Raw genomic sequence first — 144,179 nt, 5'->3', positions numbered from 1 at the left:
AAATATATATTTTTTTGGTTTGGACTGGAGTGTACTTTGGTGGTTATAGCACCCTTTAACGGTCAAGCCAGCCGGCCCTTTACTTATGACACATGCGCACGCTTGGCACTACTTTGTTGATGCACGTGCGGCTACTGCGCACACAATTCACAAACACAGAAAATATATTTTTTTTTGGTTTGGACTGGAGTGTACTTTGGGGGTTACAGCACCCTTTAACAGTCAAGCCAGCTGGCCCTTTACTTATGACACAGGCGCACGCTTGGCACTACTTTGTTGATGCACGTGCGGCTACTGCGCACACAATTCACAAACACAGAAAATATATATTTTTTTGGTTTGGACTGGAGTGTACTTTGGGGGTTACAGCACCCTTTAACGGTCAAGCCAGCCGCCCCTTTACTTATGACACAGGCGCACTCTTGGCACTACTTTGTTGATGCACGTGCTGCTACTGCGCACACAATTCACAAACACAGAAAATATATATTTTTTTGGTTTGGACTGGAGTGTACTTTGGGGGTTACAGCACCCTTTAACGGTCAAGCCAGCCGGCCCTTTACTTATGACACAGGCGCACGCTTGGCACTACTTTGTTGATGCACGTGCGGCTTCTGCGCACACAATTCACTAACACAGAAAAAAAAAATTTGGGGGGTTTGGACTGGAGTGTACTTTGGGGGTTACAGCACCCTTTAACGGTCAAGCCAGCTGGCCCTTTACTTATGACATAGGCGCACGCTTGGCACTACTTTGTTGATGCACGTGCGGCTACTGTGCACACAATTCACAAACACAGAAAAAAAAATTTTTTGGTTTGGACTGGAGTGTACTTTGGGGGTTACAGCACCCTTTAATGGTCAAGCCAGCTGGCCCTTTACTTATGACACAGGCGCACGCTTGGCACTACTTTGTTGATGCACGTGCGGCTACTGCGCACACAATTCACAAACACAGAAAATATATATTTTTTTGGTTTGGACTGGAGTGTACTTTGGGGGTTACAGCACCCTTTAACGGTCAAGCCAGCTGGCCCTTTACTTATGACACAGGCACACGCTTGGCACTACTTTGTTGATGCACGTGCAGCTACTGCGCACACAATTCACAAACACAGAAAAAAAAATTTTTTTGGTTTGGACTGGAGTGTACTTTGGGGGTACAGCACCCTTTAATGGTCAAGCCAGCCTGCCCTTTACTTATGACACAGGCGCACACTTGGCACTACTTTGTTGATGCACGTGCGGCTACTGCGCACAAAATTCACAAACACAGAAAATATATATATTTTTTTGTTTGTACTGGAGTGTACTTTGGGGGTTACAGCACCCTTTAATGGTCAAGCCTGCCAGCCTTTTACTTATGACACAGGCGCACGCTTGGCACTACTTTGTTGATGCACGTGCGGCTACTGCGCACACAATTCACAAACACAGAAAATATATATATTTTTTTGGTTTGGACTGGAGTGTACTTTGGGGGTTACATCTCCCTTTAACGGTCAAGCCAGCTGGCCCTTTACTTATGACACAGGCGCACGCTTGGCACTACTTTGTTGATGCACGTGCGGCTACTGCGCACACAATTCACAAACACAGAAAATATATATTTTTTTGATTTGTACTGGAGTGTACTTTGGGGGTTACAGCACCCTTTAATGGTCAAGCCAGCCGGCCCATTACTTATGACACAGGCGCACGCTTGGCACTACTTTGTTGATGCACGTGCGGCTAATGCGTAAACAATTCACAAACACAGAAAATATATATTTTTTTGGTTTGGACTGGAGTGTACTTTGGGGGTTACAGCACCCTTCAACGGTCAAGCCAGCCGGCCCTTTACTTATGACACAGGCGTACGCTTGGCACTACTTTGTTGATGCACGTGCGGCTACTGCACACACAATTCACAAACACAGAAAATATATATTTTTTTGGTTTGGACTGGAGTGTACTTTGGGGGTTACAGCACCCTTTAACGTTCAAGCCAGCCGGCCCTTTACTTATGACACAGGCGCACGCTTGGCACTACTTTGTTGATGCACGTGCGGCTACTGCGCACACAATTCACAAAGACAGAAAATATATATTTTTTGGGTTTGGACTGGAGTGTACTTTGGGGGTTACAGCACCCTTTAACGGTCAAGCCAGCTGTCCCTTTACTTATGACACAGGCGCACGCTTGGCACTACTTTGTTGATGCACGTGCGGCTACTTCACACACAATTCACAAACACAGAAAATATATATTTTTTTGGTTTGGACTAGAGTGTACTTTGGGGGTTACAGCACCCTTTAACGGTCAAGCCAGCCGGCCCTTTACTTATGACACAGGCGCACGCTTGGCACTACTTTGTTGATGCACGTGCGGCTACTGCGCACACAATTCACAAAGAAAGAAAATATATATTTTTTGGGTTTGGACTGGAGTGTACTTTGGGGGTTACAGCACCCTTTAACGGTCAAGCCAGCTGGCCCTTTACTTATGACACAGGCGAACGCTTGGCACTACTTTGTTGATGCACGTGCGGCTACTGCGCACACAATTCACAAACACAGAAAATAATTATTTTTTTGGTTTGGACTGGAGTGTACTTTCGGGGGTTACAGCACCCTTAACGGTCAAGCCAGCCGGCCCTTTACTTATGACACAGGCGCACGCTTGGCACTACTTTGTTGATGCACGTGCGGCTACTGCGCACACAATTCACAAACACAGAAAATAATTTTTTTTTGGTTTGGACTGGAGTGTACTTTTGGGGGTTACAGCACCCTTAACGGTCAAGCCAGCCGGCCCTTTACTTATGACACAGGCGCACGCTTGGCACTACTTTGTTGATGCACGTGCGGCTACTGCGCACACAATTCACAAACACAGAAAATAATTTTTTTTTTGGTTTGGACTGGAGACTGGAGTGTACTTTGGGGGTTACAGCACCCTTTAACGGTCAAGCCTGCCAGCCCTTTACTTAAGACACAGGCGCACGCTTGGCACTACTTTGTTAATGCACGTGCGGCTACTGCGCACACAATTCACAAACACAGAAAATATATATTTTTTTGGTTTGGACTGGAGTGTACTTTGGGGGTTACAGCACCCTTTAACGGTCAAGCCAGCCGCCCCTTTACTTATGACACAGGCGCACTCTTGGCACTACTTTGTTGATGCACGTGCTGCTACTGCGCACACAATTCACAAACACAGAAAATATATATTTTTTTGGTTTGGACTGGAGTGTACTTTGGGGGTTACAGCACCCTTTAACGGTCAAGCCAGCCGGCCCTTTACTTATGACACAGGCGCACGCTTGGCACTACTTTGTTGATGCACGTGCGGCTTCTGCGCACACAATTCACAAACACAGAAAAAAAAAATTTGGGGGGTTTGGACTGGAGTGTACTTTGGGGGTTACAGCACCCTTTAACGGTCAAGCCAGCTGGCCCTTTACTTATGACATAGGCGCACGCTTGGCACTACTTTGTTGATGCACGTGCGGCTACTGTGCACACAATTCACAAACACAGAAAAAAATTTTTTTTGGTTTGGACTGGAGTGTACTTTGGGGGTTACAGCACCCTTTAATGGTCAAGCCAGCTGGCCCTTTACTTATGACACAGGCGCACGCTTGGCACTACTTTGTTGATGCACGTGCGGCTACTGCGCACACAATTCACAAACACAGAAAATATATTTTTTTTTGGTTTGGACTGGAGTGTACTTTGGGGGTTACAGCACCCTTTAACGGTCAAGCCAGCCGGCCCTTTACTTATGACACAGGCGCACTCTTGGCACTACTTTGTTGATGCACGTGCTGCTACTGCGCACACAATTCACAAACACAGAAAATATATATTTTTTGGGTTTGTACTGGAGTGTACTTTGGGGGTTACAGCTCCCATTAACAGTCAAGCCAGCTGGCCCTTTACTTATGACACAGGCGCACGCTTGGCACTACTTTGTTGATGCACGTGCGGCTACTGCGCACACAATTCACAAACACAGAAAATATATATTTTTTTGGTTTGGACTGGAGTGTACTTTGGGGGTTACAGCACCCTTTAACGGTCAAGCCAGCCGGCCCTTTATTTATGACACAGGCGCACGCTTGGCACTACTTTGTTAATGCACGTGCGGCTACTGCGCACACAATTCACAAACACAGAAAATATATAATTTTTTGGTTTGGACTGGAGTGTACTTTGGGGGTTACAGCACCCTTCAACGGTCAAGCCTGCCAGCCCTTTACTTAAGACACAGGCGCACGCTTGGCACTACTTTGTTAATGCACGTGCAGCTACTGCGCACACAATTCACAAACACAGAAAATATATATTTTTTTGGTTTGGACTGGAGTGTACTTTGGGGGTACAGCACCCTTTAATGGTCAAGCCAGCCCGCCCTTTACTTATGACACAGGCGCACACTTGGCACTACTTTGTTGATGCACGTGCGGCTACTGCGCACACAATTCACAAACACAGAAAATATATATTTTTTTGGTTTGCACTGGAGTGTACTTTGGGGGTTACAGCACCCTTTAACGGTCAAGCCTGCCAGCCCTTTACTTAAGACACAGGCGCACGCTTGGCACTACTTTGTTAATGCACGTGCGGCTACTGCGCACACAATTCACAAACACAGAAAATATATATTTTTTTGGTTTGGACTGGAGTGTACTTTGGGGGTTACAGCACCCTTTAACGGTCAAGCCAGCCGCCCCTTTACTTATGACACAGGCGCACTCTTGGCACTACTTTGTTGATGCACGTGCTGCTACTGCGCACACAATTCACAAACACAGAAAATATATATTTTTTTGGTTTGGACTGGAGTGTACTTTGGGGGTTACAGCACCCTTTAACGGTCAAGCCAGCCGGCCCTTTACTTATGACACAGGCGCACGCTTGGCACTACTTTGTTGATGCACGTGCGGCTTCTGCGCACACAATTCACAAACACAGAAAAAAAAAATTTGGGGGGTTTGGACTGGAGTGTACTTTGGGGGTTACAGCACCCTTTAACGGTCAAGCCAGCTGGCCCTTTACTTATGACATAGGCGCACGCTTGGCACTACTTTGTTGATGCACGTGCGGCTACTGTGCACACAATTCACAAACACAGAAAAAAAATTTTTTTGGTTTGGACTGGAGTGTACTTTGGGGGTTACAGCACCCTTTAATGGTCAAGCCAGCTGGCCCTTTACTTATGACACAGGCGCACGCTTGGCACTACTTTGTTGATGCACGTGCGGCTACTGCGCACACAATTCACAAACACAGAAAATATATTTTTTTTTGGTTTGGACTGGAGTGTACTTTGGGGGTTACAGCACCCTTTAACGGTCAAGCCAGCCGGCCCTTTACTTATGACACAGGCGCACTCTTGGCACTACTTTGTTGATGCACGTGCTGCTACTGCGCACACAATTCACAAACACAGAAAATATATATTTTTTGGGTTTGTACTGGAGTGTACTTTGGGGGTTACAGCTCCCATTAACAGTCAAGCCAGCTGGCCCTTTACTTATGACACAGGCGCACGCTTGGCACTACTTTGTTGATGCACGTGCGGCTACTGCGCACACAATTCACAAACACAGAAAATATATATTTTTTTGGTTTGGACTGGAGTGTACTTTGGGGGTTACAGCACCCTTTAACGGTCAAGCCAGCCGGCCCTTTATTTATGACACAGGCGCACGCTTGGCACTACTTTGTTAATGCACGTGCGGCTACTGCGCACACAATTCACAAACACAGAAAATATATAATTTTTTGGTTTGGACTGGAGTGTACTTTGGGGGTTACAGCACCCTTTAACGGTCAAGCCTGCCAGCCCTTTACTTAAGACACAGGCGCACGCTTGGCACTACTTTGTTAATGCACGTGCAGCTACTGCGCACACAATTCACAAACACAGAAAATATATATTTTTTTGGTTTGGACTGGAGTGTACTTTCGGGGTTACAGCACCCTTTAAGGGTCAAGCCAGCCGGCCCTTTACTTATGACACAGGCGCACGCTTGGCACTACTTTGTTGATGCACGTGCGGCTACTGCGCACACAATTCACAAACACAGAAAATATATATTTTTTTGGTTTGGACTGGAGTGTACATTGGGGGTTACAGCACCCTTTAACGGTCAAGCCAGCCGGCCCTTTACTTATGACACAGGCGCACGCTTGGCACTACTTTGTTGATGCACGTGCGGCTACTGCGCACACAATTCACAAACACAGAAAATATATATTTTTTGGTTTGTACTGGAGTGTACTTTGGGGGTTACAGCACCCTTTAACGGTCAAGCCAGCTGGCCCTTTACTTATGACACAGGCGCACGCTTGGCACTACTTTGTTGATGCACGTTCGGCTACTGCGCACACAATTCACAAACACAGAAAATATATATTTTTTTGGTTTGCACTGGAGTGTACTTTGGGGGTTACAGCACCCTTTAACGGTCAAGCCTGCCAGCCCTTTACTTAAGACACAGGTGCACGCTTGGCACAACTTTGTTATTGCACGTGCGGCTACTGCGCACACAATTCACAAACACAGAAAATATATTTTTTTTTGGTTTGGACTGGAATGTACTTTGGGGGTTACAGCACCCTTCAACGGTCAAGCCAGCCGGCCCTTTTCTTATGACACAGGCGCACGCTTGGCACTACTTTGTTGATGCACGTGCGGCTACTGCGCACAAAATTCACAAACACAGAAAATATATATATTTTTTGTTTGTACTGGAGTGTACTTTGGGGGTTACAGCACCCTTTAATGGTCAAGCCAGCTGGCCCTTTACTTATGACACAGGCACACGCTTGGCACTACTTTGTTGATGCACGTGCGGCTACTGCGCACACAATTCACAAACACAGAAAATATATATATTTTTTTGGTTTGGACTGGAGTGTACTTTGGGGGTTACAGCACCCTTTAACGGTCAAGCCAGCTGGCCCTTTACTTATGACACAGGCGCACGCTTGGCACTACTTTGTTGATGCACGTGCGGCTACTGCGCACACAATTCACAAACACAGAAAATATATATTTTTTTGATTTGTACTGGAGTGTACTTTGGGGGTTACAGCACCCTTTAATGGTCAAGCCAGCCGGCCCATTACTTATGACACAGGCGCACGCTTGGCACTACTTTGTTGATGCACGTGCGGCTAATGCGCACACAATTCACAAACACAGAAAATATATATTTTTTTGGTTTGGACTGGAGTGTACTTTGGGGGTTACAGCACCCTTTAACGGTCAAGCCAGCCGGCCCTTTACTTATGACACAGGCGTACGCTTGGCACTACTTTGTTGATGCACGTGCGGCTACTGCGCACACAATTCACAAACACAGAAAATATATTTTTTTTTGGTTTGGACTGGAGTGTACTTTGGGGGTTACAGCACCCTTTAACGTTCAAGCCAGCCGGCCCTTTACTTATGACACAGGCGCACGCTTGGCACTACTTTGTTGATGCACGTGCGGCTACTGCGCACACAATTCACAAAGACAGAAAATATATATTTTTTGGGTTTGGACTGGAGTGTACGTTGGGGATTACAGCACCCTTTAACGGTCAAGCCAGCTGGCCCTTTACTTATGACACAGGCGCACGCTTGGCACTACTTTGTTGATGCACGTGCGGCTACTGCGCACACAATTCACAAACACAGAATATATATATATTATTGGTTTGGACTGGAGTGTACTTTGGGGGTTACAGCACCCTTTAATGGTCAAGCAAGCCGGCCCTTTACTTATGACACAGGCGCACGCTTGGCACTACTTTGTTGATGCACGTGCGGCTACTGCGCACACAATTCACAAACACAGAAAATATATAATTTTTTGGTTTGGACTGGGGTGTACTTTGGGGGTTATAGCACCCTTTAATGGTCAAGCCAGCCGGCCCTTTACTTATGACACAGGCGCACGCTTGGCACTTCTTTGTTGATGCACGTGCGGCTACTGCGCATACAATTCACAAACACAGAAAATATATATTTTTTTGGTTTGTACTGGAGTGTACTTTGGGGGTTACAGCTCCCATTAACAGTCAAGCCAGCTGGCCCTTTACTTATGACACAGGCGCACGCTTGGCACTACTTTGTTGATGCACGTGCGGCTACTGCGCACACAATTCACAAACACAGAAAATATATATTTTTTTGGTTTGGACTGGAGTGTACTTTGGGGGTTACAGCACCCTTTAACAGTCAAGCCAGCTGGCCCTTTACTTATGACACAGGCGCACGCTTGGCACTACTTTGTTGATGCACGTGCGGCTACTGCGCACACAATTCACAAACACAGAAAATATATATTTTTTTGGTTTGGACTGGAGTGTACTTTGGGGGTTACAGCACCCTTTAATGGTCAAGCCAGCCGCCCCTTTACTTATGACACAGGCGCACTCTTGGCACTACTTTGTTGATGCACGTGCTGCTACTGCGCACACAATTCACAAACACAGATAAAAAAAAAAATTTTGGTTTGGCCTTGAGTGTACTTTGGGGGTTACAGCACCCTTTAACGGTCAAGCCAGCCGGCCCTTTACTTATGACACAGGCGCACTCTTGGCACTACTTTGTTGATGCACGTGCGGCTACTGCGCACACAATTCACAAACACAGAAAATATATATTTTTTTGGTTTGTACTGGAGTGTACTTTGGGGGTTACAGCACCCTTTAATGGTCAAGCCAGCTGGCCCTTTACTTATGACACAGGCGCACGCTTGGCACTACTTTGTTGATGCACGTGCGGCTACTGCGCACACAATTCACAAACACAGAAAATATATATTTTTTTGGTTTGGACTGGAGTGTACTTTGGGGGTTACAGCACCCTTTAACGGTCAAGCCAGCCGGCCCTTTACTTATGACACAGGCGCACGCTTGGCACTACTTTGTTGATGCACGTGCGTCTACTGCGCACACAATTCACAAACACAGAAAATATATATATTTTTTTGGTTTGTACTGGAGTGTAATTTGGGGGTTACAGCACCCTTTAACGGTCAAGCCAGCTGGCCCTTTACTTATGACACAGGCGCACGCTTGGCACTACTTTGTTGATGCACGTGCGGCTACTGCGCACACAATTCACAAACACAGAAAATATATATTTTTTTGGTTTGGACTGAAGTGTACTTTGGGGGTTACAGCACCCTTTAATGGTCAAGCAAGCCGGCCCTTTACTTATGACACAGGTGTACGCTTGGCACTACTTTGTTGATGCACGTGCGGCTACTGCGCACACAATTCACAAACACAAAAAATATATATTTTTTTTAGTTTGGACTGGAGTGTACTTTCGGGGTTACAGCACCCTTTAACGGTCAAGCCAGCCGGCCCTTTACTTATGACACAGGCGCACGCTTGGCACTACTTTGTTGATGCACGTGCGGCTACTGCGCACAAAATTCACAAACACAGAAAATATATTTTTTTTTTGTTTGTACTGGAGTGTACTTTGGGGGATACAGCACCCTTTAACGGTCAAGCCAGCTGGCCCTTTACTTATGACACAGGCGCACGCTTGGCACTACTTTGTTGATGCACGTGCGGCTACTGCGCACACAATTCACAAACACAGAAAATATATATATTTTTTTGGTTTGGACTGGAGTGTACTTTGGGGGTTACAGCACCCTTTAATGGTCAAGCCAGCTGGCCCTTTACTTATGACACAGGCGCACACTTGGCACTACTTTGTTGATGCACGTGCGGCTACTGCGCACACAATTCACAAACACAGAAAATATATATTTTTTTTATTTGTACTGGAGTGTACTTTGGGGGTTACAGCAACCTTTAATGGTCAAGCCAGCCGGCCCATTACTTATGACACAGGCGCACGCTTGGCACTACTTTGTTGATGCACGTGCGGCTACTGCGCACACAATTCACAAACACAGAAAATATATATTTTTTTGGTTTGGACTGGAGTGTACTTTGGGGGTTACAGCACCCTTTAACGGTCAAGCCAGCCGGCCCTTTACTTATGACACAGGCGTACGCTTGGCACTACTTTGTTGATGCACGTGCGGCTACTGCGCACACAATTCACAAACACAGAAAATATATATTTTTTTGGTTTGGACTGGAGTGTACTTTGGGGGTTACAGCACCCTTTAACGTTCAAGCCAGCCGGCCCTTTACTTATGACACAGGCGCACGCTTGGCACTACTTTGTTGATGCACGTGCGGCTACTGCGCACACAATTCACAAAGACAGAAAATATATATTTTTTGGGTTTGGACTGGAGTGTACTTTGGGGGTTACAGCACCCTTTAACGGTCAAACCAGCTGGCCCTTTACTTATGACACAGGCGCACGCTTGGCACTACTTTGTTGATGCACGTGCGGCTACTGCACACACAATTCACAAACACAGAAAATATATATTTTTTTGGTTTGGACTGGAGTGTACTTTGGGGGTTACAGCACCCTTTAACGGTCAAGCCAGCCGGCCCTTTACTTATGACACAGGCGCACGCTTGGCACTACTTTGTTGATGCACGTGCGGCTACTGCGCACACAATTCACAAACACAGAAAATATATATTTTTTTTTGGTTTGGACTGGAGTGTACTTTGGGGGTTACAGCACCCTTTAATTGTCAAGCCAGCTGGCCCTTTACTTATGACACAGGCGCACGCTTGGCACTACTTTGTTGATGCACGTGCGGCTACTGCGCACACAATTCACAAACACAGAAAATATATATTTTTTTGTTTGGACTGGAGTGTACTTTGGGGGTTACAGCACCCTTTAACGGTCAAGCCAGCCAGCCCTTTACTTATGACACAGGCGCACTCTTGGCACTACTTTGTTGATGCACGTGCTGCTACTGCGCACACAATTCACAAACACAGAAATTATATATTTTTTTGGTTTGGACTGGAGTGTACTTTGGGGGTTACAGCACCCTTTAACGGTCAAGCCAGCCGGCCCTTTACTTATGACACAGGTGCACGCTTGGCACTACTTTGTTGATGCACGTGCGGCTTCTGCGCACACAATTCACAAACACAGAAAAAAAAAAATTTTGGGTTTGGACTGGAGTGTACTTTGGGGGTTACAGCACCCTTTAACGGTCAAGCCAGCTGGCCCTTTACTTATGACACAGGCGCACGCTTGTCACTACTTTGTTGATGCACGTGCAGCTACTGCGCACACAATTCACAAACACAGAAAAAAAATTTTTTTTGGTTTGGACTGGAGTGTACTTTGGGGGTACAGCACCCTTTAATGGTCTAGCCAGCCCGCCCTTTACTTATGACACAGGCGCACACTTGGCACTACTTTGTTGATGCACGTGCGGCTACTGCGCACACAATTCACAAACACAGAAAATATATATTTTTTTGGTTTGCACTGGAGTGTACTTTGGGGGTTACAGCACCCTTTAACGGTCAAGCCAGCCGGCCCTTTACTTATGACACAGGCGCACGCTTGGCACTACTTTGTTGATGCACGTGCGGCTACTGCACACACAATTCACAAACACAGAAAATATATATTTTTTTGGTTTGGACAGGAGTGTACTTTGGGGGTTACAGCACCCTTTAACGGTCAAGCCAGCCGCCCCTTTACTTATGACACAGGCGCACTCTTGGCACTACTTTGTTGATGCACGTGCTGCTACTGCGCACACAATTCACAAACACAGAAAATATATATTTTTTTGGTTTGGACTGGAGTGTACTTTGGGGGTTACAGCACCCTTTAACGGTCAAGCCAGCCGGCCCTTTACTTATGACACAGGCGCACGCTTGGCACTACTTTGTTGATGCACGTGCGGCTTCTGCGCACACAATTCACAAACACAGAAAAAAAAAATTTGGGGGGTTTGGACTGGAGTGTACTTTGGGGGTTACAGCACCCTTTAACGGTCAAGCCAGCTGGCCCTTTACTTATGACATAGGCGCACGCTTGGCACTACTTTGTTGATGCACGTGCGGCTACTGTGCACACAATTCACAAACACAGAAAAAAAATTTTTTTGGTTTGGACTGGAGTGTACTTTGGGGGTTACAGCACCCTTTAATGGTCAAGCCAGCTGGCCCTTTACTTATGACACAGGCGCACGCTTGGCACTACTTTGTTGATGCACGTGCGGCTACTGCGCACACAATTCACAAACACAGAAAATATATTTTTTTTTGGTTTGGACTGGAGTGTACTTTGGGGGTTACAGCACCCTTTAACGGTCAAGCCAGCCGGCCCTTTACTTATGACACAGGCGCACTCTTGGCACTACTTTGTTGATGCACGTGCTGCTACTGCGCACACATTTCACAAACACAGAAAATATATATTTTTTGGGTTTGTACTGGAGTGTACTTTGGGGGTTACAGCTCCCATTAACAGTCAAGCCAGCTGGCCCTTTACTTATGACACAGGCGCACGCTTGGCACTACTTTGTTGATGCACGTGCGGCTACTGCGCACACAATTCACAAACACAGAAAATATATATTTTTTTGGTTTGGACTGGAGTGTACTTTGGGGGTTACAGCACCCTTTAACGGTCAAGCCAGCCGGCCCTTTATTTATGACACAGGCGCACGCTTGGCACTACTTTGTTAATGCACGTGCGGCTACTGCGCACACAATTCACAAACACAGAAAATATATAATTTTTTGGTTTGGACTGGAGTGTACTTTGGGGGTTACAGCACCCTTTAACGGTCAAGCCTGCCAGCCCTTTACTTAAGACACAGGCGCACGCTTGGCACTACTTTGTTAATGCACGTGCAGCTACTGCGCACACAATTCACAAACACAGAAAATATATATTTTTTTGGTTTGGACTGGAGTGTACTTTCGGGGTTACAGCACCCTTTAAGGGTCAAGCCAGCCGGCCCTTTACTTATGACACAGGCGCACGCTTGGCACTACTTTGTTGATGCACGTGCGGCTACTGCGCACACAATTCACAAACACAGAAAATATATATTTTTTTGGTTTGGACTGGAGTGTACATTGGGGGTTACAGCACCCTTTAACGGTCAAGCCAGCCGGCCCTTTACTTATGACACAGGCGCACGCTTGGCACTACTTTGTTGATGCACGTGCGGCTACTGCGCACACAATTCACAAACACAGAAAATATATATTTTTTGGTTTGTACTGGAGTGTACTTTGGGGGTTACAGCACCCTTTAACGGTCAAGCCAGCTGGCCCTTTACTTATGACACAGGCGCACGCTTGGCACTACTTTGTTGATGCACGTTCGGCTACTGCGCACACAATTCACAAACACAGAAAATATATATTTTTTTGGTTTGCACTGGAGTGTACTTTGGGGGTTACAGCACCCTTTAACGGTCAAGCCAGCCGGCCCTTTTCTTATGACACAGGCGCACGCTTGGCACTACTTTGTTGATGCACGTGCGGCTACTGCGCACAAAATTCACAAACACAGAAAATATATATATTTTTTGTTTGTACTGGAGTCTACTTTGGGGGTTACAGCACCCTTTAATGGTCAAGCCAGCTCGCCCTTTACTTATGACACAGGCACACGCTTGGCACTACTTTGTTGATGCACGTGCGGCTACTGCGCACACAATTCACAAACACAGAAAATATATATATTTTTTTGGTTTGGACTGGAGTGTACTTTGGGGGTTACAGCACCCTTTAACGGTCAAGCCAGCTGGCCCTTTACTTATGACACAGGCGCACGCTTGGCACTACTTTGTTGATGCACGTGCGGCTACTGCGCACACAATTCACAAACACAGAAAATATATATTTTTTTGATTTGTACTGGAGTGTACTTTGGGGGTTACAGCACCCTTTAATGGTCAAGCCAGCCGGCCCATTACTTATGACACAGGCGCACGCTTGGCACTACTTTGTTGATGCACGTGCGGCTAATGCGCACACAATTCACAAACACAGAAAATATATATTTTTTTGGTTTGGACTGGAGTGTACTTTGGGGGTTACAGCACCCTTTAACGGTCAAGCCAGCCGGCCCTTTACTTATGACACAGGCGTACGCTTGGCACTACTTTGTTGATGCACGTGCGGCTACTGCGCACACAATTCACAAACACAGAAAATATATATTTTTTTGGTTTGGACTGGAGTGTACTTTGGGGGTTACAGCACCCTTTAACGTTCAAGCCAGCCGGCCCTTTACTTATGACACAGGCGCACGCTTGGCACTACTTTGTTGATGCACGTGCGGCTACTGCGCACACAATTCACAAAGACAGAAAATATATATTTTTTGGGTTTGGACTGGAGTGTACGTTGGGGGTTACAGCACCCTTTAACGGTCAAGCCAGCTGGCCCTTTACTTATGACACAGGCGCACGCTTGGCACTACTTTGTTGATGCACGTGCGGCTACTGCGCACACAATTCACAAACACAGAATATATATATATATTATTGGTTTGGACTGGAGTGTACTTTGGGGGTTACAGCACCCTTTAATGGTCAAGCAAGCCGGCCCTTTACTTATGACACAGGCGCACGCTTGGCACTACTTTGTTGATGCACGTGCGGCTACTGCGCACACAATTCACAAACACAGAAAATATATAATTTTTTGGTTTGGACTGGGGTGTACTTTGGGGGTTATAGCACCCTTTAACGGTCAAGCCAGCCGGCCCTTTACTTATGACACAGGCGCACGCTCGGCACTTCTTTGTTGATGCACGTGCGGCTACTGCGCATACAATTCACAAACACAGAAAATATATATTTTTTTGGTTTGTACTGGAGTGTACTTTGGGGGTTACAGCTCCCATTAACAGTCAAGCCAGCTGGCCCTTTACTTATGACACAGGCGCACGCTTGGCACTACTTTGTTGATGCACGTGCGGCTACTGCGCACACAATTCACAAACACAGAAAATATATATTTTTTTGGTTTGGACTGGAGTGTACTTTGGGGGTTACAGCACCCTTTAACAGTCAAGCCAGCTGGCCCTTTACTTATGACACAGGCGCACGCTTGGCACTACTTTGTTGATGCACGTGCGGCTACTGCGCACACAATTCACAAACACAGAAAATATATATTTTTTTGGTTTGGACTGGAGTGTACTTTGGGGGTTACAGCACCCTTTAATGGTCAAGCCAGCCGCCCCTTTACTTATGACACAGGCGCACTCTTGGCACTACTTTGTTGATGCACGTGCTGCTACTGCGCACACAATTCACAAACACAGATAAAAAAAAAATTTTGGTTTGGCCTTGAGTGTACTTTGGGGGTTACAGCACCCTTTAACGGTCAAGCCAGCCGGCCCTTTACTTATGACACAGGCGCACGCTTGGCACTACTTTGTTGATGCACGTGCGGCTACTGCGCACACAATTCACAAACACAGAAAATATATATTTTTTTGGTTTGTACTGGAGTGTACTTTGGGGGTTACAGCACCCTTTAATGGTCAAGCCAGCTGGCCCTTTACTTATGACACAGGCGCACGCTTGGCACTACTTTGTTGATGCACGTGCGGCTACTGCGCACACAATTCACAAACACAGAAAATATATATTTTTTTGGTTTGGACTGGAGTGTACTTTGGGGGTTACAGCACCCTTTAACGGTCAAGCCAGCCGGCCCTTTACTTATGACACAGGCGCACGCTTGGCACTACTTTGTTGATGCACGTGCGTCTACTGCGCACACAATTCACAAACACAGAAAATATATATATTTTTTTGGTTTGTACTGGAGTGTAATTTGGGGGTTACAGCACCCTTTAACGGTCAAGCCAGCTGGCCCTTTACTTATGACACAGGCGCACGCTTGGCACTACTTTGTTGATGCACGTGCGGCTACTGCGCACACAATTCACAAACACAGAAAATATATATTTTTTTGGTTTGGACTGAAGTGTACTTTGGGGGTTACAGCACCCTTTAATGGTCAAGCAAGCCGGCCCTTTACTTATGACACAGGTGTACGCTTGGCACTACTTTGTTGATGCACGTGCGGCTACTGCGCACACAATTCACAAACACAAAAAATATATATTTTTTTTAGTTTGGACTGGAGTGTACTTTCGGGGTTACAGCACCCTTTAACGGTCAAGCCAGCCGGCCCTTTACTTATGACACAGGCGCACGCTTGGCACTACTTTGTTGATGCACGTGCGGCTACTGCGCACAAAATTCACAAACACAGAAAATATATATTTTTTTTGTTTGTACTGGAGTGTACTTTGGGGGATACAGCACCCTTTAACGGTCAAGCCAGCTGGCCCTTTACTTATGACACAGGCGCACGCTTGGCACTACTTTGTTGATGCACGTGCGGCTACTGCACACACAATTCACAAACACAGAAAATATATATTTTTTTGGTTTGGACTGGAGTGTACTTTGGGGGTTACAGCACCCTTTAACGGTCAAGCCAGCCGGCCCTTTACTTATGACACAGGCGCACGCTTGGCACTACTTTGTTGATGCACGTGCGGCTACTGCGCACACAATTCACAAACACAGAAAATATATATATTTTTTTGGTTTGGACTGGAGTGTACTTTGGGGGTTACAGCACCCTTTAATTGTCAAGCCAGCTGGCCCTTTACTTATGACACAGGCGCACGCTTGGCACTACTTTGTTGATGCACGTGCGGCTACTGCGCACACAATTCACAAACACAGAAAATATATATTTTTTTGTTTGGACTGGAGTGTACTTTGGGGGTTACAGCACCCTTTAACGGTCAAGCCAGCCGGCCCTTTACTTATGACACAGGCGCACGCTTGGCACTACTTTGTTGATGCACGTGCGGCTACTGCGCACACAATTCACAAACACAGAATATATATATATTATTGGTTTGGACTGGAGTGTACTTTGGGGGTTACAGCACCCTTTAATGGTCAAGCAAGCCGGCCCTTTACTTATGACACAGGCGCACGCTTGGCACTACTTTGTTGATGCACGTGCGGCTACTGCGCACACAATTCACAAACACAGAAAATATATAATTTTTTGGTTTGGACTGGAGTGTACTTTGGTGGTTATAGCACCCTTTAACGGTCAAGCCAGCCGGCCCTTTACTTATGACACAGGCGCACGCTTGGCACTACTTTGTTGATGCACGTGCGGCTACTGCGCACACAATTCACAAACACAGAAAATATATATTTTTTTGGTTTGTACTGGAGTGTACTTTGGGGGTTACAGCTCCCATTAACAGTCAAGCCAGCTGGCCCTTTACTTATGACACAGGCGCACGCTTGGCACTACTTTGTTGATGCACGTGCGGCTACTGCGCACACAATTCACAAACACAGAAAATATATATTTTTTTGGTTTGGACTGGAGTGTACTTTGGGGGTTACAGCACCCTTTAACAGTCAAGCCAGCTGGCCCTTTACTTATGACACAGGCGCACGCTTGGCACTACTTTGTTGATGCACGTGCGGCTACTGCGCACACAATTCACAAACACAGAAAATATATATTTTTTTGGTTTGGACTGGAGTGTACTTTGGGGGTTACAGCACCCTTTAACGGTCAAGCCAGCCGCCCCTTTACTTATGACACAGGCGCACTCTTGGCACTACTTTGTTGATGCACGTGCTGCTACTGCGCACACAATTCACAAACACAGAAAATATATATTTTTTTGGTTTGGACTGGAGTGTACTTTGGGGGTTACAGCACCCTTTAACGGTCAAGCCAGCCGGCCCTTTACTTATGACACAGGCGCACGCTTGGCACTACTTTGTTGATGCACGTGCGGCTTCTGCGCACACAATTCACAAACACAGAAAAAAAAATTTGGGGGGGTTTGGACTGGAGTGTACTTTGGGGGTTACAGCACCCTTTAACGGTCAAGCCAGCTGGCCCTTTACTTATGACATAGGTGCACGCTTGGCACTACTTTGTTGATGCACATGCGGCTACTGTGCACACAATTCACAAACACAGAAAAAAAAATTTTTTGGTTTGGACTGGAGTGTACTTTGGGGGTTACAGCACCCTTTAATGGTCAAGCCAGCTGGCCCTTTACTTATGACACAGGCGCACGCTTGGCACTACTTTGTTGATGCACGTGCGGCTACTGCGCACACAATTCACAAACACAGAAAATATATATTTTTTTGGTTTGGACTGGAGTGTACTTTGGGGGTTACAGCACCCTTTAACGGTCAAGCCAGCCGGCCCTTTACTTATGACACAGGCGCACTCTTGGCACTACTTTGTTGATGCACGTGCTGCTACTGCGCACACAATTCACAAACACAGAAATTATATATTTTTTTGGTTTGGACTGGAGTGTACTTTGGGGGTTACAGCACCCTTTAACGGTCAAGCCAGCCGGCCCTTTACTTATGACACAGGTGCACGCTTGGCACTACTTTGTTGATGCACGTGCGGCTACTGCGCACACAATTCACAAACACAGAAAATATATATTTTTTTGGTTTGTACTGGAGTGTACTTTGGGGGTTACAGCACCCTTTAATGGTCAAGCCAGCTGGCCCTTTACTTATGACACAGGCGCACGCTTGGCACTACTTTGTTGATGCACGTGCGGCTACTGCGCACACAATTCACAAACACAGAAAATATATATTTTTTTGGTTTGGACTGGAGTGTACTTTGGGGGTTACAGCACCCTTTAACGGTCAAGCCAGCCGGCCCTTTACTTATGACACAGGCGCACGCTTGGCACTACTTTGTTGATGCACGTGCGGCTACTGCGCACACAATTCACAAACACAGAAAATATATATTTTTTTGGTTTGGACTGGAGTGTACTTTGGGGGTTACAGCACCCTTTAATGGTCAAGCAAGCCGGCCCTTTACTTATGACACAGGTCTACGCTTGGCACTACTTTGTTGATGCACGTGCGGCTACTGCGCACACAATTCACAAACACAGAAAATATATATTTTTTTTAGTTTGGACTGGAGTGTACTTTCGGGGTTACAGCACCCTATAACGGTCAAGCAAGCTGGCCCTTTACTTATGACACAGGCGCACGCTTGGCACTACTTTGTTGATGCACGTGCGGCTACTGCGCACAAAATTCACAAACACAGAAAATATATTTTTTTTTTGTTTGTACTGGAGTGTACTTTGGGGGATACAGCACCCTTTAACGGTCAAGCCAGCTGGCCCTTTACTTATGACACAGGCGCACGCTTGGCACTACTTTGTTGATGCACGTGCGGATACTGCGCACACAATTCACAAACACAGAAAATATATATTTTTTTTTGGTTTGGACTGGAGTGTACTTTGGGGGTTACAGCACCCTTTAACGGTCAAGCCAGCTGGCCCTTTACTTATGACACAGGCGCACGCTTGGCACTACTTTGTTGATGCACGTGCGGCTACTGCGCACACAATTCACAAACACAGAAAATATATATTTTTTTGGTTTGGACTGGAGTGTACTTTGGGGGTTACAGCACCCTTTAACGGTCAAGCCAGCCGGCCCTTTACTTATGACACAGGCGTACGCTTGGCACTACTTTGTTGATGCACGTGCGGCTACTGCGCACACAATTCACAAACACAGAAAATATATATTTTTTTGGTTTGGACTGGAGTGTACTTTGGGGGTTACAGCACCCTTTAACGTTCAAGCCAGACGGCCCTTTACTTATGACACAGGCGCACGCTTGGCACTACTTTGTTGATGCACGTGCGGCTACTGCGCACACAATTCACAAAGACAGAAAATATATATTTTTTTGGTTTGGACTGGAGTGTACTTTGGGGGTTACAGCACCCTTTAACGGTCAAGCCAGCTGGCCCTTTACTTATGACACAGGCGCACGCTTGGCACTACTTTGTTGATGCACGTGCGGCTACTGCACACACAATTCACAAACACAGAAAATATATATTTTTTTGGTTTGGACTGGAGTGTACTTTGGGGGTTACAGCACCCTTTAACGGTCAAGCCAGCCGGCCCTTTACTTATGACACAGGCGCACGCTTGGCACTACTTTGTTGATGCACGTGCGGCTACTGCGCACACAATTCACAAACACAGAAAATATATATATTTTTTTGGTTTGGACTGGAGTGTACTTTGGGGGTTACAGCACCCTTTAATTGTCAAGCCAGCTGGCCCTTTACTTATGACACAGGCGCACGCTTGGCACTACTTTGTTGATGCACGTGCGGCTACTGCGCACACAATTCACAAACACAGAAAATATATATTTTTTTGTTTGGACTGGAGTGTACTTTGGGGGTTACAGCACCCTTTAACGGTCAAGCCAGCCGGCCCTTTACTTATGACACAGGCGCACGCTTGGCACTACTTTGTTGATGCACGTGCGGCTACTGCGCACACAATTCACAAACACAGAATATATATATATTATTGGTTTGGACTGGAGTGTACTTTGGGGGTTACAGCACCCTTTAATGGTCAAGCAAGCCGGCCCTTTACTTATGACACAGGCGCACGCTTGGCACTACTTTGTTGATGCACGTGCGGCTACTGCTCACACATTTCACAAACACAGAAAATATATAATTTTTTGGTTTGGACTGGAGTATACTTTGGGGGTTATAGCACCCTTTAACGGTCAAGCCAGCCGGCCCTTTACTTATGACACAGGCGCACGCTTGGCACTACTTTGTTGATGCACGTGCAGCTACTGCGCACACAATTCACAAACACAGAATATATATATATATTATTGGTTTGGACTGGAGTGTACTTTGGGGGTTACAGCACCCTTTAATGGTCAAGCCAGCCGGCCCATTACTTATGACACAGGCGCACGCTTGGCACTACTTTGTTGATGCACGTGCGGCTAATGCGCACACAATTCACAAACACAGAAAATATATATTTTTTTGGTTTGGACTGGAGTGTACTTTGGGGGTTACAGCACCCTTCAACGGTCAAGCCAGCCGGCCCTTTACTTATGACACAGGCGTACGCTTGGCACTACTTTGTTGATGCACGTGCGGCTACTGCGCACACAATTCACAAACACAGAAAATATATATTTTTTTGGTTTGGACTGGAGTGTACTTTGGGGGTTACAGCACCCTTTAACGTTCAAGCCAGCCGGCCCTTTACTTATGACACAGGCGCACGCTTGGCACTACTTTGTTGATGCACGTGCGGCTACTGCGCACACAATTCACAAAGACAGATAATATATATTTTTTGGGTTTGGACTGGAGTGTACTTTGGGGGTTACAGCACCCTTTAACGGTCAAGCCAGCTGGCCCTTTACTTATGACACAGGCGCACGCTTGGCACTACTTTGTTGATGCACGTGCGGCTACTGCACACACAATTCACAAACACAGAAAATATATATTTTTTTGGTTTGGACTGGAGTGTACTTTGGGGGTTACAGCACCCTTTAACGGTCAAGCCAGCCGGCCCTTTACTTATGACACAGGCACACGCTTGGCACTACTTTGTTGATGCACGTGCGGCTACTGCGCACACAATTCACAAACACAGAAAATATATATATTTTTTTGGTTTGGACTGGAGTGTACTTTGGGGGTTACAGCACCCTTTAATTGTCAAGCCAGCTGGCCCTTTACTTATGACACAGGCGCACGCTTGGCACTACTTTGTTGATGCACGTGCGGCTACTGCGCACACAATTCACAAACACAGAAAATATATATTTTTTTGTTTGGACTGGAGTGTACTTTGGGGGTTACAGCACCCTTTAACGGTCAAGCCAGCCGGCCCTTTACTTATGACACAGGCGCACGCTTGGCACTACTTTGTTGATGCACGTGCGGCTACTGCGCACACAATTCACAAACACAGAATATATATCTATTATTGGTTTGGACTGGAGTGTACTTTGGGGGTTACAGCACCCTTTAATGGTCAAGCAAGCCGGCCCTTTACTTATGACACAGGCGCACGCTTGGCACTACTTTGTTGATGCACGTGCGGCTACTGCGCACACAATTCACAAACACAGAAAATATATAATTTTTTGGTTTGGACTGGAGTGTACTTTGGGGGTTATAGCACCCTTTAACGGTCAAGCCAGCCGGCCCTTTACTTATGACACAGGCGCACGCTTGGCACTACTTTGTTGATGCACGTGCGGCTACTGCGCATACAATTCACAAACACAGAAAATATATATTTTTTTGGTTTGTACTGGAGTGTACTTTGGGGGTTACAGCTCCCATTAACAGTCAAGCCAGCTGGCCCTTTACTTATGACACAGGCGCACGCTTGGCACTACTTTGTTGATGCACGTGCGGCTACTGCGCACACAATTCACAAACACAGAAAATATATATTTTTTTGGTTTGGACTGGAGTGTACTTTGGGGGTTACAGCACCCTTTAACAGTCAAGCCAGCTGGCCCTTTACTTATGACACAGGCGCACGCTTGGCACTACTTTGTTGATGCACGTGCGGCTACTGCGCACACAATTCACAAACACAGAAAATATATATTTTTTTGGTTTGGACTGGAGTGTACTTTGGGGGTTACAGCACCCTTTAACGGTCAAGCCAGCCGCCCCTTTACTTATGACACAGGCGCACTCTTGGCACTACTTTGTTGATGCACGTGCTGCTACTGCGCACACAATTCACAAACACAGATAAAAAAAAAATTTTGGTTTGGCCTTGAGTGTACTTTGGGGGTTACAGCACCCTTTAACGGTCAAGCCAGCCGGCCCTTTACTTATGACACAGGCGCACGCTTGGCACTACTTTGTTGATGCACGTGCGGCTACTGCGCACACAATTCACAAACACAGAAAATATATATTTTTTTGGTTTGTACTGGAGTGTACTTTGGGGGTTACAGCACCCTTTAATGGTCAAGCCAGCTGGCCCTTTACTTATGACACAGGCGCACGCTTGGCACTACTTTGTTGATGCACGTGCGGCTACTGCGCACACAATTCACAAACACAGAAAATATATATTTTTTTGGTTTGGACTGGAGTGTACTTTGGGGGTTACAGCACCCTTTAACGGTCAAGCCAGCCGGCCCTTTACTTATGACACAGGCGCACGCTTGGCACTACTTTGTTGATGCACGTGCGGCTACTGCGCACACAATTCACAAACACAGAAAATATATATTTTTTTGGTTTGGACTGGAGTGTACTTTGGGGGTTACAGCACCCTTTAATGGTCAAGCAAGCCGGCCCTTTACTTATGACACAGGTCTACGCTTGGCACTACTTTGTTGATGCACGTGCGGCTACTGCGCACACAATTCACAAACACAGAAAATATATATTTTTTTTAGTTTGGACTGGAGTGTACTTTCGGGGTTACAGCACCCTTTAACGGTCAAGCAAGCTGGCCCTTTACTTATGACACAGGCGCACGCTTGGCACTACTTTGTTGATGCACGTGCGGCTACTGCGCACAAAATTCACAAACACAGAAAATATATTTTTTTTTTGTTTGTACTGGAGTGTACTTTGGGGGATACAGCACCCTTTAACGGTCAAGCCAGCTGGCCCTTTACTTATGACACAGGCGCACGCTTGGCACTACTTTGTTGATGCACGTGCGGATACTGCGCACACAATTCACAAACACAGAAAATATATATATTTTTTTGGTTTTGACTGGAGTGTACTTTGGGGGTTACAGCACCCTTTAACGGTCAAGCCAGCTGGCCCTTTACTTATGACACAGGCGCACGCTTGGCACTACTTTGTTGATGCACGTGCGGCTACTGCGCACACAATTCACAAACACAGAAAATATATATTTTTTTGGTTTGGACTGGAGTGTACTTTGGGGGTTACAGCACCCTTTAACGGTCAAGCCAGCCGGCCCTTTACTTATGACACAGGCGTACGCTTGGCACTACTTTGTTGATGCACGTGCGGCTACTGCGCACACAATTCACAAACACAGAAAATATATATTTTTTTGGTTTGGACTGGAGTGTACTTTGGGGGTTACAGCACCCTTTAACGTTCAAGCCAGACGGCCCTTTACTTATGACACAGGCGCACGCTTGGCACTACTTTGTTGATGCACGTGCGGCTACTGCGCACACAATTCACAAAGACAGAAAATATATATTTTTTTGGTTTGGACTGGAGTGTACTTTGGGGGTTACAGCACCCTTTAACGGTCAAGCCAGCTGGCCCTTTACTTATGACACAGGCGCACGCTTGGCACTACTTTGTTGATGCACGTGCGGCTACTGCACACACAATTCACAAACACAGAAAATATATATTTTTTTGGTTTGGACTGGAGTGTACTTTGGGGGTTACAGCACCCTTTAACGGTCAAGCCAGCCGGCCCTTTACTTATGACACAGGCGCACGCTTGGCACTACTTTGTTGATGCACGTGCGGCTACTGCGCACACAATTCACAAACACAGAAAATATATATATTTTTTTGGTTTGGACTGGAGTGTACTTTGGGGGTTACAGCACCCTTTAATTGTCAAGCCAGCTGGCCCTTTACATATGACACAGGCGCACGCTTGGCACTACTTTGTTGATGCACGTGCGGCTACTGCGCACACAATTCACAAACACAGAAAATATATATTTTTTTGTTTGGACTGGAGTGTACTTTGGGGGTTACAGCACCCTTTAACGGTCAAGCCAGCCGGCCCTTTACTTATGACACAGGCGCACGCTTGGCACTACTTTGTTGATGCACGTGCGGCTACTGCGCACACAATTCACAAACACAGAATATATATATATTATTGGTTTGGACTGGAGTGTACTTTGGGGGTTACAGCACCCTTTAATGGTCAAGCAAGCCGGCCCTTTACTTATGACACAGGCGCACGCTTGGCACTACTTTGTTGATGCACGTGCGGCTACTGCGCACACATTTCACAAACACAGAAAATATATAATTTTTTGGTTTGGACTGGAGTATACTTTGGGGGTTATAGCACCCTTTAACGGTCAAGCCAGCCGGCCCTTTACTTATGACACAGGCGCACGCTTGGCACTACTTTGTTGATGCACGTGCAGCTACTGCGCACACAATTCACAAACACAGAATATATATATATATTATTGGTTTGGACTGGAGTGTACTTTGGGGGTTACAGCACCCTTTAATGGTCAAGCCAGCCGGCCCATTACTTATGACACAGGCGCACGCTTGGCACTACTTTGTTGATGCACGTGCGGCTAATGCGCACACAATTCACAAACACAGAAAAGATATATTTTTTTGGTTTGGACTGGAGTGTACTTTGGGGGTTACAGCACCCTTCAACGGTCAAGCCAGCCGGCCCTTTACTTATGACACAGGCGTACGCTTGGCACTACTTTGTTGATGCACGTGCGGCTACTGCGCACACAATTCACAAACACAGAAAATATATATTTTTTTGGTTTGGACTGGAGTGTACTTTGGGGGTTACAGCACCCTTTAACGTTCAAGCCAGCCGGCCCTTTACTTATGACACAGGCGCACGCTTGGCACTACTTTGTTGATGCACGTGCGGCTACTGCGCACACAATTCACAAAGACAGATAATATATATTTTTTGGGTTTGGACTGGAGTGTACTTTGGGGGTTACAGCACCCTTTAACGGTCAAGCCAGCTGGCCCTTTACTTATGACACAGGCGCACGCTTGGCACTACTTTGTTGATGCACGTGCGGCTACTGCACACACAATTCACAAACACAGAAAATATATATTTTTTTGGTTTGGACTGGAGTGTACTTTGGGGGTTACAGCACCCTTTAACGGTCAAGCCAGCCGGCCCTTTACTTATGACACAGGCGCACGCTTGGCACTACTTTGTTGATGCACGTGCGGCTACTGCGCACACAATTCACAAACACAGAAAATATATATTTTTTTGTTTGGACTGGAGTGTACTTTGGGGGTTACAGCACCCTTTAACGGTCAAGCCAGCCGGCCCTTTACTTATGACACAGGCGCACGCTTGGCACTACTTTGTTGATGCACGTGCGGCTACTGCGCACACAATTCACAAACACAGAATATATATTATTGGTTTGGACTGGAGTGTACTTTGGGGGTTACAGCACCCTTTAATGGTCAAGCAAGCCGGCACTTTACTTATGACACAGGCGCACGCTTGGCACTACTTTGTTGATGCACGTGCGGCTACTGCGCACACAATTCACAAACACAGAAAATATATAATTTTTTGGTTTGGACTGGAGTGTACTTTGGGGGTTATAGCACCCTTTAACGGTCAAGCCAGCCGGCCCTTTACTTATGACACAGGCGCACGCTTGGCACTACTTTGTTGATGCACGTGCGGCTACTGCGCACACAATTCACAAACACAGAAAATATATAATTTTTTGGTTTGGACTGGAGTGTACTTTGGGGGTTATAGCACCCTTTAACGGTCAAGCCAGCCGGCCCTTTACTTATGACACAGGCGCACGCTTGGCACTACTTTGTTGATGCACGTGCGGCTACTGCGCATACAATTCACAAACACAGAAAATATATATTTTTTTGGTTTGTACTGGAGTGTACTTTGGGGGTTACAGCTCCCATTAACAGTCAAGCCAGCTGGCCCTTTACTTATGACACAGGCGCACGCTTGGCACTACTTTGTTGATGCACGTGCGGCTACTGCGCACACAATTCACAAACACAGAAAATATATATTTTTTTGGTTTGGACTGGAGTGTACTTTGGGGGTTACAGCACCCTTTAACAGTCAAGCCAGCTGGCCCTTTACTTATGACACAGGCGCACGCTTGGCACTACTTTGTTGATGCACGTGCGGCTACTGCGCACACAATTCACAAACACAGAAAATATATATTTTTTTGGTTTGGACTGGAGTGTACTTTGGGGGTTACAGCACCCTTTAACGGTCAAGCCAGCCGCCCCTTTACTTATGACACAGGCGCACTCTTGGCACTACTTTGTTGATGCACGTGCTGCTACTGCGCACACAATTCACAAACACAGATAAAAAAAAAATTTTGGTTTGGCCTTGAGTGTACTTTGGGGGTTACAGCACCGTTTAACGGTCAAGCCAGCCGGCCCTTTACTTATGACACAGGCGCACGCTTGGCACTACTTTGTTGATGCACGTGCGGCTACTGCGCACACAATTCACAAACACAGAAAATATATATTTTTTTGGTTTGGACTGGAGTGTACTTTGGGGGTTACAGCACCCTTTAACGGTCAAGCCAGCCGGCCCTTTACTTATGACACAGGCGCACGCTTGGCACTACTTTGTTGATGCACGTGCGGCTACTGCGCACACAATTCACAAACACAGAAAATATATATTTTTTTGATTTGGACTGGAGTGTACTTTGGGGGTTACAGCACCCTTTAATGGTCAAGCAAGCCGGCCCTTTACTTATGACACAGGTCTACGCTTGGCACTACTTTGTTGATGCACGTGCGGCTACTGCGCACACAATTCACAAACACAGAAAATATATATTTTTTTTAGTTTGGACTGGAGTGTACTTTCGGGGTTACAGCACCCTTTAATGGTCAAGCAAGCCGGCCCTTTACTTATGACACAGGCGCACGCTTGGCACTACTTTGTTGATGCACGTGCGGCTACTGCGCACACAATTCACAAACACAGAATATATATATATTATTGGTTTGGACTGGAGTGTACTTTGGGGGTTACAGCACCCTTTAATGGTCAAGCAAGCCGGCCCTTTACTTATGACACAGGCGCACGCTTGGCACTACTTTGTTGATGCACGTGCGGCTACTGCGCACACAATTCACAAACACAGAAAATATATAATTTTTTGGTTTGGACTGGAGTGTACTTTGGGGGTTATAGCACCCTTTAACGGTCAAGCCAGCCGGCCCTTTACTTATGACACAGGCGCACGCTTGGCACTACTTTGTTGATGCACGTGCGGCTACTGCGCATACAATTCACAAACACAGAAAATATATATTTTTTTGGTTTGTACTGGAGTGTACTTTGGGGGTTACAGCTCCCATTAACAGTCAAGCCAGCTGGCCCTTTACTTATGACACAGGCGCACGCTTGGCACTACTTTGTTGATGCACGTGCGGCTACTGCGCACACAATTCACAAACACAGAAAATATATATTTTTTTGGTTTGGACTGGAGTGTACTTTGGGGGTTACAGCACCCTTTAACAGTCAAGCCAGCTGGCCCTTTACTTATGACACAGGCGCACGCTTGGCACTACTTTGTTGATGCACGTGCGGCTACTGCGCACACAATTCACAAACACAGAAAATATATATTTTTTTGGTTTGGACTGGAGTGTACTTTGGGGGTTACAGCACCCTTTAACGGTCAAGCCAGCCACCCCTTTACTTATGACACAGGCGCACTCTTGGCACTACTTTGTTGATGCACGTGCTGCTACTGCGCACACAATTCACAAACACAGATAAAAAAAAAATTTTGGTTTGGCCTTGAGTGTACTTTGGGGGTTACAGCACCCTTTAACGGTCAAGCCAGCCGGCCCTTTACTTATGACACAGGCGCACGCTTGGCACTACTTTGTTGATGCACGTGCTGCTACTGCGCACACAATTCACATACACAGAAAATATATATTTTTTTGGTTTGTACTGGAGTGTACTTTGGGGGTTACAGCACCCTTTAACGGTCAAGCCAGCTGGCCCTTTACTTATGACACAGGCGCACGCTTGGCACTACTTTGTTGATGCACGTGCGGCTACTGCACACACAATTCACAAACACAGAAAATATATATTTTTTTGGTTTGGACTGGAGTGTACTTTGGGGGTTACAGCACCCTTTAACGGTCAAGCCAGCCGGCCCTATACTTATGACACAGGCGCACGCTTGGCACTACTTTGTTGATGCACGTGCGGCTACTGCGCACACAATTCACAAACACAGAAAATATATATATTTTTTTGGTTTGGACTGGAGTGTACTTTGGGGGTTACAGCACCCTTTAATTGTCAAGCCAGCTGGCCCTTTACTTATGACACAGGCGCACGCTTGGCACTACTTTGTTGATGCACGTGCGGCTACTGCGCACACAATTCACAAACACAGAAAATATATATTTTTTTGTTTGGACTGGAGTGTACTTTGGGGGTTACAGCACCCTTTAACGGTCAAGCCAGCCGGCCCTTTACTTATGACACAGGCGCACGCTTGGCACTACTTTGTTGATGCACGTGCGGCTACTGCGCACACAATTCACAAACACAGAATATATATATATTATTGGTTTGGACTGGAGTGTACTTTGGGGGTTACAGCACCCTTTAATGGTCAAGCAAGCCGGCCCTTTACTTATGACACAGGCGCACGCTTGGCACTACTTTGTTGATGCACGTGCGGCTACTGCGCACACAATTCACAAACACAGAAAATATATAATTTTTTGGTTTGGACTGGAGTGTACTTTGGGGGTTATAGCACCCTTTAACGGTCAAGCCAGCCGGCCCTTTACTTATGACACAGGCGCACGCTTGGCACTACTTTGTTGATGCACGTGCGGCTACTGCGCACACAATTCACAAACACAGAAAATATATATTTTTTTGGTTTGTACTGGAGTGTACTTTGGGGGTTACAGCTCCCATTAACAGTCAAGCCAGCTGGCCCTTTACTTATGACACAGGCGCACGCTTGGCACTACTTTGTTGATGCACGTGCGGCTACTGCGCACACAATTCACAAACACAGAAAATATATATTTTTTTGGTTTGGACTGGAGTGTACTTTGGGGGTTACAGCACCCTTTAACAGTCAAGCCAGCTGGCCCTTTACTTATGACACAGGCGCACGCTTGGCACTACTTTGTTGATGCACGTGCGGCTACTGCGCACACAATTCACAAACACAGAAAATATATATTTTTTTGGTTTGGACTGGAGTGTACTTTGGGGGTTACAGCACCCTTTAACGGTCAAGCCAGCCGCCCCTTTACTTATGACACAGGCGCACTCTTGGCACTACTTTGTTGATGCACGTGCTGCTACTGCGCACACAATTCACAAACACAGAAAATATATATTTTTTTGGTTTGGACTGGAGTGTAATTTGGGGGTTACAGCACCCTTTAACGGTCAAGCCAGCCGGCCCTTTACTTATGACACAGGCGCACGCTTGGCACTACTTTGTTGATGCACGTGCAGCTTCTGCGCACACAATTCACAAACACAGAAAAAAAAAATTTGGGGGGTTTGGACTGGAGTGTACTTTGGGGGTTACAGCACCCTTTAACGGTCAAGCCAGCTGGCCCTTTACTTATGACATAGGCACACGCTTGGCACTACTTTGTTGATGCACGTGCGGCTACTGTGCACACAATTCACAAACACAGAAAAAAAATTTTTTTGGTTTGGACTGGAGTGTACTTTGGGGGTACAGCACCCTTTAATGGTCAAGCCAGCCCGCCCTTTACTTATGACACAGGCGCACACTTGGCACTACTTTGTTGATGCACGTGCTGCTACTGCGCACACAATTCACAAACACAGAAATTATATATTTTTTTGGTTTGGACTGGAGTGTACTTTGGGGGTTACAGCACCCTTTAACGGTCAAGCCAGCTGGCCCTTTACTTATGACACAGGCGCACGCTTGGCACTACTTTGTTGATGCACGTGCAGCTACTGCGCACACAATTCACAAACACAGAAAAAAAAATTTTTTTGGTTTGGACTGGAGTGTACTTTGGGGGTACAGCACCCTTTAATGGTCAAGCCAGCCCGCCCTTTACTTATGACACAGGCGCACACTTGGCACTACTTTGTTGATGCACGTGCGGCTACTGCGCACACAATTCACAAACACAGAAAATATATAATTTTTTGGTTTGGACTGGAGTGTACTTTGGGGGTTATAGCACCCTTTAACGGTCAAGCCAGCTGGCCCTTTACTTATGACACAGGCGCACGCTTGGCACTACTTTGTTGATGCACGTGCTGCTACTGCGCACACAATTCACAAACACAGATAAAAAAAAAATTTTGGTTTGGCCTTGAGTGTACTTTGGGGGTTACAGCACCGTTTAACGGTCAAGCCAGCCGGCCCTTTACTTATGACACAGGCGCACGCTTGGCACTACTTTGTTGATGCACGTGCGGCTACTGCGCACACAATTCACAAACACAGAAAATATATATTTTTTTGGTTTGGACTGGAGTGTACTTTGGGGGTTACAGCACCCTTTAACGGTCAAGCCAGCCGGCCCTTTACTTATGACACAGGCGCACGCTTGGCACTACTTTGTTGATGCACGTGCGGCTACTGCGCACACAATTCACAAACACAGAAAATATATATTTTTTTGATTTGGACTGGAGTGTACTTTGGGGGTTACAGCACCCTTTAATGGTCAAGCAAGCCGGCCCTTTACTTATGACACAGGTCTACGCTTGGCACTACTTTGTTGATGCACGTGCGGCTACTGCGCACACAATTCACAAACACAGAAAATATATATTTTTTTTAGTTTGGACTGGAGTGTACTTTCGGGGTTACAGCACCCTTTAATGGTCAAGCAAGCCGGCCCTTTACTTATGACACAGGCGCACGCTTGGCACTACTTTGTTGATGCACGTGCGGCTACTGCGCACACAATTCACAAACACAGAATATATATATATTATTGGTTTGGACTGGAGTGTACTTTGGGGGTTACAGCACCCTTTAATGGTCAAGCAAGCCGGCCCTTTACTTATGACACAGGCGCACGCTTGGCACTACTTTGTTGATGCACGTGCGGCTACTGCGCACACAATTCACAAACACAGAAAATATATAATTTTTTGGTTTGGACTGGAGTGTACTTTGGGGGTTATAGCACCCTTTAACGGTCAAGCCAGCCGGCCCTTTACTTATGACACAGGCGCACGCTTGGCACTACTTTGTTGATGCACGTGCGGCTACTGCGCATACAATTCACAAACACAGAAAATATATATTTTTTTGGTTTGTACTGGAGTGTACTTTGGGGGTTACAGCTCCCATTAACAGTCAAGCCAGCTGGCCCTTTACTTATGACACAGGCGCACGCTTGGCACTACTTTGTTGATGCACGTGCGGCTACTGCGCACACAATTCACAAACACAGAAAATATATATTTTTTTGGTTTGGACTGGAGTGTACTTTGGGGGTTACAGCACCCTTTAACAGTCAAGCCAGCTGGCCCTTTACTTATGACACAGGCGCACGCTTGGCACTACTTTGTTGATGCACGTGCGGCTACTGCGCACACAATTCACAAACACAGAAAATATATATTTTTTTGGTTTGGACTGGAGTGTACTTTGGGGGTTACAGCACCCTTTAACGGTCAAGCCAGCCACCCCTTTACTTATGACACAGGCGCACTCTTGGCACTACTTTGTTGATGCACGTGCTGCTACTGCGCACACAATTCACAAACACAGATAAAAAAAAAATTTTGGTTTGGCCTTGAGTGTACTTTGGGGGTTACAGCACCCTTTAACGGTCAAGCCAGCCGGCCCTTTACTTATGACACAGGCGCACGCTTGGCACTACTTTGTTGATGCACGTGCTGCTACTGCGCACACAATTCACATACACAGAAAATATATATTTTTTTGGTTTGTACTGGAGTGTACTTTGGGGGTTACAGCACCCTTTAACGGTCAAGCCAGCTGGCCCTTTACTTATGACACAGGCGCACGCTTGGCACTACTTTGTTGATGCACGTGCGGCTACTGCACACACAATTCACAAACACAGAAAATATATATTTTTTTGGTTTGGACTGGAGTGTACTTTGGGGGTTACAGCACCCTTTAACGGTCAAGCCAGCCGGCCCTATACTTATGACACAGGCGCACGCTTGGCACTACTTTGTTGATGCACGTGCGGCTACTGCGCACACAATTCACAAACACAGAAAATATATATATTTTTTTGGTTTGGACTGGAGTGTACTTTGGGGGTTACAGCACCCTTTAATTGTCAAGCCAGCTGGCCCTTTACTTATGACACAGGCGCACGCTTGGCACTACTTTGTTGATGCACGTGCGGCTACTGCGCACACAATTCACAAACACAGAAAATATATATTTTTTTGTTTGGACTGGAGTGTACTTTGGGGGTTACAGCACCCTTTAACGGTCAAGCCAGCCGGCCCTTTACTTATGACACAGGCGCACGCTTGGCACTACTTTGTTGATGCACGTGCGGCTACTGCGCACACAATTCACAAACACAGAATATATATATATTATTGGTTTGGACTGGAGTGTACTTTGGGGGTTACAGCACCCTTTAATGGTCAAGCAAGCCGGCCCTTTACTTATGACACAGGCGCACGCTTGGCACTACTTTGTTGATGCACGTGCGGCTACTGCGCACACAATTCACAAACACAGAAAATATATAATTTTTTGGTTTGGACTGGAGTGTACTTTGGGGGTTATAGCACCCTTTAACGGTCAAGCCAGCCGGCCCTTTACTTATGACACAGGCGCACGCTTGGCACTACTTTGTTGATGCACGTGCGGCTACTGCGCACACAATTCACAAACACAGAAAATATATATTTTTTTGGTTTGTACTGGAGTGTACTTTGGGGGTTACAGCTCCCATTAACAGTCAAGCCAGCTGGCCCTTTACTTATGACACAGGCGCACGCTTGGCACTACTTTGTTGATGCACGTGCGGCTACTGCGCACACAATTCACAAACACAGAAAATATATATTTTTTTGGTTTGGACTGGAGTGTACTTTGGGGGTTACAGCACCCTTTAACAGTCAAGCCAGCTGGCCCTTTACTTATGACACAGGCGCACGCTTGGCACTACTTTGTTGATGCACGTGCGGCTACTGCGCACACAATTCACAAACACAGAAAATATATATTTTTTTGGTTTGGACTGGAGTGTACTTTGGGGGTTACAGCACCCTTTAACGGTCAAGCCAGCCGCCCCTTTACTTATGACACAGGCGCACTCTTGGCACTACTTTGTTGATGCACGTGCTGCTACTGCGCACACAATTCACAAACACAGAAAATATATATTTTTTTGGTTTGGACTGGAGTGTAATTTGGGGGTTACAGCACCCTTTAACGGTCAAGCCAGCCGGCCCTTTACTTATGACACAGGCGCACGCTTGGCACTACTTTGTTGATGCACGTGCAGCTTCTGCGCACACAATTCACAAACACAGAAAAAAAAAATTTGGGGGGTTTGGACTGGAGTGTACTTTGGGGGTTACAGCACCCTTTAACGGTCAAGCCAGCTGGCCCTTTACTTATGACATAGGCACACGCTTGGCACTACTTTGTTGATGCACGTGCGGCTACTGTGCACACAATTCACAAACACAGAAAAAAAATTTTTTTGGTTTGGACTGGAGTGTACTTTGGGGGTACAGCACCCTTTAATGGTCAAGCCAGCCCGCCCTTTACTTATGACACAGGCGCACACTTGGCACTACTTTGTTGATGCACGTGCTGCTACTGCGCACACAATTCACAAACACAGAAATTATATATTTTTTTGGTTTGGACTGGAGTGTACTTTGGGGGTTACAGCACCCTTTAACGGTCAAGCCAGCTGGCCCTTTACTTATGACACAGGCGCACGCTTGGCACTACTTTGTTGATGCACGTGCAGCTACTGCGCACACAATTCACAAACACAGAAAAAAAAATTTTTTTGGTTTGGACTGGAGTGTACTTTGGGGGTACAGCACCCTTTAATGGTCAAGCCAGCCCGCCCTTTACTTATGACACAGGCGCACACTTGGCACTACTTTGTTGATGCACGTGCGGCTACTGCGCACACAATTCACAAACACAGAAAATATATAATTTTTTGGTTTGGACTGGAGTGTACTTTGGGGGTTATAGCACCCTTTAACGGTCAAGCCAGCCGGCCCTTTACTTATGACACAGGCGCACGCTTGGCACTACTTTGTTGATGCACGTGCGGCTACTGCGCATACAATTCACAAACACAGAAAATATATATTTTTTTGGTTTGTACTGGAGTGTACTTTGGGGGTTACAGCTCCCATTAACAGTCAAGCCAGCTGGCCCTTTACTTATGACACAGGCGCACGCTTGGCACTACTTTGTTGATGCACGTGCGGCTACTGCGCACACAATTCACAAACACAGAAAATATATATTTTTTTGGTTTGGACTGGAGTGTACTTTGGGGGTTACAGCACCCTTTAACAGTCAAGCCAGCTGGCCCTTTACTTATGACACAGGCGCACGCTTGGCACTACTTTGTTGATGCACGTGCGGCTACTGCGCACACAATTCACAAACACAGAAAATATATATTTTTTTGGTTTGGACTGGAGTGTACTTTGGGGGTTACAGCACCCTTTAACGGTCAAGCCAGCCGCCCCTTTACTTATGACACAGGCGCACTCTTGGCACTACTTTGTTGATGCACGTGCTGCTACTGCGCACACAATTCACAAACACAGATAAAAAAAAAATTTTGGTTTGGCCTTGAGTGTACTTTGGGGGTTACAGCACCCTTTAACGGTCAAGCCAGCCGGCCCTTTACTTATGACACAGGCGCACGCTTGGCACTACTTTGTTGATGCACGTGCGGCTACTGCGCACACAATTCACAAACACAGAAAATATATATTTTTTTGGTTTGGACTGGAGTGTACTTTGGGGGTTACAGCACCCTTTAACGGTCAAGCCAGCCGGCCCTTTACTTATGACACAGGCGCACGCTTGGCACTACTTTGTTGATGCACGTGCGGCTACTGCGCACACAATTCACAAACACAGAAAATATATATTTTTTTGATTTGGACTGGAGTGTACTTTGGGGGTTACAGCACCCTTTAATGGTCAAGCAAGCCGGCCCTTTACTTATGACACAGGTCTACGCTTGGCACTACTTTGTTGATGCACGTGCGGCTACTGCGCACACAATTCACAAACACAGAAAATATATATTTTTTTTAGTTTGGACTGGAGTGTACTTTCGGGGTTACAGCACCCTTTAATGGTCAAGCAAGCCGGCCCTTTACTTATGACACAGGCGCACGCTTGGCACTACTTTGTTGATGCACGTGCGGCTACTGCGCACACAATTCACAAACACAGAATATATATATATTATTGGTTTGGACTGGAGTGTACTTTGGGGGTTACAGCACCCTTTAATGGTCAAGCAAGCCGGCCCTTTACTTATGACACAGGCGCACGCTTGGCACTACTTTGTTGATGCACGTGCGGCTACTGCGCACACAATTCACAAACACAGAAAATATATAATTTTTTGGTTTGGACTGGAGTGTACTTTGGGGGTTATAGCACCCTTTAACGGTCAAGCCAGCCGGCCCTTTACTTATGACACAGGCGCACGCTTGGCACTACTTTGTTGATGCACGTGCGGCTACTGCGCATACAATTCACAAACACAGAAAATATATATTTTTTTGGTTTGTACTGGAGTGTACTTTGGGGGTTACAGCTCCCATTAACAGTCAAGCCAGCTGGCCCTTTACTTATGACACAGGCGCACGCTTGGCACTACTTTGTTGATGCACGTGCGGCTACTGCGCACACAATTCACAAACACAGAAAATATATATTTTTTTGGTTTGGACTGGAGTGTACTTTGGGGGTTACAGCACCCTTTAACAGTCAAGCCAGCTGGCCCTTTACTTATGACACAGGCGCACGCTTGGCACTACTTTGTTGATGCACGTGCGGCTACTGCGCACACAATTCACAAACACAGAAAATATATATTTTTTTGGTTTGGACTGGAGTGTACTTTGGGGGTTACAGCACCCTTTAACGGTCAAGCCAGCCGCCCCTTTACTTATGACACAGGCGCACTCTTGGCACTACTTTGTTGATGCACGTGCTGCTACTGCGCACACAATTCACAAACACAGATAAAAAAAAAATTTTGGTTTGGCCTTGAGTGTACTTTGGGGGTTACAGCACCCTTTAACGGTCAAGCCAGCCGGCCCTTTACTTATGACACAGGCGCACGCTTGGCACTACTTTGTTGATGCACGTGCTGCTACTGCGCACACAATTCACATACACAGAAAATATATATTTTTTTGGTTTGTACTGGAGTGTACTTTGGGGGTTACAGCACCCTTTAACGGTCAAGCCAGCTGGCCCTTTACTTATGACACAGGCGCACGCTTGGCACTACTTTGTTGATGCACGTGCGGCTACTGCACACACAATTCACAAACACAGAAAATATATATTTTTTTGGTTTGGACTGGAGTGTACTTTGGGGGTTACAGCACCCTTTAACGGTCAAGCCAGCCGGCCCTATACTTATGACACAGGCGCACGCTTGGCACTACTTTGTTGATGCACGTGCGGCTACTGCGCACACAATTCACAAACACAGAAAATATATATATTTTTTTGGTTTGGACTGGAGTGTACTTTGGGGGTTACAGCACCCTTTAATTGTCAAGCCAGCTGGCCCTTTACTTATGACACAGGCGCACGCTTGGCACTACTTTGTTGATGCACGTGCGGCTACTGCGCACACAATTCACAAACACAGAAAATATATATTTTTTTGTTTGGACTGGAGTGTACTTTGGGGGTTACAGCACCCGTTAACGGTCAAGCCAGCCGGCCCTTTACTTATGACACAGGCGCACGCTTGGCACTACTTTGTTGATGCACGTGCGGCTACTGCGCACACAATTCACAAACACAGAATATATATATATTATTGGTTTGGACTGGAGTGTACTTTGGGGGTTACAGCACCCTTTAATGGTCAAGCAAGCCGGCCCTTTACTTATGACACAGGCGCACGCTTGGCACTACTTTGTTGATGCACGTGCGGCTACTGCGCACACAATTCACAAACACAGAAAATATATAATTTTTTGGTTTGGACTGGAGTGTACTTTGGGGGTTATAGCACCCTTTAACGGTCAAGCCAGCCGGCCATTTACTTATGACACAGGCGCACGCTTGGCACTACTTTGTTGATGCACGTGCGGCTACTGCGCACACAATTCACAAACACAGAAAATATATATTTTTTTGGTTTGTACTGGAGTGTACTTTGGGGGTTACAGCTCCCATTAACAGTCAAGCCAGCTGGCCCTTTACTTATGACACAGGCGCACGCTTGGCACTACTTTGTTGATGCACGTGCGGCTACTGCGCACACAATTCACAAACACAGAAAATATATATTTTTTTGGTTTGGACTGGAGTGTACTTTGGGGGTTACAGCACCCTTTAACAGTCAAGCCAGCTGGCCCTTTACTTATGACACAGGCGCACGCTTGGCACTACTTTGTTGATGCACGTGCGGCTACTGCGCACACAATTCACAAACACAGAAAATATATATTTTTTTGGTTTGGACTGGAGTGTACTTTGGGGGTTACAGCACCCTTTAACGGTCAAGCCAGCCGCCCCTTTACTTATGACACAGGCGCACTCTTGGCACTACTTTGTTGATGCACGTGCTGCTACTGCGCACACAATTCACAAACACAGAAAATATATATTTTTTTGGTTTGGACTGGAGTGTAATTTGGGGGTTACAGCACCCTTTAACGGTCAAGCCAGCCGGCCCTTTACTTATGACACAGGCGCACGCTTGGCACTACTTTGTTGATGCACGTGCAGCTTCTGCGCACACAATTCACAAACACAGAAAAAAAAAATTTGGGGGGTTTGGACTGGAGTGTACTTTGGGGGTTACAGCACCCTTTAACGGTCAAGCCAGCTGGCCCTTTACTTATGACATAGGCACACGCTTGGCACTACTTTGTTGATGCACGTGCGGCTACTGTGCACACAATTCACAAACACAGAAAAAAATTTTTTTTGGTTTGGACTGGAGTGTACTTTGGGGGTACAGCACCCTTTAATGGTCAAGCCAGCCCGCCCTTTACTTATGACACAGGCGCACACTTGGCACTACTTTGTTGATGCACGTGCTGCTACTGCGCACACAATTCACAAACACAGAAATTATATATTTTTTTGGTTTGGACTGGAGTGTACTTTGGGGGTTACAGCACCCTTTAACGGTCAAGCCAGCCGGCCCTTTACTTATGACACAGGTGCACGCTTGGCACTACTTTGTTGATGCACGTGCGGCTTCTGCGCACACAATTCACAAACACAGAAAAAAAAAATTTTGGGTTTGGACTGGAGTGTACTTTGGGGGTACAGCACCCTTTAATGGTCAAGCCAGCCCGCCCTTTACTTATGACACAGGCGCACACTTGGCACTACTTTGTTGATGCACGTGCGGCTACTGCGCACACAATTCACAAACACAGAAAATATATATTTTTTTGGTTTGCACTGGAGTGTACTTTGGGGGTTACAGCACCCTTTAATGGTCAAGCCTGCCAGCCCTTTACTTAAGACACAGGCGCACGCTTGGCACTACTTTGTTAATGCACGTGCGGCTACTGCGCACACAATTCACAAACACAGAAAATATATATTTTTTTGGTTTGGACTGGAGTGTACTTTGGGGGTTACAGCACCCTTTAACGGTCAAGCCAGCCGGCCCTTTACTTATGACACAGGCGCACGCTTGGCACTACTTTGTTGATGCACATGCGGCTACTGCGCACACAATTCACAAACACAGAAAATATATATTTTTTTGGTTTGTACTGGAGTGTACTTTGGGGGTTACAGCACCCTTTAACGGTCAAGCCAGCTGGCCCTTTACTTATGACACAGGCGCACGCTTGGCACTACTTTGTTGATGCACGTGCGGCTTCTGCGCACACAATTCACAAACACAGAAAAAAAAAAATTTTGGTTTGGACTGGAGTGTACTTTGGGGGTTACAGCACCCTTTAATGGTCAAGCCAGCCCGCCCTTTACTTATGACACAGGCGCACACTTGGCACTACTTTGTTGATGCACGTGCGGCTACTGCGCACACAATTCACAAACACAGAAAATATATTTTTTTTTGGTTTGCACTGGAGTGTACTTTGGGGGTTACAGCACCCTTTAATGGTCAAGCCAGCCAGCCCTTTACTTAAGACACAGGCGCACGCTTGGCACTACTTTGTTAATGCACGTGCGGCTACTGCGCACACAATTCACAAACACAGAAAATATATATTTTTTTGGTTTGGACTGGAGTGTACTTTGGGGGTTACAGCACCCTTTAACGGTCAAGCCAGCCGGCCCTTTACTTATGACACAGGCGCACGCTTGGCACTACTTTGTTGATGCACGTGCGGCTACTGCGCACACAATTCACAAACAAAGAAAATATATATTTTTTTGGTTTATACTGGAGTGTACTTTGGGGGTTACAGCACCCTTTAACGGTCAAGCCAGCTGGCCCTTTACTTATGACACAGGCGCACGCTTGGCACTACTTTGTTGATGCACGTGCGGCTTCTGCGCACACAATTCACAAACACAGAAAAAAAAAATTTTTTGGTTTGGACTGGAGTGTACTTTGGGGGTTACAGCACCCTTTAATGGTCAAGCCAGCCGCCCCTTTACTTATGACACAGGCGCACACTTGGCACTACTTTGTTGATGCACGTGCGGCTACTGCGCACACAATTCACAAACACAGAAAATATATATTTTTTTGGTTTGCACTGGAGTGTACTTTGGGGGTTACAGCACCCTTTAACGGTCAAGCCAGCCGGCCCTTTACTTATGACACAGGCGCACGCTTGGCACTACTTTGTTGATGCACGTGCGGCTACTGCGCACACAATTCACAAACACAGAAAATATATATTTTTTTGGTTTGTACTGGAGTGTACTTTGGGGGTTACAGCACCCTTTAACGGTCAAGCCAGCTGGCCCTTTACTTATGACACAGGCGCACGCTTGGCACTACTTTGTTGATGCACGTGCGGCTACTGCGCACACAATTCACAAACACAGAAAATATATATTTTTTTGGTTTGGACTGGAGTGTACTTTGGGGGTTACAGCACCCTTTAACAGTCAAGCCAGCTGGCCCTTTACTTATGACACAGGCGCACGCTTGGCACTACTTTGTTGATGCACGTGCGGCTACTGCGCACACAATTCACAAACACAGAAAATATATATTTTTTTGGTTTGGACTGGAGTGTACTTTGGGGGTTACAGCACCCTTTAACGGTCAAGCCAGCCGCCCCTTTACTTATGACACAGGCGCACTCTTGGCAATACTTTGTTGATGCACGTGCTGCTACTGCGCACACAATTCACAAACACAGATAAAAAAAAAAATTTTGGTTTTGCCTTGAGTGTACTTTGGGGGTTACAGCACCCTTTAATGGTCAAGCCAGCCGGCCCTTTACTTATGACACAGGCGCACGCTTGGCACTATTTTGTTGATGCACGTGCGGCTACTGCGCACACAATTCACAAACACAGAAAATATATATTTTTTTGGTTTGTACTGGAGTGTACTTTGGGGGTTACAGCACCCTTTAATGGTCAAGCCAGCTGGCCCTTTACTTATGACACAGGCGCACGCTTGGCACTACTTTGTTGATGCACGTGCGGCTACTGCGCACACAATTCACAAACACAGAAAATATATATTTTTTTGGTTTGGACTGGAGTGTACTTTGGGGGTTACAGCACCCTTTAACGGTCAAGCCAGCTGGCCCTTTACTTATGACACAGGCGCACGCTTGGCACTACTTTGTTGATGCACGTGCGGCTACTGCGCACACAATTCACAAACACAGAAAATATATATTTTTTTGGTTTGGACTGGAGTGTACTTTGGGGGTTACAGCACCCTTTAATGGTCAAGCAAGCCGGCCCTTTACTTATGACACAGGTGTACGCTTGGCACTACTTTGTTGATGCACGTGCGGCTACTGCGCACACAATTTCAGAAACACAGAAAATATATATTTTTTTTAGTTTGGACTGGAGTGTACTTTCGGGGTTACAGCACCCTTTAACGGTCAAGCAAGCCGGCCCTTTACTTATGACACAGGCGCACGCTTGGCACTACTTTGTTAATGCACGTGCGGCTACTGCGCACAAAATTCACAAACACAGAAAATATATATTTTTTTTGTTTGTACTGGAGTGTACTTTGGGGGATACAGCACCCTTTAACGGTCAAGCCAGCTGGCCCTTTACTTATGACACAGGCGCATGCTTGGCACTACTTTGTTGATGCACGTGCGGCTACTGCGCACACAATTCACAAACACAGAAAATATATATATTTTTTTGGTTTGGACTGGAGTGTACTTTGGGGGTTACAGCACCCTTTAACGGTCAAGCCAGCTGGCCCTTTACTTATGACACAGGCGCACGCTTGGCACTACTTTGTTGATGCACGTGCGGCTACTGCGCACACAATTCACAAACACAGAAAATATATATTTTTTTGGTTTGGACTGGAGTGTACTTTGGGGGTTACAGCACCCTTTAACGGTCAAGCCAGCCGGCCCTTTACTTATGACACAGGCGTACACTTGGCACTACTTTGTTGATGCACGTGCGGCTACTGCGCACACAATTCACAAACACAGAAAATATATATTTTTTTGGTTTGGACTGGAGTGTACTTTGGGGGTTACAGCACCCTTTAACGTTCAAGCCAGCCGGCCCTTTACTTATGACACAGGCGCACGCTTGGCACTACTTTGTTGATGCACGTGCGGCTACTGCGCACACAATTCACAAAGACAGAAAATATATATTTTTTTGGTTTGGACTGGAGTGTACTTTGGGGGTTACAGCACCCTTTAACGGTCAAGCCAGCTGGCCCTTTACTTATGACACAGGCGCCCGCTTGGCACTACTTTGTTGATGCATGTGCGGCTACTGCACACACAATTCACAAACACAGAAAATATATATTTTTTTGGTTTGGACTGGATTGTACTTTGGGGGTTACAGCACCCTTTAACGGTCAAGCCAGCCGGCCCTTTACTTATGACACAGGCGCACGCTTGGCACTACTTTGTTGATGCACGTGCGGCTACTGCGCACACAATTCACAAACACAGAAAATATATATATTTTTTTGGTTTGGACTGGAGTGTACTTTGGGGGTTACAGCACCCTTTAATTGTCAAGCCAGCTGGCCCTTTACTTATGACACAGGCACACGCTTGGCACTACTTTGTTGATGCACGTGCGGCTACTGCGCACACAAATCACAAACACAGAAAATATATATTTTTTTGTTTGGACTGGAGTGTACTTTGGGGGTTACAGCACCCTTTAACGGTCAAGCCAGCCGGCCCTTTACTTATGACACAGGCGCACGCTTGGCACTACTTTGTTGATGCACGTGCGGCTACTGCGCACACAATTCACAAACACAGAATATATATATATTATTGGTTTGGACTGGAGTGTACTTTGGGGGTTACAGCACCCTTTAATGGTCAAGCAAGCCGGCCCTTTACTTATGACACAGGCGCACGCTTGGCACTACTTTGTTGATGCACGTGCGGCTACTGCGCACACAATTCACAAACACAGAAAATATATAATTTTTTGGTTTGGACTGGAGTGTACTTTGGGGGTTATAGCACCCTTTAACGGTCAAGCCAGCCGGCCCTTTACTTATGACACAGGCGCACGCTTGGCACTACTTTGTTGATGCACGTGCGGCTACTGCGCACACAATTCACAAACACAGAAAATATATATTTTTTTGGTTTGTACTGGAGTGTACTTTGGGGGTTACAGCTCCCATTAACAGTCAAGCCAGCTGGCCCTTTACTTATGACACAGGCGCACGCTTGGCACTACTTTGTTGATGCACGTGCGGCTACTGCACACACAATTCACAAACACAGAAAATATATATTTTTTTGGTTTGGACTGGAGTGTACTTTGGGGGTTACAGCACCCTTTAACAGTCAAGCCAGCTGGCCCTTTACTTATGACACAGGCGCACGCTTGGCACTACTTTGTTGATGCACGTGCGGCTACTGCGCACACAATTCAATAACACAGAAAATATATATTTTTTTGGTTTGGACTGGAGTGTACTTTGGGGGTTACAGTACCCTTTAACGGTCAAGCCAGCCGCCCCTTTACTTATGACACAGGCGCACTCTTGGCACTACTTTGTTGATGCACGTGTTGCTACTGCGCACACAATTCACAAACACAGAAAATATATATTTTTTTGGTTTGGACTGGAGTGTAATTTGTGGATTACAGCACCCTTTAACGGTCAAGCCAGCCGGCCCTTTACTTATGACACAGGCGCACGCTTGGCACTACTTTGTTGATGCACGTGCGGCTTCTGCGCACACAATTCACAAACACAGAAAAACATTTTTTGGGGGGTTTGGACTGGAGTGTACTTTGGGGGTTACAGCACCCTTTAACGGTCAAGCCAGCTGGCCCTTTACTTATGACATAGGCGCACGCTTGGCACTACTTTGTTGATGCACGTGCGGCTACTGTGCACACAATTCACAAACACAGAAAAAAAAATTTGGGGGTTTGGACTGGAGTGTACTTTGGGGGTTACAGCACCCTTTAATGGTCAAGCCAGCTGGCCCTTTACTTATGACACAGGCGCACGCTTGGCACTACTTTGTTGATGCACGTGCGGCTACTGCGCACACAATTCACAAACACAGAAAATATATTTTTTTTTGGTTTGGACTGGAGTGTACTTTGGGGGTTACAGCACCCTTTAACGGTCAAGCCAGCCGGCCCTTTACTTATGACACAGGCGCACTCTTGGCACTACTTTGTTGATGCACGTGCTGCTACAGCGCACACAATTCACAAACACAGAAATTATATATTTTTTTGGTTTGGACTGGAGTGTACTTTGGGGGTTACAGCACCCTTTAACGGTCAAGCCAGCCGGCCCTTTACTTATGACACAGGTGCACGCTTGGCACTACTTTGTTGATGCACGTGCGGCTTCTGCACACACAATTCACAAACACAGAAAAAAAAAAAATTTGGGTTTGGACTGGAGTGTACTTTGGGGGTTACAGCACCCTTTAACGGTCAAGCCAGCTGGCCCTTTACTTATGACACAGGCGCACGCTTGGCACTACTTTGTTGATGCACGTGCGGCTACTGCGCACACAATTCACAAACACAGAAAATATATATTTTTTTGGTTTGCACTGGAGTGTACTTTGGGGGTTACAGCACCCTTTAACGGTCAAGCCTGCCAGCCCTTTACTTAAGACACAGGCGCACGCTTGGCACTACTTTGTTAATGCACGTGCGGCTACTGCGCACACAATTCACAAACACAGAAAATATATATTTTTTTGGTTTGGACTGGAGTGTACTTTGGGGGTTACAGCACCCTTTAACGGTCAAGCCAGCCGGCCCTTTACTTATGACACAGGCGCACGCTTGGCACTACTTTGTTGATGCACGTGCGGCTACTGCGCACACAATTCACAAACAAAGAAAATATATATTTTTTTGGTTTGTACTGGAGTGTACTTTGGGGGTTACAGCACCCTTTAACGGTCAAGCCAGCTGGCCCTTTACTTATGACACAGGCGCACGCTTGGCACTACTTTGTTGATGCACGTGCGGCTTCTGCGCACACAATTCACAAACACAGAAAAAAAAAATTTTTTTTTTTGGACTGGAGTGTACTTTGGGGGTTACAGCACCCTTTAATGGTCAAGCCAGCCGCCCCTTTACTTATGACACAGGCGCACACTTGGCACTACTTTGTTGATGCACGTGCGGCTACTGCGCACACAATTCACAAACACAGAAAATATATATTTTTTTGGTTTGCACTGGAGTGTACTTTGGGGGTTACAGCACCCTTTAACGGTCAAGCCAGCCGGCCATTTACTTATGACACAGGCGCACGCTTGGCACTACTTTGTTGATGCACGTGCGGCTACTGCGCACACAATTCACAAACACAGAAAATATATATTTTTTTGGTTTGTACTGGAGTGTACTTTGGGGGTTACAGCACCCTTTAACGGTCAAGCCAGCTGGCCCTTTACTTATGACACAGGCGCACGCTTGGCACTACTTTGTTGATGCACGTTCGGCTACTGCGCACACAATTTACAAACACAGAAAATATATATTTTTTTGGTTTGCACTGGAGTGTACTTTGGGGGTTACAGCACCCTTTAACGTTCAAACCTGCCAGCCCTTTACTTAAGACACAGGTGCACGCTTGGCACTACTTTGTTAATGCACGTGTGGCTACTGCGCACACAATTCACAAACACAGAAAATATATATTTTTTTGGTTTGTACTGGAGTGTACTTTGGGGGTTACAGCACCCTTTAACGGTCAAGCCAGCCGGCCCTTTACTTATGACACAGGCGCACGCTTGGCACTACTTTGTTGATGCACGTGCGGCTACTGCGCACACAATTCACAAACACAGAAAATATATTTTTTTTTGGTTTGGACTGGAGTGTACTTTGGGGGTTACAGCACCCTTTAACGGTCAAGCCAGCTGGCCCTTTACTTATGACACAGGCGCACGCTTGGCACTACTTTGTTGATGCACGTGCGGCTACTGCGCACACAATTCACAAACACAGAAAATATATTTTTTTTTTGTTTGGACTGGAGTGTACTTTGGGGGTTACAGCACCCTTTAATGGTCAAGCAAGCCGGCCCTTTACTTATGACACAGGTGTACGCTTGGCACTACTTTGTTGATGCACGTGCGGCTACTGCGCACACAATTCACAAACACAGAAAATATATTTTTTTTTGTTTGGACTGGAGTGTACTTTGGGGGTTACAGCTCCCATTAACAGTCAAGCCAGCTGGCCCTTTACTTATGACACAGGCGCACGCTTGGCACTACTTTGTTGATGCACGTGCGGCTACTGCGCACACAATTCACAAACACAGAAAATATATATTTTTTTGGTTTGGACTGGAGTGTACTTTGGGGCTTACAGCACCCTTTAACGGTCAAGCCAGCCGGCCCTTTACTTATGACACAGGCGCACGCTTGGCACTACTTTGTTAATGCACGTGCGGCTACTGCGCACACAATTCACAAACACAGAAAATATATATTTTTTTGGTTTGCACTGGAGTGTACTTTGGGGGTTACAGCACCCTTTAACGTTCAAACCTGCCAGCCCTTTACTTAAGACACAGGTGCACGCTTGGCACTACTTTGTTAATGCACGTGTGGCTACTGCGCACACAATTCACAAACACAGAAAATATATATTTTTTTGGTTTGTACTGGAGTGTACTTTGGGGGTTACAGCACCCTTTAACGGTCAAGCCAGCCGGCCCTTTACTTATGACACAGGCGCACGCTTGGCACTACTTTGTTGATGCACGTGCGGCTACTGCGCACACAATTCACAAACACAGAAAATATATTTTTTTTTGGTTTGGACTGGAGTGTACTTTGGGGGTTACAGCACCCTTTAACGGTCAAGCCAGCTGGCCCTTTACTTATGACACAGGCGCACGCTTGGCACTACTTTGTTGATGCACGTGCGGCTACTGCGCACACAATTCACAAACACAGAAAATATATTTTTTTTTGGTTTGGACTGGAGTGTACTTTGGGGGTTACAGCACCCTTTAATGGTCAAGCAAGCCGGCCCTTTACTTATGACACAGGTGTACGCTTGGCACTACTTTGTTGATGCACGTGCGGCTACTGCGCACACAATTCACAAACACAGAAAATATATTTTTTTTTGTTTGGACTGGAGTGTACTTTGGGGGTTACAGCTCCCATTAACAGTCAAGCCAGCTGGCCCTTTACTTATGACACAGGCGCACGCTTGGCACTACTTTGTTGATGCACGTGCGGCTACTGCGCACACAATTCACAAACACAGAAAATATATATTTTTTTGGTTTGGACTGGAGTGTACTTTGGGGCTTACAGCACCCTTTAACGGTCAAGCCAGCCGGCCCTTTACTTATGACACAGGCGCACGCTTGGCACTACTTTGTTAATGCACGTGCGGCTACTGCGCACACAATTCACAAACACAGAAAATATATATTTTTTTGGTTTGCACTGGAGTGTACTTTGGGGGTTACAGCACCCTTTAACGTTCAAACCTGCCAGCCCTTTACTTAAGACACAGGTGCACGCTTGGCACTACTTTGTTAATGCACGTGTGGCTACTGCGCACACAATTCACAAACACAGAAAATATATATTTTTTTGGTTTGTACTGGAGTGTACTTTGGGGGTTACAGCACCCTTTAACGGTCAAGCCAGCCGGCCCTTTACTTATGACACAGGCGCACGCTTGGCACTACTTTGTTGATGCACGTGCGGCTACTGCGCACACAATTCACAAACACAGAAAATATATTTTTTTTTGGTTTGGACTGGAGTGTACTTTGGGGGTTACAGCACCCTTTAACGGTCAAGCCAGCTGGCCCTTTACTTATGACACAGGCGCACGCTTGGCACTACTTTGTTGATGCACGTGCGGCTACTGCGCACACAATTCACAAACACAGAAAATATATTTTTTTTTGGTTTGGACTGGAGTGTACTTTGGGGGTTACAGCACCCTTTAATGGTCAAGCAAGCCGGCCCTTTACTTATGACACAGGTGTACGCTTGGCACTACTTTGTTGATGCACGTGCGGCTACTGCGCACACAATTCACAAACACAGAAAATATATTTTTTTTTGTTTGGACTGGAGTGTACTTTGGGGGTTACAGCTCCCATTAACAGTCAAGCCAGCTGGCCCTTTACTTATGACACAGGCGCACGCTTGGCACTACTTTGTTGATGCACGTGCGGCTACTGCGCACACAATTCACAAACACAGAAAATATATATTTTTTTGGTTTGGACTGGAGTGTACTTTGGGGCTTACAGCACCCTTTAACGGTCAAGCCAGCCGGCCCTTTACTTATGACACAGGCGCACGCTTGGCACTACTTTGTTAATGCACGTGCGGCTACTGCGCACACAATTCACAAACACAGAAAATATATATTTTTTTGGTTTGCACTGGAGTGTACTTTGGGGGTTACAGCACCCTTTAATGGTCAAGCCTGCCAGCCCTTTACTTAAGACACAGGCGCACGCTTGGCACTACTTTGTTAATGCACGTGCAGCTACTGCGCACACAATTCACAAACACAGAAAATATATATTTTTTTGGTTTGGACTGGAGTGTACTTTGGGGGTTACAGCACCCTTTAAGGGTCAAGCCAGCCGGCCCTTTACTTATGACACAGGCGCACGCTTGGCACTACTTTGTTGATGCACGTGCGGCTACTGCGCACACAATTCACAAACACAGAAAATATATATTTTTTTGGTTTGGACTGGAGTGTACTTTGGGGCTTACAGCACCCTTTAACGGTCAAGCCAGCCGGCCCTTTACTTATGACACAGGCGCACGCTTGGCACTACTTTGTTAATGCACGTGCGGCTACTGCGCACACAATTCACAAACACAGAAAATATATATTTTTTTGGTTTGCACTGGAGTGTACTTTGGGGGTTACAGCACCCTTTAATGGTCATGCCTGCCAGCCCTTTACTTAAGACACAGGCGCACGCTTGGCACTACTTTGTTAATGCACGTGCAGCTACTGCGCACACAATTCACAAACACAGAAAATATATATTTTTTTGGTTTGGACTGGATTGTACTTTGGGGGTTACAGCACCCTTTAACGGTCAAGCCAGCCGGCCCTTTACTTATGACACAGGCGCACGCTTGGCACTACTTTGTTGATGCACGTGCGGCTACTGCGCACACAATTCACAAACACAGAAAATATATATATTTTTTTGGTTTGGACTGGAGTGTACTTTGGGGGTTACAGCACCCTTTAACTGTCAAGCCAGCCGGCCCTTTACTTATGACACAGGCGCACGCTTGGCACTACTTTGTTGATGCACGTGCGGCTACTGCGCACACAATTCACAAACACAGAAAATATATATTTTTTTGTTTGGACTGGAGTGTACTTTGGGGGTTACAGCACCCTTTAACGGTCAAGCCAGCTGGCCATTTACTTATGACACAGGCGCACGCTTGGCACTACTTTGTTGATGCACGTGCGGCTACTGCGCACAAAATTCACAAACACAGAAAATATATATTTTTTTGGTTTGGACTGGAGTGTACTTTGGGGGTTACAGCACCCTTTAACGGTCAAGCCAGCTGGCCCTTTACTTATGACACAGTCGCACGCTTGGCACTACTTTGTTGATGCACGTGCGGCTACTGCGCACAAAATTCACAAACACAGAAAATATATATTTTTTTGATTTGTACTGGAGTGTACTTTGGGGGTTACAGCACCCTTTAATGGTCAAGCCAGCCGGCCCTTTACTCATGACACAGGCGCACGCTTGACACTACTTTGTTGATGCACGTGCGGCTACTGCGCACACAATTCACAAACACAGAAAATATATATTTTTTTCGTTTGGACTGGAGTGTACTTTGGGGGTTACAGCACCCTTTAATGGTCAAGCAAGCCGGCCCTTTACTTATGACACAGGCGTACGCTTGGCACTACTTTGTTGATGCACGTGCGGCTACTGCGCACACAATTCACAAACACAGAAAATATATATTTTTTTGGTTTGGACTGGAGTGTACTTTGGGGGTTACAGCACCCTTTAACGGTCAAGCCAGCCGGCCCTTTACTTATGACACAGGCGCACGCTTGGCACTACTTTGTTGATGCACGTGCGGCTACTGCGCACACAATTCACAAAGACAGAAAATATATTTTTTTTTGGTTTGGACTGGAGTGTACTTTGGGGGTTACAGCACCCTTTAATGGTCAAGCCAGCTGGCCCTTTACTTATGACACAGGCGCACGCTTGGCACTACTTTTTTGATGCACGTGCGGCTACTGCGCACACAATTCACAAACACAGAAAATATATATATTATTGGTTTGGACTGGAGTGTACTTTGGGGGTTACAGCACCCTTTAATGGTCTAGCAAGCCGGCCCTTTACTTATGACACAGGCGCACGCTTGGCACTACTTTGTTGATGCACGTGCGGCTACTGCGCACACAATTCACAAACACAGATAAAAAAAAAATTTTTGGTTTGGCCTTGAGTGTACTTTGGGGGTTACAGCACCCTTTAACGGTCAAGCCAGCCGGCCCTTTACTTATGACACAGGCGCACGCTTGGCACTACTTTGTTGATGCACGTGCGGCTACTGCGCACACAATTCACAAACACAGAAAATATATAATTTTTTGGTTTGGACTGGAGTGTACTTTGGGGGTTATAGCACCCTTTAACGGTCAAGCCAGCCGGCCCTTTACTTATGACACAGGCGCACGCTTGGCACTACTTTGTTGATGCACGTGCGGCTACTGCGCACACAATTCACAAACACAGAATATATATATATTTTTGGTTTGGACTGGAGTGTACTTTGGGGGTTACAGCACCCTTTAATGGTCAAGCAAGCCGGCCCTTTACTTATGACACAGGCGCACGCTTGGCACTACTTTGTTGATGCACGTGCGGCTATTGCGCACACAATTCACAGACACAGATAAAAAAAAAATTTTTGGTTTGGCCTTGAGTGTACTTTGGGGGTTACAGCACCCATTAACAGTCAAGCCAGCTGGCCCTTTACTTATGACACAGGCGCACGCTTGGCACTACTTTGTTGATGCACGTGCGGCTACTGTGCACACAATTCACAAACACAGAAAAAAATTTTTTTTTGGTTTGGACTGGAGTGTACTTTGGGGGTTACAGCACCCTTTAATGGTCAAGCAAGCCGGCCCTTTACTTATGACACAGGCGTATGCTTGGCACTACTTTGTTGATGCACGTGCGGCTACTGCGCACAAAATTCACAAACACAGAAAATATATATTTTTTTGATTTGTACTGGAGTGTACTTTGGGGGTTACAGCACCCTTTAATGGTCAAGCCAGCCGGCCCTTTACTTAAGACACAGGAGCACGCTTGACACTACTTTGTTGATGCACGTGCGGCTACTGCGCACACAATTCACAAACACAGAAAATATATATTTTTTTCGTTTGGACTGGAGTGTACTTTGGGGGTTACAGCACCCTTTAATGGTCAAGCAAGCCGGCCCTTTACTTATGACACAGGCGTATGCTTGGCACTACTTTGTTGATGCACGTGCGGCTACTGCGCACACAATTCACAAACACAGAAAATATATATTTTTTTGGTTTGGACTGGAGTGTACTTTGGGGGTTACAGCACCCTTTAACGGTCAAGCCAGCCGGCCCTTTACTTATGACACAGGCGCACGCTTGGCACTAATTTGTTGATGCACGTGCGGCTACTGCGCACACAATTCACAAAGACAGAAAATATATATTTTTTTGGTTTGGACTGGAGTGTACTTTGGGGGTTACAGCACCCTTTAATGGTCAAGCCAGCCGGCCCTTTACTTATGACACAGGCGCACGCTTGGCACTACTTTGTTGATGCACGTGCGGCTACTGCGCACACAATTCACAAACACAGAAAATATATTTTTTTTTTGTTTGGACTGGAGTGTACTTTGGGGGTTACAGCACCCTTTAACGGTCAAGCCAGCCGGCCCTTTACTTATGACACAGGCGCACGCTTGGCACTACTTTGTTGATGCACGTGCGGCTACTGCGCACACAATTCACAAACACAGAATATATATATATTATTGGTTTGGACTGGAGTGTACTTTGGGGGTTACAGCACCCTTTAATGGTCTAGCAAGCCGGCCCTTTACTTATGACACAGGCGCACGCTTGGCACTACTTTGTTGATGCACGTGCGGCTACTGCGCACACAATTCACAAACACAGATAAAAAAAAATTTTTTGGTTTGGCCTTGAGTGTACTTTGGGGGTTACAGCACCCTTTAACGGTCAAGCCAGCCGGCCCTTTACTTATGACACAGGCGCACGCTTGGCACTACTTTGTTGATGCACGTGCGGCTACTGCGCACACAATTCACAAACACAGAAAATATATAATTTTTTGGTTTGGACTGGAGTGTACTTTGGGGGTTATAGCACCCTTTAACGGTCAAGCCAGCCGGCCCTTTACTTATGACACAGGCGCACGCTTGGCACTACTTTGTTGATGCACGTGCGGCTACTGCGCACACAATTCACAAACACAGAATATATATATATTTTTGGTTTGGACTGGAGTGTACTTTGGGGGTTACAGCACCCTTTAATGGTCAAGCAAGCCGGCCCTTTACTTATGACACAGGCGCACGCTTGGCACTACTTTGTTGATGCACGTGCGGCTACTGCGCACACAATTCACAGACACAGATAAAAAAAAATTTTTTGGTTTGGCCTTGAGTGTACTTTGGGGGTTACAGCACCCTTTAACAGTCAAGCCAGCCGACCCTTTACTTATGACACAGGCGCATGCTTGGCACTACTTTGTTGATGCACGTGCGGCTACTGCGCACACAATTCACAAACACAGAAAATATAAATTTTTTTGGTTTGTACTGGAGTGTACTTTGGGGGTTACAGAACCCTTTAACGGTCAAGCCAGCTGGCCCTTTACTTATGACACAGGCGCACGCTTGGCACTACTTTGTTGATGCACATGCGGCTACTGCGCACTCAATTCACAAACAAAGAAAATATATATTTTTTTTTGGTTTGGACTGGAGTGTACTTTGGGGGTTACAGCACCCTTTAACGGTCAAGCCAGCTGTCCCTTTACTTATGACACAGGCGCACGCTTGGCACTACTTTGTTGATGCAAGTGCGGCTACTGCGCACACAATTCACAAACACAGATAAAAAAAAATTTTTTGGTTTGGACTTGAGTGTACTTTGGGTGTTACAGCACCCTTTAACGGTCAAGCCAGCCGGCCCTTTACTTATGACACAGGCGCACGCTTGGCACTACTTTGTTGATGCACGTGCGGCTACTGAGCACACAATTCACAAACACAGAAAATATATATTTTTTTGGTTTGGACTGGAGTGTACTTTGGGGGTTACAGCACCCTTTAATGGTCAAGCCAGCCGGCCCTTTACTTATGACACAGGCGCACGCTTGGCACTACTTTGTTGATGCACGTGCGGCTACTGCGCAAACAATTCACAAACACAGAAAATATATATTTTTTTGGTTTGGACTGGAGTGTACTTTGGGGGTTACAGCACCCTTTAACAGTCAAGCCAGCCGGCCCTTTACTTATGACACAGGCGCACGCTTGGCACTACTTTGTTGATGCACGTGCGGCTACTGCGCACACAATTCACAAACACAGAAAATATATATTTTTTTGGTTTGGACTGGAGTGTACTTTGGGGGTTACAGCACCCTTTAATGGTCAAGCCAGCCGGCCCTTTACTTATGACACAGGCGCACTCTTGGCACTACTTTGTTGATGCACGTGCTGCTACTGCGCACACAATTCACAAACATAGAAAATATATATTTTTTTGGTGTGGACTGGAGTGTACTTTGGGGGTTACAGCACCCTTTAATGGTCAAGCCAGCCGGCCCTTTACTTATGACACAGGCGCACGCTTGGCACTACTTTGTTGATGCACGTGCGGCTACTGCGCACACAATTCACAAACAAAGAAAATATATATATTTTTGGTTTGGACTGGAGTGTACTTTGGGGGTTACAGCACCCTTTAATGGTCAAGCCAGCCGGCCCTTTACTTATGACACAGGCGCACGCTTTGCACTACTTTGTTGATGCACGTGCGGCTACTGCGCACACAATTCACAAACAAAGAAAATATATATATTTTTGGTTTGGACTGGAGTGTACTTTGGGGGTTACAGCACCCTTTAATGGTCAAGCCAGCCGGCCCTTTACTTATGACACAGGCGCACACTTGGCACTACTTTGTTGATGCACGTGAAGCTACTGCGCACATAATTCACAAACACAGAAAATATATATTTTTTTGGTTTGCACTGGAGTGTACTTTGGGGGTTACAGCACCCTTTAATGGTCAAGCCTGCCAGCCCTTTACTTAAGACACAGGCGCATGCTTGGCACTACTTTGTTGATGCACGTGCGGCTACTGCGCACACAATTCACAAACAAAGAAAATATATTTTTTTTGGTTTGGACTGGAGTGTACTTTGGGGGTTACAGCACCCTTTAACGGTCAAGCCAGCCGGCCCTTTACTTATGACACAGGCGCACGCTTGGCACTACTTTGTTGATGCACGTGCGGCTTCTGCGCACACAATTCACAAACACAGAAAAAAAAAAATTTTTGGTTTGGACTGGAGTGTACTTTGGGGGTACAGCACCCTTTAATGGTCAACCAGCCGGCCCTTTACTTATGACACAGGCGCACACTTGTCACTACTTTGTTGAAGCACGTGAAGCTACTGCGCACATAATTCACAAACACAGAAAATATATATTTTTTTGGTTTGCACTGGAGTGTACTTTGGGGGTTACAGCACCCTTTAATGGTCAAGCCTGCCATCCCTTTACTTAAGACAAAGGCGCACACTTGGCACTACTTTGTTAATGCACGTGCGGCTACTGTGCACACAATTCACAAACACAGAAAATATATATTTTTTTGGTTTGGACTGGAGTGTACTTTGGGGTTACAGCACCCTTTAATGGTCAAGCAAGTCGGCCCTTTACTTATGACACAGGCGCACGCTTGGCACTACTTTGTTGATGCACGTGCGGCTACTGCGCACACAATTCACAAACACAGACAAAAAAAATTTTTTTGGTTTGGCCTTGAGTGTACTTTGAGGGTTACAGCACCCTTTAACGGTCAAGCCAGCTTGCCCTTTACTTATGACACAGGCGCACGCTTGGCACTACTTTGTTGATGCACGTGCGGCTACTGCGCACACAATTCACAAAGACAGAAAATATATATTTTTTTGGTTTGGACTGGAGTGTACTTTGGGGGTTACAGCACCCTTTAACGGTCAAGCCAGCTGGCCCTTTACTTATGACACAGGCGCACGCTTGGCACTACTTTGTTGATGCACGTGCGGCTACTGCGCACACAATTCACAAACACTGAAAATATATATATTTTTGGTTTGGACTGGAGTGTACTTTGGGGGTTAAAGCACCCTTTAATGGTCAAGCAAGCCGGCCCTTTACTTATGACAAATGCGCATGCTTGGCACTACTTTGTTGATGCACGTGCGGCTACTGCGCACACAATTCACAAACACAGACAAAAAAAATTTTTTTGGTTTGGCCTTGAGTGTACTTTGGGGGTTACAGCACCCTTTAACGGTCAAGTCAGCTGGCCCTTTACTTATGACACAGGCGCACGCTTGGCACTAATTTGTTGATGCACGTGCGGCTACTGCGCACACAATTCACAAACACAGAAAATATATATTTTTTTGGTTTGGACTGGAGTGTACTTTGGGGGTTACAGCACCCTTTAACGGTCAAGCCAGACGGCCCTTTACTTATGACACAGGCGCACGCTTGGCACTACTTTGTTGATGCACGTGCGGCTACTGCGCAAACAATTCACAAACACAGAAAATATATATTTTTTTGGTTTGGACTGGAGTGTACTTTGGGGGTTACAGCACCCTTTAACAGTCAAGCCAGCCGGCCCTTTACTTATGACACAGGCGCACGCTTGGCACTACTTTGTTAATGCACGTGCGGCTACTGCGCACACAATTCACAAACACAGAAAATATATATTTTTTTGATTTGTACTGGAGTGTACTTTGGGGGTTACAGCACCCTTTAACGGTCAATCCAGCTGGCCCTTTACTTATGACACAGGCGCACGCTTGGCACTACTTTGTTGATGCACGTGCGGCTACTGCGCACACAATTCACAAACACAGAAAATATATATTTTTTTGATTTGGACTGGAGTGTACTTTGGGGGTTACAGCACCCTTTAATGGTCAAGCCAGCCGGCCCTTTACTTATGACACAGGCGTACGCTTGGCACTACTTTGTTGATGCACGTGCGGCTACTGCGCACACAATTCACAAACACAGAAAATATATATTTTTTTGGTTTGGACTGGAGTGTACTTTGGGGGTTACAGCACCCTTTAACGGTCAAGCCAGCCGGCCCTTTACTTATGACACTGGCACACGCTTGGCACTACTTTGTTGATGCACGTGCGGCTACTGCGCACACAATTCACAAACACAGAAAATATATATATTTTTTTGGTTTGGACTGGAGTGTACTTTGGGGGTTACAGCACCTTTTAACGGTCAAGCCAGCTGGCCCTTTACTTATGACACAGGCGCACGCTTGACACTACTTTGTTGATGCACGTGCGGCTAATGCGCACACAATTCACAAACACAGAAACTATATATTTTTTTTGTTTGGACTGGAGTGTACTTTGGGTGTTACAGCACCCTTTAACGGTCAAGCCAGCCGGCCCTTTACTTATGACACAGGCGCACGCTTGGCACTACTTTGTTGATGCACGTGCGGCAACTGCGCACACAATTCACAAACACAGAATATATATATATTATTGGTTTGGACTGGAGTGTACTTTGGGGGTTACAGCACCCTTTAACGGTCAAGCAAGCCGGCCCTTTACTTATGACACAGGCGCACGCTTGGCACTACTTTGTTGATGCACGTGCGGCTACTGCGCACACAATTCACAAACACAGATAAAAAAAATTTTTTTGGTTTGGCCTTGAGTGTACTTTGGGGGTTACAGCACCCTTTAACGTTCAAGCCAGCCGGCCCTTTACTTATGACACAGGCGCACGCTTGGCACTACTTTGTTGATGCACGTGCGGCTACTGCGCACACAATTCACAAACACAGAAAATATATAATTTTTTGATTTGGACTGGAGTGTACTTTGGGGGTTATAGCACCCTTTAACGGTCAAGCCAGCCGGCCCTTTACTTATGACACAGGCGCACGCTTGGCACTACTTTGTTGATGCACGTGCGGCTACTGCGCACACAATTCACAAACACAGAAAATACATATTTTTTTGGTTTGGACTGGAGTGTACTTTGGGGGTTACAGCACCCTTTAACGGTCAAGCCAGCCGGCCCTTTACTTATGACACAGGCGCACTCTTGGCACTACTTTGTTGATGCACGTGCTGCTACTGCGCACACAATTCACAAACATAGAAAATATATATTTTTTTGGTGTGGACTGGAGTGTACTTTGGGGGTTACAGCACCCTTTAACGGTCAAGCCTGCCAGCCCTTTACTTAAGACACAGGCGCACGCTTGGCACTACTTTGTTAATGCACGTGCGGCTACTGTGCACACAATTCACAAACACAGAAAATATATATTTTTTTGGTTTGGACTGGAGTGTACTTTGGGGTTACAGCACCCTTTAACGGTCAAGCCAGCCGGCCCTTTACTTATGACACAGGCGCACGCTTGGCACTACTTTGTTGATGCACGTGCGGCTACTGCGCACACAATTCACAAACACAGAAAATATATTTTTTTTTGGTTTGGACTGGAGTGTACTTTGGGGGTACAGCACCCTTTAATGGTCAAGCCAGCCGGCCCTTTACTTATGACACAGGCGCACACTTGGCACTAATTTGTTGATGCACGCGCGGCTACTGCGCACATAATTCACAAACACAGAAAATATATATTTTTTTGGTTTGCACTGGAGTGTACTTTGGGGGTTACAGCACCCTTTAACGGTCAAGCCTGCCAGCCCTTTACTTAAGAAACAGGTGCACGCTTGGCACTACTTTGTTGATGCACGTGCGGCTACTGCGCACACAATTCACAAACACAGAAAATATATATTTTTTTGGTTTGGACTGGAGTGTACTTTGGGGTTACAGCACCCTTTAATGGTCAAGCCAGCCGGCCCTTACTTATGACACAGGCGCACGCTTGGCACTACTTTGTTGATGCACGTGCGTACTCCTGCGCACACAATTCACAAACACAGAAAATATATATTTTTTTGGTTTGGACTGGAGTGTACTTTGGGGGTACAGCACCCTTTAATGGTCAAGCCAGCCGGCCCTTTACTTATGACACAGGCGCACGCTTGGCACTTCTTTGTTGATGCACGTGCGGCTACTGCGCACACAATACACAAACACAGAAAATATATATTTTTTTGGTTTGTACTGGAGTGTACTTTGGGGGTTACAGCACCCTTTAACGGTCAAGCCAGCCGGCCCTTTACTTATGACACTGGCACACGCTTGGCACTACTTTGTTGATGCACGTGCGGCTACTGCGCACACAATTCACAAACACAGAAAATATATATTTTTTTTTGGTTTGGACTGGAGTGTACTTTGGGGGTTACAGCACCTTTTAACGGTCAAGCCAGCTGGCCCTTTACTTATGACACAGGCGCACGCTTGACACTACTTTGTTGATGCACGTGCGGCTAATGCGCACACAATTCACAAACACAGAAACTATATATTTTTTTTGGTTTGGACTGGAGTGTACTTTGGGGGTTACAGCACCCTTTAACGGTCAAGCCAGCTGGCCCTTTACTTATGACACAGGTGCACGCTTGGCACTACTTTGTTGATGCACGTGCGGCTACTGCGCACACAATTCACAAACACAGAAAATATATAATTTTTTGATTTGGACTGGAGTGTACTTTGGGGGTTATAGCACCCTTTAACGGTCAAGCCAGCCGGCCCTTTACTTATGACACAGGCGCACGCTTGGCACTACTTTGTTGATGCACGTGCGTCTACTGCGCACACAATTCACAAACACAGAAAATATATTTTTTTTTGGTTTGGACTGGAGTGTACTTTGGGGGTTACAGCACCCTTTAACGGTCAAGCCAGCCGGCCCTTTACTTATGACACAGGCGCACTCTTGGCACTACTTTGTTGATGCACATGCTGCTACTGCGCACACAATTCACAAAACATAGAAAATATATATTTTTTTGGTGTGGACTGGAGTGTACTTTGGGGGATACAGCACCCTTTAATGGTCAAGCCAGCTGGCCCTTTACTTATGACACAGGCGCAAGCTTGGCAACTACTTTGTTGATGCACGTGCGGCTACTGCGCACACAATTCACAAACACAGAAAAAAAAAATTTTTTTGGTTTGGACTGGAGTGTACTTTGGGGGTACAGCACCCTTTAATGGTCAAGCCAGCCGGCCCTTTACTTATGACACTGGCACACGCTTGGCACTACTTTGTTGATGCACGTGCGGCTACTGCGCACACAATTCACAAACACAGAAAATATATATTTTTTTGGTTTGCACTGGAGTGTACTTTGGGGGTTACAGCACCCTTTAACGGTCAAGCCTGCCAGCCCTTTACTTAAGACACAGGCGCACGCTTGGCACTACTTTGTTAATGCACTTGCGGCTACTGTGCACACAATTCACAACACAGAAAATATATATTTTTTTGGTTTGCACTGGAGTGTACTTTGGGGGTTACAGCACCCTTTAACGGTCAAGCCAGCTGGCCCTTTACTTATGACACTGGCACACGCTTGGCACTACTTTGTTGAATCACGTGCGGCTACTGCGCACACAATTCACAAACACAGAAAATATATATATTTTTTTGGTTTGGACTGGAGTGTACTTTGGGGGTTACAGCACCCTTTAATGGTCAAGCCTGCCAGCCCTTTACTTAAGACAAAGGCGCACACTTGGCACTACTTTGTTAATGCACGTGCGGCTACTGTGCACACAATTCACAAACACAGAAAATATATATTTTTTTGGTTTGGACTGGAGTGTACTTTGGGGTTACAGCACCCTTTAATGGTCAAGCAAGTCGGCCCTTTACTTATGACACAGGCGCACGCTTGGCACTACTTTGTTGATGCACGTGCGGCTACTGCGCACACAATTCACAAACACAGACAAAAAAATTTTTTTTGGTTTGGCCTTGAGTGTACTTTGAGGGTTACAGCACCCTTTAACGGTCAAGCCAGCTTGCCCTTTACTTATGACACAGGCGCACGCTTGGCACTACTTTGTTGATGCACGTGCGGCTACTGCGCACACAATTCACAAAGACAGAAAATATATATTTTTTTGGTTTGGACTGGAGTGTACTTTGGGGGTTACAGCACCCTTTAACGGTCAAGCCAGCTGGCCCTTTACTTATGACACAGGCGCACGCTTGGCACTACTTTGTTGATGCACGTGCGGCTACTGCGCACACAATTCACAAACACTGAAAATATATATATTTTTGGTTTGGACTGGAGTGTACTTTGGGGGTTAAAGCACCCTTTAATGGTCAAGCAAGCCGGCCCTTTACTTATGACAAATGCGCATGCTTGGCACTACTTTGTTGATGCACGTGCGGCTACTGCGCACACAATTCACAAACACAGACAAAAAAATTTTTTTTGGTTTGGCCTTGAGTGTACTTTGGGGGTTACAGCACCCTTTAACGGTCAAGTCAGTTGGCCCTTTACTTATGACACAGGCGCACGCTTGGCACTAATTTGTTGATGCACGTGCGGCTACTGCGCACACAATTCACAAACACAGAAAATATATATTTTTTTGGTTTGGACCTGGAGTGTACTTTGGGGGTTACAGCACCCTTTAACGGTCAAGCCAGACGGCCCTTTACTTATGACACAGGCGCACGCTTGGCACTACTTTGTTGATGCACGTGCGGCTACTGCGCAAACAATTCACAAACACAGAAAATATATATTTTTTTGGTTTGGACTGGAGTGTACTTTGGGGGTTACAGCACCCTTTAACAGTCAAGCCAGCCGGCCCTTTACTTATGACACAGGCGCACGCTTGGCACTACTTTGTTTAATGCACGTGCGGCTACTGCGCACACAATTCACAAACACAGAAAATATATATTTTTTTGATTTGTACTGGAGTGTACTTTGGGGGTTACAGCACCCTTTAACGGTCAATCCAGCTGGCCCTTTACTTATGACACAGGCGCACGCTTGGCACTACTTTGTTGATGCACGTGCGGCTACTGCGCACACAATTCACAAACACAGAAAATATATATTTTTTTGATTTGGACTGGAGTGTACTTTGGGGGTTACAGCACCCTTTAATGGTCAAGCCAGCCGGCCCTTTACTTATGACACAGGCGTACGCTTGGCACTACTTTGTTGATGCACGTGCGGCTACTGCGCACACAATTCACAAACACAGAAAATATATATTTTTTTTGGTTTGGACTGGAGTGTACTTTGGGGGTTACAGCACCCTTTAATGGTCAAGCCAGCCGGCCCTTTACTTATGACACTGGCACACGCTTGGCACTACTTTGTTGATGCACGTGCGGCTACTGCGCACACAATTCACAAACACAGAAAATATATATATTTTTTTGGTTTGGACTGGAGTGTACTTTGGGGGTTACAGCACCTTTTAACGGTCAAGCCAGCTGGCCCTTTACTTATGACACAGGCGCACGCTTGACACTACTTTGTTGATGCACGTGCGGCTAATGCGCACACAATTCACAAACACAGAAACTATATATTTTTTTTGGTTTGGACTGGAGTGTACTTTGGGTGTTACAGCACCCTTTAACGGTCAAGCCAGCCGGCCCCTTTACTTATGACACAGGCGCACGCTTGGCACTACTTTGTTGATGCACGTGCGGCAACTGCGCACACAATTCACAAACACAGAATATATATATATTATTGGTTTGGACTGGAGTGTACTTTGGGGGTTACAGCACCCTTTAACGGTCAAGCAAGCCGGCCCTTTACTTATGACACAGGCGCACGCTTGGCACTACTTTGTTGATGCACGTGCGGCTACTGCGCACACAATTCACAAACACAGATAAAAAAAATTTTTTGGTTTGGCCTTGAGTGTACTTTGTTACAGCACCCTTTAACGTTCAAGCCAGCCGGCCCTTTACTTATGACACAGGCGCACGCTTGGCACTACTTTGTTGATGCACGTGCGGCTACTGCGCACACAATTCACAAACACAGAAAATATATAATTTTTTGATTTGGACTGGAGTGTACTTTGGGGGTTATAGCACCCTTTAACGGTCAAGCCAGCCGGCCCTTTACTTATGACACAGGCGCACGCTTGGCACTACTTTGTTGATGCACGTGCGGCTACTGCGCACACAATTCACAAACACAGAAAATACATATTTTTTTGGTTTGGACTGGAGTGTACTTTGGGGGTTACAGCACCCTTTAACGGTCAAGCCAGCCGGCCCTTTACTTATGACACAGGCGCACTCTTGGCACTACTTTGTTGATGCACGTGCTGCTACTGCGCACACAATTCACAAACATAGAAAATATATATTTTTTTGGTGTGGACTGGAGTGTACTTTGGGGGTTACAGCACCCTTTAACGGTCAAGCCTGCCAGCCCTTTACTTAAGACACAGGCGCACGCTTGGCACTACTTTGTTAATGCACGTGCGGCTACTGTGCACACAATTCACAAACACAGAAAATATATATTTTTTTGGTTTGGACTGGAGTGTACTTTGGGGTTACAGCACCCTTTAACGGTCAAGCCAGCCGGCCCTTTACTTATGACACAGGCGCACGCTTGGCACTACTTTGTTGATGCACGTGCGGCTACTGCGCACACAATTCACAAACACAGAAAATATATATTTTTTTGGTTTGGACTGGAGTGTACTTTGGGGGTACAGCACCCTTTAATGGTCAAGCCAGCCGGCCCTTTACTTATGACACAGGCGCACACTTGGCACTAATTTGTTGATGCACGCGCGGCTACTGCGCACATAATTCACAAACACAGAAAATATATATTTTTTTGGTTTGCACTGGAGTGTACTTTGGGGGTTACAGCACCCTTTAACGGTCAAGCCTGCCAGCCCTTTACTTAAGAAACAGGTGCACGCTTGGCACTACTTTGTTGATGCACGTGCGGCTACTGCGCACACAATTCACAAACACAGAAAATATATATTTTTTTGGTTTGGACTGGAGTGTACTTTGGGGTTACAGCACCCTTTAATGGTCAAGCCAGCCGGCCCTTTACTTATGACACAGGCGCACGCTTGGCACTACTTTGTTGATGCACGTGCGTACTCCTGCGCACACAATTCACAAACACAGAAAATATATATTTTTTTGGTTTGGACTGGAGTGTACTTTGGGGGTACAGCACCCTTTAATGGTCAAGCCAGCCGGCCCTTTACTTATGACACAGGCGCACACTTGGCACTAATTTGTTGATGCACGTGCGGCTACTGCGCACATAATTCACAAACACAGAAAATATATATTTTTTTGGTTTGCACTGGAGTGTACTTTGGGGGTTACAGCACCCTTTAATGGTCAAGCCAGCCGGCCCTTTACTTATGACACAGGCGCACGCTTGGCACTTCTTTGTTGATGCACGTGCGGCTACTGCGCACACAATACACAAACACAGAAAATATATATTTTTTTGGTTTGTACTGGAGTGTACTTTGGGGGTTACAGCACCCTTTAACGGTCAAGCCAGCCGGCCCTTTACTTATGACACTGGCACACGCTTGGCACTACTTTGTTGATGCACGTGCGGCTACTGCGCACACAATTCACAAACACAGAAAATATATATATTTTTTTGGTTTGGACTGGAGTGTACTTTGGGGGTTACAGCACCTTTTAACGGTCAAGCCAGCTGGCCCTTTACTTATGACACAGGCGCACGCTTGACACTACTTTGTTGATGCACGTGCGGCTAATGCGCACACAATTCACAAACACAGAAACTATATATTTTTTTGGTTTGGACTGGAGTGTACTTTGGGGGTTACAGCACCCTTTAACGGTCAAGCCAGCCGGCCCTTTACTTATGACACAGGTGCACGCTTGGCACTACTTTGTTGATGCACGTGCGGCTACTGCGCACACAATTCACAAACACAGAAAATATATAATTTTTTGATTTGGACTGGAGTGTACTTTGGGGGTTATAGCACCCTTTAACGGTCAAGCCAGCCGGCCCTTTACTTATGACACAGGCGCACGCTTGGCACTACTTTGTTGATGCACGTGCGGCTACTGCGCACACAATTCACAAACACAGAAAATATATTTTTTTTTGGTTTGGACTGGAGTGTACTTTGGGGGTTACAGCACCCTTTAACGGTCAAGCCAGCCGGCCCTTTACTTATGACACAGGCGCACTCTTGGCACTACTTTGTTGATGCACATGCTGCTACTGCGCACACAATTCACAAACATAGAAAATATATATTTTTTTGGTGTGGACTGGAGTGTACTTTGGGGGATACAGCACCCTTTAATGGTCAAGCCAGCTGGCCCTTTACTTATGACACAGGCGCAAGCTTGGCACTACTTTGTTGATGCACGTGCGGCTACTGCGCACACAATTCACAAACACAGAAAAAAAAAATTTTTTTGGTTTGGACTGGAGTGTACTTTGGGGGTACAGCACCCTTTAATGGTCAAGCCAGCCGGCCCTTTACTTATGACACTGGCACACGCTTGGCACTACTTTGTTGATGCATGTGCGGCTACTGCGCACACAATTCACAAACACAGAAAATATATATTTTTTTGGTTTGCACTGGAGTGTACTTTGGGGGTTACAGCACCCTTTAACGGTCAAGCCTGCCAGCCCTTTACTTAAGACACAGGCGCACGCTTGGCACTACTTTGTTAATGCACGTGCGGCTACTGTGCACACAATACACAAACACAGAAAATATATATTTTTATGGTTTGCACTGGAGTGTACTTTGGGGGTTACAGCACCCTTTAACGGTCAAGCCAGCCGGCCCTTTACTTATGACACTGGCACACGCTTGGCACTACTTTGTTGAATCACGTGCGGCTACTGCGCACACAATTCACAAACACAGAAAATATATATATTTTTTTGGTTTGGACTGGAGTGTACTTTGGGGGTTACAGCACCCTTTAATGGTCAAGCAAGCCGGCCCTTTTCTTATGACACAGGCGCACGCTTGGCACTACTTTGTTGATGCACGTGCGGCTACTGCGCACACAATTCACAAACATAGAAAATATATATTTTTTTGGTGTGGACTGGAGTGTACTTTGGGGGTTACAGCACCCTTTAATGGTCAAGCCAGCCGGCCCTTTACTTATGACACAGGCGCACGCTTGGCACTACTTTGTTGATGCACGTGCGGCTACTGCGCACACAATTCACAAACAAAGAAAATATATATTTTTTTGGTTTGGACTGGAGTGTACTTTGGGGGTTACAGCACCCTTTAACGGTCAAGACAGCCGGCCCTTTACTTATGACACAGGCGCACGCTTGGCACTACTTTGTTGATGCACGTGCGGCTTCTGCGCACACAATTCACAAACACAGAAAAAAAAAATTTTTTTGGTTTGGACTGGAGTGTACTTTGGGGGTACTGCACCCTTTAATGGTCAAGCCAGCCGGCCCTTTACTTATGACACAGGCGCACACTTGGCACTACTTTGTTGATGCACGTGAAGCTACTGCGCACATAATTCACAAACACAGAAAATATATATTTTTTTGGTTTGCACTTGAGTGTACTTTGGGGGTTACAGCACCCTTTAACGGTCAAGCCTGCCAGCCCTTTACTTAAGACACAGGCGCACGCTTGGCACTACTTTGTTAATGCACGTGCGGCTACTGTGCACACAATTCACAAACACAGAAAATATATATTTTTTTGGTTTGGACTGGAGTGTACTTTGGGGTTACAGCACCCTTTAACGGTCAAGCCAGCCGGCCCTTTACTTATGACACAGGCGCACGCTTGGCACTACTTTGTTAATGCACGTGCGGCTACTGCGCACACAATTCACAAACACAGAAAATATATATTTTTTTGGTTTGGACTGGAGTGTACTTTGGGGTTACAGCACCCTTTAACGGTCAAGCCAGCCGGCCCTTTACTTATGACACAGGCGCACGCTTGGCAATACTTTGTTGATGCACGTGCGGCTACTGCGCACACAATTCACAAACACAGAAAATATATTTTTTTTTGGTTTGGACTGGAGTGTACTTTGGGGGTACAGCACCCTTTAATGGTCAAGCCAGCCGGCCCTTTACTTATGACACAGGCGCACACTTGGCACTAATTTGTTGATGCACGTGCGGCTACTGCGCACATAATTCACAAACACAGAAAATATATATTTTATTGGTTTGCACTGGAGTGTACTTTGGGGGTTACAGCACCCTTTAACGGTCAAGCCTGCCAGCCCTTTACTTAAGCAACAGGCTCATGCTTGGCACTACTTTGTTAATGCACGTGCGGCTACTGCGCACACAATTCACAAACACAGAAAATATATATTTTTTTGGTTTGGACTGGAGTGTACTTTGGGGGTTACAGCACCCTTTAATGGTCAAGCCAGCCGGCCCTTTACTTATGACACAGGCGCACGCTTGGCACTACTTTGTTGATGCACGTGCGGCTACTGCGCACACAATTCACAAACACAGACAAAAAAAAATTTTTTGGTTTGGCCTTGAGTGTACTTTGAGGGTTACAGCACCCTTTAACGGTCAAGCCAGCTTGCCCTTTACTTATGACACAGGCGCACGCTTGGCACTACTTTGTTGATGCACGTGCGGCTACTGCGCACACAATTCACAAAGACAGAAAATATATATTTTTTTGGTTTGGACTGGAGTGTACTTTGGGGGTTACAGCACCCTTTAACGGTCAAGCCAGCCGGCCCTTTACTTATGACACAGGCGCACGCTTGGCACTACTTTGTTGATGCACGTGCGGCTACTGCGCACACAATTCACAAACACAGAAAATATATATATTTTTGGTTTGGACTGGAGTGTACTTTGGGGGTTACAGCACCCTTTAATGGTCAAGCCAGCCGGCCCTTTACTTATGACACAGGCGCACGCTTGGCACTACTTTGTTGATGCACGTGCGGCTACTGCGCACACAATTCACAAACACAGATAAAAAAAATTTTTTTGGTTTGGACTTGAGTGTACTTTGGGTGTTACAGCACCCTTTAACGGTCAAGCCAGCTTGCCCTTTACTTATGACACAGGCGCACGCTTGGCACTACTTTGTTGATGCACGTGTGGCTACTGAGCACACAATTCACAAACACAGAAAATATATATTTTTTTTTGGTTTGGACTGGAGTGTACTTTGGGGGTTACAGCACCTTTTAACGGTCAAGCCAGCTGGCCCTTTACTTATGACACAGGCGCACGCTTGACACTACTTTGTTGATGCACATGCGGCTAATGCGCACACAATTCACAAACACAGAAACTATATATTTTTTTGGTTTGGACTGGAGTGTACTTTGGGGGTTACAGCACCCTTTAACGGTCAAGCCAGCCGGCCCTTTACTTATGACACAGGTGCATGCTTGGCACTACTTTGTTGATGCACGTGCGGCTACTGCGCACACAATTCACAAACACAGAATATATATATATTATTGGTTTGGACTGGAGTGTACTTTGGGGGTTACAGCACCCTTTAATGGTCAAGCAAGCCGGCCCTTTTCTTATGACACAGGCGCACGCTTGGCACTACTTTGTTGATGCACGTGCGGCTACTGCGCACACAATTCACAAACACAGATAAAAAATTTTTTTTTGGTTTGGCCTTGAGTGTACTTTGGGGGTTACAGCACCCTTTAACGGTCAAGCCAGCCGGCCCTTTACTTATGACACAGGCGCACTCTTGGCACTACTTTGTTGATGCACGTGCTGCTACTGCGCACACAATTCACAAACATAGAAAATATATATTTTTTGGTTTGGACTGGAGTGTACTTTGGGGGTACAGCACCCTTTAATGGTCAAGCCAGCCGGCCCTTTACTTATGACACAGGCGCACACTTGGCACTAATTTGTTGATGCACGTGCGGCTACTGCGCACATAATTCACAAACACAGAAAATATATATTTTATTGGTTTGCACTGGAGTGTACTTTGGGGGTTACAGCACCCTTTAACGGTCAAGCCTGCCAGCCCTTTACTTAAGCAACAGGCTCACGCTTGGCACTACTTTGTTAATGCACGTGCGGCTACTGCGCACACAATTCACAAACACAGAAAATATATATTTTTTTGGTTTGGACTGGAGTGTACTTTGGGGGTTACAGCACCCTTTAATGGTCAAGCCAGCCGGCCCTTTACTTATGACACAGGCGCACGCTTGGCACTACTTTGTTGATGCACGTGCGGCTACTGCGCACACAATTCACAAACACAGACAAAAAAAAATTTTTTGGTTTGGCCTTGAGTGTACTTTGAGGGTTACAGCACCCTTTAACGGTCAAGCCAGCTTGCCCTTTACTTATGACACAGGCGCACGCTTGGCACTACTTTGTTGATGCACGTGCGGCTACTGCGCACACAATTCACAAAGACAGAAAATATATATTTTTTTGGTTTGGACTGGAGTGTACTTTGGGGGTTACAGCACCCTTTAACGGTCAAGCCAGCCGGCCCTTTACTTATGACACAGGCGCACGCTTGGCACTACTTTGTTGATGCACGTGCGGCTACTGCGCACACAATTCACAAACACAGAAAATATATATATTTTTGGTTTGGACTGGAGTGTACTTTGGGGGTTACAGCACCCTTTAATGGTCAAGCCAGCCGGCCCTTTACTTATGACACAGGCGCACGCTTGGCACTACTTTGTTGATGCACGTGCGGCTACTGCGCACACAATTCACAAACACAGATAAAAAAAATTTTTTTGGTTTGGACTTGAGTGTACTTTGGGTGTTACAGCACCCTTTAACGGTCAAGCCAGCTTGCCCTTTACTTATGACACAGGCGCACGCTTGGCACTACTTTGTTGATGCACGTGTGGCTACTGAGCACACAATTCACAAACACAGAAAATATATATTTTTTTTTGGTTTGGACTGGAGTGTACTTTGGGGGTTACAGCACCTTTTAACGGTCAAGCCAGCTGGCCCTTTACTTATGACACAGGCGCACGCTTGACACTACTTTGTTGATGCACATGCGGCTAATGCGCACACAATTCACAAACACAGAAACTATATATTTTTTTGGTTTGGACTGGAGTGTACTTTGGGGGTTACAGCACCCTTTAACGGTCAAGCCAGCCGGCCCTTTACTTATGACACAGGTGCATGCTTGGCACTACTTTGTTGATGCACGTGCGGCTACTGCGCACACAATTCACAAACACAGAATATATATATATTATTGGTTTGGACTGGAGTGTACTTTGGGGGTTACAGCACCCTTTAATGGTCAAGCAAGCCGGCCCTTTTCTTATGACACAGGCGCACGCTTGGCACTACTTTGTTGATGCACGTGCGGCTACTGCGCACACAATTCACAAACACAGATAAAAAATTTTTTTTTGGTTTGGCCTTGAGTGTACTTTGGGGGTTACAGCACCCTTTAACGGTCAAGCCAGCCGGCCCTTTACTTATGACACAGGCGCACTCTTGGCACTACTTTGTTGATGCACGTGCTGCTACTGCGCACACAATTCACAAACATAGAAAATATATATTTTTTGGTGTGGACTGGAGTGTACTTTGGGGGTTACAGCACCCTTTAATGGTCAAGCCAGCCGGCCCTTTACTTATGACACAGGCGCACGCTTGGCACTACTTTGTTGATGCACGTGCGGCTACTGCGCACACAATTCACAAACAAAGAAAATATATATTTTTTTGGTTTGGACTGGAGTGTACTTTGGGGGTTACAGCACCCTTTAACGGTCAAGACAGCCGGCCCTTTACTTATGACACAGGCGCACGCTTGGCACTACTTTGTTGATGCACGTGCGGCTTCTGCGCACACAATTCACAAACACAGAAAAAAAAAAATTTTTTGGTTTGGACTGGAGTGTACTTTGGGGGTACAGCACCCTTTAATGGTCAAGCCAGCCGGCCCTTTACTTATGACACAGGCGCACACTTGGCACTACTTTGTTGATGCACGTGAAGCTACTGCGCACATAATTCACAAACACAGAAAATATATATTTTTTTGGTTTGCACTTGAGTGTACTTTGGGGGTTACAGCACCCTTTAACGGTCAAGCCTGCCAGCCCTTTACTTAAGACACAGGCGCACGCTTGGCACTACTTTGTTAATGCACGTGCGGCTACTGTGCACACAATTCACAAACACAGAAAATATATATTTTTTTGGTTTGGACTGGAGTGTACTTTGGGGTTACAGCACCCTTTAATGGTCAAGCCAGCCGGCCCTTTACTTATGACACAGGCGCACGCTTGGCACTACTTTGTTGATGCACGTGCGGCTACTGCGCACACAATTCACAAACAGAAAATATATTTTTTTTTGGTTTGGACTGGAGTGTACTTTGGGGGTACAGCACCCTTTAATGGTCAAGCCAGCCGGCCCTTTACTTATGACACAGGCGCACACTTGGCACTAATTTTTTGATTATGTGCGGCTACTGCGCACATAATTCACAAACACAGAAAATATATATTTTTTGGGTTTGCACTGGAGTGTACTTTGAGGGTTACAGCACCCTTTAACGGTCAAGCCTGCCAGCCCTTTACTTAAGCAACAGGCTCACGCTTGGCACTACTTTGTTAATGCACGTGCGGCTACTGCGCACACAATTCACAAACACAGAAAATATATATTTTTTTGGTTTGGACTGGAGTGTACTTTGGGGGTTACAGCACCCTTTAATGGTCAAGCAAGTCGGCCCTTTACTTATGACACAGGCGCACGCTTGGCACTACTTTGTTGATGCACGTGCGGCTACTGCGCACACAATTCACAAACACAGACAAAAAAAATTTTTTTGGTTTGGCCTGGAGTGTACTTTGAGGGTTACAGCACCCTTTAACGGTCAAGCCAGCTTGCCCTTTACTTATGACACAGGCGCACGCTTGGCACTACTTTGTTGATGCACGTGCGGCTACTGCGCACACAATTCACAAAGACAGAAAATATATATTTTTTTGGTTTGGACTGGAGTGTACTTTGGGGGTTACAGCACCCTTTAACGGTCAAGCCAGCCGGCCCTTTACTTATGACACAGGCGCACGCTTGGCACTACTTTGTTGATGCACGTGCGGCTACTGCGCACACAATTCACAAACACAGAAAATATATATATTTTTGGTTTGGACTGGAGTGTACTTTGGGGGTTACAGCACCCTTTAATGGTCAAGCCAGCCGGCCCTTTACTTATGACACAGGCGCACGCTTGGCACTATTTTGTTGATGCACGTGCGGCTACTGCGCACACAATTCACAAACACAGATAAAAAAAATTTTTTTGGTTTGGACTTGAGTGTACTTTGGGTGTTACAGCACCCTTTAACGGTCAAGCCAGCTTGCCCTTTACTTATGACACAGGCGCACGCTTGGCACTACTTTGTTGATGCACGTGTGGCTACTGAGCACACAATTCACAAACACAGAAAATATATATTTTTTTTTGGTTTGGACTGGAGTGTACTTTGGGGGTTACAGCACCTTTTAACGGTCAAGCCAGCTGGCCCTTTACTTATGACACAGGCGCACGCTTGACACTACTTTGTTGATGCACGTGCGGCTAATGCGCACACAATTCACAAACACAGAAACTATATATTTTTTTGGTTTGGACTGGAGTGTACTTTGGGGGTTACAGCACCCTTTAACGGTCAAGCCAGCCGGCCCTTTACTTATGACACAGGCGCATGCTTGGCACTACTTTGTTGATGCACGTGCGGCTACTGCGCACACAATTCACAAACACAGAATATATATATATATTATTGGTTTGGACTGGAGTGTACTTTGGGGGTTACAGCACCCTTTAATGGTCAAGCAAGCCGGCCCTTTTCTTATGACACAGGCGCACGCTTGGCACTACTTTGTTGATGCACGTGCGGCTACTGCGCACACAATTCACAAACACAGATAAAAATATTTTTTTTGGTTTGGCCTTGAGTGTACTTTGGGGGTTACAGCACCCTTTAACGGTCAAGCCAGCCGGCCCTTTACTTATGACACAGGCGCACTCTTGGCACTACTTTGTTGATGCACGTGCTGCTACTGCGCACACAATTCACAAACATAGAAAATATATATTTTTTTGGTGTGGACTGGAGTGTACTTTGGGGGTTACAGCACCCTTTAATGGTCAAGCCAGCCGGCCCTTTACTTATGACACAGGCGCACGCTTGGCACTACTTTGTTGATGCACGTGCGGCTACTGCGCACACAATTCACAAACAAAGAAAATATATATTTTTTTGGTTTGGACTGGAGTGTACTTTGGGGGTTACAGCACCCTTTAACGGTCAAGACAGCCGGCCCTTTACTTATGACACAGGCGCACGCTTGGCACTACTTTGTTGATGCACGTGCGGCTTCTGCGCACACAATTCACAAACACAGAAAAAAAAATTTTTTGGTTTGGACTGGAGTGTACTTTGGGGGTACAGCACCCTTTAATGGTCAAGCCAGCCGGCCCTTTACTTATGACACAGGCGCACACTTGGCACTACTTTGTTGATGCACGTGAAGCTACTGCGCACATAATTCACAAACACAGAAAATATATTTTTTTTTGGTTTGCACTTGAGTGTACTTTGGGGGTTACAGCACCCTTTAACGGTCAAGCCTGCCAGCCCTTTACTTAAGACACAGGCGCACGCTTGGCACTACTTTGTTAATGCACGTGCGGCTACTGTGCACACAATTCACAAACACAGAAAATATATATTTTTTTGGTTTGGACTGGAGTGTACTTTGGGGTTACAGCACCCTTTAATGGTCAAGCCAGCCGGCCCTTTACTTATGACACAGGCGCACGCTTGGCACTACTTTGTTGATGCACGTGCGGCTACTGCGCACACAATTCACAAACAGAAAATATATTTTTTTTTGGTTTGGACTGGAGTGTACTTTGGGGGTACAGCACCCTTTAATGGTCAAGCCAGCCGGCCCTTTACTTATGACACAGGCGCACACTTGGCACTAATTTTTTGATTATGTGCGGCTACTGCGCACATAATTCACAAACACAGAAAATATATATTTTTTTGGTTTGCACTGGAGTGTACTTTGAGGGTTACAGCACCCTTTAACGGTCAAGCCTGCCAGCCCTTTACTTAAGCAACAGGCTCACGCTTGGCACTACTTTGTTAATGCACGTGCGGCTACTGCGCACACAATTCACAAACACAGAAAATATATATTTTTTTGGTTTGGACTGGAGTGTACTTTGGGGGTTACAGCACCCTTTAATGGTCAAGCAAGTCGGCCCTTTACTTATGACACAGGCGCACGCTTGGCACTACTTTGTTGATGCACGTGCGGCTACTGCGCACACAATTCACAAACACAGACAAAAAAATTTTTTTTGGTTTGGCCTGGAGTGTACTTTGAGGGTTACAGCACCCTTTAACGGTCAAGCCAGCTTGCCCTTTACTTATGACACAGGCGCACGCTTGGCACTACTTTGTTGATGCACGTGCGGCTACTGCGCACACAATTCACAAAGACAGAAAATATATATTTTTTTGGTTTGGACTGGAGTGTACTTTGGGGGTTACAGCACCCTTTAACGGTCAAGCCAGCCGGCCCTTTACTTATGACACAGGCGCACGCTTGGCACTACTTTGTTGATGCACGTGCGGCTACTGCGCACACAATTCACAAACACAGAAAATATATATATTTTTGGTTTGGACTGGAGTGTACTTTGGGGGTTACAGCACCCTTTAATGGTCAAGCCAGCCGGCCCTTTACTTATGACACAGGCGCACGCTTGGCACTATTTTGTTGATGCACGTGCGGCTACTGCGCACACAATTCACAAACACAGATAAAAAAAAATTTTTTGGTTTGGACTTGAGTGTACTTTGGGTGTTACAGCACCCTTTAACGGTCAAGCCAGCTTGCCCTTTACTTATGACACAGGCGCACGCTTGGCACTACTTTGTTGATGCACGTGTGGCTACTGAGCACACAATTCACAAACACAGAAAATATATATTTTTTTTTGGTTTGGACTGGAGTGTACTTTGGGGGTTACAGCACCTTTTAACGGTCAAGCCAGCTGGCCCTTTACTTATGACACAGGCGCACGCTTGACACTACTTTGTTGATGCACGTGCGGCTAATGCGCAAACAATTCACAAACACAGAAACTATATATTTTTTTGGTTTGGACTGGAGTGTACTTTGGGGGTTACAGCACCCTTTAACGGTCAAGCCAGCCGGCCCTTTACTTATGACACAGGCGCATGCTTGGCACTACTTTGTTGATGCACGTGCGGCTACTGCGCACACAATTCACAAACACAGAATATATATATATATTATTGGTTTGGACTGGAGTGTACTTTGGGGGTTACAGCACCCTTTAATGGTCAAGCAAGCCGGCCCTTTTCTTATGACACAGGCGCACGCTTGGCACTACTTTGTTGATGCACGTGCGGCTACTGCGCACACAATTCACAAACACAGATAAAAATATTTTTTTTGGTTTGGCCTTGAGTGTACTTTGGGGGTTACAGCACCCTTTAACGGTCAAGCCAGCCGGCCCTTTACTTATGACACAGGCGCACTCTTGGCACTACTTTGTTGATGCACGTGCTGCTACTGCGCACACAATTCACAAACATAGAAAATATATATTTTTTTGGTGTGGACTGGAGTGTACTTTGGGGGTTACAGCACCCTTTAATGGTCAAGCCAGCCGGCCCTTTACTTATGACACAGGCGCACGCTTGGCACTACTTTGTTGATGCACGTGCGGCTACTGCGCACACAATTCACAAACAAAGAAAATATATATTTTTTTGGTTTGGACTGGAGTGTACTTTGGGGGTTACAGCACCCTTTAACGGTCAAGACAGCCGGCCCTTTACTTATGACACAGGCGCACGCTTGGCACTACTTTGTTGATGCACGTGCGGCTTCTGCGGACACAATTCACAAACACAGAAAAAAAAAATTTTTTGGTTTGGACTGGAGTGTACTTTGGGGGTACAGCACCCTTTAATGGTCAAGCCAGCCGGCCCTTTACTTATGACACAGGCGCACACTTGGCACTACTTTGTTGATGCACGTGAAGCTACTGCGCACATAATTCACAAACACAGAAAATATATATTTTTTTGGTTTGCACTTGAGTGTACTTTGGGGGTTACAGCACCCTTTAACGGTCAAGCCTGCCAGCCCTTTACTTAAGACACAGGCGCACGCTTGGCACTACTTTGTTAATGCACGTGCGGCTACTGTGCACACAATTCACAAACACAGAAAATATATATTTTTTTGGTTTGGACTGGAGTGTACTTTGGGGTTACAGCACCCTTTAATGGTCAAGCCAGCCGGCCCTTTACTTATGACACAGGCGCACGCTTGGCACTACTTTGTTGATGCACGTGCGGCTACTGCGCACACAATTCACAAACACAGAAAATATATATTTTTTTGGTTTGGACTGGAGTGTACTTTGGGGGTTACAGCACCCTTTAATGGTCAAGCAAGTCGGCCCTTTACTTATGACACAGGCGCACGCTTGGCACTACTTTGTTGATGCACGTGCGGCTACTGCGCACACAATTCACAAACACAGACAAAAAAAAAATTTTTGGTTTGGCCTTGAGTGTACTTTGAGGGTTACAGCACCCTTTAACGGTCAAGCCAGCTTGCCCTTTACTTATGACACAGGCGCACGCTTGGCACTACTTTGTTGATGCACGTGCGGCTACTGCGCACACAATTCACAAAGACAGAAAATATATATTTTTTTGGTTTGGACTGGAGTGTACTTTGGGGGTTACAGCACCCTTTAACGGTAAAGCCAGTCGGCCCTTTACTTATGACACAGGCGCACGCTTGGCACTACTTTGTTGATGCATGTGCGGCTACTGCGCACACAATTCACAAACACAGAAAATATATATATTTTTGGTTTGGACTGGAGTGTACTTTGGGGGTTACAGCACCCTTTAATGTTCAAGCCAGCCGGCCCTTTACTTATGACACAGGCGCACGCTTGGCACTACTTTGTTGATGCACGTGCGGCTACTGCGCACACAATTCACAAACACAGATAAAAAAAATTTTTTTGGTTTGGACTTGAGTGTACTTTGGGTGTTACAGCACCCTTTAACGGTCAAGCCAGCTTGCCCTTTACTTATGACACAGGCGCACGCTTGGCACTACTTTGTTGATGCACGTGTGGCTACTGCGCACACAATTCACAAAGTCAGAAAATATATATTTTTTTGGTTTGGACTGGAGTGTACTTTGGGGGTTACAGCACCCTTTAACGGTCAAGCCAGCCGGCCCTTTACTTATGACACAGGCGCACGCTTGGCACTACTTTGTTGATGCACGTGCGGCTACTGAGCACACAATTCACAAACACAGAAAATATATATTTTTTTGGTTTGCACTGGAGTGTACTTTGGGGGTTACAGCACTCTTTAACGTTTAAGCCTGCCAGCCCTTTACTTAAGACACAGGCGCACGCTTGGCACTACTTTGTTAATGCACGTGCGGCTACTGCGCACACAATTCACAAACACAGAAAATATATATTTTTTTGATTTGTACTGGAGTGTACTTTGGGGGTTACAGCACCCTTTAACGGTCAAGCCAGCTGGCCCTTTACTTATGACACAGGCACACGCTTGGCACTACTTTGTTGATGCACATGCGGCTACTGCGCACACAATACACAAACACAGAAAATATATATTTTTTTTGGTTTGGACTGGAATGTACTTTGGGGGTTACAGCACCCTTTAATGGTCAAGCCAGCCGGCCCTTTACTTATGACACTGGCGCACGCTTGGCACTACTTTGTTGATGCACGTGCGGCTACTGCGCACACAATACACAAACACAGAAAATATATTTTTTTTTTGGTTTGGACTGGAGTGTACTTTGAGGGTTACAGCACCCTTTAACGGTCAAGCCAGCTTGCCCTTTACTTATGACACAGGCGCACGCTTGGCACTACTTTGTTGATGCACGTGCGGCTACTGCGCACACAATTCACAAAGACAGAAAATATATATTTTTTTGGTTTGGACTGGAGTGTACTTTGGGGGTTGCAGCACCCTTTAACGGTCAAGCCAGCCGGCCCTTTACTTATGACACAGGCGCACGCTTGGCACTACTTTGTTGATGCACGTGCGGCTACTGCGCACACAATTCACAAACACAGAAAATATATATATTTTTGGTTTGGACTGGAGTGTACTTTGGGGGTTACAGCACGCTTTAACGGTCAAGCCAGCTGGCCCTTTACTTATGACACAGGCGCACGCTTGGCACTACTTTGTTGATGCACGTGCGACTACTGCGCACACAATTCACAAACACAGAAAAAAAATATTTTTTTTGTTTGGACTGGAGTGTACTTTGGGGGTTACAGCACCCTTCAACGGTCAAGCCAGCCGGCCCTTTACTTATGACACAGGCGCACGCTTGGCACTACTTTGTTGATGCACGTGCAGCTACTGCGCACACAATTCACAAACACAGAAAATATATATTTTTTTGGTTTGCACTGGAGTGTACTTTGGGGGTTACAGCACCCTTTAACGGTCAAGCCTGCCAGCCCTTTACTTAAGACACAGGCGCACGCTTGGCACTACTTTGTTAATGCACGTGCGGCTACTGCGCACACAATTCACAAACACAGAAAATATATATTTTTTTGATTTGTACTGGAGTGTACTTTGGGGGTTACAGCACCCTTTAACGGTCAAGCCAGCTGGCCCTTTACTTATGACACAGGCACACGCTTGGCACTACTTTGTTGATGCACATGCGGCTACTGCGCACACAATACACAAACACAGAAAATATATATTTTTTTTGGTTTGGACTGGAGTGTACTTTGGGGGTTACAGCACCCTTTAACGGTCAAGCCAGCCGGCCCTTTACTTATGACACTGGCGCACGCTTGGCACTACTTTGTTGATGCACGTGCGGCTACTGCACACACAATTCACAAACACAGAAAATATATATATTTTTTTGGTTTGGACTGGAGTGTACTTTGGGGGTTACAGCACCTTTTAACGGTCAAGCCAGCTGGCCCTTTACTTTTGACATAGGCGCACGCTTGGCACTACTTTGTTGATGCACGTGCGGCTAATGCGCACACAATTCACAAACACAGAAAATATATATTTTTTTGGTTTGCACTGGAGTGTACTTTGGGGGTTACAGCACCCTTTAACGGTCAAGCCTGCCAGCCCTTTACTTAAGACACAGGCGCACGCTTGGCACTACTTTGTTAATGCACGTGCGGCTACTGCGCACACAATTCACAAACACAGAAAATATATATTTTTTTGATTTGTACTGGAGTGTACTTTGGGGGTTACAGCACCCTTTAACGGTCAAGCCAGCCGGCCCTTTACTTATGACACTGGCGCACGCTTGGCACTACTTTGTTGATGCACGTGCGGCTACTGCACACACAATTCACAAACACAGAAAATATATATTTTTTTTTGGTTTGGACTGGAGTGTACTTTGGGGGTTACAGCACCTTTTAACGGTCAAGCCAGCTGGCCCTTTACTTATGACACAGGCGCACGCTTGGCACTACTTTGTTGATGCACGTGCGGCTAATGCGCACACAATTCACAAACACAGAAAATATATATTTTTTTGGTTTGGACTGGAGTGTACTTTGGGGGTTACAGCACCCTTTAACGGTCAAGCCAGCCGGCCCTTTAGTTATGACACAGGCGCAACCTTGGCACTACTTTGTTGATGCACGTGCGGCTACTGCGCACACAATTCACAAACACAGAATATATATATATTATTGGTTTGGACTGGAGTGTACTTTGGGGGTTACAGCACCCTTTAATGGTCAAGCAAGCCGGCCCTTTACTTATGACACAGGCGCACGCTTGGCACTACTTTCTTGATGCACGTGCGGCTACTGCGCACACAATTCACAAAGACAGAAAATATATATTTTTTTGGTTTGGACTGGAGTGTACTTTGGGGGTTGCAGCACCCTTTAACGGTCAAGCCAGCCGGCCCTTTACTTATGACACAGGCGCACGCTTGGCACTACTTTGTTGATGCACGTGCGGCTACTGCGCACACAATTCACAAACACAGAAAATATATATATTTTTGGTTTGGACTGGAGTGTACTTTGGGGGTTACAGCACCCTTTAATGGTCAAGCCAGCCGGCCCTTTACTTATGACACAGGCGCACGCTTGGCACTACTTTGTTAATGCACGTGCGGCTACTGCGCACACAATTCACAAACACAGATAAAAAAAAAATTTTTGGTTTGGACTTGAGTGTACTTTGGGTGTTACAGCACCCTTTAACGGTCAAGCCAGCTTGCCCTTTACTTATGACACAGGCGCACGCTTGGCACTACTTTGTTTATGCACGTGCGGCTACTGCGCACACAATTCACAAAGTCAGAAAATATATATTTTTTTAGTTTGGACTGGAGTGTACTTTGGGGGTTACAGCACCCTTTAACGGTCAAGCCAGCCGGCCCTTTATTTATGACACAGGCGCACGCTTGGCACTACTTTGTTGATGCACGTGCGGCTACTGAGCACACAATTCACAAACACAGAAAATATATATTTTTTTGGTTTGGACTGGAGTGTACTTTGGGGGTTACAGCACCCTTTAACCGGTCAAGCCAGCCGGCCCTTTACTTATGACAGAGGCGCACGCTTGGCACTACTTTGTTGATGCACGTGCGGCTACTGCGCACACAATTCACAAACACAGAAAATATATATTTTTTTGGTTTGGACTGGAGTGTACTTTGGGGGTTACAGCACGCTTTAACGGTCAAGCCAGCTGGCCCTTTACTTATGACACAGGCGCACGCTTGGCACTACTTTGTTGATGCACGTGCGACTACTGCGCACACAATTCACAAACACAGAAAAAAAATATTTTTTTGGTTTGGACTGGAGTGTACTTTGGGGGTTACAGCACCCTTCAACGGTCAAGCCAGCCGGCCCTTTACTTATGACACAGGCGCACGCTTGGCACTACTTTGTTGATGCACGTGCAGCTACTGCGCACACAATTCACAAACACAGAAAATATATATTTTTTTGGTTTGCACTGGAGTGTACTTTGGGGGTTACAGCACCCTTTAACGGTCAAGCCTGCCAGCCCTTTACTTAAGACACAGGCGCACGCTTGGCACTACTTTGTTAATGCACGTGCGGCTACTGCGCACACAATTCACAAACACAGAAAATATATATTTTTTTGATTTGTACTGGAGTGTACTTTGGGGGTTACAGCACCCTTTAATGGTCAAGCCAGCTGGCCCTTTACTTATGACACAGGCACACGCTTGGCACTACTTTGTTGATGCACATGCGGCTACTGTGCACACAATACACAAACACAGAAAATATATATTTTTTTTGGTTTGGACTGGAGTGTACTTTGGGGGTTACAGCACCCTTTAACGGTCAAGCCAGCCGGCCCTTTACTTATGACACTGGCGCACGCTTGGCACTACTTTGTTGATGCACGTGCGGCTACTGCACACACAATTCACAAACACAGAAAATATATATATTTTTTTGGTTTGGACTGGAGTGTACTTTGGGGGTTACAGCACCTTTTAACGGTCATGCCAGCTGGCCCTTTACTTATGACATAGGCGCACGCTTGGCACTACTTTGTTGATGCACGTGCGGCTAATGCGCACACAATTCACAAACACAGAAAATATATATTTTTTTGGTTTGCACTGGAGTGTACTTTGGGGGTTACAGCACCCTTTAACGGTCAAGCCTGCCAGCCCTTTACTTAAGACACAGGCGCACGCTTGGCACTACTTTGTTAATGCACGTGCGGCTACTGCGCACACAATTCACAAACACAGAAAATATATATTTTTTTGATTTGTACTGGAGTGTACTTTGGGGGTTACAGCACCCTTTAACGGTCAAGCCAGCCGGCCCTTTACTTATGACACTGGCGCACGCTTGGCACTACTTTGTTGATGCACGTGCGGCTACTGCACACACAATTCACAAACACAGAAAATATATATTTTTTTTTGGTTTGGACTGGAGAGTACTTTGGGGGTTACAGCACCTTTTAACGGTCAAGCCAGCTGGCCCTTTACTTATGACACAGGCGCACGCTTGGCACTACTTTGTTGATGCACGTGCGGCTAATGCGCACACAATTCACAAACACAGAAAATATATATTTTTTTGGTTTGGACTGGAGTGTACTTTGGGGGTTACAGCACCCTTTAACGGTCAAGCCAGCCGGCCCTTTAGTTATGACACAGGCGCACGCTTGGCACTACTTTGTTGATGCACGTGCGGCTACTGCGCACACAATTCACAAACACAGAATATATATATATTATTGGTTTGGACTGGAGTGTACTTTGGGGGTTACAGCACCCTTTAATGGTCAAGCAAGCCGGCCCTTTACTTATGACACAGGCGCACGCTTGGCACTACTTTCTTGATGCACGTGCGGCTACTGCGCACACAATTCACAAACACAGATAAAAAAATTTTTTTTAGTTTGGCCTTGAGTGTACTTTGGGGTTTACAGCACCCTTTAACGGTCAAGCCAGCCGGCCCTTTACTTATGACACAGGCGCACGCTTGGCACTACTTTGTTGATGCACGTGCGGCTACTGCGCACACAATTCACAAACACAGAAAATATATAATTTTTTGGTTTGGACTGGAGTGTACTTTGGGGGTTATAGCACCCTTTAACGGTCAAGCCAGCCGGCCCTTTACTTATGACACTGGCGCACGCTTGGCACTACTTTGTTGATGCACGTGCGGCTACTGCACACACAATTCACAAACACAGAAAATATATATATTTTTTTGGTTTGGACTGGAGTGTACTTTGGGGGTTACAGCACCTTTTAACGGTCAAGCCAGCTGGCCCTTTACTTATGACACAGGCGCACGCTTGGCACTACTTTGTTGATGCACGTGCGGCTAATGCGCACACAATTCACAAACACAGAAAATATATATTTTTTTGGTTTGGACTGGAGTGTACTTTGGGGGTTACAGCACCCTTTAACGGTCAAGCCAGCCGGCCCTTTACTTATGACACAGGCGCACGCTTGGCACTACTTTGTTGATGCACGTGCGGCTACTGCGCACACAATTCACAAACACAGAATATATATATATTATTGGTTTGGACTGGAGTGTACTTTGGGGGTTACAGCACCCTTTAATGGTCAAGCAAGCCGGCCCTTTACTTATGACACAGGCGCACGCTTGGCACTACTTTCTTGATGCACGTGCGGCTACTGCGCACACAATTCACAAACACAGATAAAAAATTTTTTTTTAGTTTGGCCTTGAGTGTACTTTGGGGGTTACAGCACCCTTTAACGGTCAAGCCAGCCGGCCCTTTACTTATGACACAGGCGCACGCTTGGCACTACTTTGTTGATGCACGTGCGGCTACTGCGCACACAATTCACAAACACAGAAAATATATAATTTTTTGGTTTGGACTGGAGTGTACTTTGGGGGTTATACCACCCTTTAACGGTCAAGCCAGCCGGCCCTTTACTTATGACACAGGCGCACGCTTGGCACCACTTTGTTGATGCACGTGCGGCTACTGCGCACACAATTCACAAACACAGAAAATATATATTTTTTTGGTTTGGACTGGAGTGTACTTTGGGGGTTACAGCACCCTTTAACGGTCAAGCCAGCCGGCCCTTTACTTATGACACAGGCGCACTCTTGGCACTACTTTGTTGATGCACGTGCTGCTACTGCGCACACAATTCACAAACACAGAAAATATATATTTTTTTGGTTTGGACTGGAGTGTACTTTGGGGTTACAGCACCCTTTAACGGTCAAGCCAGCTTGCCCTTTACTTATGACACAGGCGCACGCTTGGCACTACTTTGTTGATGCACGTGCGGCTACTGCGCACACAATTCACAAAGACAGAAAATATATATTTTTTTGGTTTGGACTGGAGTGTACTTTGGGGGTTACAGCACCCTTTAACGGTCAAGCCAGCCGGCCCTTTACTTATGACACAGGCGCACGCTTGGCACTACTATGTTGATGCACGTATGGCTACTGCGCACACAATTCACAAACACAGAAAATATATATATTTTTGGTTTGGACTGGAGTGTACTTTGGGGGTTACAGCACCCTTTAATGGTCAAGCCAGCCGGCCCTTTACTTATGACACAGGCACACGCTTGGCACTACTTTGTTGATGCACGTGCGGCTACTGCGCACACAATTCACAAACACAGATAAAAAAATTTTTTTTGGTTTGGACTTGAGTGTACTTTGGGTGTTACAGCACCCTTTAACGGTCAAGCCAGCTTGCCCTTTACTTATGACACAGGCGCACGCTTGGCACTACTTTGTTGATGCACGTGCGGCTACTGCGCACACAATTCACAAAGTCAGAAAATATATATTTTTTTGGTTTGGACTGGAGTGTACTTTGGGGGTTACAGCACCCTTTAACGGTCAAGCCAGCCGGCCCTTTACTTATGACACAGGCGCACGCTTGGCACTACTTTGTTGATGCACGTGCGGCTACTGAGCACACAATTCACAAACACAGAAAATATATATTTTCTTGGTTTGGACTGGAGTGTACTTTGGGGGTTACAGCACCCTTTAACCGGTCAAGCCAGCCGGCCCTTTACTTATGACACAGGCGCACGCTTGGCACTACTTTGTTGATGCACGTGCGGCTACTGCGCACACAATTCACAAACACAGAAAATATATATTTTTTTGGTTTGGACTGGAGTGTACTTTGGGGGTTACAGCACCCTTTAACGGTCAAGCCAGCTGGCCCTTTACTTATGACACAGGCGCACGCTTGGCACTACTTTGTTGATGCACGTGCGACTACTGCGCACACAATTCACAAACACAGAAAAAAAATATTTTTTTGGTTTGGACTGGAGTGTACTTTGGGGGTTACAGCACCCTTTAACGGTCAAGCCAGCCGGCCCTTTACTTATGACACTGGCGCACGCTTGGCACTACTTTGTTGATGCACGTGCGGCTACTGCACACACAATTCACAAACACAGAAAATATATATTTTTTTTGGTTTGGACTGGAGTGTACTTTGGGGGTTACAGCACCTTTTAACAGTCAAGCCAGCTGGCCCTTTACTTATGACACAGGCGCACGCTTGGCACTACTTTGTTGATGCACGTGCGGCTAATGCGCACACAATTCACAAACACAGAAAATATATATTTTTTTGGTTTGGACTGGAGTGTACTTTGGGGGTTACAGCACCCTTTAACAGTCAAGCCAGCCGGCCCTTTACTTATGACACAGGCGCACTCTTGGCACTACTTTGTTGATGCACGTGCGGCTACTGCGCACACAATTCACAAACACAGAAAATATATATTTTTTTGATTTGTACTGGAGTGTACTTTGAGGGTTACAGCACCCTTTAACGGTCAAGCCAGCTGGCCCTTTACTTATGACACAGGCACACGCTTGGCACTACTTTGTTGATGCACATGCGGCTACTGCGCACACAATACACAAACACAGAAAATATATATTTTTTTTGGTTTGGACTGGAGTGTTCTTTGGGGGTTACAGCACCCTTTAACGGTCAAGCCAGCCGGCCCTTTACTTATGACAATGGCGCACGCTTGGCACTACTTTGTTGATGCACGTGCGGCTACTGCACACACAATTCACAAACACAGAAAATATATATATTTTTTTGGTTTGGACTGGAGTGTACTTTGGGGGTTACAGCACCTTTTAACGGTCAAGCCAGCTGGCCCTTTACTTATGACACAGGCGCACGATTGGCACTACTTTGTTGATGCACGTGCGGCTAATGCGCACACAATTCACAAACACAGAAAATATATATTTTTTTGGTTTGGACTGGAGTGTACTTTGGGGGTTACAGCACCCTTTAACGGTCAAGCCAGCCGGCCCTTTACTTATGACACAGGCGCACGCTTGGCACTACTTTGTTGATGCACGTGCGGCTACTGCGCACACAATTCACAAACACAGAATATATATATATTATTGGTTTGGACTGGAGTGTACTTTGGGGGTTACAGCACCCTTTAATGGTCAAGCAAGCCGGCCCTTTACTTATGACACAGGCGCACGCTTGGCACTACTTTCTTGATGCACGTGCGGCTACTGCGCACACAATTCACAAACACAGATAAAAAAATTTTTTTTAGTTTGGCCTTGAGTGTACTTTGGGGGTTACAGCACCCTTTAACGGTCAAGCCAGCCGGCCCTTTACTTATGACACAGGCGCACGCTTGGCACTACTTTGTTGATGCACGTGCGGCTACTGCGCACACAATTCACAAACACAGAAAATATATAATTTTTTGGTTTGGACTGGAGTGTACTTTGGGGGTTATAGCACCCTTTAACGGTCAAGCCAGCCGGCCCTTTACTTATGACACAGGCGCACGCTTGGCACCACTTTGTTGATGCACGTGCGGCTACTGCGCACACAATTCACAAACACAGAAAATATATATTTTTTTGGTTTGGACTGGAGTGTACTTTGGGGGTTACAGCACCCTTTAACGGTCAAGCCAGCCGGCCCTTTACTTATGACACAGGCGCACGCTTGGCACTACTTTGTTGATGCACGTGCGGCTACTGCGCACACAATTCACAAACACAGAAAATATATATTTTTTTGGTTTGGACTGGAGTGTACTTTGGGGGTTACAGTACCCTTTAACGGTCAAGCCAGCTGGCCCTTTACTTATGACACAGGAGCACGCTTGGCACTACTTTTTTGATGCACATGCGGCTACTGCGCACACAATTCACAAACACAGAAAATATATATATTTTTTTGGTTTGGACTGGAGTGTACTTTGGGGGTTACAGCACCCTTTAACGGTCAAGCCAGCTGGCCCTTTACTTATGACACAGTCGCACGCTTGGCACTACTTTGTTGATGCACGTGCGGCTACTGCGCACACAATTCACAAACACAGAAAATATATATATTTTTGGTTTGGACTGGAGTGTACTTTGGGGGTTACAGCACCCTTTAATGGTCAAGCAAGCTGGCCCTTTACTTATGACACAGGCGCACGCTTGGCACTACTTTGTTGATGCACGTGCGGCTAATGCGCACACAATTCACAAACACAGACAAAAAAATTTTTTTTGGTTTGGCCTTGAGTGTACTTTGGGGGTTACAGCACCCTTTAACGGTCAAGCCAGCCGGCCCTTTACTTATGACACAGGCGCACGCTTGGCACTACTTTGTTGATGCACGTGCGGCTACTGCGCACACAATTCACAAACACAGAAAATATATATTTTTTTGGTTTGGACTGGAGTGTACTTTGGGGGTTACAGTACCCTTTAACGGTCAAGCCAGCTGGCCCTTTACTTATGACACAGGAGCACGCTTGGCACTACTTTTTTGATGCACATGCGGCTACTGCGCACACAATTCACAAACACAGAAAATATATATATTTTTTTGGTTTGGACTGGAGTGTACTTTGGGGGTTACAGCACCCTTTAACGGTCAAGCCAGCTGGCCCTTTACTTATGACACAGTCGCACGCTTGGCACTACTTTGTTGATGCACGTGCGGCTACTGCGCACACAATTCACAAACACAGAAAATATATATATTTTTGGTTTGGACTGGAGTGTACTTTGGGGGTTACAGCACCCTTTAATGGTCAAGCAAGCTGGCCCTTTACTTATGACACAGGCGCACGCTTGGCACTACTTTGTTGATGCACGTGCGGCTAATGCGCACACAATTCACAAACACAGAAAAAAAATATTTTTTTGGTTTGGACTGGAGTGTACTTTGGGGGTTACAGCACCCTTTAACGGTCAAGCCAGCCGGCCCTTTACTTATGACACAGGCGCACGCTTGGCACTACTTTGTTGATGCACGTGCGGCTACTGCGCACACAATTCACAAACACAGAAAATATATAATTTTTTGGTTTGGACTGGAGTGTACTTTGGGGGTTATAGCACCCTTTAACGGTCAAGCCAGCCGGCCCTTTACTTATGACACAGGCGCACGCTTGGCACCACTTTGTTGATGCACGTGCGGCTACTGCGCACACAATTCACAAACACAGAAAATATATATTTTTTTGGTTTGGACTGGAGTGTACTTTGGGGGTTACAGCACCCTTTAACGGTCAAGCCAGCCGGCCCTTTACTTATGACACAGGCGCACGCTTGGCACTACTTTGTTGATGCACGTGCGGCTACTGCGCACACAATTCACAAACACAGAAAATATATATTTTTTTGGTTTAGACTGGAGTGTACTTTGGGGGTTACAGTACCCTTTAACGGTCAAGCCAGCTGGCCCTTTACTTATGACACAGGAGCACGCTTGGCACTACTTTTTTGATGCACATGCGGCTACTGCGCACACAATTCACAAACACAGAAAATATATATATTTTTTTGGTTTGGACTGGAGTGTACTTTGGGGGTTACAGCACCCTTTAACGGTCAAGCCAGCTGGCCCTTTACTTATGACACAGTCGCACGCTTGGCACTACTTTGTTGATGCATGTGCGGCTACTGCGCACACAATTCACAAACACAGAAAATATATATATTTTTGGTTTGGACTGGAGTGTACTTTGGGGGTTACAGCACCCTTTAATGGTCAAGCAAGCCGGCCCTTTACTTATGACACAGGCGCACGCTTGGCACTACTTTGTTGATGCACGTGCGGCTAATGCGCACACAATTCACAAACACAGACAAAAAAATTTTTTTTGGTTTGGCCTTGAGTGTACTTTGGGGGTTACAGCACCCTTTAACGGTCAAGCCAGCCTGCCCTTTACTTATGACACAGGCGCACGCTTGGCACTACTTTGTTGATGCACGTGCGGCTACTGCGCACACAATTCACAAACACAGAAAATATATATATTTTTGCTTTGGACTGGAGTGTACTTTGGGGGTTACAGCACCCTTTAATGGTCATGCCTGCCGGCCCTTTACTTATGACACAGGTGCACGCTAGGCACTACTTTGTTGATGCAATTGCGGCTACTGCGCACACAATTCACAAACACAGATAAAAAAAAATTTTTTGGTTTGGACTTGAGTGTACTTTGGGTGTTACAGCACCCTTTAACGGTCAAGCCAGCCGGCCCTTTACTTATGACACAGGCGCACGCTTGGCACTACTTTGTTGATGCACGTGCGGCTACTGAGCACACAATTCACAAACACAGAAAATATATTTTTTTTTGGTTTGTACTGGAGTGTACTTTGGGGGTTACAGCACCCTTTAACCGGTCAAGCCAGCCGGCCCTTTACTTATGACACAGGCGCACGCTTGGCACTACTTTGTTGATGCACGTGCGGCTACTGCGCACACAATTCACAAACACAGAAAATATATATTTTTTTGGTTTGGACTGGAGTGTACTTTGGGGGTTACAGCACCCTTTAACGGTCAAGCCAGCTGGCCCTTTACTTATGACACAGGCGCACGCTTGGCACTACTTTGTTGATGCACGTGCAACTACTGCGCACACAATTCACAAACACAGAAAAAAAATATTTTTTTGGTTTGGACTGGAGTGTACTTTGGGGGTTACAGCACCCTTTAACGGTCAAGCCAGCCGGCCCTTTACTTATGACACAGGCGCACGCTTGGCTCTACTTTGTTGATGCACGTGCAGCTACTGCGCACACAATTCACAAACACAGAAAATATATATTTTTTTGGTTTGCACTGGAGTGTACTTTGGGGTTTACAGCACCCTTTAACGGTCAAGCCTGCCAGCCCTTTACTTAAGACACAGGCGCACGCTTGGCACTACTTTGTTAATGCACGTGCGGCTACTGCGCACACAATTCACAAACACAGAAAATATATATTTTTTTGGTTTGGACTGGAGTGTACTTTGGGGGTTACAGCACCCTTTAACGGTCAAGCCAGCCGGCCCTTTACTTATGACACAGGCGCACGCTTGGCACTACTTTGTTGATGCACGTGCGGCTACTACGCACACAATTCACAAACACAGAAAATATATATTTTTTTGGTTTGGACTGGAGTGTACTTTGGGGGTTACAGCACCCTTTAACAGTCAAGCCAGCCGGCCCTTTACTTATGACACAGGTGCACGCTTGGCACTAATTTGTTGATGCACGTGCGGCTACTGCGCACACAATTCACAAACACAGAAAATATATATTTTTTTGATTTGTACTGGAGTGTACTTTGGGGGTTACAGCACCCTTTAATGGTCAAGCCAGCTGGCCCTTTACTTATGACACAGGCGCACGCTTGGCACTACTTTGTTGATGCACGTGCGGCTTCTGCGCACACAATTCACAAACACAGGAAATATATATTTTTTTGGTTTGGACTGGAGTGTACTTTGGGGGTTACAGCACCCTTTAACGGTCAAGCCAGCCGGCCCTTTACTTATGACACAGGCGTATGCTTGGCACTACTTTGTTGATGCACGTGCGGCTACTGCGCACACAATTCACAAAAACAGAAAATATATATTTTTTTGGTTTGGACTTGAGTGTACTTTGGGGGTTACAGCACCCTTTAACGGTCAAGCCAGCCGGCCCTTTACTTATGACACTGGCGCACGCTTGGCACTACTTTGTTGATGCACGTGCGGCTACTGCGCACACAATTCACAAACACAGAAAATATATATATTTTTGGTTTGGACTGGAGTGTACTTTGGGGGTTACAGCACCCTTTAATGTTCAAGCCAGCCGGCCCTTTACTTATGACACAGGCGCACGCTTGGCACTACTTTGTTGATGCACGTGCGGCTACTGCGCACACAATTCACAAACACAGAAAATATATTTTTTTTTGGTTTGGACTGGAGTGTACTTTTGGGGGTTACAGCACCCTTTAACCGGTCAAGCCAGCCGGCCCTTTACTTATGACACAGGCGCACGCTTGGCACTACTTTGTTGATGCACGTGCGGCTACTGCGCACACAATTCACAAACACAGAAAATATATATTTTTTTGGTTTGGACTGGAGTGTACTTTGGGGGTTACAGCACCCTTTAATGGTCAAGCCAGCTGGCCCTTTACTTATGACACAGGCGCACGCTTGGCACTACTTTGTTGATGCACGTGCTTCTACTGCGCACACAATTCACAAACACAGAAAAAAATATTTTTTTTGGTTTGGACTGTAGTGTTCTTTGGGGGTACAGCACCCTTTAATGGTCAAGCCAGCCGGCCCTTTACTTATGACACAGGCGCACACTTGGCACTACTTTGTTGATGCACGTGCGGCTACTGCGCACACAATTCACAAACACAGAAAATATATATTTTTTTGGTTTGCACTGGAGCGTACTTTGGGGGTTACAGCACCCTTTAACGCTCAAGCCTGCCAGCCCTTTACTTAAGACACAGGCGCACGCTTGGCACTACTTTGTTAATGCACGTGCGGCTACTGCGCACACAATTCACAAACACAGAAAATATATATTTTTTTGGTTTGGACTGGAGTGTACTTTGGGGGTTACAGCACCCTTTAACGGTCAAGCCAGCTGGCCCTTTACTTATGACACAGGCGCACGCTTGGCACTACTTTGTTGATGCACGAGCGGCTACTGTGCACACAATTCACAAACACAGAAAATATATATATTTTTTTGATTTGTACTGGAGTGTACTTTGGGGGTTACAGCACCCTTTAACGGTCAAGCCAGCTGGCCCTTTACTTATGACACAGGCACACGCTTGGCACTACTTTGTTGATGCACGTGCGGCTACTGCACACACAATTCACAAACACAGAAAATATATATATTTTTTTGGTTTGGACTGGAGTGTACTTTGGGGGTTACAGCACCTTTTAACGGTCAAGCCAGCTGGCCCTTTACTTATGACACAGGCGCACAATTGGCACTACTTTGTTGATGCACGTGCGGCTAATGCGCACACAATTCACAAACACAGAAAATATATATTTTTTTGGTTTGGACTGGAGTGTACTTTGGGGGTTACAGCACCCTTTAACGGTCAAGCCAGCCGGCCCTTTACTTATGACACAGGCGCACGCTTGGCACTACTTTGTTGATGCACGTGCGGCTACTGCGCACACAATTCACAAACACAGAATATATATATATTATTGGTTTGGACTGGAGTGTACTTTGGGGGTTACAGCACCCTTTAATGGTCAAGCAAGCCGGCCCTTTACTTATGACACAGGCGCACGCTTGGCACTACTTTCTTGATGCACGTGCGGCTACTGCGCACACAATTCACAAACACAGATAAAAAAATTTTTTTTAGTTTGGCCTTGAGTGTACTTTGGGGGTTACAGCACCCTTTAACGGTCAAGCCAGCTGGCCCTTTACTTATGACACAGGCGCACGCTTGGCACTACTTTGTTGATGCACGTGCGGCTACTGCGCACACAATTCACAAACACAGAAAATATATAATTTTTTGGTTTGCACTGGAGTGTACTTTGGGGGTTATAGCACCCTTTAACGGTCAAGCCAGCCGGCCCTTTACTTATGACACAGGCGCACGCTTGGCACCACTTTGTTGATGCACGTGCGGCTACTGCGCACACAATTCACAAACACAGAAAATATATATTTTTTTGGTTTGGACTGGAGTGTACTTTGGGGGTTACAGCACCCTTTAACGGTCAAGCCAGCCGGCCCTTTACTTATGACACAGGCACACTCTTGGCACTACTTTGTTGATGCACGTGCTGCTACTGCGCACACAATTCACAAACACAGAAAATATATATTTTTTTGGTTTGGACTGGAGTGTACTTTGGGGTTACAGCACCCTTTAACGGTCAAGCCAGCCGGCCCTTTACTTATGACACAGGCGCACGCTTGGCACTACTTTGTTGATGCACGTGCGGCTACTGCGCACACAATTCACAAACACAGAAAATATATATTTTTTTGGTTTGGACTGGAGTGTACTTTGGGGGTTACAGCACCCTTTAACGGTCAAGCCAGCCGGCCCTTTACTTATGACACAGGCGCACGCTTGGCACTACTTTGTTGATGCACGTGCGGCTACTGCGCACACAATTCACAAACACAGAAAATATATATTTTTTTGGTTTGGACTGGAGTGTACTTTGGGGGTTACAGTACCCTTTAACGGTCAAGCCAGCTGGCCCTTTACTTATGACACAGGAGCACGCTTGGCACTACTTTTTTGATGCACATGCGGCTACTGCGCACACAATTCACAAACACAGAAAATATATATTTTTTTTTGGTTTGGACTGGAGTGTACTTTGGGGGTTACAGCACCCTTTAACGGTCAAGCCAGCTGGCCCTTTACTTATGACACAGTCGCACGCTTGGCACTACTTTGTTGATGCACGTGCGGCTACTGCGCACACAATTCACAAACACAGAAAATATATATATTTTTGGTTTGGACTGGAGTGTACTTTGGGGGTTACAGCACCCTTTAATGGTCAAGCAAGCCGGCCCTTTACTTATGACACAGGCGCACGCTTGGCACTACTTTGTTGATGCACGTGCGGCTAATGCGCACACAATTCACAAACACAGATAAAAAAAAATTTTTTGGTTTGGACTTGAGTGTACTTTGGGTGTTACAGCACCCTTTAACGGTCAAGCCAGCCGGCCCTTTACTTATGACACAGGCGCACGCTTGGCACTACTTTGTTGATGCACGTGCGGCTACTGAGCACACAATTCACAAACACAGAAAATATATATTTTTTTGGTTTGTACTGGAGTGTACTTTGGGGGTTACAGCACCCTTTAACCGGTCAAGCCAGCCGGCCCTTTACTTATGACACAGGCGCACGCTTGGCACTACTTTGTTGATGCACGTGCGGCTACTGCGCACACAATTCACAAACACAGAAAATATATATTTTTTTGGTTTGGACTGGAGTGTACTTTGGGGGTTACAGCACCCTTTAACGGTCAAGCCAGCTGGCCCTTTACTTATGACACAGGCGCACGCTTGGCACTACTTTGTTGATGCACGTGCAACTACTGCGCACACAATTCACAAACACAGAAAAAAAATATTTTTTTGGTTTGGACTGGAGTGTACTTTGGGGGTTACAGCACCCTTTAACGGTCAAGCCAGCCGGCCCTTTACTTATGACACAGGCGCACGCTTGGCTCTACTTTGTTGATGCACGTGCAGCTACTGCGCACACAATTCACAAACACAGAAAATATATATTTTTTTGGTTTGCACTGGAGTGTACTTTGGGGTTTACAGCACCCTTTAACGGTCAAGCCTGCCAGCCCTTTACTTAAGACACAGGCGCACGCTTGGCACTACTTTGTTAATGCACGTGCGGCTACTGCGCACACAATTCACAAACACAGAAAATATATATTTTTTTGGTTTGGACTGGAGTGTACTTTGGGGGTTACAGCACCCTTTAACGGTCAAGCCAGCCGGCCCTTTACTTATGACACAGGCGCACGCTTGGCACTACTTTGTTGATGCACGTGCGGCTACTACGCACACAATTCACAAACACAGAAAATATATATTTTTTTGGTTTGGACTGGAGTGTACTTTGGGGGTTACAGCACCCTTTAACAGTCAAGCCAGCCGGCCCTTTACTTATGACACAGGCGCACGCTTGGCACTAATTTGTTGATGCACGTGCGGCTACTGCGCACACAATTCACAAACACAGAAAATATATATTTTTTTGATTTGTACTGGAGTGTACTTTGGGGGTTACAGCACCCTTTAATGGTCAAGCCAGCTGGCCCTTTACTTATGACACAGGCGCACGCTTGGCACTACTTTGTTGATGCACGTGCGGCTTCTGCGCACACAATTCACAAACACAGGAAATATATATTTTTTTGGTTTGGACTGGAGTGTACTTTGGGGGTTACAGCACCCTTTAACGGTCAAGCCAGCCGGCCCTTTACTTATGACACAGGCGTACGCTTGGCACTACTTTGTTGATGCACGTGCGGCTACTGCGCACACAATTCACAAAAACAGAAAATATATATTTTTTTGGTTTGGACTTGAGTGTACTTTGGGGGTTACAGCACCCTTTAACGGTCAAGCCAGCCGGCCCTTTACTTATGACACTGGCGCACGCTTGGCACTACTTTGTTGATGCACGTGCGGCTACTGCGCACACAATTCACAAACACAGAAAATATATATATTTTTGGTTTGGACTGGAGTGTACTTTGGGGGTTACAGCACCCTTTAATGTTCAAGCCAGCCGGCCCTTTACTTATGACACAGGTGCACGCTTGGCACTACTTTGTTGATGCACGTGCGGCTACTGCGCACACAATTCACAAACACAGAAAATATATATTTTTTTGGTTTGGACTGGAGTGTACTTTTGGGGGTTACAGCACCCTTTAACCGGTCAAGCCAGCCGGCCCTTTACTTATGACACAGGCGCACGCTTGGCACTACTTTGTTGATGCACGTGCGGCTACTGCGCACACAATTCACAAACACAGAAAATATATATTTTTTTGGTTTGGACTGGAGTATACTTTGGGGGTTACAGCACCCTTTAACGGTCAAGCCAGCTGGCCCTTTACTTATGACACAGGCGCACGCTTGGCACTACTTTGTTGATGCACGTGCTTCTACTGCGCACACAATTCACAAACACAGAAAAAAATATTTTTTTTGGTTTGGACTGTAGTGTTCTTTGGGGGTACAGCACCCTTTAATGGTCAAGCCAGCCGGCCCTTTACTTATGACACAGGCGCACACTTGGCACTACTTTGTTGATGCACGTGCGGCTACTGCGCACACAATTCACAAACACAGAAAATATATATTTTTTTGGTTTGCACTGGAGCGTACTTTGGGGGTTACAGCACCCTTTAACGCTCAAGCCTGCCAGCCCTTTACTTAAGACACAGGCGCACGCTTGGCACTACTTTGTTAATGTACGTGCGGCTACTGCGCACACAATTCACAAACACAGAAAATATATATTTTTTTGGTTTGGACTGGAGTGTACTTTGGGGGTTACAGCACCCTTTAACGGTCAAGCCAGCTGGCCCTTTACTTATGACACAGGCGCACGCTTGGCACTACTTTGTTGATGCACGAGCGGCTACTGTGCACACAATTCACAAACACAGAAAATATATATATTTTTTTGATTTGTACTGGAGTGTACTTTGGGGGTTACAGCACCCTTTAACGGTCAAGCCAGCTGGCCCTTTACTTATGACACAGGCACACGCTTGGCACTACTTTGTTGATGCACGTGCGGCTACTGCACACACAATTCACAAACACAGAAAATATATATATTTTTTTGGTTTGGACTGGAGTGTACTTTGGGGGTTACAGCACCTTTTAACGGTCAAGCCAGCTGGCCCTTTACTTATGACACAGGCGCACAATTGGCACTACTTTGTTGATGCACGTGCGGCTAATGCGCACACAATTCACAAACACAGAAAATATATATTTTTTTGGTTTGGACTGGAGTGTACTTTGGGGGTTACAGCACCCTTTAACGGTCAAGCCAGCCGGCCCTTTACTTATGACACAGGCGCACGCTTGGCACTACTTTGTTGATGCACGTGCGGCTACTGCGCACACAATTCACAAACACAGAATATATATATATTATTGGTTTGGACTGGAGTGTACTTTGGGGGTTACAGCACCCTTTAATGGTCAAGCAAGCCGGCCCTTTACTTATGACACAGGCGCACGCTTGGCACTACTTTCTTGATGCACGTGCGGCTACTGCGCACACAATTCACAAACACAGATAAAAAAATTTTTTTTAGTTTGGCCTTGAGTGTACTTTGGGGGTTACAGCACCCTTTAACGGTCAAGCCAGCTGGCCCTTTACTTATGACACAGGCGCACGCTTGGCACTACTTTGTTGATGCACGTGCGGCTACTGCGCACACAATTCACAAACACAGAAAATATATAATTTTTTGGTTTGGACTGGAGTGTACTTTGGGGGTTATAGCACCCTTTAACGGTCAAGCCAGCCGGCCCTTTACTTATGACACAGGCGCACGCTTGGCACCACTTTGTTGATGCACGTGCGGCTACTGCGCACACAATTCACAAACACAGAAAATATATATTTTTTTGGTTTGGACTGGAGTGTACTTTGGGGGTTACAGCACCCTTTAACGGTCAAGCCAGCCGGCCGTTTACTTATGACACAGGCGCACTCTTGGCACTACTTTGTTGATGCACGTGCTGCTACTGCGCACACAATTCACAAACACAGAAAATATATATTTTTTTGGTTTGGACTGTAGTGTACTTTGGGGTTACAGCACCCTTTAACGGTCAAGCCAGCCGGCCCTTTACTTATGACACAGGCGCACGCTTGGCACTACTTTGTTGATGCACGTGCGGCTACTGCGCACACAATTCACAAACACAGAAAATATATATTTTTTTGGTTTGGACTGGAGTGTACTTTGGGGGTTACAGCACCCTTTAACGGTCAAGCCAGCCGGCCCTTTACTTATGACACAGGCGCACGCTTGGCACTACTTTGTTGATGCACGTGCGGCTACTGCGCACACAATTCACAAACACAGAAAATATATATTTTTTTGGTTTGGACTGGAGTGTACTTTGGGGGTTACAGTACCCTTTAACGGTCAAGCCAGCTGGCCCTTTACTTATGACACAGGAGCACGCTTGGCACTACTTTTTTGATGCACATGCGGCTACTGCGCACACAATTCACAAACACAGAAAATATATATTTTTTTTTGGTTTGGACTGGAGTGTACTTTGGGGGTTACAGCACCCTTTAACGGTCAAGCCAGCTGGCCCTTTACTTATGACACAGTCGCACGCTTGGCACTACTTTGTTGATGCACGTGCGGCTACTGCGCACACAATTCACAAACACAGAAAATATATATATTTTTGGTTTGGACTGGAGTGTACTTTGGGGGTTACAGCACCCTTTAATGGTCAAGCAAGCCGGCCCTTTACTTATGACACAGGCGCACGCTTGGCACTACTTTGTTGATGCACGTGCGGCTAATGCGCACACAATTCACAAACACAGACAAAAAAAATTTTTTTGGTTTGGCCTTGAGTGTACTTTGGGGGTTACAGCACCGTTTAACGGTCAAGCCAGCCGGCCCTTTACTTATGACACAGGCGCACGCTTGGCACTACTTTGTTGATGCACGTGCGGCTACTGCGCACACAATTCACAAACACAGAAAATATATATATTTTTGGTTTGGACTGGAGTGTACTTTGGGGGTTACAGCACCCTTTAATGGTCAAGCCAGCCGGCCCTTTACTTATGACACAGGTGTACGCTTGGCACTACTTTGTTGATGCAATTGCGGCTACTGCGCACACAATTCACAAACACAGATAAAAAAAATTTTTTTGGTTTGGACTTGAGTTTACTTTGGGTGTTACAGCACCCTTTAAAGGTAAAGCCAGCCGGCCCTTTACTTATGACACAGGCGCACGCTTGGCACTACTTTGTTGATGCACGTGCGTCTACTGAGCACACAATTCACAAACACAGAAAATATATATTTTTTTGGTTTGGACTGGAGTGTACTTTGGGGGTTACAGCACCCTTTAACCGGTCAAGCCAGCCGGCCCTTTACTTATGACACAGGCGCACGCTTGGCACTACTTTGTTGATGCACGTGCGGCTACTGCGCACACAATTCACAAACACAGAAAATATATTTTTTTTTGGTTTGGACTGGAGTGTACTTTGGGGGTTACAGCACCCTTTAACGGTCAAGCCAGCCGGCCCTTTACTTATGACACAGGCGCACGCTTGGCTCTACTTTGTTGATGCACGTGCAGCTACTGCGCACACAATTCACAAACACAGAAAATATATATTTTTTTGGTTTGCACTGGAGTGTACTTTGAGGGTTACAGCACCCTTTAATGGTCAAGCCTGCCAGCCCTTTACTTAAGACACAGGCGCACGCTTGGCACTACTTTGTTAATGCACGTGCGGCTACTGCGCACACAATTCACAAACACAGAAAATATATATTTTTTTGGTTTGGACTGGAGTGTACTTTGGGGGTTACAGCACCCTTTAACGGTCAAGCCAGCCGGCCCTTTACTTCTGACACAGGCGCACGCTTGGCACTACTTTGTTGATGCACGTGCGGCTACTACGCACACAATTCACAAACACAGAAAATATATATTTTTTTGGTTTGGACTGGAGTGTACTTTGGGGGTTACAGCACACTTTAACAGTCAAGCCAGCCGGCCCTTTACTTATGACACAGGCGCACGCTTTGCACTAATTTGTTGATGCACGTGCGGCTACTGCGCACACAATTCACAAACACAGAAAATATATTTTTTTTTTATTTGTACTGGAGTGTACTTTGGGGGTTACAGCACCCTTTAATGGTCAAGCCAGCTGGCCCTTTACTTATGACACAGGCGCACGCTTGGCACTACTTTGTTGATGCACGTGCGGCTTCTGCGCACACAATTCACAAACACAGGAAATATATATTTTTTTGGTTTGGACTGGAGTGTACTTTGGGGGTTACAGCACCCTTTAACGGTCAAGCCAGCCGGCCCTTTACTTATGACACAGGCGTACGCTTGGCACTACTTTGTTGATGCACGTGCTGCTACTGCGCACACAATTCACAAACACAGAAAATATATATTTTTTTGGTTTGGACTTGAGAGTACTTTGGGGGTTACAGCACCCTTTAACGGTCAAGCCAGCCGGCCCTTTACTTATGACACTGGCGCACGCTTGGCACTACTTTGTTGATGCACGTGCGGCTACTGCGCACACAATTCACAAACACAGAAAATATATATATTTTTGGTTTGGACTGGAGTGTACTTTGGGGGTTACAGCACCCTTTAATGTTCAAGCCAGCCGGCCCTTTACTTATGACACAGGCGCACGCTTGGCACTACTTTGTTGATGCACGTGCGGCTACTGCGCACACAATTCACAAACACAGAAAATATATTTTTTTTTGGTTTGGACTGGAGTGTACTTTTGGGGGTTACAGCACCCTTTAACCGGTCAAGCCAGCCGGCCCTTTACTTATGACACAGGCGCACGCTTGGCACTACTTTGTTGATGCACGTGCGGCTACTGCGCACACAATTCACAAACACAGAAAATATATATTTTTTTGGTTTGGACTGGAGTGTACTTTGGGGGTTACAGCACCCTTTAACGGTCAAGCCAGCTGGCCCTTTACTTATGACACAGGCGCACGCTTGGCACTACTTTGTTGATGCACGTGCTTCTACTGCGCACACAATTCACAAACACAGAAAAAAATATTTTTTTTGGTTTGGACTGTAGTGTTCTTTGGGGGTACAGCACCCTTTAATGGTCAAGCCAGCCAGCCCTTTACTTATGACACAGGCGCACACTTGGCACTACTTTGTTGATGCACGTGCGGCTACTGCTCACACAATTCACAAACACAGAAAATATATTTTTTTTTGGTTTGCACTGGAGCGAACTTTGGGGGTTACAGCACCCTTTAACGCTCAAGCCTGCCAGCCCTTTACTTAAGACACAGGCGTACGCTTGGCACTACTTTGTTAATGCACGTGCGGCTACTGCGCACACAATTCACAAACACAGAAAATATATATTTTTTTGGTTTGGACTGGAGTGTACTTTGGGGGTTACAGCACCCTTTAACGGTCAAGCCAGCCGGCCCTTTACTTATGACACAGGCGCACGCTTGGCACTACTTTGTTGATGCATGTGAGGCTACTGCGCACACAATTCACAAACACAGAAAATATATATTTTTTTGGTTTGGACTGGAGTGTACTTTGGGGGTTACAGCACCCTTTAACGGTCAAGCCAGCTGGCCCTTTACTTATGTCACAGGCGCACGCTTGGCACTACTTTGTTGATGCACGAGCGGCTACTGTGCACACAATTCACAAACACAGAAAATATATATATTTTTTTGGTTTGGACTGGAGTGTACTTTGGGGGTTACAGCACCCTTTAACAGTCAAGCCAGCTGGCACTTTACTTATGACACAGGCACACGCTTGGCACTACTTTGTTGATGCACGTGCGGCTACTGCGCACACAATTCACAAAGACAGAAAATATTTTTTTTTTTGGTTTGGACTGGAGTGTACTTTGGGGGTTACAGCACCCTTTAACGGTCAAGCCAGCCGGCCCTTTACTTATGACACAGGTGCACGCTTGGCACTACTTTGTTGATGCACGTGCAGCTACTGCGCACACAATTCACAAACACAGAAAATATATATATTTTTGGTTTGGACTGGAGTGTACTTTGGGGGTTACAGCACCCTTTAATGGTCAAGCAAGCCGGCCCTTTACTTATGACACAGGCGCACGCTTGGCACTACTTTGTTGATGCACGTGCGGCTACTGCGCACACAATTCACAAACACAGAAAATATATATATTTTTGGTTTGGACTGGAGTGTACTTTGGGGGTTACAGCACCCTATAATGGTCAAGCCAGCCGGCCCTTTACTTATGACACAGGCGCACGCTTGGCACTACTTTGTTGATGCACGAGCGGCTACTGTGCACACAATTCACAAACACAGAAAATATATATATTTTTTTGGTTTGGACTGGAGTGTACTTTGGGGGTTACAGCACCCTTTAACAGTCAAGCCAGCTGGCACTTTACTTATGACACAGGCGCACGCTTGGCACTACTTTGTTGATGCACGTGCGGCTACTGCGCACACAATTCACAAACACAGAAAATATTTTTTTTTTGGTTTGGACTGGAGTGTACTTTGGGGGTTACAGCACCCTTTAACGGTCAAGCCAGCCGGCCCTTTACTTATGACACAGGCGCACGCTTGGCACTTCTTTGTTGATGCACGTGCGGCTACTGCGCACACAATTCACAAACACAGAAAATATATATATTTTTGGTTTGGACTGGAGTGTACTTTGGGGGTTACAGCACCCTTTAATGGTCAAGCAAGCCGGCCCTTTACTTATGACACAGGCGCACGCTTGGCACTACTGTGTTGATGCACGTGCGGCTACTGCGCACACAATTCACAAACACAGAAAATATTTTTTTTTTTGGTTTGGACTGGAGTGTACTTTGGGGGTTACAGCACCCTTTAACGGTCAAGCCAGCCTGCCCTTTACTTATGACACAGGCGCACGTTTGGCACTACTTTGTTGATGCACGTGCGGCTACTGCGCACACAATTCACAAACACAGAAAATATATATATTTTTGGTTTGGACTGGAGTGTACTTTGGGGGTTACAGCACCCTTTAATGGTCAAGCAAGCCGGCCCTTTACTTATGACACAGGCGCACGCTTGGCACTACTGTGTTGATGCACGTGCGGCTACTGCGCACACAATTCACAAACACAGAAAATATATATTTTTTTGGTTTGGACTGGAGTGTACTTTGGGGGTTACAGCACCCTTTAACGGTCAAGCCAGCCTGCCCTTTACTTATGACACAGGCGCACGCTTGGCACTACTTTGTTGATGCACGTGCGGCTACTGCGCACACAATTAACAAACACAGAAAATATATATTTTTTTGGTTTGGACTGGAGTGTACTTTGGGGGTTACAGCACCCTTTAAAGGTCAAGCCAGCCGGCCATTTACTTATGACACTGGCGCATGCTTGGCACTACTTTGTTGATGCACATGCGGCTACTGCTCACACAATTCACAAACACAGAAAATATATATTTTTTTGGTTTGGACTGGAGTGTACTTTGGGGGTTACAGCACCCTTTAATGGTCAAGCCAGCTGGCCCTTTACTTATGACACAGGCGCACGCTTGGCACTACTTTGTTGATGCACGTGCGGCTTCTGCGCACACAATTCACAAACACAGAAAATATATATTTTTTTGGTTTGGACTGGAGTGTACTTTGGGGGTTACAGCACCCTTTAACGGTCAAGCCAGCCGGCCCTTTACTTATGACACAGGCGTACGCTTGGCACTACTTTGTTGATGCATGTGCGGCTACTGCGCACACAATTCACAAACACAGAAAATATATATTTTTTTGGTTTGGACTTGAGTGTACTTTGGGGGTTACAGCACCCTTTAACGGTCAAGCCAGCCGGCCCTTTACTTATGACACTGGCGCACGCTTGGCACTACTTTGTTGATGCACGTGCGGCTACTGCGCACACAATTCACAAACACAGAAAATATATATATTTTTGGTTTGGACTGGAGTGTACTTTGGGGGTTACAGCACCCTTTAATGTTCAAGCCAGCCGGCCCTTTACTTATGACACAGGCGCACGCTTGGCACTACTTTGTTGATGAACGTGCGGCTACTGCGCACACAATTCACAAACACAGAAAATATATATTTTTTTGGTTTGGACTGGAGTGTACTTTTGGGGGTTACAGCACCCTTTAACCGGTCAAGCCAGCCGGCCCTTTACTTATGACACAGGCGCACGCTTGGCACTACTTTGTTGATGCACGTGCGGCTACTGCGCACACAATTCACAAACACAGAAAATATATATTTTTTTGGTTTGGACTGGAGTGTACTTTGGGGGTTACAGCACCCTTTAACGGTCAAGCCAGCTGGCCCTTTACTTATGACACAGGCGCACGCTTGGCACTACTTTGTTGATGCACGTGCTTCTACTGCGCACACAATTCACAAACACAGAAAAAAATATTTTTTTTGGTTTGGACTGTAGTGTTCTTTGGGGGAACAGCACCCTTTAATGGTCAAGCCAGCCGGCCCTTTACTTATGACACAGGCGCACACTTGGCACTACTTTGTTGATGCACGTGCGGCTACTGCGCACACAATTCACAAACACAGAAAATATATATTTTTTTGGTTTGCACTGGAGCGTACTTTGGGGGTTACAGCACCCTTTAACGCTCAAGCCTGCCAGCCCTTTACTTAAGACACAGGCGCACGCTTGGCACTACTTTGTTAATGCACGTGCGGCTACTGCGCACACAATTCACAAACACAGAAAATATATATTTTTTTGGTTTGGACTGGAGTGTACTTTGGGGGTTACAGCACCCTTTAACGGTCAAGCCAGCCAGCCCTTTACTTATGACACAGGCGCACGCTTGGCACTACTTTGTTGATGCATGTGCGGCTACTGCGCACACAATTCACAAACACAGAAAATATATATTTTTTTGGTTTGGACTGGAGTGTACTTTGGGGGTTACAGCACACTTTAACGGTCAAGCCAGCTGGCCCTTTACTTATGACACAGGCGCACGCTTGGCACTACTTTGTTGATGCACGAGCGGCTACTGTGCACACAATTCACAAACACAGAAAATATATATATTTTTTTGGTTTGGACTGGAGTGTACTTTGGGGGTTACAGCACCCTTTAACAGTCAAGCCAGCTGGCACTTTACTTATGACACAGGCGCACGCTTGGCACTACTTTGTTGATGCACGTGCGGCTACTGCGCACAACAATTCACAAACACAGAAAATATTTTTTTTTTTGGTTTGGACTGGAGTGTACTTTGGGGGTTACAGCACCCTTTAACGGTCAAGCCAGCCGGCCCTTTACTTATGACACAGGCGTACGCTTGGCACTACTTTGTTGATGCACGTGCGGCTACTGCGCACAACAATTCACAAACACAGACATTATATATTTTTTTTGGTTTGGACTTGAGTGTACTTTGGGGGTTACAGCACCCTTTAACCGGTCAAGCCAGCCGGCCCTTTACTTATGACACAGGCGCACGCTTGGCACTACTTTGTTGATGCACGTGCTTCTACTGCGCACACAATTCACAAACACAGAAAAAATATTTTTTTTTGGTTTGGACTGTAGTGTTCTTTGGGGGTACAGCACCCTTTAATGGTCAAGCCAGCCGGCCCTTTACTTATGACACAGGCGCACACTTGGCACTACTTTGTTGATGCACGTGCGGCTACTGCGCACACAATTCACAAACACAGAAAATATATATTTTTTTGGTTTGCACTGGAGCGTACTTTGGGGGTTACAGCACCCTTTAACGCTCAAGCCTGCCAGCCCTTTACTTAAAACACAGGCGCACGCTTGGCACTACTTTGTTAATGCACGTGCGGCTACTGCGCACACAATTCACAAACACAGAAAATATATATTTTTTTGGTTTGGACTGGAGTGTACTTTGGGGGTTACAGCACCCTTTAATGGTCAAGCCAGCCGGCCCTTTACTTATGACACAGGCGCACGCTTGGCACTACTTTGTTGATGCATGTGCGGCTACTGCGCACACAATTCACAAACACAGAAAATATATATTTTTTTGGTTTGGACTGGAGTGTACTTTGGGGGATACAGCACCCTTTAACGGTCAAGCCAGCTGGCCCTTTACTTATGACACAGGCGCACGCTTGGCACTACTTTGTTGATGCACGAGCGGCAACTGTGCACACAATTCACAAACACAGAAAATATATATTTTTTTTTGGTTTGGACTGGAGTGTACTTTGGGGGTTACAGCACCCTTTAACAGTCAAGCCAGCTGGCACTTTACTTATGACACAGGCGCACGCTTGGCACTACTTTGTTGATGCACGTGCAGCTACTGCGCACACAATTCACAAACACAGAAAATATTTTTTTTTTGGTTTGGACTGGAGTGTACTTTGGGGGTTACAGCACCCTTTAACGGTCAAGCCAGCCGGCCCTTTACTTATGACACAGGTGCACGCTTGGCACTACTTTGTTGATGCACGTGCGGCTACTGCGCACACAATTCACAAACACAGAAAATATATATATTTTTGGTTTGGACTGGAGTGTACTTTGGGGGTTACAGCACCCTTTAATGGTCAAGCAAGCAGGCCCTTTACTTATGACACAGGCGCACGCTTGGCACTACTTTGTTGATGCACGTGCGGCTACTGCGCACACAATTCACAAACACAGAAAATATATATATTTTTGGTTTGGACTGGAGTGTACTTTGGGGGTTACAGCACCCTTTAATGGTCAAGCCAGCTGGCCCTTTACTTATGACACAGGCGCACGCTTGGCACTACTTTGTTGATGCACGAGCGGCTACTGTGCACACAATTCACAAACACAGAAAATATATATATTTTTTTGGTTTGGACTGGAGTGTACTTTGGGGGTTACAGCACCCTTTAACAGTCAAGCCAGCTGGCACTTTACTTATGACACAGACGCACGCTTGGCACTACTTTGTTGATGCACGTGCGGCTACTGCGCACACAATTCACAAACACAGAAAATATTTTTTTTTTTGGTTTGGACTGGAGTGTACTTTGGGGGTTACAGCACCCTATAACGGTCAAGCCAGCCGGCCCTTTACTTATGACACAGGCGCACGCTTGGCACTACTTTGTTGATGCACGTGCGGCTACTGCGCACACAATTCACAAACACAGAAAATATATATATTTTTGGTTTGGACTGGAGTGTACTTTGGGGGTTACAGCACCCTTTAATGGTCAAGCAAGCCGGCCCTTTACTTATGACACAGGCGCACGCTTGGCACTACTGTGTTGATGCACGTGCGGCTACTGCGCACACAATTCACAAACACAGAAAATATATATTTTTTTGGTTTGGACTGGAGTGTACTTTGGGGGTTACAGCACCCTTTAACGGTCAAGCCAGCCTGCCCTTTACTTATGACACAGGCGCACGCTTGGCACTACTTTGTTGATGCACGTGCGGCTACTGCGCACACAATTCACAAACACAGAAAATATATTTTTTTTTGGTTTGGACTGGAGTGTACTTTGGGGGTTACAGCACCCTTTAAAGGTCAAGCCAGCCGGCCCTTTACTTATGACACAGGCGCACGCTTGGCACTACTTTGTTGATGCATGTGCGGCTACTGCGCACACAATTCACAAACACAGAAAATATATATTTTTTTGGTTTGGACTGGAGTGTACTTTGGGGGTTACAGCACCCTTTAATGGTCAAGCCAGCCGGCCCTTTACTTATGACACAGGCGCACGCTTGGCACTACTTTGTTGATGCATGTGTGGCTACTGCGCACACAATTCACAAACACAGAAAATATATATTTTTTTGGTTTGGACTGGAGTGTACTTTGGGGGATACAGCACCCTTTAACGGTCAAGCCAGCTGGCCCTTTACTTATGACACAGGCGCACGCTTGGCACTACTTTGTTGATGCACGAGCGGCAACTGTGCACACAATTCACAAACACAGAAAATATATGTATTTTTTTGGTTTGGACTGGAGTGTACTTTGGGGGTTACAGCACCCTTTAACAGTCAAGCCAGCTGGCACTTTACTTATGACACAGGCGCACGCTTGGCACTACTTTGTTGATGCACGTGCAGCTACTGCGCACACAATTCACAAACACAGAAAATATTTTTTTTTTGGTTTGGACTGGAGTGTACTTTGGGGGTTACAGCACCCTTTAACGGTCAAGCCAGCCGGCCCTTTACTTATGACACAGGTGCACGCTTGGCACTACTTTGTTGATGCACGTGCGGCTACTGCGCACACAATTCACAAACACAGAAAATATATATATTTTTGGTTTGGACTGGAGTGTACTTTGGGGGTTACAGCACCCTTTAATGGTCAAGCAAGCAGGCCCTTTACTTATGACACAGGCGCACGCTTGGCACTACTTTGTTGATGCACGTGCGGCTACTGCGCACACAATTCACAAACACAGAAAATATATATATTTTTGGTTTGGACTGGAGTGTACTTTGGGGGTTACAGCACCCTTTAATGGTCAAGCCAGCTGGCCCTTTACTTATGACACAGGCGCACGCTTGGCACTACTTTGTTGATGCACGAGCGGCTACTGTGCACACAATTCACAAACACAGAAAATATATATATTTTTTTGGTTTGGACTGGAGTGTACTTTGGGGGTTACAGCACCCTTTAACAGTCAAGCCAGCTGGCACTTTACTTATGACACAGACGCACGCTTGGCACTACTTTGTTGATGCACGTGCGGCTACTGCGCACACAATTCACAAACACAGAAAATATTTTTTTTTTTGGTTTGGACTGGAGTGTACTTTGGGGGTTACAGCACCCTATAACGGTCAAGCCAGCCGGCCCTTTACTTATGACACAGGCGCACGCTTGGCACTACTTTGTTGATGCACGTGCGGCTACTGCGCACACAATTCACAAACACAGAAAATATATATATTTTTGGTTTGGACTGGAGTGTACTTTGGGGGTTACAGCACCCTTTAATGGTCAAGCAAGCCGGCCCTTTACTTATGACACAGGCGCACGCTTGGCACTACTGTGTTGATGCACGTGCGGCTACTGCGCACACAATTCACAAACACAGAAAATATATATTTTTTTGGTTTGGACTGGAGTGTACTTTGGGGGTTACAGCACCCTTTAACGGTCAAGCCAGCCTGCCCTTTACTTATGACACAGGCGCACGCTTGGCACTACTTTGTTGATGCACGTGCGGCTACTGCGCACACAATTCACAAACACAGAAAATATATATTTTTTTGGTTTGGACTGGAGTGTACTTTGGGGGTTACAGCACCCTTTAAAGGTCAAGCCAGCCGGCCCTTTACTTATGACACTGGCGCATGCTTGGCACTACTTTGTTGATGCACATGCGGCTACTGCTCACACAATTAACAAACACAGAAAATATATATTTTTTTGGTTTGGACTGAAGTGTACTTTGGGGGTTACAGCACCCTTTAATGGTCAAGCCAGCTGGCCCTTTACTTATGACACAGGCGCACGCTTGGCACTACTTTGTTGATGCACGTGCGGCTTCTGCGCACACAATTCACAAACACAGAAAATATATATTTTTTTGGTTTGGACTGGAGTGTACTTTGGGGGTTACAGCACCCTTTAACGGTCAAGCCAGCCGGCCCTTTACTTATGACACAGGCGTACGCTTGGCACTACTTTGTTGATGCACGTGCGGCTACTGCGCACACAATTCACAAACACAGAAAATATATATTTTTTTGGTTTGGACTTGAGTGTACTTTGGGGGTTACAGCACCCTTTAACGGTCAAGCCAGCTGGCCCTTTACTTATGACACTGGCGCACGCTTGGCACTACTTTGTTGATGCACGTGCGGCTACTACGCACACAATTCACAAACACAGAAAATATATATATTTTTGGTTTGGACTGGAGTGTACTTTGGGGGTTACAGCACCCTTTAATGTTCAAGCCAGCCGGCCCTTTACTTATGACACAGGCGCACGCTTGGCACTACTTTGTTTATGCACGTGCGGCTACTGCGCACACAATTCACAAACACAGAAAATATATTTTTTTTTGGTTTGGACTGGAGTGTACTTTGGGGGTTACAGCACCCTTTAACCAGTCAAGCCAGCCGGCCCTTTACTTATGACACAGGCGCACGCTTGGCACTACTTTGTTGATGCACGTGCGGCTACTGCGCACACAATTCACAAACACAGAAAATATATATTTTTTTGGTTTGGACTGGAGTGTACTTTGGGGGTTACAGCACCCTTTAACGGTCAAGCCAGCTGGCCCTTTACTTATGACACAGGCGCACGCTTGGCACTACTTTGTTGATGCACGTGCTTCTACTGCGCACACAATTCACAAACACAGAAAAAAATATTTTTTTTGGTTTGGACTGTAGTGTTCTTTGGGGGTACAGCACCCTTTAATGGTCAAGCCAGCCGGCCCTTTACTTATGACACAGGCGCACACTTGGCACTACTTTGTTGATGCACGTGCGGCTACTGCGCACACAATTCACAAACACAGAAAATATATATTTTTTTGGTTTGCACCGGAGCGTACTTTGGGGGTTACAGCACCCTTTAACGCTCAAGCATGCCAGCCCTTTACTTAAGACACAGGCGCACGCTTGGCACTACTTTGTTAATGCACGTGCGGCTACTGCGCACACAATTCACAAACACAGAAAATATATATTTTTTTGGTTTGGACTGGAGTGTACTTTGGGGGTTACAGCACCCTTTAACGGTCAAGCCAGCCGGCCCTTTACTTATGACACAGGCGCACGCTTGGCACTACTTTGTTGATGCATGTGCGGCTACTGCGCACACAATTCACAAACACAGAAAATATATATTTTTTTGGTTTGGACTGGAGTGTACTTTGGGGGTTACAGCACCCTTTAACGGTCAAGCCAGCTGGCCCTTTACTTATGACACAGGCGCACGCTTGGCACTACTTTGTTGATGCACGAGCGGCTACTGTGCACACAATTCACAAACACAGAAAATATATATATTTTTTTGGTTTGGACTGGAGTGTACTTTGGGGGTTACAGCACCCTTTAACAGTCAAGCCAGCTGGCACTTTACTTATGACACAGGCGCACGCTTGGCACTACTTTGTTGATGCACGTGCGGCTACTGCGCACACAATTCACAAACACAGAAAATATTTTTTTTTTTGGTTTGGACTGGAGTGTACTTTGGGGGTTACAGCACCCTTTAACGGTCAAGCCAGCCGGCCCTTTACTTATGACACAGGCGCACGCTTGGCACTACTTTGTTGATGCACGTGCGGCTACTGCGCACACAATTCACAAACACAGAAAATATATATATTTTTGGTTTGGACTGGAGTGTACTTTGGGGGTTACAGCACCCTTTAATGGTCAAGCAAGCCGGCCCTTTACTTATGACACAGGCGCACGCTTGGCACTACTGTGTTGATGCACGTGCGGCTACTGCGCACACAATTCACAAACACAGAAAATATATATTTTTTTGGTTTGGACTGGAGTGTACTTTGGGGGTTACAGCACCCTTTAACGGTCAAGCCAGCCTGCCCTTTACTTATGACACAGGCGCACGCTTGGCACTACTTTGTTGATGCACGTGCGGCTACTGCGCACACAATTCACAAACACAGAAAATATATATTTTTTTGGTTTGGACTGTAGTGTTCTTTGGGGGTACAGCACCCTTTAATGGTCAAGCCAGCCGGCCCTTTACTTATGACACAGGCGCACACTTGGCACTACTTTGTTGATGCACGTGCGGCTACTGCGCACACAATTCACAAACACAGAAAATATATATTTTTTTGGTTTGCACTGGAGCGTACTTTGGGGGTTACAGCACCCTTTAATGCTCAAGCCTGCCAGCCCTTTACTTAAGACACAGGCGCACGCTTGGCACTACTTTGTTAATGCACGTGCGGCTACTGCGCACACAATTCACAAACACAGAAAATATATATTTTTTTGGTTTGGACTGGAGTGTACTTTGGGGGTTACAGCACCCTTTAACGGTCAAGCCAGCCGGCCCTTTACTTATGACACAGGCGCACGCTTGGCACTACTTTGTTGATGCATGTGCGGCTACTGCGCACACAATTCACAAACACAGAAAATATATATTTTTTTGGTTTGGACTGGAGTGTACTTTGGGGGTTACAGCACCCTTTAACGGTCAAGCCAGCTGGCCCTTTACTTATGACACAGGCGCACGCTTGGCACTACTTTGTTGATGCACGAGCGGCAACTGTGCACACAATTCACAAACACAGAAAATATATATTTTTTTTTGGTTTGGACTGGAGTGTACTTTGGGGGTTACAGCACCCTTTAACAGTCAAGCCAGCTGGCACTTTACTTATGACACAGGCGCACGCTTGGCACTACTTTGTTGATGCACGTGCGGCTACTGCGCACACAATTCACAAACACAGAAAATATTTTTTTTTTTGGTTTGGACTGGAGTGTACTTTGGGGGTTACAGCACCCTTTAACGGTCAAGCCAGCCGGCCCTTTACTTATGACACAGGTGCACGCTTGGCACTACTTTGTTGATGCACGTGCGGCTACTGCGCACACAATTCACAAACACAGAAAATATATATATTTTTGGTTTGGACTGGAGTGTACTTTGGGGGTTACAGCACCCTTTAATGGTCAAGCAAGCAGGCCCTTTACTTATGACACAGGCGCACGCTTGGCACTACTTTGTTGATGCACGTGCGGCTACTGCGCACACAATTCACAAACACAGAAAATATATATTTTTTTGGTTTGGACTGGAGTGTACTTTGGGGGTTACAGCACCCTTTAATGGTCAAGCCAGCTGGCCCTTTACTTATGACACAGGCGCACGCTTGGCACTACTTTGTTGATGCACGAGCGGCTACTGTGCACACAATTCACAAACACAGAAAATATATATATTTTTTTGGTTTGGACTGGAGTGTACTTTGGGGGTTACAGCACCCTTTAACAGTCAAGCCAGCTGGCACTTTACTTATGACACAGACGCACGCTTGGCACTACTTTGTTGATGCACGTGCGGCTACTGCGCACACAATTCACAAACACAGAAAATATTTTTTTTTTTGGTTTGGACTGGAGTGTACTTTGGGGGTTACAGCACCCTTTAACGGTCAAGCCAGCCGGCCCTTTACTTATGACACAGGCGCACGCTTGGCACTACTTTGTTGATGCACGTGCGGCTACTGCGCACACAATTCACAAACACAGAAAATATATATATTTTTGGTTTGGACTGGAGTGTACTTTGGGGGTTACAGCACCCTTTAATGGTCAAGCAAGCCGGCCCTTTACTTATGACACAGGCGCACGCTTGGCACTAATGTGTTGATGCACGTGCGGCTACTGCGCACACAATTCACAAACACAGAAAATATATATTTTTTTGGTTTGGACTGGAGTGTACTTTGGGGGTTACAGCACCCTTTAACGGTCAAGCCAGCCTGCCCTTTACTTATGACACAGGCGCACGCTTGGCACTACTTTGTTGATGCACGTGCGGCTACTGCGCACACAATTCACAAACACAGAAAATATATATTTTTTTGGTTTGGACTGGAGTGTACTTTGGGGGTTACAGCACCCTTTAAAGGTCAAGCCAGCCGGCCCTTTACTTATGACACAGGCGCATGCTTGGCACTACTTTGTTGATGCACATGCGGCTACTGCTCACACAATTCACAAACACAGAAAATATATATTTTTTTGGTTTGGACTGGAGTGTACTTTGGGGGTTACAGCACCCTTTAATGGTCAAGCCAGCTGGCCCTTTACTTATGACACAGGCGCACACTTGGCACTACTTTGTTGATGCACGTGCGGCTTCTGCGCACACAATTCACAAACACAGAAAATATATATTTTTTTGGTTTGGACTGGAGTGTACTTTGGGGGTTACAGCACCCTTTAACGGTCAAGCCAGCCGGCCCTTTACTTATGACACAGGCGTACGCTTGGCACTACTTTGTTGATGCACGTGCGGCTACTGCGCACACAATTCACAAACACAGAAAATATATATTTTTTTGGTTTGGACTTGAGTGTACTTTGGGGGTTACAGCACCCTTTAACGGTCAAGCCAGCCGGCCCTTTACTTATGACACTGGCGCACGCTTGGCACTACTTTGTTGATGCACGTGCGGCTACTACGCACACAATTCACAAACACAGAAAATATATATATTTTTGGTTTGGACTGGAGTGTACTTTGGGGGTTACAGCACCCTTTAATGTTCAAGCCAGCCGGCCCTTTACTTATGACACAGGCGCACGCTTGGCACTACTTTGTTTATGCACGTGCGGCTACTGCGCACACAATTCACAAACACAGAAAATATATTTTTTTTTGGTTTGAACTGGAGTGTACTTTGGGGGTTACAGCACCCTTTAACCAGTCAAGCCAGCCGGCCCTTTACTTATGACACAGGCGCACGCTTGGCACTACTTTGTTGATGCACGTGCGGCTACTGCGCACACAATTCACAAACACAGAAAATATATATTTTTTTGGTTTGGACTGGAGTGTACTTTGGGGGTTACAGCACCCTTTAACGGTCAAGCCAGCTGGCCCTTTACTTATGACACAGGCGCACGCTTGGCACTACTTTGTTGATGCACGTGCTTCTACTGCGCACACAATTCACAAACACAGAAAAAAATATTTTTTTTGGTTTGGACTGTAGTGTTCTTTGGGGGTACAGCACCCTTTAATGGTCAAGCCAGCCGGCCCTTTACTTATGACACAGGCGCACACTTGGCACTACTTTGTTGATGCACGTGCGGCTACTGCGCACACAATTCACAAACACAGAAAATATATATTTTTTTGGTTTGCACCGGAGCGTACTTTGGGGGTTACAGCACCCTTTAACGCTCAAGCATGCCAGCCCTTTACTTAAGACACAGGCGCACGCTTGGCACTACTTTGTTAATGCACGTGCGGCTACTGCGCACACAATTCACAAACACAGAAAATATATATTTTTTTGGTTTGGACTGGAGTGTACTTTGGGGGTTACAGCACCCTTTAACGGTCAAGCCAGCCGGCCCTTTACTTATGACACAGGCGCACGCTTGGCACTACTTTGTTGATGCATGTGCGGCTACAGCGCACACAATTCACAAACACAGAAAATATATATTTTTTTGGTTTGGACTGGAGTGTACTTTGGGGGTTACAGCACCCTTTAACGGTCAAGCCAGCTGGCCCTTTACTTATGACACAGGCGCACGCTTGGCACTACTTTGTTGATGCACGAGCGGCTACTGTGCACACAATTCACAAACACAGAAAATATATATATTTTTTTGGTTTGGACTGGAGTGTACTTTGGGGGTTACAGCACCCTTTAACAGTCAAGCCAGCTGGCACTTTACTTATGACACAGGCGCACGCTTGGCACTACTTTGTTGATGCACGTGCGGCTACTGCGCACACAATTCACAAACACAGAAAATATTTTTTTTTTTGGTTTGGACTGGAGTGTACTTTGGGGGTTACAGCACCCTTTAACGGTCAAGCCAGCCGGCCCTTTACTTATGACACAGGCGCACGCTTGGCACTACTTTGTTGATGCACGTGCGGCTACTGCGCACACAATTCACAAACACAGAAAATATATATATTTTTGGTTTGGACTGGAGTGTACTTTGGGGGTTACAGCACCCTTTAATGGTCAAGCAAGCCGGCCCTTTACTTATGACACAGGCGCACGCTTGGCACTACTGTGTTGATGCACGTGCGGCTACTGCGCACACAATTCACAAACACAGAAAATATATATTTTTTTGGTTTGGACTGGAGTGTACTTTGGGGGTTACAGCACCCTTTAACGGTCAAGCCAGCCTGCCCTTTACTTATGACACAGGCGCACGCTTGGCACTACTTTGTTGATGCACGTGCGGCTACTGCGCACACAATTCACAAACACAGAAAATATATATTTTTTTGGTTTGGACTGGAGTGTACTTTGGGGGTTACAGCACCCTTTAAAGGTCAAGCCAGCCGGCCCTTTACTTATGACACTGGCGCATGCTTGGCACTACTTTGTTGATGCACATGCGGCTACTGCTCACACAATTCACAAACACAGAAAATATATATTTTTTTGGTTTGGACTGGAGTGTACTTTGGGGGTTACAGCACCCTTTAATGGTCAAGCCAGCCGGCCCTTTACTTATGACACAGGCGCACGCTTGGCACTACTTTGTTGATGCACGTGCGGCTACTGCGCACACAATTCACAAACACAGAAAATATATATTTTTTTGATTTGTACTGGAGTGTACTTTGGGGGTTACAGCACCCTTTAATGGTCAAGCCAGCTGGCCCTTTACTTATGACACAGGCGCACGCTTGGCACTACTTTGTTGATGCACGTGCGGCTACTGCGCACACAATTCACAAACACAGAAAATATATATATTTTTCTGGTTTGGACGGAAGTGTACTTTGGGGGTTACTGCACCCTTTAACGGTCAAGCAAGCCGGCCCTTTACTTATGACACAGGCGCACGCTTGGCACTACTTTGTTAATGCACGTGCGGCTACTGCGCACACAATTCACAAACACAGACAAAAAAATTTTTTTTGGTTTGGCCTTGAGTGTACTTTGGGGGTTACAGCACCCTTTAACGGTCAAGCCAGCTGGCCCTTTACTTATGACACAGGCGCACGCTTGGCACTACTTTGTTGATGCACGTGCGGCTACTGCGCACACAATTCACAAACACAGAAAATATATATATTTTTGGTTTGGACTGGAGTGTACTTTGGGGGTTACAGCACCCTTTAATGGTCAAGCCAGCCAGCCCTTTACTTATGACACAGGTGCACGCTTGGCACTACTTTGTTGATGCACGTGCGGCTACTGCGCACACAATTCACAAACACAGATAAAAAATTTTTTTTTGGTTTGGACTTGAGTGTACTTTGGGTGTTACAGCACCCTTTAACGGTCAAGCCAGCCGGCCCTTTACTTATGACACAGGCGCACGCTTGGCACTACTTTGTTGATGCACGTGCGGCTACTGAGCACACAATTCACAAACACAGAAAATATATATTTTTTTGGTTTGGACTGGAGTGTACTTTGGGGGTTACAGCACCCTTTAACCGGTCAAGCCAGCCGGCCCTTTACTTATGACACAGGCGCACGCTTGGCACTACTTTGTTGATGCACGTGCTGCTACTGCGCACACAATTCACAAACACAGAAAATATATATTTTTTTGGTTTGGACTGGAGTGTACTTTGGGGGTTACAGCACCCTTTAACGGTCAAGCTAGCTGGCCCTTTACTTATGACACAGGCGCACGCTTGGCACTACTTTGTTGATGCACGTGCGACTACTGCGCACACAATTCACAAACACAGAAAAAAAATATTTTTTTGGTTTGGACTGGAGTGTACTTTGGTGGTTACAGCACCCTTTAACGGTCAAGCCAGCCGGCCCTTTACTTATGACACAGGCGCACACTTGGCACTACTTTGTTGATGCACGTGCAGCTACTGCGCACACAATTCACAAACACAGAAAATATATATTTTTTTGGTTTGCACTGGAGTGTACTTTGGGGGTTACAGCACCCTTTAACGGTCAAGCCTGCCAGCCCTTTACTTAAGACACAGGCGCACGCTTGGCACTACTTTGTTAATGCACATGCGGCTACTGCGCACACAATTCACAAACACAGAAAATATATATTTTTTTGGTTTGGACTGGAGTGTACTTTGGGGGTTACAGCACCCTTTAACGGTCAAGCCAGCCGGCCCTTTACTTATGACACAGGCGCACGCTTGGCACTACTTTGTTGATGCACGTGCGGCTACTGCGCACACAATTCACAAACACAGAAAATATATATTTTTTTGGTTTGGACTGGAGTGTACTTTGGGGGTTACAGCACCCTTTAACAGTCAAGCCAGCCGGCCCTTTACTTATGACACAGGCGCACACTTGGCACTACTTTGTTGATGCACGTGCGGCTACTGCGCACACAATTCACAAACACAGAAAATATATATTTTTTTGATTTGTGCTGGAGTGTACTTTGGGGGTTACAGCACCCTTTAATGGTCAAGCCAGCCGGCCCTTTACTTATGACACAGGCGCACACTTGGCACTACTTTGTTGATGCACGTGCAGCTACTGCGCACACAATTCACAAACACAGAAAATATATATTTTTTTGGTTTGCACTGGAGTGTACTTTGGGGGTTACAGCACCCTTTAACGGTCAAGCCTGCCAGCCCTTTACTTAAGACACAGGCGCACGCTTGGCACTACTTTGTTAATGCACATGCGGCTACTGCGCACACAATTCACAAACACAGAAAATATATATTTTTTTGGTTTGGACTGGAGTGTACTTTGGGGGTTACAGCACCCTTTAACGGTCAAGCCAGCCGGCCCTTTACTTATGACACAGGCGCACGCTTGGCACTACTTTGTTGATGCACGTGCGGCTACTGCGCACACAATTCACAAACACAGAAAATATATATTTTTTTGGTTTGGACTGGAGTGTACTTTGGGGGTTACAGCACCCTTTAACAGTCAAGCCAGCCGGCCCTTTACTTATGACACAGGCGCACGCTTGGCACTACTTTGTTGATGCACGTGCGGCTACTGCGCACACAATTCACAAACACAGAAAATATATATTTTTTTGATTTGTGCTGGAGTGTACTTTGGGGGTTACAGCACCCTTTAATGGTCAAGCCAGCTGGCCCTTTACTTATGACACAGGCGCACGCTTGGCACTACTTTGTTGATGCACGTGCGGCTACTGCGCACACAATTCACAAACACAGAAAATATATATTTTTTTGGTTTGGACTGGAGTGTACTTTGGGGGTTACAGCACCCTTTAACGGTCAAGCCAGCCGGCCCTTTACTTATGACACAGGCGTACGCTTGGCACTACTTTGTTGATGCACGTGCGGCTACTGCGCACACAATTCACAAACACAGAAAATATATATTTTTTTGGTTTGGACTTGAGTGTACTTTGGTTGTTACAGCACCCTTTAATGGTCAAGCCAGCCGGCCCTTTACTTATGACACAGGCGCACGCTTGGCACTTCTTTGTTGATGCACGTGCGGCTACTGCGCACACAATTCACAAACACAGAAAATATATATTTTTTTGGTTTGGACTGGAGTGTACTTTGGGGGTTACAGCACCCTTTAACGGTCAAGCCAGCCGGCCCTTTACTTATGACACTGGCGCACGCTTGGCACTACTTTGTTGATGCACGTGCGGCTACTGCGCACACAATTCACAAACACAGAAAATATATATTTTTTTTTGGTTTGGACTGGAGAGTACTTTGGGGGTTACAGCACCTTTTAACGGTCAAGCCAGCTGGCCCTTTACTTATGACACAGGCGCACGCTTGGCACTACTTTGTTGATGCACGTGCGGCTACTGCGCACACAATTCACAAACACAGAAAATATATATTTTTTGGGTTTGGACTGGAGTGTACTTTGGGGGTTACAGCACCCTTTAATGGTCTAGCCAGCCGGCCCTTTACTTATGACACAGGCGCACGCTTGGCACTTCTTTGTTGATGCACGTGCGGCTACTGCGCACACAATTCACAAACACAGAAAATATATATATTTTTGGTTTGGACTGGAGTATACTTTGGGGGTTACAGCACCCTTTAATGGTCAAGCAAGCCGGCCTTTACTTATGACACAGGCGCACGCTTGGCACTACTTTGTTGATGCACGTGCGGCTACTGCGCACACAATTCACAAACACAGAAAATATATATATTTTTGGTTTGGACTGGAGTGTACTTTGGGGGTTACAGCACCCTTTAATGGTCAAGCCAGCCGGCCCTTTACTTATGACACAGGCGCACGCTTGGCACTACTTTGTTGATGCACGTGCGGCTACTGCGCACACAATTCACAAACACAGAAAATATATATTTTTTTGGTTTGGACTGGAGTGTACTTTTGGGGGTTACAGCACCCTTTAACTGGTCAAGCCAGCCGGCCCTTTACTTATGACACAGGCGCACGCTTGGCACTACTTTGTTGATGCACGTGCGGCTACTGCGCACACAATTCACAAACACAGAAAATATATATTTTTTTGGTTTGGACTGGAGTGTACTTTGGGGGTTACAGCACCCTTTAACGGTCAAGCCAGCTGGCCCTTTACTTATGACACAGGCGCACGCTTGGCACTACTTTGTTGATGCACGTGCTTCTACTGCGCACACAATTCACAAACAAAGAAAAAAATATTTTTTTTGGTTTGGACTGTAGTGTACTTTGGGGGTACAGCACCCTTTAATGGTCAAGCCAGCCGGCCCTTTACTTATGACACAGGCGCACACTTGGCACTACTTTGTTGATGCACGTGCGGCTACTGCGCACACAATTCACAAACACAGAAAATATATATTTTTTTGGTTTGCACTGGAGCGTACTTTGGGGGTTACAGCACCCTTTAACGGTCAAGCCTGCCAGCCCTTTACTTAAGACACTTGCGCACGCTTGGCACTACTTTGTTAATGCACGTGCGGCTACTGCGCACACAATTCACAAACAGAAAATATATATTTTTTTGGTTTGGACTGGAGTGTACTTTGGGGGTTACAGCACCCTATAACGGTCAAGCCAGCCGGCCCTTTACTTATGACACAGGCGCACGCTTGGCACTACTTTGTTGATGCACGTGCGGCTACTGCGCACACAATTCACAAACACAGATAAAAAATTTTTTTTTGGTTTGGACTTGAGTGTACTTTGGGTGTTACAGCACCCTTTAACGGTCAAGCCAGCCGGCCCTTTACTTATGACACAGGCGCACGCTTGGCACTACTTTGTTGATGCACGTGCGGCTACTGAGCACACAATTCACAAACACAGAAAATATATATTTTTTTGGTTTGGACTGGAGTGTACTTTGGGGGTTACAGCACCCTTTAACCGGTCAAGCCAGCCGGCCCTTTACTTATGACACAGGCGCACGCTTGGCACTACTTTGTTGATGCACGTGCTGCTACTGCGCACACAATTCACAAACACAGAAAATATATATTTTTTTGGTTTGGACTGGAGTGTACTTTGGGGGTTACAGCACCCTTTAACGGTCAAGCCAGCTGGCCCTTTACTTATGACACAGGCGCACGCTTGGCACTACTTTGTTGATGCACGTGCGGCTACTGCGCACACAATTCACAAACACAGAAAATATATATATTTTTCGTTTGGACTGGAGTGTACTTTGGGGGTTACAGCACCCTTTAATGGTCAAGCAAGCCGGCCCTTTACTTATGACACAGGCGCACGCTTGGCACTACTTTGTTGATGCACGTGCGGCTACTGCGCACACAATTCACAAACACAGATAAAAAATTTTTTTTTGGTTTGGACTTGAGTGTACTTTGGGTGTTACAGCACCCTTTAACGGTCAAGCCAGCCGGCCCTTTACTTATGACACAGGCGCACGCTTGGCACTACTTTGTTGATGCACGTGCGGCTACTGAGCACACAATTCACAAACACAGAAAATATATATTTTTTTGGTTTGGACTGGAGTGTACTTTGGGGGTTACAGCACCCTTTAACGGTCAAGCCAGCTGGCCCTTTACTTATGACACAGGCGCACGCTTGGCACTACTTTGTTGATGCTCGTGCGACTACTGCGCACACAATTCACAAACACAGAAAAAATATATTTTTTTGGTTTGCACTGGAGTGTACTTTGGGGGTTACAGCACCCTTTAACGGTCAAGCCTGCCAGCCCTTTACTTAAGACACAGGCGCACGCTTGGCACTACTTTGTTAATGCACATGCGGCTACTGCGCACACAATTCACAAAAACAGAAAATATATATTTTTTTGGTTTGGACTGGAGTGTACTTTGGGGGTTACAGCACCCTTTAATGGTCAAGCCAGCCGGCCCTTTACTTATGACACAGGCGCACGCTTGGCACTACTTTGTTGATGCACGTGCGGCTACTGCGCACACAATTCACAAACACAGAAAATATATATTTTTTTGGTTTGGACTGGAGTGTACTTTTGGGGGTTACAGCACCCTTTAACAGTCAAGCCAGCCGGCCCTTTACTTATGACACAGGCGCACGCTTGGCACTACTTTGTTGATGCACGTGCGGCTACTGCGCACACAATTCACAAACACAGAAAATATATATTTTTTTGATTTGTACTGGAGTGTACTTTGGGGGTTACAGCACCCTTTAATGGTCAAGCCAGCTGGCCCTTTACTTATGACACAGGCGCACGCTTGGCACTACTTTGTTGATGCACGTGCGGCTACTGCACACACAATTCACAAACACAGAAAATATATATATTTTTTTGGTTTGGACGGAAGTGTACTTTGGGGGTTACTGCACCCTTTAACGGTCAAGCAAGCCGGCCCTTTACTTATGACACAGGCGCACGCTTGGCACTACTTTGTTAATGCACGTGCGGCTACTGCGCACACAATTCACAAACACAGACAAAAAAAATTTTTTTGGTTTGGCCTTGAGTGTACTTTGGGGGTTACAGCACCCTTTAACGGTCAAGCCAGCTGGCCCTTTACTTATGACACAGGCGCACGCTTGGCACTACTTTGTTGATGCACGTGCGGCTACTGCGCACACAATTCACAAACACAGAAAATATATATATTTTTGGTTTGGACTGGAGTGTACTTTGGGGGTTACAGCACCCTTTAACGGTCAAGCCAGCTGGCCCTTTACTTATGACACAGGTGCACGCTTGGCACTACTTTGTTGATGCACGTGCGGCTACTGCGCACACAATTCACAAACACAGATAAAAAAATTTTTTTTGGTTTGGACTTGAGTGTACTTTGGGTGTTACAGCACCCTTTAACGGTCAAGCCAGCCGGCCCTTTACTTATGACACAGGCGCACGCTTGGCACTACTTTGTTGATGCACGTGCGGCTACTGAGCACACAATTCACAAACACAGAAAATATATATTTTTTTGGTTTGGACTGGAGTGTACTTTAGGGGTTACAGCACCCTTTAACCGGTCAAGCCAGCCGGCCCTTTACTTATGACACAGGCGCACGCTTGGCACTACTTTGTTGATGCACGTGCTGCTACTGCGCACACAATTCACAAACACAGAAAATATATATTTTTTTGGTTTGGACTGGAGTGTACTTTGGGGGTTACAGCACCCTTTAACGGTCAAGCCAGCTGGCCCTTTACTTATGACACAGGCGCACGCTTGGCACTACTTTGTTGATGCACGTGCGACTACTGCGCACACAATTCACAAACACAGAAAAAAAATATTTTTTTGGTTTGGACTGGAGTGTACTTTGGTGGTTACAGCACCCTTTAACGGTCAAGCCAGCCGGCCCTTTACTTATGACACAGGCGCACGCTTGGCACTACTTTGTTGATGCACGTGCAGCTACTGCGCACACAATTCACAAACACAGAAAATATATATTTTTTTGGTTTGCACTGGAGTGTACTTTGGGGGTTACAGCACCCTTTAACGGTCAAGCCTGCCAGCCCTTTACTTAAGACACAGGCGCACGCTTGGCACTACTTTGTTAATGCACATGCGGCTACTGCGCACACAATTCACAAACACAGAAAATATATATTTTTTTGGTTTGGACTGGAGTGTACTTTGGGGGTTACAGCACCCTTTAACGGTCAAGCCAGCCGGCCCTTTACTTATGACACAGGCGCACGCTTGGCACTACTTTGTTGATGCACGTGCGGCTACTGCGCACACAATTCACAAACACAGAAAATATATATTTTTTTGGTTTGGACTGGAGTGTACTTTGGGGGTTACAGCACCCTTTAACAGTCAAGCCAGCCGGCCCTTTACTTATGACACAGGCGCACGCTTGGCACTACTTTGTTGATGCACGTGCGGCTACTGCGCACACAATTCACAAACACAGAAAATATATATTTTTTTGATTTGTACTGGAGTGTACTTTGGGGGTTACAGCACCCTTTAATGGTCAAGCCAGCTGGCCCTTTACTTATGACACAGGCGCACGCTTGGCACTACTTTGTTGATGCACGTGCGGCTACTGCGCACACAATTCACAAACACAGAAAATATATATTTTTTTGGTTTGGACTTGAGTGTACTTTGGTTGTTACAGCACCCTTTAATGGTCAAGCCAGCTGGCCCTTTACTTATGACACAGTCGCACGCTTGGCACTACTTTGTTGATGCACGTGCGGCTACTGCGCACACAATTCACAAACACAGAAAATATATATATTTTTCGTTTGGACTGGAGTGTACTTTGGGGGTTACAGCACCCTTTAATGGTCAAGCAAGCCGGCCCTTTACTTATGACACAGGCGCACGCTTGGCACTACTTTGTTGATGCACGTGCGGCTACTGCGCACACAATTCACAAACACAGATAAAAAATTTTTTTTTGGTTTGGACTTGAGTGTACTTTGGGTGTTACAGCACCCTTTAACGGTCAAGCCAGCCGGCCCTTTACTTATGACACAGGCGCACGCTTGGCACTACTTTGTTGATGCACGTGCGGCTACTGAGCACACAATTCACAAACACAGAAAATATATATTTTTTTGGTTTGGACTGGAGTGTACTTTGGGGGTTACAGCACCCTTTAACGGTCAAGCCAGCTGGCCCTTTACTTATGACACAGGCGCACGCTTGGCACTACTTTGTTGATGCACGTGCGACTACTGCGCACACAATTCACAAACACAGAAAAAATATATTTTTTTGGTTTGCACTGGAGTGTACTTTGGGGGTTACAGCACCCTTTAACGGTCAAGCCTGCCAGCCCTTTACTTAAGACACAGGCGCACGCTTGGCACTACTTTGTTAATGCACATGCGGCTACTGCGCACACAATTCACAAAAACAGAAAATATATATTTTTTTGGTTTGGACTGGAGTGTACTTTGGGGGTTACAGCACCCTTTAACGGTCAAGCCAGCCGGCCCTTTACTTATGACACAGGCGCACGCTTGGCACTACTTTGTTGATGCACGTGCGGCTACTGCGCACACAATTCACAAACACAGAAAATATATATTTTTTTGGTTTGGACTGGAGTGTACTTTGGGGGTTACAGCACCCTTTAACAGTCAAGCCAGCCGGCCCTTTACTTATGACACAGGCGCACGCTTGGCACTACTTTGTTGATGCACGTGCGGCTACTGCGCACACAATTCACAAACACAGAAAATATATATTTTTTTGATTTGTACTGGAGTGTACTTTGGGGGTTACACAACCCTTTAATGGTCAAGCCAGCTGGCCCTTTACTTATGACACAGGCGCACGCTTGGCACTACTTTGTTGATGCACGTGCGGCTACTGCGCACACAATTCACAAACACAGAAAATATATATATTTTTCTGGTTTGGACGGAAGTGTACTTTGGGGGTTACTGCACCCTTTAACGGTCAAGCAAGCCGGCCCTTTACTTATGACACAGGCGCACGCTTGGCACTACTTTGTTAATGCACGTGCGGCTACTGCGCACACAATTCACAAACACAGACAAAAAAATTTTTTTTGGTTTGGCCTTGAGTGTACTTTGGGGGTTACAGCACCCTTTAACGGTCAAGCCAGCTGGCCCTTTACTTATGACACAGGCGCACGCTTGGCACTACTTTGTTGATGCACGTGCGGCTACTGCGCACACAATTCACAAACACAGAAAATATATATATTTTTGGTTTGGACTGGAGTGTACTTTGGGGGTTACAGCACCCTTTAATGGTCAAGCCAGCCAGCCCTTTACTTATGACACAGGTGCACGCTTGGCACTACTTTGTTGATGCACGTGCGGCTACTGCGCACACAATTCACAAACACAGATAAAAAATTTTTTTTTGGTTTGGACTTGAGTGTACTTTGGGTGTTACAGCACCCTTTAATGGTCAAGCCAGCCGGCCCTTTACTTATGACACAGGCGCACGCTTGGCACTACTTTGTTGATGCACGTGCGGCTACTGAGCACACAATTCACAAACACAGAAAATATATATTTTTTTGGTTTGGACTGGAGTGTACTTTGGGGGTTACAGCACCCTTTAACCGGTCAAGCCAGCCGGCCCTTTACTTATGACACAGGCGCACGCTTGGCACTACTTTGTTGATGCACGTGCTGCTACTGCGCACACAATTCACAAACACAGAAAATATATATTTTTTTGGTTTGGACTGGAGTGTACTTTGGGGGTTACAGCACCCTTTAACGGTCAAGCTAGCTGGCCCTTTACTTATGACACAGGCGCACGCTTGGCACTACTTTGTTGATGCACGTGCGACTACTGCGCACACAATTCACAAACACAGAAAAAAAATATTTTTTTGGTTTGGACTGGAGTGTACTTTGGTGGTTACAGCACCCTTTAACGGTCAAGCCAGCCGGCCCTTTACTTATGACACAGGCGCACACTTGGCACTACTTTGTTGATGCACGTGCAGCTACTGCGCACACAATTCACAAACACAGAAAATATATATTTTTTTGGTTTGCACTGGAGTGTACTTTGGGGGTTACAGCACCCTTTAACGGTCAAGCCTGCCAGCCCTTTACTTAAGACACAGGCGCACGCTTGGCACTACTTTGTTAATGCACATGCGGCTACTGCGCACACAATTCACAAACACAGAAAATATATATTTTTTTGGTTTGGACTGGAGTGTACTTTGGGGGTTACAGCACCCTTTAACGGTCAAGCCAGCCGGCCCTTTACTTATGACACAGGCGCACGCTTGGCACTACTTTGTTGATGCACGTGCGGCTACTGCGCACACAATTCACAAACACAGAAAATATATATTTTTTTGGTTTGGACTGGAGTGTACTTTGGGGGTTACAGCACCCTTTAACAGTCAAGCCAGCCGGCCCTTTACTTATGACACAGGCGCACGCTTGGCACTACTTTGTTGATGCACGTGCGGCTACTGCGCACACAATTCACAAACACAGAAAATATATATTTTTTTGATTTGTGCTGGAGTGTACTTTGGGGGTTACAGCACCCTTTAATGGTCAAGCCAGCTGGCCCTTTACTTATGACACAGGCGCACGCTTGGCACTACTTTGTTGATGCACGTGCGGCTACTGCGCACACAATTCACAAACACAGAAAATATATATTTTTTTGGTTTGGACTGGAGTGTACTTTGGGGGTTACAGCACCCTTTAACGGTCAAGCCAGCCGGCCCTTTACTTATGACACAGGCGTACGCTTGGCACTACTTTGTTGATGCACGTGCGGCTACTGCGCACACAATTCACAAACACAGAAAATATATATTTTTTTGGTTTGGACTTGAGTGTACTTTGGTTGTTACAGCACCCTTTAATGGTCAAGCCAGCCGGCCCTTTACTTATGACACAGGCGCACGCTTGGCACTTCTTTGTTGATGCACGTGCGGCTACTGCGCACACAATTCACAAACACAGAAAATATATATTTTTTTGGTTTGGACTGGAGTGTACTTTGGGGGTTACAGCACCCTTTAACGGTCAAGCCAGCCGGCCCTTTACTTATGACACTGGCGCACGCTTGGCACTACTTTGTTGATGCACGTGCGGCTACTGCGCACACAATTCACAAACACAGAAAATATATTTTTTTTTTTGGTTTGGACTGGAGAGTACTTTGGGGGTTACAGCACCTTTTAACGGTCAAGCCAGCTGGCCCTTTACTTATGACACAGGCGCACGCTTGGCACTACTTTGTTGATGCACGTGCGGCTACTGCGCACACAATTCACAAACACAGAAAATATATATTTTTTGGGTTTGGACTGGAGTGTACTTTGGGGGTTACAGCACCCTTTAATGGTCTAGCCAGCCGGCCCTTTACTTATGACACAGGCGCACGCTTGGCACTTCTTTGTTGATGCACGTGCGGCTACTGCGCACACAATTCACAAACACAGAAAATATATATATTTTTGGTTTGGACTGGAGTATACTTTGGGGGTTACAGCACCCTTTAATGGTCAAGCAAGCCGGCCTTTACTTATGACACAGGCGCACGCTTGGCACTACTTTGTTGATGCACGTGCGGCTACTGCGCACACAATTCACAAACACAGAAAATATATATATTTTTGGTTTGGACTGGAGTGTACTTTGGGGGTTACAGCACCCTTTAATGGTCAAGCCAGCCGGCCCTTTACTTATGACACAGGCGCACGCTTGGCACTACTTTGTTGATGCACGTGCGGCTACTGCGCACACAATTCACAAACACAGAAAATATATATTTTTTTGGTTTGGACTGGAGTGTACTTTTGGGGGTTACAGCACCCTTTAACTGGTCAAGCCAGCCGGCCCTTTACTTATGACACAGGCGCACGCTTGGCACTACTTTGTTGATGCACGTGCGGCTACTGCGCACACAATTCACAAACACAGAAAATATATATTTTTTTGGTTTGGACTGGAGTGTACTTTGGGGGTTACAGCACCCTTTAACGGTCAAGCCAGCTGGCCCTTTACTTATGACACAGGCGCACGCTTGGCACTACTTTGTTGATGCACGTGCTTCTACTGCGCACACAATTCACAAACAAAGAAAAAAATATTTTTTTTGGTTTGGACTGTAGTGTACTTTGGGGGTACAGCACCCTTTAATGGTCAAGCCAGCCGGCCCTTTACTTATGACACAGGCGCACACTTGGCACTACTTTGTTGATGCACGTGCGGCTACTGCGCACACAATTCACAAACACAGAAAATATATATTTTTTTGGTTTGCACTGGAGCGTACTTTGGGGGTTACAGCACCCTTTAACGGTCAAGCCTGCCAGCCCTTTACTTAAGACACTTGCGCACGCTTGGCACTACTTTGTTAATGCACGTGCGGCTACTGCGCACACAATTCACAAACAGAAAATATATATTTTTTTGGTTTGGACTGGAGTGTACTTTGGGGGTTACAGCACCCTTTAACGGTCAAGCCAGCCGGCCCTTTACTTATGACACAGGCGCACGCTTGGCACTACTTTGTTGATGCACGTGCGGCTACTGCGCACACAATTCACAAACACAGATAAAAAATTTTTTTTTGGTTTGGACTTGAGTGTACTTTGGGTGTTACAGCACCCTTTAACGGTCAAGCCAGCCGGCCCTTTACTTATGACACAGGCGCACGCTTGGCACTACTTTGTTGATGCACGTGCGGCTACTGAGCACACAATTCACAAACACAGAAAATATATATTTTTTTGGTTTGGACTGGAGTGTACTTTGGGGGTTACAGCACCCTTTAACCGGTCAAGCCAGCCGGCCCTTTACTTATGACACAGGCGCACGCTTGGCACTACTTTGTTGATGCACGTGCTGCTACTGCGCACACAATTCACAAACACAGAAAATATATATTTTTTTGGTTTGGACTGGAGTGTACTTTGGGGGTTACAGCACCCTTTAACGGTCAAGCCAGCTGGCCCTTTACTTATGACACAGGCGCACGCTTGGCACTACTTTGTTGATGCACGTGCGGCTACTGCGCACACAATTCACAAACACAGAAAATATATATATTTTTCGTTTGGACTGGAGTGTACTTTGGGGGTTACAGCACCCTTTAATGGTCAAGCAAGCCGGCCCTTTACTTATGACACAGGCGCACGCTTGGCACTACTTTGTTGATGCACGTGCGGCTACTGCGCACACAATTCACAAACACAGATAAAAAATTTTTTTTTGGTTTGGACTTGAGTGTACTTTGGGTGTTACAGCACCCTTTAACGGTCAAGCCAGCCGGCCCTTTACTTATGACACAGGCGCACGCTTGGCACTACTTTGTTGATGCACGTGCGGCTACTGAGCACACAATTCACAAACACAGAAAATATATATTTTTTTGGTTTGGACTGGAGTGTACTTTGGGGGTTACAGCACCCTTTAACGGTCAAGCCAGCTGGCCCTTTACTTATGACACAGGCGCACGCTTGGCACTACTTTGTTGATGCTCGTGCGACTACTGCGCACACAATTCACAAACACAGAAAAAATATATTTTTTTGGTTTGCACTGGAGTGTACTTTGGGGGTTACAGCACCCTTTAACGGTCAAGCCTGCCAGCCCTTTACTTAAGACACAGGCGCACGCTTGGCACTACTTTGTTAATGCACATGCGGCTACTGCGCACACATTTCACAAAAACAGAAAATATATATTTTTTTGGTTTGGACTGGAGTGTACTTTGGGGGTTACAGCACCCTTTAATGGTCAAGCCAGCCGGCCCTTTACTTATGACACAGGCGCACGCTTGGCACTACTTTGTTGATGCACGTGCGGCTACTGCGCACACAATTCACAAACACAGAAAATATATATTTTTTTGGTTTGGACTGGAGTGTACTTTTGGGGGTTACAGCACCCTTTAACAGTCAAGCCAGCCGGCCCTTTACTTATGACACAGGCGCACGCTTGGCACTACTTTGTTGATGCACGTGCGGCTACTGCGCACACAATTCACAAACACAGAAAATATATATTTTTTTGATTTGTACTGGAGTGTACTTTGGGGGTTACAGCACCCTTTAATGGTCAAGCCAGCTGGCCCTTTACTTATGACACAGGCGCACGCTTGGCACTACTTTGTTGATGCACGTGCGGCTACTGCACACACAATTCACAAACACAGAAAATATATATATTTTTTTGGTTTGGACGGAAGTGTACTTTGGGGGTTACTGCACCCTTTAACGGTCAAGCAAGCCGGCCCTTTACTTATGACACAGGCGCACGCTTGGCACTACTTTGTTAATGCACGTGCGGCTACTGCGCACACAATTCACAAACACAGACAAAAAAATTTTTTTTGGTTTGGCCTTGAGTGTACTTTGGGGGTTACAGCACCCTTTAACGGTCAAGCCAGCTGGCCCTTTACTTATGACACAGGCGCACGCTTGGCACTACTTTGTTGATGCACGTGCGGCTACTGCGCACACAATTCACAAACACAGAAAATATATATATTTTTGGTTTGGACTGGAGTGTACTTTGGGGGTTACAGCACCCTTTAACGGTCAAGCCAGCTGGCCCTTTACTTATGACACAGGTGCACGCTTGGCACTACTTTGTTGATGCACGTGCGGCTACTGCGCACACAATTCACAAACACAGATAAAAAAATTTTTTTTGGTTTGGACTTGAGTGTACTTTGGGTGTTACAGCACCCTTTAACGGTCAAGCCAGCCGGCCCTTTACTTATGACACAGGCGCACGCTTGGCACTACTTTGTTGATGCACGTGCGGCTACTGAGCACACAATTCACAAACACAGAAAATATATATTTTTTTGGTTTGGACTGGAGTGTACTTTGGGGGTTACAGCACCCTTTAACCGGTCAAGCCAGCCGGCCCTTTACTTATGACACAGGCGCACGCTTGGCACTACTTTGTTGATGCACGTGCTGCTACTGCGCACACAATTCACAAACACAGAAAATATATATTTTTTTGGTTTGGACTGGAGTGTACTTTGGGGGTTACAGCACCCTTTAACGGTCAAGCCAGCTGGCCCTTTACTTATGACACAGGCGCACGCTTGGCACTACTTTGTTGATGCACGTGCGACTACTGCGCACACAATTCACAAACACAGAAAAAAAATATTTTTTTGGTTTGGACTGGAGTGTACTTTGGTGGTTACAGCACCCTTTAACGGTCAAGCCAGCCGGCCCTTTACTTATGACACAGGCGCACGCTTGGCACTACTTTGTTGATGCACGTGCAGCTACTGCGCACACAATTCACAAACACAGAAAATATATATTTTTTTGGTTTGCACTGGAGTGTACTTTGGGGGTTACAGCACCCTTTAACGGTCAAGCCTGCCAGCCCTTTACTTAAGACACAGGCGCACGCTTGGCACTACTTTGTTAATGCACATGCGGCTACTGCGCACACAATTCACAAACACAGAAAATATATATTTTTTTGGTTTGGACTGGAGTGTACTTTGGGGGTTAAAGCACCCTTTAACGGTCAAGCCAGCCGGCCCTTTACTTATGACACAGGCGCACGCTTGGCACTACTTTGTTGATGCACGTGCGGCTACTGCGCACACAATTCACAAACACAGAAAATATATATTTTTTTGGTTTGGACTGGAGTGTACTTTGGGGGTTACAGCACCCTTTAACAGTCAAGCCAGCCGGCCCTTAACTTATGACACAGGCGCACGCTTGGCACTACTTTGTTGATGCACGTGCGGCTACTGCGCACACAATTCACAAACACAGAAAATATATATTTTTTTGATTTGTACTGGAGTGTACTTTGGGGGTTACAGCACCCTTTAATGGTCAAGCCAGCTGGCCCTTTACTTATGACACAGGCGCACGCTTGGCACTACTTTGTTGATGCACGTGCGGCTACTGCGCACACAATTCACAAACACAGAAAATATATATTTTTTTGGTTTGGACTTGAGTGTACTTTGGTTGTTACAGCACCCTTTAATGGTCAAGCCAGCCGGCCCTTTACTTATGACACAGGCGCACGCTTGGCACTTCTTTGTTGATGCACGTGCGGCTACTGCGCACACAATTCACAAACACAGAAAATATATATTTTTTTGGTTTGGACTGGAGTGTACTTTGGGGGTTACAGCACCCTTTAACGGTCAAGCCAGCCGGCCCTTTACTTATGACACTGGCGCACGCTTGGCACTACTTTGTTGATGCACGTGCGGCTACTGCGCACACAATTCACAAACACAGAAAATATATATATTTTTTTGGTTTGGACTGGAGAGTACTTTGGGGGTTACAGCACCTTTTAACGGTCAAGCCAGCTGGCCCTTTACTTATGACACAGGCGCACGCTTGGCACTACTTTGTTGATGCACGTGTGGCTACTGCGCACACAATTCACAAACACAGAAAATATATATTTTTTGGGTTTGGACTGGAGTGTACTTTGGGGGTTACAGCACCCTTTAACGGTCTAGCCAGCCGGCCCTTTACTTATGACACAGGCGCACGCTTGGCACTTCTTTGTTGATGCACGTGCGGCTACTGCGCACACAATTCACAAATACAGAAAATATATATATTTTTGGTTTGGACTGGAGTATACTTTGGGGGTTACAGCACCCTTTAATGGTCAAGCAAGCCGGCCTTTACTTATGACACAGGCGCACGCTTGGCACTACTTTGTTGATGCACGTGCGGCTACTGCGCACACAATTCACAAACACAGAAAATATATATATTTTTGGTTTGGACTGGAGTGTACTTTGGGGGTTACAGCACCCTTTAACCGGTCAAGCCAGCCGGCCCTTTACTTATGACACAGGCGCACGCTTGGCACTACTTTGTTGATGCACGTGCTGCTACTGCGCACACAATTCACAAACACAGAAAATATATATTTTTTTGGTTTGGACTGGAGTGTACTTTGGGGGTTACAGCACCCTTTAACGGTCAAGCCAGCTGGCCCTTTACTTATGACACAGGCGCACGCTTGGCACTACTTTGTTGATGCACATGCGACTACTGCGCACACAATTCACAAACACAGAAAAAAAATATTTTTTTGGTTTGGACTGGAGTGTACTTTGGTGGTTACAGCACCCTTTAATGGTCAAGCCAGCCGGCCCTTTACTTATGACACAGGCGCACGCTTGGCACTACTTTGTTGATGCACGTGCAGCTACTGCGCACACAATTCACAAACACAGAAAATATATATTTTTTTGGTTTGCACTGGAGTGTACTTTGGGGGTTACAGCACCCTTTAACGGTCAAGCCTGCCAGCCCTTTACTTAAGACACAGGCGCACGCTTGGCACTACTTTGTTAATGCACATGCGGCTACTGCGCACACAATTCACAAACACAGAAAATATATTTTTTTTTGGTTTGGACTGGAGTGTACTTTGGGGGTTACAGCACCCTTTAACGGTCAAGCCAGCCGGCCCTTTACTTATGACACAGGCGCACGCTTGGCACTACTTTGTTGATGCACGTGCGGCTACTGCGCACACAATTCACAAACACAGAAAATATATTTTTTTTTGGTTTGGACTGGAGTGTACTTTGGGGGTTACAGCACCCTTTAACAGTCAAGCCAGCCGGCCCTTTACTTATGACACAGGCGCACGCTTGGCACTACCTTGTTGATGCACGTGCGGCTACTGCGCACACAATTCACAAACACAGAAAATATATATTTTTTTGATTTGTACTGGAGTGTACTTTGGGGGTTACAGCACCCTTTAATGGTCAAGCCAGCTGGCCCTTTACTTATGACACAGGCGCACGCTTGGCACTACTTTGTTGATGCACGTGCGGCTACTGCGCACACAATTCACAAACACAGAAAATATATATATTTTTCTGGTTTGGACAGAAGTGTACTTTGGGGGTTATGGCACCCTTTAACGGTCAAGCAAGCCGGCCCTTTACTTATGACACAGGCGCACGCTTGGCACTACTTTGTTAATGCACGTGCGGCTACTGCGCACACAATTCACAAACACAGACAAAAAAATTTTTTTTGGTTTGGCCTTGATTGTACTTTGGGGGTTACAGCACCCTTTAACGGTCAAGCCAGCTGGCCCTTTACTTATGACACAGGCGCACGCTTGGCACTACTTTGTTGATGCACGTGCGGCTACTGCGCACACAATTCACAAACACAGAAAATATATATATTTTTGGTTTGGACTGGAGTGTACTTTGGGGGTTACAGCACCCTTTAATGGTCAAGCCAGCCAGCCCTTTACTTATGACACAGGTGCACGCTTGGCACTACTTTGTTGATGCACGTGCGGCTACTGCGCACACAATTCACAAACACAGATAAAAATTTTTTTTTTGGTTTGGACTTGAGTGTACTTTGGGTGTTACAGCACCCTTTAACGGTCAAGCCAGCCGGCCCTTTACTTATGACACAGGCGCACGCTTGGCACTACTTTGTTGATGCACGTGCGGCTACTGAGCACACAATTCACAAACACAGAAAATATATATTTTTTTGGTTTGGACTGGAGTGTACTTTGGGGGTTACAGCACCCTTTAACCGGTCAAGCCAGCCGGCCCTTTACTTATGACACAGGCGCACGCTTGGCACTACTTTGTTGATGCACGTGCTGCTACTGCGCACACAATTCACAAACACAGAAAATATATATTTTTTTGGTTTGGACTGGAGTGTACTTTGGGGGTTACAGCACCCTTTAACGGTCAAGCTAGCTGGCCCTTTACTTATGACACAGGCGCACGCTTGGCACTACTTTGTTGATGCACGTGCGACTACTGCGCACACAATTCACAAACACAGAAAAAAAATATTTTTTTGGTTTGGACTGGAGTGTACTTTGGTGGTTACAGCACCCTTTAACGGTCAAGCCAGCCGGCCCTTTACTTATGACACAGGCGCACACTTGGCACTACTTTGTTGATGCACGTGCAGCTACTGCGCACACAATTCACAAACAGAGAAAATATATATTTTTTTGGTTTGCACTGGAGTGTACTTTGGGGGTTACAGAACCCTTTAACGGTCAAACCTGCCAGCCCTTTACTTAAGACACAGGCGCACGCTTGGCACTACTTTGTTAATGCACATGCGGCTACTGCGCACACAATTCACAAACACAGAAAATATATATTTTTTTGGTTTGGACTGGAGTGTACTTTGGGGGTTACAGCACCCTTTAACGGTCAAGCCAGCCGGCCCTTTACTTATGACACAGGCGCACGCTTGGCACTACTTTGTTGATGCACGTGCGGCTACTGCGCACACAATTCACAAACACAGAAAATATATATTTTTTTGGTTTGGACTGGAGTGTACTTTGGGGGTTACAGCACCCTTTAACAGTCAAGCCAGCCGGCCCTTTACTTATGACACAGGCGCACGCTTGGCACTACTTTGTTGATGCACGTGCGGCTACTGCGCACACAATTCACAAACACAGAAAATATATATTTTTTTGATTTGTGCTGGAGTGTACTTTGGGGGTTACAGCACCCTTTAATGGTCAAGCCAGCTGGCCCTTTACTTATGACACAGGCGCACGCTTGGCACTACTTTGTTGATGCACGTGCGGCTACTGCGCACACAATTCACAAACACAGAAAATATATATTTTTTTGGTTTGGACTGGAGTGTACTTTGGGGGTTACAGCACCCTTTAACGGTCAAGCCAGCCGGCCCTTTACTTATGACACAGGCGTACGCTTGGCACTACTTTGTTGATGCACGTGCGGCTACTGCGCACACAATTCACAAACACAGAAAATATATATTTTTTTGGTTTGGACTTGAGTGTACTTTGGTTGTTACAGCACCCTTTAATGGTCAAGCCAGCCGGCCCTTTACTTATGACACAGGCGCACGCTTGGCACTTCTTTGTTGATGCACGTGCGGCTTCTGCGCACACAATTCACAAACACAGAAAATATATATTTTTTTGGTTTGGACTGGAGTGTACTTTGGGGGTTACAGCACCCTTTAACGGTCAAGCCAGCCGGCCCTTTACTTATGACACTGGCACACGCTTGGCACTACTTTGTTGATGCACGTGCGGCTACTGCGCACACAATTCACAAACACAGAAAATATATTTTTTTTTTTGGTTTGGACTGGAGAGTACTTTGGGGGTTACAGCACCTTTTAACGGTCAAGCCAGCTGGCCCTTTACTTATGACACAGGCGCACGCTTGGCACTACTTTGTTGATGCACGTGCGGCTACTGCGCACACAATTCACAAACACAGAAAATATATATTTTTTGGGTTTGGACTGGAGTGTACTTTGGGGGTTACAGCACCCTTTAATGGTCTAGCCAGCCGGCCCTTTACTTATGACACAGGCGCACGCTTGGCACTTCTTTGTTGATGCACGTGCGGCTACTGCGCACACAATTCACAAACACAGAAAATATATATATTTTTGGTTTGGACTGGAGTATACTTTGGGGGTTACAGCACCCTTTAATGGTCAAGCAAGCCGGCCTTTACTTATGACACAGGCGCACGCTTGGCACTACTTTGTTGATGCACGTGCGGCTACTGCGCACACAATTCACAAACACAGAAAATATATATATTTTTGGTTTGGACTGGAGTGTACTTTGGGGGTTACAGCACCCTTTAATGGTCAAGCCAGCCGGCCCTTTACTTATGACACAGGCGCACGCTTGGCACTACTTTGTTGATGCACGTGCGGCTACTGCGCACACAATTCACAAACACAGAAAATATATATTTTTTTGGTTTGGACTGGAGTGTACTTTTGGGGGTTACAGCACCCTTTAACTGGTCAAGCCAGCCGGCCCTTTACTTATGACACAGGCGCACGCTTGGCACTACTTTGTTGATGCACGTGCGGCTACTGCGCACACAATTCACAAACACAGAAAATATATATTTTTTTGGTTTGGACTGGAGTGTACTTTGGGGGTTACAGCACCCTTTAACGGTCAAGCCAGCTGGCCCTTTACTTATGACACAGGCGCACGCTTGGCACTACTTTGTTGATGCACGTGCTTCTACTGCGCACACAATTCACAAACAAAGAAAAAAATATTTTTTTTGGTTTGGACTGTAGTGTACTTTGGGGGTACAGCACCCTTTAATGGTCAAGCCAGCCGGCCCTTTACTTATGACACAGGCGCACACTTGGCACTACTTTGTTGATGCACGTGCGGCTACTGCGCACACAATTCACAAACACAGAAAATATATATTTTTTTGGTTTGCACTGGAGCGTACTTTGGGGGTTACAGCACCCTTTAACGGTCAAGCCTGCCAGCCCTTTACTTAAGACACTTGCGCACGCTTGGCACTACTTTGTTAATGCACGTGCGGCTACTGCGCACACAATTCACAAACAGAAAATATATATTTTTTTGGTTTGGACTGGAGTGTACTTTGGGTTTTACAGCACCCTTTAACGGTCAAGCCAGCCGGCCCTTTACTTATGACACAGGCGCACGCTTGGCACTACTTTGTTGATGCACGTGCGGCTACTGCGCACACAATTCACAAACACAGATAAAAAATTTTTTTTTGGTTTGGACTTGAGTGTACTTTGGGTGTTACAGCACCCTTTAACGGTCAAGCCAGCCGGCCCTTTACTTATGACACAGGCGCACGCTTGGCACTACTTTGTTGATGCACGTGCGGCTACTGAGCACACAATTCACAAACACAGAAAATATATATATTTTTGGTTTGGACTGGAGTGTACTTTGGGGGTTACAGCACCCTTTAACCGGTCAAGCCAGCCGGCCCTTTACTTATGACACAGGCGCACGCTTGGCACTACTTTGTTGATGCACGTGCTGCTACTGCGCACACAATTCACAAACACAGAAAATATATATTTTTTTGGTTTGGACTGGAGTGTACTTTGGGGGTTACAGCACCCTTTAACGGTCAAGCCAGCTGGCCCTTTACTTATGACACAGGCGCACGCTTGGCACTACTTTGTTGATGCACGTGCGGCTACTGCGCACACAATTCACAAACACAGAAAATATATATATTTTTCGTTTGGACTGGAGTGTACTTTGGGGGTTACAGCACCCTTTAATGGTCAAGCAAGCCGGCCCTTTACTTATGACACAGGCGCACGCTTGGCACTACTTTGTTGATGCACGTGCGGCTACTGCGCACACAATTCACAAACACAGATAAAAAATTTTTTTTTGGTTTGGACTTGAGTGTACTTTGGGTGTTACAGCACCCTTTAACGGTCAAGCCAGCCGGCCCTTTACTTATGACACAGGCGCACGCTTGGCACTACTTTGTTGATGCACGTGCGGCTACTGAGCACACAATTCACAAACACAGAAAATATATATTTTTTTGGTTTGGACTGGAGTGTACTTTGGGGGTTACAGCACCCTTTAACGGTCAAGCCAGCTGGCCCTTTACTTATGACACAGGCGCACGCTTGGCACTACTTTGTTGATGCTCGTGCGACTACTGCGCACACAATTCACAAACACAGAAAAAATATATTTTTTTGGTTTGCACTGGAGTGTACTTTGGGGGTTACAGCACCCTTTAACGGTCAAGCCTGCCAGCCCTTTACTTAAGACACAGGCGCACGCTTGGCACTACTTTGTTAATGCACATGCGGCTACTGCGCACACAATTCACAAAAACAGAAAATATATATTTTTTTGGTTTGGACTGGAGTGTACTTTGGGGGTTACAGCACCCTTTAATGGTCAAGCCAGCCGGCCCTTTACTTATGACACAGGCGCACGCTTGGCACTACTTTGTTGATGCACGTGCGGCTACTGCGCACACAATTCACAAACACAGAAAATATATATTTTTTTGGTTTGGACTGGAGTGTACTTTTGGGGGTTACAGCACCCTTTAACAGTCAAGCCAGCCGGCCCTTTACTTATGACACAGGCGCACGCTTGGCACTACTTTGTTGATGCATGTGCGGCTACTGCGCACACAATTCACAAACACAGAAAATATATATTTTTTTGATTTGTACTGGAGTGTACTTTGGGGGTTACAGCACCCTTTAATGGTCAAGCCAGCTGGCCCTTTACTTATGACACAGGCGCACGCTTGGCACTACTTTGTTGATGCACGTGCGGCTACTGCACACACAATTCACAAACACAGAAAATATATATATTTTTTTGGTTTGGACGGAAGTGTACTTTGGGGGTTACTGCACCCTTTAACGGTCAAGCAAGCCTGCCCTTTACTTATGACACAGGCGCACGCTTGGCACTACTTTGTTAATGCACGTGCGGCTACTGTGCACACAATTCACAAACACAGACAAAAAAAATTTTTTTGGTTTAGCCTTGAGTGTACTTTGGGGGTTACAGCACCCTTTAACGGTCAAGCCAGCTGGCCCTTTACTTATGACACAGGCGCACGCTTGGCACTACTTTGTTGATGCACGTGCGGCTACTGCGCACACAATTCACAAACACAGAAAATATATATATTTTTGGTTTGGACTGGAGTGTACTTTGGGGGTTACAGCACCCTTTAACGGTCAAGCCAGCTGGCCCTTTACTTATGACACAGGTGCACGCTTGGCACTACTTTGTTGATGCACGTGCGGCTACTGCGCACACAATTCACAAACACAGATAAAAAAATTTTTTTTGGTTTGGACTTGAGTGTACTTTGGGTGTTACAGCACCCTTTAACGGTCAAGCCAGCCGGCCCTTTACTTATGACACAGGCGCACGCTTGGCACTACTTTGTTGATGCACGTGCGGCTACTGAGCACACAATTCACAAACACAGAAAATATATATTTTTTTGGTTTGGACTGGAGTGTACTTTGGGGGTTACAGCACCCTTTAACCGGTCAAGCCAGCCGGCCCTTTACTTATGACACAGGCGCACGCTTGGCACTACTTTGTTGATGCACGTGCTGCTACTGCGCACACAATTCACAAACACAGAAAATATATATATTTTTGGTTTGGACTGGAGTATACTTTGGGGGTTACAGCACCCTTTAATGGTCAAGCAAGCCGGCCTTTACTTATGACACAGGCGCACGCTTGGCACTACTTTGTTGATGCACGTGCGGCTACTGCGCACACAATTCACAAACACAGAAAATATATATATTTTTGGTTTGGACTGGAGTGTACTTTGGGGGTTACAGCACCCTTTAATGGTCAAGCCAGCCGGCCCTTTACTTATGACACAGGCGCACGCTTGGCACTACTTTGTTGATGCACGTGCGGCTACTGCGCACACAATTCACAAACACAGAAAATATATATTTTTTTGGTTTGGACTGGAGTGTACTTTTGGGGGTTACAGCACCCTTTAACTGGTCAAGCCAGCCGGCCCTTTACTTATGACACAGGCGCACGCTTGGCACTACTTTGTTGATGCACGTGCGGCTACTGCGCACACAATTCACAAACACAGAAAATATATATTTTTTTGGTTTGGACTGGAGTGTACTTTGGGGGTTACAGCACCCTTTAACGGTCAAGCCAGCTGGCCCTTTACTTATGACACAGGCGCACGCTTGGCACTACTTTGTTGATGCACGTGCTTCTACTGCGCACACAATTCACAAACAAAGAAAAAAATATTTTTTTTGGTTTGGACTGTAGTGTACTTTGGGGGTACAGCACCCTTTAATGGTCAAGCCAGCCGGCCCTTTACTTATGACACAGGCGCACACTTGGCACTACTTTGTTGATGCACGTGCGGCTACTGCGCACACAATTCACAAACACAGAAAATATATATTTTTTTGGTTTGCACTGGAGCGTACTTTGGGGGTTACAGCACCCTTTAACGGTCAAGCCTGCCAGCCCTTTACTTAAGACACTTGCGCACGCTTGGCACTACTTTGTTAATGCACGTGCGGCTACTGCGCACACAATTCACAAACAGAAAATATATATTTTTTTGGTTTGGACTGGAGTGTACTTTGGGGGTTACAGCACCCTTTAACGGTCAAGCCAGCCGGCCCTTTACTTATGACACAGGCGCACGCTTGGCACTACTTTGTTGATGCACGTGCGGCTACTGCGCACACAATTCACAAACACAGATAAAAAATTTTTTTTTGGTTTGGACTTGAGTGTACTTTGGGTGTTACAGCACCCTTTAACGGTCAAGCCAGCCGGCCCTTTACTTATGACACAGGCGCACGCTTGGCACTACTTTGTTGATGCACGTGCGGCTACTGAGCACACAATTCACAAACACAGAAAATATATATTTTTTTGGTTTGGACTGGAGTGTACTTTGGGGGTTACAGCACCCTTTAACCGGTCAAGCCAGCCGGCCCTTTACTTATGACACAGGCGCACGCTTGGCACTACTTTGTTGATGCACGTGCTGCTACTGCGCACACAATTCACAAACACAGAAAATATATATTTTTTTGGTTTGGACTGGAGTGTACTTTGGGGGTTACAGCACCCTTTAACGGTCAAGCCAGCTGGCCCTTTACTTATGACACAGGCGCACGCTTGGCACTACTTTGTTGATGCACGTGCGGCTACTGCGCACACAATTCACAAACACAGAAAATATATATATTTTTCGTTTGGACTGGAGTGTACTTTGGGGGTTACAGCACCCTTTAATGGTCAAGCAAGCCGGCCCTTTACTTATGACACAGGCGCACGCTTGGCACTACTTTGTTGATGCACGTGCGGCTACTGCGCACACAATTCACAAACACAGATAAAAAAATTTTTTTTGGTTTGGACTTGAGTGTACTTTGGGTGTTACAGCACCCTTTAACGGTCAAGCCAGCCGGCCCTTTACTTATGACACAGGCGCACGCTTGGCACTACTTTGTTGATGCACGTGCGGCTACTGAGCACACAATTCACAAACACAGAAAATATATATTTTTTTGGTTTGGACTGGAGTGTACTTTGGGGGTTACAGCACCCTTTAACGGTCAAGCCAGCTGGCCCTTTACTTATGACACAGGCGCACGCTTGGCACTACTTTGTTGATGCTCGTGCGACTACTGCGCACACAATTCACAAACACAGAAAAAATATATTTTTTTGGTTTGCACTGGAGTGTACTTTGGGGGTTACAGCACCCTTTAACGGTCAAGCCTGCCAGCCCTTTACTTAAGACACAGGCGCACGCTTGGCACTACTTTGTTAATGCACATGCGGCTACTGCGCACACAATTCACAAAAACAGAAAATATATATTTTTTTGGTTTGGACTGGAGTGTACTTTGGGGGTTACAGCACCCTTTAATGGTCAAGCCAGCCGGCCCTTTACTTATGACACAGGCGCACGCTTGGCACTACTTTGTTGATGCACGTGCGGCTACTGCGCACACAATTCACAAACACAGAAAATATATATTTTTTTGGTTTGGACTGGAGTGTACTTTTGGGGGTTACAGCACCCTTTAACAGTCAAGCCAGCCGGCCCTTTACTTATGACACAGGCGCACGCTTGGCACTACTTTGTTGATGCACGTGCGGCTACTGCGCACACAATTCACAAACACAGAAAATATATATTTTTTTGATTTGTACTGGAGTGTACTTTGGGGGTTACAGCACCCTTTAATGGTCAAGCCAGCTGGCCCTTTACTTATGACACAGGCGCACGCTTGGCACTACTTTGTTGATGCACGTGCGGCTACTGCACACACAATTCACAAACACAGAAAATATATATATTTTTTTGGTTTGGACGGAAGTGTACTTTGGGGGTTACTGCACCCTTTAACGGTCAAGCAAGCCGGCCCTTTACTTATGACACAGGCGCACGCTTGGCACTACTTTGTTAATGCACGTGCGGCTACTGCGCACACAATTCACAAACACAGACAAAAAAATTTTTTTTGGTTTAGCCTTGAGTGTACTTTGGGGGTTACAGCACCCTTTAACGGTCAAGCCAGCTGGCCCTTTACTTATGACACAGGCGCACGCTTGGCACTACTTTGTTGATGCACGTGCGGCTACTGCGCACACAATTCACAAACACAGAAAATATATATATTTTTGGTTTGGACTGGAGTGTACTTTGGGGGTTACAGCACCCTTTAACGGTCAAGCCAGCTGGCCCTTTACTTATGACACAGGTGCACGCTTGGCACTACTTTGTTGATGCACGTGCGGCTACTGCGCACACAATTCACAAACACAGATAAAAATTTTTTTTTTGGTTTGGACTTGAGTGTACTTTGGGTGTTACAGCACCCTTTAACGGTCAAGCCAGCCGGCCCTTTACTTATGACACAGGCGCACGCTTGGCACTACTTTGTTGATGCACGTGCGGCTACTGAGCACACAATTCACAAACACAGAAAATATATATTTTTTTGGTTTGGACTGGAGTGTACTTTGGGGGTTACAGCACCCTTTAACCGGTCAAGCCAGCCGGCCCTTTACTTATGACACAGGCGCACGCTTGGCACTACTTTGTTGATGCACGTGCTGCTACTGCGCACACAATTCACAAACACAGAAAATATATATTTTTTTGGTTTGGACTGGAGTGTACTTTGGGGGTTACAGCACCCTTTAACGGTCAAGCCAGCTGGCCCTTTACTTATGACACAGGCGCACGCTTGGCACTACTTTGTTGATGCACGTGCGACTACTGCGCACACAATTCACAAACACAGAAAAAAAATATTTTTTTGGTTTGGACTGGAGTGTACTTTGGTGGTTACAGCACCCTTTAACGGTCAAGCCAGCCGGCCCTTTACTTATGACACAGGCGCACGCTTGGCACTACTTTGTTGATGCACGTGCAGCTACTGCGCACACAATTCACAAACACAGAAAATATATATTTTTTTGGTTTGCACTGGAGTGTACTTTGGGGGTTACAGCACCCTTTAACGGTCAAGCCTGCCAGCCCTTTACTTAAGACACAGGCGCACGCTTGGCACTACTTTGTTAATGCACATGCGGCTACTGCGCACACAATTCACAAACACAGAAAATATATATTTTTTTGGTTTGGACTGGAGTGTACTTTGGGGGTTACAGCACCCTTTAACGGTCAAGCCAGCCGGCCCTTTACTTATGACACAGGCGCACGCTTGGCACTACTTTGTTGATGCACGTGCGGCTACTGCGCACACAATTCACAAACACAGAAAATATATATTTTTTTGGTTTGGACTGGAGTGTACTTTGGGGGTTACAGCACCCTTTAACGGTCAAGCCAGCTGGCCCTTTACTTATGACACAGGCGCACGCTTGGCACTACTTTGTTGATGCACGTGCTTCTACTGCGCACACAATTCACAAACAAAGAAAAAAATATTTTTTTTGGTTTGGACTGTAGTGTACTTTGGGGGTACAGCACCCTTTAATGGTCAAGCCAGCCGGCCCTTTACTTATGACACAGGCGCACACTTGGCACTACTTTGTTGATGCACGTGCGGCTACTGCGCACACAATTCACAAACACAGAAAATATATATTTTTTTGGTTTGCACTGGAGCGTACTTTGGGGGTTACAGCACCCTTTAACGGTCAAGCCTGCCAGCCCTTTACTTAAGACACTTGCGCACGCTTGGCACTACTTTGTTAATGCACGTGCGGCTACTGCGCACACAATTCACAAACAGAAAATATATATTTTTTTGGTTTGGACTGGAGTGTACTTTGGGGGTTACAGCACCCTTTAACGGTCAAGCCAGCCGGCCCTTTACTTATGACACAGGCGCACGCTTGGCAC

This window comes from Taudactylus pleione, unplaced genomic scaffold, assembly GCF_031769625.1.
Source record: "Taudactylus pleione unplaced genomic scaffold, aTauple2 ptg000332l, whole genome shotgun sequence".
Lineage (NCBI taxonomy): Eukaryota > Metazoa > Chordata > Amphibia > Anura > Myobatrachidae > Taudactylus > Taudactylus pleione.
Note: the sequence above shows the minus strand (reverse complement) of the source record.